We start from the raw sequence: 108,516 nt of genomic DNA on the forward strand, positions 1-108,516 counted from the left end.
AAGGAAATCAAATTTATGTAAACTCAAAGTAATTTACAATGGTTACACATCAGCACATGAACAGACAGAAGCAGCTCTAATGAGGAAGGTGCACGGCACACTGCCCCAAATCAACCGATAAACCCATTCAAGCACCACACCATCAATTATGCTTAAACATGACAACACCCTGTATAATGAATTTAATTGGTTATTGTCAAGAAAGCGTCTCAGAAGTATGACTTTCGGAAATATTATTTTATTGAAAATGTGTATAATTTTGTGTCTGTACAACAACAGAAATAGATATATGAATTAATGTTGCATTTATACCTTGGGCCGCTGACCTGTATTGGAAATTATGGCTTGGAACAGGAATTCTATACTATTGATATGAAACACAATTTGTATTATTAAAAGTATATATTATATTATTAGCTTGAATAGCTCTTTAATTACTACTACTAACACGTCTGTTACCTTCATGTGCATCGCTTTACCAGTAATTTTCAAGAATGTTTATTATTTTAATTGTTTATACTGAGATGCATCAGAAAATCAAATACATTTTTCAAACACTTTTAGTGACATTTTGTAATTAAATGTTGCTTTTCTTAAACTGTCCAATAACAAAACGCTTTATTACGTCTAACTATATGGGATAAAAGTATACATTATACAGTTCAATAGCGACTAAAAGTGTGCAGGTAATGTTTAATTTAAGTATTCACCTGTATGCTTTAGAGACTGCTACTTGTGTTTTGTAAGCCGCATAACACAAGGACTGGTAGTACTTTTAACAGGGGGATGATTCCGCCGGGCTGGAACAAAACTGATTTATTTGTCTAGACATTACTTTTAAAAGTTTATATTGCTGTGACTGGTTTGCCGTGAGCAACCTGATATTAATGTGACGTGTATCGCTGTGAATAAAATTAACAATGAAAGTAGCTAGAATTATATTTGTCAATTTAATCAGTAATTCAAATGCTTTTTCAAACTTACTTTCTTTAATATTTTATTTATGAGACAAATGATACTTTAGTATGTTCTTAATATAATGAAAATAAATTCACCTATACTATGAATATGTAAAGAAATATGGACATTTTGGTGTATCATCATCCATAATAAAAGCCCACTTACATATCTCACTAGTCTGCTTAAGTCTCAAATAGTTTCACAACTTAGTTCTCCTCCCATGTTTTGTTTACTAACTTCTGTTTGCTTCCGACGCTAGTTGCAATGTTTTACAAACGTGCTGCTATATACCTTCGACGGCTGAATAGGTTTTGTTTTTCAGTCGTTTCTATATTTCTTCTTTCTTTTTTCTTTCTTCCTTATTTCTTCCTTCCTTCTTCCTTCTTTTAACAACGTTTTAAAACGCTACTGTTTGCAGACAACCCTGATTTTTAGTATAGGGGCGCTATACTAAAACAATTATATATTCTGATAATGGTATGCTTCTATTTGACATTTCTCAACAATAGAACATCATTGTGTTTGTTTTATAGCGTTTCTTGTTTGTTCAATACAACGACTTTTGTACCCCTAATCTGTCTATATGCTCTTTAACTACCTATCGATTACAAACGGTTGGAGAAAAAAGGTAGGCTTGTGTAATATTTAGATGACCGAGTTGTTTCAAATCTAAGATATAGATTCTACGTTGCGTGTACCGGTAAATCGTGGAATACGTAATAACTATTTGATATTCTGGTAAGATTTAATACAAACGACATATAGGTAGACTAGTACCATACATGAGTAATCGTTTTGACTTACAGTAAAATATTGATATCCATGGCAGCAACTTGTTTATGACAAATAAGTATTTGTAGTGGTTTTGTTTGCCAGTTGGTTTTAGCTCCAATATAATATTAAAATAATATTAAGATTATTTTTTTTAGCTTATTTTGTTTGTTATTGTTTAATTACAGAATGTATTAAACTTTAGGTGCTATTTTTTATCATTCCTTTAGTCTCCACCATTTTGATTTTAAAATTACATTCAGCTGTAGGCCTAGCATTGGCAGCTATCAACTTTTCAAGAGCATTAGACCATTGTATTGATCTACCTTGTAAGTTTAATATTCTACATGTTTATGTAATATCTGTACCTGTGCTGTAACTAGTACTAGAACATGCTTCTTTCTAACTTGGATATGTTTCCTCACAACAGATTACCTGCAGTAGAAGATGATATTGTTTAAACACACATTCTGTGTATCATGTGTAGTTATTATGTGTTCATTGGTAACTTACGGGCAGCCTGGGACATGGTTTGGACATACTGAAGTATTTATGGTTAGTTACATAAAAAACAAGATAAATATTTTCACCATACACAATCACATCTCTCAAATAAAATGCCTACTTGTTTTTATTGAATGATAACGTTTTATTTTATAGTTTTCCGAGAAAATTCAAGACTTCAAATCAACTTGTATATGCTACCAAGAAGAACATGGGAGCTCTCTAAACCACCTGAAGTTTCAATTGACGCCCAATGGAGTCAAATATGATTTATGCCTTCCAGGATATTATCTAGCTAATGTCACAGATTCCGATTCTGTCTGCGAACGATGTCCCGAGAAAACATACAGTCCTTACCAAAACGCCTGTCCATATTGTCTTGTTTGTCGTACATGCGCTGATAATGAACGTGTAAGTATACAAAAAATGGAACTATAGTAGGCCTAAGGAAACCATAACCCCGTATTTCATTCCATTAAACATAATAATGAAACATAACACTGTAAATTGCTTTCAAGAATTTACACATTAGTGTGTCTAAGTCTAGTTTATTCAAACAAACATTCAAAAGCGCCGCCTATGATGACTGCTATTTTGCAGCTTTCAGTCACAGAAAGCCTCCCAATATCTTTTTAATTTGTATTATTTTTAATTAAAATGTAATTTTCAAAGTGTTGTATAGTCATATTTACATGTCCGCTAATAAATTAATCTAAATTGTACGGTATCTATTTATGGGAGGTACACTAGATAGAAAAACAAACATGCTTTTGGATGAATGCCCGTTTAAAAGAGGAGTCCGGACTTGCAAGTGCAAATAGCAGAGTCAAGTGAGAACCTTCATTTTATTTCTATTTATATTATATAGGAAGAGGATACATGTAATCGCACTAAAGATCGACAATGTAACCCAGGTTAGTATTTAAATAAAATTGTGCTTTCATACACACCTTTTTTTGTAAATAACATTTTTTTTCTTTTTAATAAGATTAATTGTGAAACCCTAACACAATTTTCAATATATGATGATTTAAATCATTTTGTTGTCACTAAAATTTTTGCAGGTCCTAGGCCTACTTCTGCTACACTTTGTGCTGATCAACGGAGTTGTCTTGTAGCTATAATATTTTGTTGCGTAGAACCATTGTTATTCTTCATCATTGGTGTGTTATCGTACCGGTGCGTAACATCACGCCGACGAAATCATAATGACGGTAAAGACAGTTCTTACTAAAAAAAACTAGAAACACAAATGTGGACATGGACATTACTATTTTGTGGGACATTGCTTACCTATTCTTGAAATTGATTATTTGTTTATACATTTAGGCCTCTCAATTGCGTATTTCATGTCAAACTACAGAGTATTATTAACAATGCAACCTTATCATACTTAAGCAATCTAACAGCATTGCTTTGATCATGCTGAAAATATGAATGACTATATAGTAAATTCAAATGCAAGTTTGATCGCATAAGACTTAATCTAGTTTAAATATGAAACAGAAACAATTCTAAAATTAGTTAGCCACTCAACAAGTTTAAAAGTTTATTGCATTGACATTATTTGACTTTTTTTAAATCTATATAAAAGAAAAGGACTAAGTATGTAAGTTAACATCTTGCAAACATTTAATGTGAGCATTCAACTTATTTTCTTTATTGTCAAGATTATCATGAATTGACTACCGCCGAACCAGGTCAAACTCGTAGAACCAACGAAACCAACAAAACCAACGAAAACAGCGAAGCTAAAAAAAACAACGAAACCCACGAAAACAGCGAAGCTAAAAAAAACAACGAAACCCACGAAAAAAGCGAAACTAAAGAAAATAACGAAGCTCACGAAAACAGCGAAACTAAAGAAAATAACGAAGCTCACGAAACTAAGTCAACTAGAAATGGTAACTAAATATTATTCATGTAATTCAATATAATATCAACAGCATCAACAATGATGATATATTATATCATCATTGTTGATGCTGTTGATTCTGTATTTGCTTTGAAAAATACACACTATTACTTTGTAGTTATGTTAACCGTATAAAAATAAATTGTGCTGTCGCACAACGTGGAATCTAAATTTGTTTTATTTCAATAGAAGTGAAATATTTTTAGGATAATGTGTCAATTATTCATCGTGAGTTCTACACTATTTGAGGCAGTCATTACCACCTACTCCTCCTCCCCCAAAAAATACAATAATGACATTATATTATAATATTAATACAAATGCATATTATATAATACTGTTTCTGTTTTTACAACATATTTGACTGAAGCAATATAACCACAAAATAGTGGTATGTACGATTTACAATTATTAAATTTATTAGTGACCATAACGGAAATTGGATTTTAACAAATGATTTGATTGTTGCAATTGTACGTTGCTCTTTGTTCTATAAAGTTGCCAATAGTATAAACATGATGAAAATTATTATGGTACTAATAATCTTTATTGTTGGGTGGTCTATTTCCATGTGATTATAAATACTATTTCCACTTTTTTCTGTAACTGTTTGTCTTGTTTTTATTTTCATTTTATTTTCATAGACATTTCGCAACGTGACTTTGATATCATAGAGGGAACATTTTCGAAGTGGTATGATGATCGTAACTTACTCTATAAACTTAAACTGTTGTATACAGATCATTTGTCAGCTAGTGAGATAGATGATGCATCTAGCACATATAACCTGTTACAGTTCTTAAAAGCGAAACTAAACACAGAACTATACTTAACTTTGATTTGTGATACTATAAAAGCAACAAAACACTTTACATTGGCAAGAAACATTAATGAGAACGTTGTAATGTTCCCAGCTGATGTTGAGAGTATTATTATTTCACAATTTACCAATCACAGACTGACGTTGATCAAATTCGGTGATAGTCTGGCCAAGGAAGATGTGATGAAAATGAATACACGTTTTAATAAAGCAAAACAGAAATACGATGATACATGGCATTTTATTATGGACCTTGAGAAAAGAAAAGAAATCTGTGAAGAAAATATGCAACCATTTATTAACAAAATGAAGCTCTTACAACTTAAAGGCCCTGTTGATGTTCTAACACGTGGATATTAGAAAAAAGGTATTACAGCTTTGTTATTTCATATATAAATAATTCAATATTACTATAGTAAACGTATTAATAGCTTGTGCGGGTTAGGTCTTCTGACACCCAAGCTTGCTAAACTATATTCCATCAATTAATCTTTTTTTATATCTGTTATAGCACAAAATGAAAGTCAATGAAAGTTTAACCTATGAAGATGAATCACAAGGAAAATGAGAAAATGGAAATCCATGTGTTAATACAAAACACAGTGCAACGGTTAGTTATGCTTCTAAGTGGAAAAAAATGTAAAGTACACATTTTGAAAAGGCAAACTCGACTTTTTTTAAAGGAGATTGAACAGTTTTTACGTGGACACTATGAATATATTAAGTTATCCGTCAGGTAGAAAGTGCAGTTTTGTTCTTTAATATGGTACAGTAGTTTAAGCCAATTGATGTAAACTCTAATTTATAAGGCATATCAAATCATTGACAAGAGCACGAGAAACAATTCGATTGACAAAGTATGTTACAGAAAATAACTAACTATTGTTGATTAGCGGAGAAGACTACTAACAAGGTGCATCGCTATACCAGTAATTTTCAGGAATGTTTATTATTTCAATTTTTCATACTGAGATCAATCAGAAAATAAAATACATCTTTAATCACTTTTAATGTACTTGTAATCAAATGTTGCTTTTCATAAACTGTCCAATAATAAAACGCTTTAGGCCTATATACGTGTAACTATGTGGGATGCAAGAAGGTGTGTCGTTTCATTCTTAAACTTTAGATTGTTAGTTGTTGAAAGTAAAAATGTACACATGTGGATAAGTCATGCGCGCGCATAAGTTTAAATAGCGACTATTCACCTGTATGTTTTAGAGACTGCTAATTGTTAAAGTATCCTGTGATGCCTAACTGACTGGCAGTAGGCATACTTTGCAGGCGGATGATTCCTCCGGGCTGGAACAGAACTGATTTATTGGTCTAGAATTTTACGTGGATGACGTACTAGTGGTGGCACGTCGACTTCTTATAAGGTAAACGTTGCTTTTAAAAGTTGCTGTGAATGGTTTTTAAGTTTGCCGTGAGCAAACTGATAATAATGTGACGTGTATCACTTTGAATCAAAATAACAATGCCCTGCGCATCGATAAATGGCGTACCATACTTGGTCAGTGAGTGGCCGAGCGGTTAAGACAGTGGAAACGTAATCCATAGCCATAACATCGGCTCACTCGCTCCATGGTTCTGGTGGTAGAACAAGTCTTCTCGGATAAAGACTATAATCCGTAGGTCCAGTGTACATCTGGCTCATGTGCACTTTAAAGAACCTAGTACATCTTTCGAGACGAGTAGGGGGTTACCCCTGTGTACTACTGTAGTTCACACACACACACACTGTCGTGGACAGACGTAATGGCGCCGTAGTTGGCTGCCGATGACACGAAGTGACCCTTAGGGGAGAAGAGTGTTATTGAAAAGGTGTAACATCTAAGTCCACAGCGCTCTGATCTTCATGAAATAACGCTATATAAATGTCGCATTATATATATATCGCATTATAAACAGCTGGAAAACCCACAACCTAAAGTTTGAGCCATATAACCAAGATGTTGAAATAGGGACTCACAAGGTCGAAGTTAATCAAGGTAAATCAAGCTAGAATTGTATTTCGTAAGGTTGCGAAACCTCCCTACTAACTCAAATGTACGCACGCGACTGCAGCCATGTATATGGCCTTGTTATTTTAGACAGAAATATTTTTTGTAAACATCTTTTAAGTTGTTTCCCGGGAAATATTAATATCTAAATAAAAAGCATATAAGTTCTAAACAGCCAGTCTAAACTGAAAATTAATGGTTATTTTAAATGGTCTAAGATGAGGAAATCTGTGAAAATGCGAAAAAGCTGTCATAACCGACATTCGAACCCAGAACCCTTTGCTTGATTTTCGGACGTCCTGTCATTTGACTACTGTCCATTATGCAATTCTACATTTAGGCAGTTTAAACAATAGCTGTATGAAATTGCATTTAATTTTGTATTGGCCAATTGTTTAGTCCCCAAAATAGACTTTCAAAACTTTCCGCCAGCTTTGTGTTTGTAAAAAGAAAAGTTGTCGATCTTTCCGAATGTCATCCTATAATTTCCTTTTTGCATTTTCCGTTTTGCTGCAACAACATATTTAGAGGTGAAAGATAACAAATGCCGTCATGTTGTATTTTCCATTCTGTCACGCGATTTAGATTATGAAATTTGGTAGTTTTAGTGTTTCAGATGTTTGCAATTTATGATCCATTGTGTTATAGGCGTTTCACTGATTCAGACGTATATTGAACCGACAATTTTTTTCAGATGAAGAATACAAAAATGGTATCATATTGGATTTGTCTTTTCCTTCACCTATTAATTGTAGGTGAAAATGTTTACGGAGAACATAATTTGGATTCGTCTATTGAGACATGTTCTTGGACAAGGTACCGGTATAATGAGTACTATAGGCCTAATAATGTAACATTTTGTGCTATGCAGGTACCAACAATGACACTTGGAGATAACAGCGAACCCATCACCGGTGAACAACTGATTGCTATGGTAAAGAAAGATGTTATTTCGGTTGTAAACTTTAACACTGACGATTATAGTTATAAAGAGTTATTTCACACTTGGTTTGGATTTGGTACATTTAAGTGGGTTAACGATGCAATAGGAGCAAGTGTGATGACGTATCCAGTCAACTACGAAATGTTGTCTATGAAAACAATAAAAATTAAAGAGATGACAGTGTATTTGAATTTTAATTCAAGTGACCCTTGTTTTCTTTCTATTAATCATATCATATTTGCAATGAAAGCGATACTAAGAAATGTTAGTGAAACCGATCTGTTTTGCTTCGAAAACTCCAACAATGAACTATTCAGCCGAGCGTATAACCTTTTCGCTACATCGTATTTATGTTTAAACTTTGTAGATGGACTAGGTTGTAAAGCACAGATACATTATACCTGGAATGTACTTATTATTGTAATCTGCTATATAGTGATGTTATTTTGTCCCTTGATAATTGGTGTGTTTCTAAAGAACCCCCATCGCAAACATTCGAACATCGTTTCTTTTTCATGTAACCAATCACAGCAAGAAGTTACTACAAGTACCCGCAAACCAAGGTTGACTTTGCATTCTCCACTACCTCTAGGGACAAAGTTTGGTATATTGCACTGGGGTAATACGCATGCATGGATACTAAGCATTCGAGTGTTTATGCTGTGTGAATTGGTTATTGTTTTAAATGTTGTTATCACAACTACCAATGACTTTGACTTTGACGCTACTGTCTCGTATTACTCTCTCTCGTATCTCGCTCTATTGTGTCAGTCTTCGATATTGCTGATCATTACTATTCGTCCGGCAACGTTGTCCGTTTTCAACGATGGCTCCGACTGTGGATTAGACTTTGACAGCAACCGGTACACATGTCTTTACCGTCAGATATTGAATCGATTTCAACTTGTGATCAATCTTAGGATTTGGAAAGACAGACCATTTGCTGATATCACTTCTAACATTTCAAATATATTTTATCGCTTTACCTTTTTTATTATGGACATTTTAGTTTCTGTATTTCGTCTGCTAATGTATATGTTTCCACTACTTTACCTCACTGTAGAACCAATACTATCTATCTTTAAATATGTGTTTGGAATTATCTTTAGCAGGCGTAGACCTACCGGTACTGCGCAAGGCCGACAATGTCCTATTATATGTATTCCATTGTATTTTATATGGAGTGTTATACGTGCATTTATGCTTACCACATTTGTAGTTTCTCTATCACTTGACGTAATAATCATTGTATATATCCTTATGCAGATGATTGTTCTAACAACTATAGGTATTATAACGAACTACGGCGAAGACGAAGAAGCTGTTTTACGAGCTATTACAATCCTCTTCTTTTGTTGGTATATTATAAGTAGTATAAAAGAATATTACAACACATACGCCGCAGTGTGGCGCACCATAGTTGATGCAGGAGAGGCGTGGCAGTCGGGTCGTGATAGCCATGATTACAATTTAATTGGTAGTGAACTGGATGTTCAAAGGCATTACTTTCTTCCGTTAAGAAACGTCCAAGTACTATCCAAACCGCTTGTTATCTACACAAAATTGGTTCCAACACTACCCGAAGCATTGCTCTTTCACGTCATCAATACATGCAAAAAGACGAGTGTTCAGAAGGCAAAATTGATTTTGTGGAACGTAATTCTTGGAATTTTCTTTGCAATCGCTTATTCTACCATTGTTTCAACTACTGCTGACTTTAACAAATTTACTGAGGTTAGTAAATCTATGTTAACATTGGCAATGGGAGCGTTTCCTAAGTTACTGTCCTTACTTTTTACGACTCATGAATATATCGCAAGGCAGGAAGCCGAGAAACGCCTCATTTGGCACGAAGTTTTCAATTACGCGGAAAACAATGGATACGAAAAAGCTGGTCACGTGCAAGATGAAGAAGAAAACAATGGAGAATATATTAATATACCGGTACAAATTAACTAAGGACTAGACTGAAGTAAGATACTTAAGTAAACCGTTATTTCAAACTGTAAATAGTTTGTGTATTTATTGACTTGTTACCTAAAGAAGTAGAAAATAAATTACATGTTCTAGTATTGCACAAAGGTAAAAGTTACCTGGAGCCACATTATAGCGTGTTCCTAGATATGAAACGCTTCAATGTTCAGATGTTTTCCTAGGACATAACAATCATTGGTTGAATTTTATTTGTTGCATCTGTACATACACTATATACAAAATAAAAATACAGTACTTAAAATGTTAAAACAAAAAACTGATCCTTTAATTAATTTGGTAGTTTATGAACTAAAATGGAGACAAGAATTCAATATTTTATCGTATAAGTTACATTATGTTTAAAAGTGCTTATAATGTATATAAATATTTACGGTAATTCATATTTTTTTTAATAATATATATACTAGGTGAAAAAGTACGTATATAGATGAATGTATATGTTTACATGTGTGTGCAGGTTTATACTTTCTTCAGACTATCAACATGTACCATACAATGCATTTAATGCACGTAGTTAAGTATAAAAACACAATTAATATACAGTAATAAAACTAAATAATACTGTGTATTCATGTTCAATAATTATACAGAAAACAATGCAGATATATTATACTACTTGAAACCTATACGTTTATAAATAAAAGGAAGAGGAAGTACAATAAATGTATGGTTTTACTTCTTGATCTGATTGATATATATTATCTGGTATTCATCTTATAATGAGTTCCTATTCCTACAGGTTATTCTAGTTATGCGTGACTATCATTCGATTACAAATCTGCCACGATGACATTGGACCATGGAGGAAATCTATATATTTCCTCCATAATAGGACCCAGAAACTAGTAGGCAAATAATGAATGTTTATTAGTGCAATGGTACAAATAATTTTAAAAGGTGAAAGCCGACAGCCCAGCCGTTCTTCCACCGACAAAATTGACACACCTCGCTACCGCGGGAGCATGTGCAGAACATTGTTTTTATGATGTTGTTAAGGGGTCGCGGCGATCTTCATTCCGAAAAATCACCGCGCTATGTGATCGTAAAAGTAGGGCACTTGTTTTTGTTATCATGTGACCCAAATTGTCTAATCAAATGACAGGAGTCTGTTTAGGTGTTATATAATACGTCATATTAATTCATTGTGTGCTCAGGGCATTCAATTCGAACGTCGTACTCCTTTACTTGATTCTTCTTGACACAGTTTTGGCATATTCTACATCCAGACGACGAACAATAACGACACAATATGCGTAGGTCCTAGATCCTTGGTCGCTGCAAATCGAAAGCTGCCCTGGCCTATTACACTGTGTATATTGTTTGACTGATTATAACCAAAGGCACTGTTTTGAACGTATACTAACTTTACATAAATTGACATTGACACATGCATATACAACGTCCGTACTGTTACGATACTGTTCTTTGCTAAACTATTTTATATATGTTTATAATATAATCTAAAGATTGTTTGAAGGTTTGCATGGCGAAATCGAATGTTGATATAAAGTTTGCGGTACACCACGTGTATTAGTTCTGAAAAGAACTGTTGAGTTTCTCAACAGTTCTTTGAGAAACTCAACAGTTCTTTTTAGAACTAATACACGTGGTGTACCGCAAACTTTATATCAATAATCTAAAGACCATAAATAAATAGTTTAAGACGAAATGACACAACGGTAATTGACTATCTGCCTCGACGATTTACACGCGTGTAACTTTTTTTCAACTTCGAAACGTTTTATTGGAGAACGTTATCAAAATGTCTTCCACGTACGAATATCCCACTTAAAGGACTCAATGTATGGAACACTTTTCCGCCTACATTAAATTAGGGGTCAACGTCGAAAAGGTTATGACGAATCTAATGAATGTTTGCTTTGTGAATCGTAGCGATGAAATATACAAGTTATAAGATTTTGAAAGTATTCCCGTTGCATGATGTCATTGTACGTTTATAGTTTTAGAGAGAATATATTATATGCCTTTAGAATTTGTATAAAAGCAGCGCGGTTCATTAAACAATCTGATAATAACTATTATTCCTCTACATTTGAACTAGCAGCATTCGGTTCTGTTATTATCAGCAATAAGCTCTTAGATGAAATGTTTTGCAGAAGGATTTTCGTATTAGTTTTACTTTGGAAAAGCTACATCGGTTCAACTCAAAATAGTAAGTTACTTTGCTTTGCTGTGGAAAGCATAACACATTCATGTCATGTCATTCATTCACTTATGTTATCAGCAAAATTAATAGTTTAATTAAAAGGTAGATGTGCAGTGAATTACAAGATTTATTTTTCTTTTAACATTTAAATGATTAGTTAATAATTCATTTTTTTGATTAGACCTTATTTATAGAGGGTGACCCTAAAGTGACAGTGGTCTTCGAGAAATTGGTAGTGTCTTTACCAACATTTTCCGACAGGTTTATTTTCCATTGACAACATATCCACCAGGGTATTTCCGCCATGGTTATTTCCGCCATGTTTTTACCGCTTTACAGATTTAGTATGTTATACTGGAGCAAGTTTCCTTGTAGGAAGATCTCATATCAAATTAACGTTTGTAGATTAAATTTTAGTCTAGTTCAGTCTTTGTATCATTGAACAAGGACAGCGTGGTTCTTTAAACAATCTGAAAGTTGAAGTTTCTATTATTTCAATATTGTTTGAAACTTGTTACATAAACCTTTTAATTTGTCTAGTTTGCCAATACAAATACGTTTAATACACAACAATGGAATTGCTTTGTGGGCTATTTTGATTTTGTTAAATGTGTTTATCCTATGATCTAGATTGCTTTCGGGTAAAAACTAGTCTGTTTTCTGGTTTTGGGACAATCACCATAGAAAGTAGATGTTTTTAAAATTTCATTTCATGATTTCGGGAAATTTCCCGAAAATTGACATTTTTACTTGTTTTTTTCATGTTTTACAGATGATGAAGTTGATCCAATAGTCACGTGTCCTGGCTTTGTCAACACTAGTACAGCTTCAAACCATGCTTCTGCCACGTGGTCTGTAACCGTCACAGACAATGTTGATACTGGTCTGATACCAACTTGTGTTCCTCCTTCTGGCTCACAATTTAGCGTTGGTGAAACTGCTGTAACTTGCTCAGCTACTGACGATTCTGGGAATGTGGGTAACTGTACATTTAACGTATATACGGCTGGTAAGTACAGTGTAGAGAATGTCTATTCTTTGTTTTAAATTAATTTTAAATTATCGGATCCTGTTACGATAGCGCATGTGTTGAAAACTAAATAAATGTTCAATTTTTGTTCGCATTTTCTTTTTATTTAAAAGCGTAAATGCTTTTTATTTCTAAAGTTGATAGAGTGAACCCAAATTTGGAATGTCCCAGTGACATCACTGCTGGGACTAACCAACCTGTGGTAAACTGGAATCCACCACAAGTTACCGATAACTTGGCCGTTAATCTGGTTGCAATCTGTACTCCGTCCTCTGGTTCATCTTTTGGTTTTGGTTCAAATCAAGTTACTTGTGTTGCTACTGATGTTGCTGGCAATCTTGGCAGCTGTACCTTTGTTGTAAATGTAATCGGTGAGTATAAACTGTGCAAAATAATAGGCTTAAATTTACTTATGGTTATACTGTAATATGTGATATAATATAAAGCGATTGTAATTATATAAAGTCCTTCAAAATCTAGACTGAATCGACCCTGGTTTAAAATGTTATCTGCATTTTGGATTTAACCGTCAATTCATCATTATCGTAAATAAATAATGTTTATGTTTCTTATGATGATTTTGAAGATGATACTCTACCGTCTATGGAATGTAGCGATGACCTCTATGTAGGGGTGTCGCCCAACCATGATACCACCCCGGTCGCATGGATGTACCCAATAGTTACTGACAATGTTGATAGTGTGCTGGTACCAGTTTGTCGAAGGTATACCCCACAAAGTGCTATAACAACGTCACCGATATCATTGACTCGTGGATCATACAATCTTGTATGTACTGTTCAGGACAACGCTGGAAATATGGGGAGTTGTTCATTTGTAATCATTGTTCTTGGTAAGATTAATATAACAGCATATTGATCGTTGTCATTAGTAAAGACTTTATAAATAGCTTAAATAACTCTGAAAGAAAAAAATGAAAGAATACGATGCCTCTCAATCCTGGATAGGTGGCACAAACCATGGATGAAAGATGATAATCACCCTAATTATCTTTAGAATGTTAAATTGATTGGCCTACGGTGTAGTATCCTTGATGGATTATTTTTTGGTACAGTAGTACGCTCATATAAGAATATGTCATTCTTTTGGAATTAGGCCTATTTATTATATACGGATTGTTATAACATAATCAATACCATTCGTTCTTGCTGTACTAATGATTAATCGAATTTTAAAACCACATTTAATTTACAGAGGATTCGTCAAGTCCTAGTCTCAGTTGTCCAGATAATGTCCATGTGTCGTCATCAGAGCCAGCTATGGTAACCTGGAATGACCCAACAGTTGGTGACAACATTGACAGTGGTCTGACTGCTTCCTGCACGCGTTCATCTGGTTCTTTGTTTAATCCTGGGCAAACCACTGTCTACTGCTACAGTACTGACCATGCGAATAACATAGGAAACTGCACATTTAAAGTTACCATCAGCGGTAAGATTGTCAATTTAAATGCATTTAGTTTTAAATTAGAATTATAAGTTTTATATAAGGTTACTGGTATTTTCAAAACTAATCTTAAACTTTTGTTGTTACAATTCACTTTCATCGCAAGTTTAATTATCCTACTATTTTTTTACATATTTCTTAAAGAATTCAACCCAAATGAATTAAAAATCTGTTTTTGTTCTGCATTTACATTGGATACAGACGACGGCGAAAATAACGACGATAATGATAACCCTGACGGAAATGGTGACGATTCCTCACTCAACTGGTCTCTTATTATTGTTTCAATTATTCCATGTATCATTCTGCTTTTGGTAGTTCCAATCGCATTAAGGTATGTATTAAATGGCCATATAGTTACACATTTAATTTTTGTCTGTTTTAAATATTTAACTCCTAACTTGTGCGTGTTTATATAAACGTAACGTGCATTAGCTTATTGCCTATACGTCGATGGTATTACATAAGATTAGAAATCAGTCAGTCTTATAGGCTCGAAATTTCACCAAATGTTTTTATTTTAGATTATACTCTTCTAATAAGAAGCAGCAGGCGTTGATAGACAAATCTGCTAACAGTACAGCCAACTGCCAACAACTAGGCCTAGACAACATGGCCGAGTATGCATCATTACATAGAGATAGTCAATACTACATGAGTGTTGTGGATTCTAGATTGATAAAAAGGCCAGGCGTTGTAACAATCAGGCCCGTTGGTAATAGTGACGAACCCAGAATTACAACCAACTCGGTGAACCCAATCCGACCTGCAGAACCATCTCCATTAGCAGACTGTCTCTACTACTCGACGACTATAGCAGAGCCTAGTTTGAGTATTCAAAGTTAAAAATGCGGGTCATATTTTTGTTACATTTTTTGTGTGGATGAATAATTACATCTCAGTCAACGCTTACAACAATTTACACATTTTTTCAGAAAAGTTTGGTAGTTGTTTTTTTTTATCTTCTTGATGATGTTTTGATTATGATTTTCTCAATGGAAGGATATTTTGGCGAACTGTCAACACAAATATCTGTGTTTTCCTAAATATAGAACTTTTCCGCAATCTGAATTTTTTTTAATGAAATAATAGGTAGAGTGTTTAATGCCAGGTGTCCTTTATAAAGATAAATGAAAATTAATAGAATCACACTTTGAATAGTCCATTTTATAGTTTTGATAAAGTTAATCACTTCTGTAGAAAAAAAAAACGAACACTCCATTCACTGGCAACCAATTGTTTTTCAGGTAAATGTTGTTTTTTTTCGAAATGTGAATATAATTAATTGCGATAATAAAGTTCAAGTTCAATGTTTGTCGTTTCATTCTCACATTTAGTTGCTCAGACTTGTTTAAAGTAAAATCATACATCGGCGGAGTGGATAAATCATGCGTAAGATTAGTTCAAATAGCGACTAGAAGTGTGCAGGTAATGTTCTCATGTGGTCAAGTATTCACCTGTATGCTCTGCTAATTGTTAAAGTATTCTGTGATGCCTAACATAAGCCTGGCAGTAGGCATACTTTGCAAGCAGATGATTCCGCCGGGCTTGAACAGAACTGATTTATTGGTCTAGAATCGTACGTGGCTAACAGAGGGGTGGCACTTCGACTTCTTATAAGGTAAACTTGAGTTAAGTTAATAAGGACTTTACGAAACACGACGGTTAGGGGAGGACGACAAATATCATGTGTTCGTTAGAGCGTAAAATCATATACAGCCGTACAGTTTTATCAGTTTCGTGGGGACCTTCTGAATCGCTTGGCTCTGGTGATACAGCATAGGCCTAGCCTTCATTAGCTAGTTATAGGGGCGTCGCATTCAAACGCCGCTTTTAACACAGCCATTTTAACCCAATACAAATGTTATTTCGTTAAACAATTAAATTAGAAGTTTTGAAAATTCCACGTTTAAGTGTAATTTGATCTGTATATTTAAGGTTATATACATTAGTTCTAGTCGTTCTTCGTAAACGGGAAAATGGCAACTTTATTGTCTTCAAAAAGTTAAGACGACGGAATTTCACGATAAACTCCGTCCGCTTTGTTAAAGCTCATGCATAAATTATTTATGAGCACCGTCCTGTGGGTTCCCGTCTTGTTCCCTAATATTGCTTCGATGACCGGTTTTCGAAAGTTTGTATCGCTGCCAATCAATTTAACAATGCCCTGCGCATCGATAAATGGCGTACAAGATTTGAAAATGGCTAGATTATTTCAACCTAATCCGTAATTAAAATGTTTTTTCAATTTTGTTTCAGTATTTTAGTTTGTAAGACAAATGTTCTTAATAATTCATATATGTTATGTTCTTAAGATAATGGAAAGTATGCACCATACATGCCGCAAAATCTACCAGTTCTTTACAGAAGAATATGAGATTTTTTAAACATATACATTTGTTTGTTCTATCATAAGTTTTGTTTTCCGGGAAAATATCCAGTTATCTAAATAAAAGGCAGAGATATACTGACAATTAATTGATTATAAATGGTCTAAGTCAGAATGCGAAAAACTCGAGATTCGAACCTGGAACGTTTTGTTTGATATACAGATCCTACAACTAAGACCACTTTTCTATTTTTTCAAATCTACATTTATATATTTTACAGCTGTATGAAATTTTATTGATTTATGTATCAATATGTTTAGTCCCCAAAACATACTTTACTTATTCCAGATTCCACCGGAATTTTGTTTGTAAAGAAAAGTTGTCGATCTTGTTGTCGAAGGTCATCCTATTATCTTAATACATAATAATTTCCTTATTGCAATTTTCCGTTTTGCTACAACATATTTAGAGGTGTAAAAATAACAAATGCCGTCATGTTTTCCATTCCATTCTGTTGTTTTTTCATGTGTCATGTGATTTAGATTATGAAATTTGGTTGTTTCACTGTTTCAGATGTTTTTATTTATGATCCATTGTGTTATAGGCGTTTCACTGATTCAGACGTATGTTGAACATTCTCGAATGAAATCTAAATAATCAAATCTACCATATTTACAGACATTTTAAAATGGCGTCGTCATGGATTTGTTTTTTCGTTTACCTATTTATTGCAGGTGGAAATGTTTATGGAGAAGATGTAACGCGTTACATAAATGGTGGGAATGAGAAGGTGGATTGTTTTCGGCTGGAAAATGATACTTGTGAGATCAAAATGACAATTAAAAGTAAAGAGGGAGACAAAACCATCACTGGTGAACAACTGATTGCTCGTGTTAAGAAGAATAACATTTTTGTTGTAAACTTTAAAATTCATAAATATATTGTTTATGATAAAATTTTTGATGACACGTTACTTTTTTCTAAATTTAAGTGGGCTGACATTCGTGTAGGAGCGATTGTGATGACCTATCCAAATAGCTACGAAATTCTGTCTTTGACGACAATACAACTAAAAGAGATAACAGTGGATTTGACATATCCTAATGATTGTGATCTGTCCATAAATTACATATTAGTATTCGTTCTGAAAACGATACCAAGAAATCTTAGTGAAAGCGGTTTTTTTTGTTTCGTAAACAGTATATCGTACAACCCATTCACTACATCAATTTGTTTAAACTTAAACGTAGATGATGGACGTGTTTGCAAAGTATCGTTACATTATTTTTTGCGTCAATATATTGTTGCAATCTGCTGTACAGTATTGTTATTCTGTCCCTTGTTAATCGGTGTGTTGTTAAAGAATCCCCATCGCAAACTTTGTGTAAATACACACACAGAAAAATCAAGATTGGCTTTAGATTCTCCGTTACCTGTAGGTGCAATGTACGGCATCTTACATTGGGGTAATACGCATGCATGTATACTAAGCATTCGTGTTTTTATGTTGTGTGTGTTAATTTATTATTTAAATGGTGTCGACAATGCCATAATTAAAGGGTATAACAACTGGTATTGGTGGAAGTATATCTCTATAAGGTATGTCCAGATCTGTTCATTGCTGATCATTACTATTCGTCCGGCAACACTGTCTGTTTTCAACGATGGCTCCGACTGTGGATTAGATTTTGACAGCAACCGGTACACATGTCTGTACCGTCAAATGTTGAATCGAATTAAAATTGTGATCAATCGTAAGATTTGGAGAGACAGGCCATTTGCTGATATCACTTCGAACAGTTCAATGATACGTTTTCGTTTTATATATCTTATTATTGACATTTTAGTTTCTGTATTTCGTCTGCTAAGGTATATATTTCCACTATCTTACTTCACTATAGAACCAATACTATCTATCTTTAAATGTTCACACGACCAACAATTTTGTATGCTATTGAAAATTGTACGTGCATTTTTGTTAACAACTTTTGTGGTATGTATATCAGTTCAGGTAATGAACATTGCCTACTTTCTTATGCATATGATTGTTCTGACAGCTATTGGTATAGTAACCAACTACGACAAAGAAGCTGTTTTACGAGCTATTACATTCCTCTTCTTTTGTTGGTATATTCTAAGTAGCGTTAAAGAATATTACAACTCATACGCTGCACTTTGGCGTACCGTAGTCGATGCAGGAGAGGCCTGGCAGTCGGGTCATGATAAACGCGATTTATACGATTTGATTAATAATGAACTAGATAATCAAAGGCATAACGTCCCTGTAATATCCAAACCGCTCGTTATCTACACGGATTTGGTTCCAACACTTCCAGAAACACTGTTCTTTCACGTCATCAATAAATGCAAACAGACGAGTGTTCAGAAAGCAAAGTTTATTTTGTGGAACGCCATTGTTGGCATTTTCTTTTTAATCGCTTGCTCTACGATTGTTACAGCTAATGTTGATTTTGAGAAATATAGTGACGTTAGTAAGTCTATAATAACATTGGTAATGGGGGCGTTTCCTAAATTACTATCAATATTGTTTACAACTCAATATAGCTCAAAACAAGAAGCTGAAAAGAACCGCATTTGGAACGAAGTGTTCATTTACGCAGAAATGAATGGATACACAAGAGATGGCCACGGCAAAAAAGAAGAGGAAAATGGTGAGAACCTGATACTAATGTAACAATACACACAAATGGTCCAAGGCCCTCCTAATAACAATAATAATTAGCCCAAGAAAGCCGTGTTTAACAACCCAGAAAATGGTCTTGTGTGCGCATCGTCCACATTATGCCAGCTGGTGAGCGCACATGAAAAGATGCAATAACGAGAATAAATAACATTTTGTGAAAGATACCTACTGAACTAAATCACATAATGATTGGAGATGCATGCGTCACTTGACCCGCATTAGAATGAAAGGTTAATAATTAAAGTCGTGGAACAATACGACATTAGAAAGCGAAAGTAAATGTATACCAATATTGTAAATAGTTGTTCCTGTTTTTATGATGAATAATACTGTAGAGTTTTGTATGTTATTACATGTCATTAGGCCTATTATAACCGTATAGTATTTCGTTCCGTTCGAAATAGTATTTTGTTCCATTCGAAATAGTATTTTGTTCCGTTCGAAATAGTATTTTGTTCCGTTCGACAATAGTATTGTTGCAGTAAATCGATAATGCCTAAACCTACTTTTAGTATACCGTGAAGCAAACTCATAATTACAATGAACCTATGGGCCACCGTATATCCGGGATTGCCACCTTTGAGAAGATAGAATCCAATATCGGCTAGTTGATTATTTCCTGATTTGAACTAATAACAGTCTTAAGGAAGTCGTCTAAAAGGGCGTGGAAACAAAGTACAGTCGTGGAGCTATTCTAACATGTGCGGGTTTGAATAAAGAGTACTGTTGGTGTAGTAAACGTAATTCTTTATTACTGATCCTGATTACATTAAAGGTAAGAATAATTTTACTGTGAAGAATTTCCTGTGATTTTTTACTTTGAATGGTACCGTATAATAACATTGAACCAGGGAGAACATCTCCCTGATTGAACCAAGCGACATGAACCTATCATAGTACTGCATCAGGCCTACAATCGCATCATAGTTAACTATTGTGGTGTATAGATAGTACTGTTACTCCGTAGGCCTTGAGTCTCAGATGATCTACAATGGACAGACAATAATTATATAATCTATCAATTAGTATAGACGTGAAGTTAATTGTTCTAGATTGATTTATGCAGACTTCATTTATATTATTCATTTATTTATTATTATTATTATTATTATTATTATTATTATTATATTAGTAGAGTATGAAGTCTAACTTAGTAACCCAAATGGACAAATAGAAGATTTAAGAAAGTTGAAGTCGAATACAGCCATTTTATGAATAGGGATCAAATTTACAAATCAATAACGTAAACCACAAGATACATTTTTCATAATACCATTTAGGTCAAATCAAGTTAACATTATTATTTTCCCCAATTACAAAATGTATAATGTATAATATAATATTTGTGGAATTGTGAAATTATTTAAATTATACATTTCAGGAATTAAATTAGAAAACAACGGAGAAGAACTGGGACAATGGCGTCTAAATTAGGTAATCACAAATTTATACTGTATTTAAATAATCTTATAATAATAATAATATTTTAGATATCTTGTTTTGTAATATGGAACAACATTTTATTCACCACTTACAACATGCTTCCCTGAATTTGTCAATTTCAGATAATGACTATGATTTCTACATCATAAGTAATAGTGCTGGGTGGGAAGAAAAAGTGATACAAGACTTACAAAGAGAAAACCCAGATGTCAAATGCCTAAGTAGAAACGACAGGACACTAGGCAAATATGAAATAGACAATCTGATAGAACCAGTAAAGAAGTGCAAGAAAGTTGTAGTAGGGTTTACATCTGAACCAGTGACAGACAAACTCAAGTATGTATCGGCAACGGCTATACAGAGAATGTTAGATGACAACACCCTAGACCAGGGTAAACTGATTCTAGTGAAAGTGACTGAGGATGCTGTGATTCCACCATCTTTGGAAACGTTATCTGTGTTTAATGGTTGGGAAGAGGGATTATGCCATAAACTTGTCGGCAATCTTTTAGAGCAAGGTACAGTATGTTTGTTGAAGTCTGTTACTTAGCTAACACTAAAGAAACTTTACGTGCAAGGCTCTTTTTTTTAATTCACCAGCTTTCTACGTAGGTCAAAAAGTATTAAGCAATATTAAAAATGTCACTCATCGCATGTCATGTCAACATTCTTCGAACCTTTCCGAAATTCATCTCGATTAATTGAAGCATGTTGATTGTTTATGTAAAATTGTTCATCAATTTAATTAAATAAGTTCAAAAGTTGATCATGTCTCATGTCTCACTCTAGATATATTGATGATATCAGCAACAGGTCTGCTGCATCATAGTCAAGGTATGTATATGTATAAAAGGCTTGTATATTTTTTCTGAGCACAGCATGAAACCCATACAATTCAAAGTATAATAAATTATATATTGTAGTAAACATAAAGGCTTTAGATGAGCACAGATGGCGAATTGTGGTTTGTACGGTCAACATCACAAAGTTAATGAATGAATAAAAACCGCTATAGAAAAACAGGTATAGAAAATGCTCTCAGAATTCACTAAAATAATATCAATCTTTTTGTATAGCAAAAATAGAAAAGTATCTGATTAAACGACAAGAGAAACTATGTAAGAATGCCTGTAGGTTCACGCCAGCGACGATGAATACTGGATGCAAAGTTGATATTGCCGAATTGTTCACTGAACTGGAACTTGTAAAAGAAAATGACAAAAAGGAGAGACGCCATCTAACAACATTAGAAAATGTGTCAGATATCATAAAATCTAAGCCTGGGTGTAAAGTTCTTATAGATGGTGAGGGTGGTATTGGTAAATCTACTATATTAAGACTCTTAGCATACAACTGGGCTACTGATAAATCTAATAATGCATTTGAAGGTAAGATTGTATTTCCGTTAAATATAAGAGATTTAGAAGAAGATGAGGGTGTGTTAGATCATATTGGAAAACAACTGGATATGGAAGATTTCAATTTAGACACAGACCTTCCAAAAGATCCAAAGTTGATTAAAAGGTTCATTAAGGTAAATGATAAGAAGATTGTTTGGTTGTTGGATGGATTAGATGAATTGAAATCTAATAATAAAAAAATAATTGGTCTTTTCAAAAGGAATGCGTTTGAAAACAGTACTGTGATACTCACATCACGATCAGAAAACATTGATGAATTTAAAAAAGAGTGTAACTTACACATTAGAGTTAACGGGTTTAGTGAAGAGAATATCGGAAAGTATATTGATAAACATTTTGCGTATGTTAAGAGTCCTAGTTTGGGGAGTTCTCTCAAAGTGGAATTGGAGATTGATCAGTATGTTTGGAAACGCAACCACCAAGAGGCATATTCAATGTGCAAAAATCCAATGCTGCTTCTCTCAATCTGTAATATGTGGGAGGAGAGGCAAATTCTTCCACATGATAAAGCAGACCTTTTTAAAGAAATTTTCCGCAGTATTTTGAATCAATTTAACAAACAACAAGAAACATATCGAAAGATTTCTGATTTTGAAGACACTCCATTGGAGTATGTCAATGCTATGGTTTTATTAGGAAAGTGTATGTATAATAGCTTAAAAGTAAATCAACTTTCAATAAACAAAAGAGATCTGAAAGGTAACCGAAGTATGGTTGAAATGGCCCTAAAACTCGGATTTGTTTACAAAGATACACCTATTTCAAAATCCAACTTCGAAGAGATGTTCATGCCTCCGCATAAGTTGATAGTTGAGTCATTGGTAGGATTTTATTTGTATAAGCTGTGTGACAGTCAAGCTACGGAGGGTGAATGCTCAGAAGATACAAAATTATTACTTGCACCATTGGATGAGAATGAATGGGAGGTTATAAGAGAAAGTGAGCATCTAGAAATAGCAAGAGAGTTTACAATTGGTTTTCTTGGTACTGGTGCTGTTAAATTTTTAAAGCATTGGATTACAAACAATCTATCGTCATATCGCTCTCTAATGTATTGTTTAAACTATGTCAAAAAACAACATGAGGTGATTGTGGAAAACACAATAATTGATTACATGGTAGGCAAGAATTTAGAAATAGAAAAATATATGGTGGATATATCGAGCTCTATAAGAATGTTTCTCCGCCATATAACTCCAGATGAACATTTAGATGAAAATGAACATTTCATACATCTCAGTAGGAAACTTCATTGCTTAAAATACACTGTATATGATTTGTATACATTTTGTGATGTAATGACAGCCAACAACAACGGAAAAGTTATTGCGCATATTTTAGGAATAAGTACTAAACTTAGTATTATTCTTAATTTGTCAAGTATTGTTATGAATGAAATGATCAGAGAGTGTTCAAATGTAGGGGGTATAATGGGATTAAGGGTGATTAATATAAGTAATAATAATCTTAGCCACATTAATGGTACTTTACTGGGTGCTTTATTGATTATGTCTCCGAGTTTGAGTGAACTTGATTTGCATAATTGTAGATTAACAGGTGACGTAATGAATAACATGATCATAGAGGTTTGCAATAAAGGAAATAAATTGAATTTAGGGATGCTAAATATCAGTGATAACAATTTCAGCAACATCGATGGTACATTACTTGGTTCATTGTTAATTACTTCCCCAAAACTATGGCATTTTTTCATACGCAATTGCAATCTATCGGGTGACGCTATGAATCATATGGTTAGAGAGTGTTCAGATAGAGGAGTTCAATTAGCATTAGAAATGCTCTTTATTAACGATAATCATTTCCGCAACCTTGATGGGAATTTATTGCGTTCTTTATTGATCATATCACCTAGGCTGTGGAAACTTGACATACAACATTGTAATCTGACAAGTGTTGTGATGAATGATATGATGAGATTTTGTTCTACGCCTAATAGACCAGTTGTTTTAGTATTAACCGCCCTTGATATTAGTGGAAACAATCTTGGCAACATTGATGGTACCTTACTTAGTTCTTTGTTAAGTATATCTTCCAAGCAGCTCGATGAGCTTTGCATGTCTAATTGCAATTTGTTAGGTTTTGTATTTAATGATATGATCAGAAATCTGGCTATTAGGAAAGTTGTATTAGTATTAAATAGGGTTGATATCAGCGGTAATAATCTCCGCAACATTGATGGTACTTTACTGGGTTCTTTCTTAATTATGTCTCCTAAGCTGTGGAGGCTTGACATGCATAATTGCAATCTATCGGGTGATGTTATGAATCAGATGATCAGAGAGTGTTCAAATAGGAGAGTTGAATTAGCATTAGAAATGCTCTTTATTAATGATAATAATTTCAGTGATATTGATGGCACTTTATTGCGTTCTTTATTCACCATTTCTCCCAAGCTGTGGAAACTTGACATGCAACATTGTAATTTGTCGGCCGATGCTAGGAATTATATGAATATGGAGGGTACTCGTAGGGAACTTGAATTAGTTGTTCACAACCGCAAGAAGTGTTGTGATGTGCTGTAATGGTATCCACAAATCGTGGACATCCTCAACAATCTATGTTTAAATCGGAGTTTAAATCGAATGTTTATAAACAATTTGCTATTACATTTGTTACGGGTTTCCCTGGCGATTTCAGAAATGCATTGGTTTTGTTCAAGAAACATTGTTAGTTTATTTATTCTCATAATTTGACCATTTTAAAATATGTTTTTTTCTAACTTATTTTAATATTTAATATTTTTTTTAAATAGTGATATGAAAAAGGGAAACATTTGAATATAAATTGAAATATTCGTATTTTGTGTAACATTATTATGTTTATAGTGTTTGTTTTTTTCATCAAATTGTCAATTAATGCAGGCATTCTTGACGATTTACAAAATATTTTCGTAATTAAAATGAATTTTAAAAACAATCTACAGTAATATCTTATTTTTTCTTGTTACATGTTTTGATATTTAATTGATTAATATGTGTGCAATTATTGTGCGCTGCATCTATGGTATAATGTTAAGAAGGTGAAAAAGACTCCAGTTTAATTGTGTATATTATGTATTTTATATTTAATTGTAATTAAGTGATCAATTTCATTTTGAAAATTTGTATTGAGAAATTTAATAAAAGCACAGCCGTATAAACTTGATCTTTTAATGTAACATTTTTAAAGCAACTGATTTTGATTAAAATATCTTTACACTTTGATAATTACATTTTGCTAACTGCATTGTCACTCATTATTAGTAATGGTGTGTAAAGCTATCACACTTTATGGGACAAACAAAATGTGATGTGCCCATATATGGACATGATGATGTCAAACCACTATCATATTTGGGTATATCTTTATATATCAAGAAAATGATGCAAAAGGGAAATTCTGCTAAAAACGACAAAAGGTAACTTTGAGAAGAAAGAAAAAGCTGCTGCAGAAGATATGCACCTTGAACTTGCTCCACATGATGCTGATAAAACAGCAAATAACCAAAGAATAAAATAGAAATGCTAGTGAACCAGATATAAAAGAGAATGCTGTTGTGATGGATAAGGAAGTAATGCTTTGGCTGAAGATGGAGTTAAACAGAAAAAGGTAGAAATTATCTTTTTTATTTATGTATTTGTGGTTTTTAATCGCGTGCGTGTAACGCGACTCTACAGCTCACTATGTCGGTCGGATGGTTGGGCAGTTCGTCCGTTGGTCGGTCGGTAAACACTAACTCAAATTTGAGCACGCGACTGCAGTCATGTATATGGCCTTGTTGGTTTACATATGCAGAATTTGTTTTGGATAGCAAATTTGAAACCAACTGATGGTCATATTTTGAATTTGCAGTCGAATGTTCTCGTTGTTCAAGCATCCTGTACGAAGGCACTTGTAATCTGATCGTAAGCAAGTGAACATATACTATTTTACATGGTATTCTGTTTTTTTGTTTAGATTACTGGTCAGTGGTTCTAGAATGTTTCCACATTCCTAAATAAGTGTTGAAATTTTGGGCTTCACTGGTTGCAAATCTACATGGAGTATAATGAAATTTACACAAAAATACCACTTCTTTTTTTAAGTCGAAAAATATATTTCTTTTCTAAAATACTCTCTGAAAGATATTGTTCATTCTTGCCTGATGAAAGCTAAGGACAAACGATTTTCGGAATCTATTATGGTAATGACTAAATATATTCCTAAATGTAATCGAATTATAAATATTGAATTTTATAAAAATAAGCTTATTTTAAATCCTATATAAATAATCTCGCTTTTCTATGATGAGTTCAAAATACGCGCACACATTTTCGAACGGTATGAAATCATTCGGAAATTAAATTTGGATATAAAAATAATATTAATATCAAATTATGTAACTAAATGATTCACATCGTTGACTCAATTATTATTGATTGTTTTATTTTATTCCATTAGTATCATGTCACTCAAAGCAAGAAGGACATGTTAACAATTAGAATGTACTGTGTCCACGCAGCGGTTCCAAGTCATTATATTATTGATTAATTATTAGATTGTTAGTTGTTAGCTGCGGAAACAATAGTGATAGGAATTCGACCGTGTATAAACATGATATGCATATATTTTTCCCGTCTGTATTTTCAAGGTCTTAGTCTACACTTCAGACGATGGTTCAAACAAAAACCTTGTAAATGCTTTTAATTTTCATTTTTTGGTTCAATAATTGTAAATTAAGACATATATATTTTTTTTATTTCGTGCTTATGATTTCTGTAGATTATTTATCTGTAATAGTTTATATTTCAGTTAGTATTGGTCTAACATAATACACGCAAATAATATAATCTTTAAATTGATGAAAACTTTAAGTATTGTATTATTTTATAACAATCCTTTGAAATAAACGCAAAATGATTAGACTTAGGCCTACTACTGTATATTGTATAGCATTTAATTTCTCCTGGTCCTGTTATATAAAATACTGTGTATATTTTATAACATTGAATTCTGTATTCTGTTATAGCATTGGATTTCTTTTATTCCTGTTATAATAGTACTGTATACGTTTATAGCATTGGATTTCGTTTATTCCTGTTATAATAGTACTGTATACGTTTATAGCATTGGATTTCGTTTATTCCTGTTATAATAGTACTGTATACGTTTATAGCATTGGATTTCGTTTATTCCTGTTATAATAGTACTGTATACGTTTATAGCATTGCATTTCGTTTATTCCTGTTATAATAGTACTGTATACGTTTATAGCATTGGATTTCGTTTATTCCTGTTATAATAGTACTGTATACGTTTATAGCATTGCATTTCGTTTATTCCTGTTATAATAGTACTGTATACGTTTATAGCATTGCATTTCGTTTATTCCTGTTATAATAGTACTGTATACGTTTATAGCATTGGATTTCGTTTATTCCTGTTATAATAGTACTGTATACGTTTATAGCATTGGATTTCGTTTATTCCTGTTATAATAGTACTGTATACGTTTATAGCATTGGATTTCGTTTATTCCTGTTTCAATAGTACTGTATACGTTTATAGCATTGGATTTCGTTTATTCCTGTTATGATAGTACTGTATACGTTTATAGCATTGGATTTCTTTAATAACATCAAGATGATTTGGAGGTCTGCAAATGCATGAAGTATAAAGATAGATGCATCATGGTTGTCTTTATCATTCCATTTTCAATTTCAATTTAATTTTTATTTCCACAATATAATAACATACATACAGGATAATAAATGCAATGAAGAAATCATGTGGGGGGAGAGTCATATAAGTCAGAAAGACTTTAAGTTTGACCCACCTCAATATATAACATTTAGATCAAGACGAGGACAGTCCTCAAATAAACCAGTTATTATTAGGCTATTATAAGATGGAGCCGTATTGTCCTTACTTTAATCATTCTTTGATAATCAAATCAATCAAGATGATTTCTTCAAATGTCAATTCAGTTATTAAATGAAGTAAAACGATAGAATATATATTATTATGGATCATTAAGGTCTTTACCATTGAATTTCCTTGATGAATTACACCAAGAGGAAATGTCAAATCCGTGATTATTACACGAAGATCTAAGTACTGCTCCAATTTCGTTTTAAAGATCAGGCTCTCCTAATTGGATCATTTATTTTCATCTCGTTTTCTACTAAACCTATTTTGTCATTTGAATAAATATTAATTTAATTTAGTGATATAGTATGTAGTATGTTGCATCTTAGTTTTAAATAGTATCTTAGTTTTTAGTATAGATATCTTAGCTTTTATATAGACTTTAGGATTTTCGCAATATGTGCTTATTTAGCCGATATCAGTATATTATTATGTCTGAGCTCCTCAAACTGATACTGCAAAAGATCAATTATAATCAGTCATTTACTTTTGCAGCTCCATTTCTGTGGAACCAACTTCCAAAACATAATATTAAATCTGCAAATTAATTAAACTCTTTTAAATTATGTCTTAAGACCTTTATCATCAGCTCGGACTTTACCACGTAATTTCATTCATTGCATTGTTGTGTCAATGTGTGCTATACATGATTAATATTGTATTTCCACGTCTTGTATTTGCGAACCTCTGATTCCTATGAGTTGTTTAAAACCTTTTCTGAACTCCCTACGTAAGATCCCATAAACTAATGGGTTATTAGCACTCGACATGAAATGGAAAATAGTCGTAATATTGTTCAGAAGCGACGGGATACTCTCCAAAGAAAATATTTTTATCAATTTTGTTATACTGAATGGTCCAAGACAGATGAAGAAGAGAGCAACCACTAATCCTAAACTGCGTATCGTTTTGGTTTCTTGTAAGCGCATTGTTGATGATAATTTACAAGTAGTTGATTTTAAATCCTGAACAATTCTTATAAAATTAATTAACATTAAACCACCTGGTAATAGAAAACATAGAATGAATGCCGATGCTACGTAATGTTTTCCTTCGATTCCGCTGTTTTCCCAATCAATCGCACAAACCTTCTCCGAGTTGTCATATACAACCCATGATTTAAAACCTGGAGCTACACCAATAACAACCCCTTGTAAACACGACATAAATATAGCCACTTTGATCCTACGCCTTGTTACAATCAATTGATACTTCATCGGTCGCGTAACTGCAATCATTCGGTCGCAGCTAATCATAGCTAGAGTCAACATAGATATAATTATTAAGCAGTAGTTTAGCGAACATTGAAATGTACATATCATATTACCAAAAACCCATCTGTTCATGAATGTAGATATAATCGTTGGTGGCATAATCAGTAATCCGTTTGTTAAATCCGTTACTGCAAGTAACATCAGTAGCAGGTTCGAATCCCGACCATCTGGTGGTAGTTTAATCAAAAATAAAAAGAAGAGCGAATTTCCTACAATTGTTAAAATATCGATAGCTATGAACACAGTAGCTAGTAGTATATTCCCTGTTGAATGTTCGTCATCAAACACAGTAAAATTGTAATTCATCTTTGACTATTTCATCAAAGTATGCCTAATCTTTCTTTCGCAAAACTAGGCTAACATCCAATGGAGTCGAATGGCTATAGTAACGAATTCTTATACTATAGACTAGAAAGTATATACAGTCAAAATATTATTATCGTCATTTCTTACAATAGTCAAACATTGTGCAGACGGTTTATGTGTATCATTTTATTTCCCATAGTAAAAGTAAGTAAGTAAATAATTGTTATTGCTTTCCAGTATAATTTGTAAAACAGCATAATAAAAAAAATAGAATAATACAAACATTAAACTTGTTTGCAACAAAACGTCTTCCCATTACAAGTTGTGTTCGTATGCCACAAAGGAGCTGTCTTTCTTGAATTCAGCTTTGTGTTTATTCCCATGTTCGGTCTGATATAAAAGTATTTTCTATACTGTTTCTATGAGTAGAGTCCGGGTTACTTTGCAGATAGTTGTTCGATTCAAAATGTTCTCCTACTTTTTTCCATTTTACAGCAGAAAGATGAGTTTACGGTCGTCGATTACCATTGTCAGTAGAACGAACGAAAATTGCAGACGAGTAAAACATATCACAAAGGGTCGACTATTCTTTATATCTTAAACAGAGGCCGTCACTAAGTAAGCATCATTGCTATCATGTCCTGGTGTGAGAGGTCCTTTTGTTGTCGTGATTCGGCATAATTGAACTACTCATTAAAAAAATGAAAATGCGTTGTGACGCATGCGTTTAATTAGTAGGCCTACAACACATAACATTTATCAATATTTTGATATTATCCATCCAATAATAAGAAAAAAAAATTAGAGGCCAACATACATATGTCTACATTGGAGTTAAAAAACTATTAAAAAGCTAATATAGGCAATTGTTGTCAAAAACATTCAAAGGCATGCATTATTCATTTATAATGTTCAATAAAATGCAAATAATGAGAATTGTTTAATTTCTTTATTTTATTTAACCTTATTTATAGAGGGTTGAGTTGCGTGCGATTTTTCTTTCGGTGTCACTATTTATTTATTTTTTTTTTAAATGATTTTAGCATTTCTGATTTCAGAGGTGCATAGGCTACTGCATTGACTGTTCCTGAAAGCTTATGTTCTTGGATAATATAAAAACTTTATTCATTACTCAGGATTATAATAATTGTATTGAAATATTTATTACTGTTAGGCATATTAATAAAATATAATTATGTACAGTTTGTATATCGGTAAAATTGGTGGTTCAGCAAACTTTTACGCACGCCACCGTTGGTACGTCGTATGCTGCCACCAATAATTGTGAGCGATTGGCGGCGCTCTTTATGGTTGCGAAGAATAACAAATTCCTTCCCGCACTGTACACACAAGTTAAGAAGAAAAAATAATAACATCTTGAACTAGGCCTAGGCCCCTAACAAAAGCCTCAGTTTTCACCGAAATGTCGTACAGAGATCTGAGAAGTAAATTTTTGTTTATGTAAAACAATGTATTAGTTTAGGCTAGGCTATTTTCTTAGTCAGACCTCTCCGAGCTAGCTAGCTAGCTAGCCTAGCTAGGCTATAAAAGGCCTAGGGAGGCTAGCCTAGGAAGTAGTAGTAGGCTAGGCCCTCCTTCCTACTAACTAGGCTACTAATAGAGGCTAGCCTAGGCTAGGCTCTAGCTACAGTAGCTGCTAAGCTAGGTAGGCTAGTACAGTAGTAGTATTTCCAGTATTTGATTATTATAAACCAAAAAGCATGATAACCTTAAACTACTAATAATATCGTAAATTTATAAATAATGCAAGGCCAACAAATATTTATTATTATTTATAATATTTAATAATAGGCATAGGCCTATACTGTATTAATAATATTAATTTAACAGAATAAAATTTTAAATGTTATAAATATAAAGTATAAAACGATTTTGGTTATGTTTGCCCTCATTTATTTTTACAGATTTTACTGAGATGATGAGGGCGCTGGGCTACCCTCGACTTATCTCAATGGAAAACTTTCGAATGCCCAACTTTCCTTTGGTAGCAGAAGTTTTGACCTGGCTTGTTAAACGGTATGATCCAAATGCTGAAATTCCAACAGACACAGAACTTGAACAAGACAGAGTTATATTTGTGAAATCAGTTGCTCAATTTATGGTTAGTATTTACTACTAGGCCTATATATACAGTAACTATTTTTATCATTGCTTGATATAATATGAGATATGTGTATCAGGATGAAAGAGTCACGCCATAGTGGAGCTGTAGCTTGGTGGTTAACATGCTTGCCTTCTAATCCCAAGGTTCAGGGTTCAATCCTGACCTAGTGCCAGGGTTGTAACTCACAACTCTTTCAACTCCACTCCCTACGCCTCAAATAAGACTTAGTTTATAAGTACGATAAACTATAAAATAGTTTATCCATCCTGTAATTGGCAAGTTACTCTCTGTTGAATGCGTATGAAATAAAAACATAATATATGAACATCCATTTTAAATTCAAACAAATATTTGTAGCCGATTGCCATTAATGATCCACTGTATTGTATAAATAATCTATCCTTTGACATTTAGGCAACCAAAGCACATATCAAGTTGAATACAAAAAAAGTGTACCAGGCTGATGGATACGCCGTCAAAGAGCTCTTGAAAGTCACCTCTGTCTTGTACAATGCCATGAAGATCAACAAGAAAGAGGAATCAGAGGATGTTGAGGATGGCATGCCTGGAATGCTCACGTATGATATCTCTTCAAAGGTATGTTAAAAGTTATATCCATTATCAGAGACTTTTTGTGCCATTCACCATTTTAAATTCATGATAAAGATTTATAACACATATGCTGGTATGGCTGACCATAAGACCAACATCACCCATGGAACATTAAAACCCAAAACTATATCAACACTTGTGTTGGCAACCCATTAAATAATATATTTTACATAAATGGTAAAAGGAGATGATATTTTTTTTTAATTGTAGAAATAATTTTAAATTACTATTATATATTTACTGGTACATAGGTAATAATAAAAACAACAATGTTATTTTGCACTTGTGTCATGTATGTAAACAGGATCAACATATTTATGTCCCATTCAAAGGACGAGGTAATGAGAGTAAAGTATTTTGCCTAAAGACACAAGAAATGTGGCATAGAAAGACTCCAAGACCCTTCAAATCCTAGTCATCACCCTTGCCATAACTTCAACTGCTTTCATCTTTTGTCTATCCGGTACATTTCAAGTCCATTGAATTATTTTAAAATGTTTAAATTTAGATATCTGACCTAAAGATGTCAAGGCAGCTTGCATCAGAGGTGACCTCAAAGGGGGCAGCATTGTATGACCTTTTAGGTCAAGAGGTTGAATTAAGGGTAAGTTAAAAGTTGATATGTTAATAGACTTAAAAATGCAACATTTACAAGTTATTATATTATCAATAATATTTATTTTTTTATTTCATTAATTCATTTGCAGGAAATGCGTACTACAGCCATTAACAGGCCTCTTGAGATTAATGAGATTGAGAAGGGGTTAAAAGGATCAATTAAAGCTGTTGAGGTAATCTATATTGCTTAATCCATCCCCATACAGTCTTACAACCAGCAGCAACATTTATAAATATTGATGGATAAATAAATAAAAATTGACAATCTAATTCTTCTTAATAGTAATCTGCTTGAATATCATTTGTTTCAGCAACAAATTAAAAAGACTCAAAAACAGCTTGAAAATGTAGCTGCGGATGAAGCGAATTTAGAAGTAAAAATTGATAAAAAGAAGACTGAACTTGAACGAAATAATAAACGTTTACGAACATTACAACAAGTCAGGTGATTACATTTTTTCAATGCTGTGGAAACGAATAAATGATGTAGTTCTTTTTTCTTTACATTTGACTTGTGACCAACACTAAAGACCAAAACGACAGAGAATGCATTAGAGTCTTTTCGTTAAGCTCTGTCTACACCATCAAACTTTATGTGACAAAAAAATGTGATGTGCCCATATATGGACATGATGATGTCATATCACTACCAGTTGGGCATATCATCATATTTGGTCACATCAAACTAGTTTGATAGAATAGCTTTAGAATATTAAACATGTTCATTGAGATAGACACTGGCATCTTAAATGACTAATATTTGATTGTTTTGTCAAAACGCTAGGCCAGCTTACATGGATGAATTTGAGCGATTAGAGTTGGATCTGGAGAAAAATTATGAAGTAAGATTTTTTATTATTGTAGTTACTCAATTAGTTCTCAGGACACTGTGTCATAAAGGCTTCTAAATCACAGATTGAAATGATAAATTATAAATATTGTATGATGATGATAAGCGAATGATTATGATAAAGATTGTGAGAATGATTATGATGATGAAATATTTCAAAATTTTTTTAACAGGTATTTATTGAAAAATTCCGCAATATGGCGTACATGGAACACTGCTTGGAGGAACAGCAACGTGCCGACCAAGATGAGTTTGAGGTATATAGTTAGAAATTAACATTTTAATAACATCTCTCTCCTTATCTCTCCATATGTATTGTTACACAAAGCTTGATCACTAGGACCTACATGTAATCTAACCAATCACAAGCAATGGATTATCCACACTGTCTAGGGTGATGTGTTTACTATATGTTGCACTTATTTACTTGTGTCCCAATGGGAACCAGGCTTTAGGCTTGTTTTCTAGCAGAGCAAATCTTACAATTATTGATTTGCATGAGGGCTTTTTAACTTTTCTGAGCTCATCAGTTTCAGATTTGCATCACAAATACTAGTAAATGATGTAGTATGATGTACAGTCTATAATTTAAAAATGAGAATGGTAACACTACACCTTAGTGTTGTGTAGTGTTACACTGGTGTTATTCTAGTGTTACATAGTGTTATTCTTTTTTGTGTAGTGTTAGTGTTATTTTTCTGTTGTGTAGTGTTATACTGGTGTTATTCAAGTGTTGTGTAGTGTTATTCTAATGTTGCACATTATTGTTCTAGTGTTGTGTAGATTTAGTGTTATTCAAGTGTTGTGTAGTATTATACTGGTGTTATACTAGTCTTATTCAAATGTTATGATGACTTTCAGGATGCTGCCAATGTCTTATCTCAGATGCAAGAACGCATAAAGGATGAAAATGTGAATGGTATCACAGGAGGAGAGATCTTTGATGAAGAAGGCATACCAGGATTAGATGAGGATGATGATGACGACGAGGACGAGGGGAGCTCAGTTACAGATGATGATGATGATGATCAGCAACCACCACCAAGGAACATGAAGAGACAAGGTAAGCACAGAAACTTATCTGTATTTGATCACAATCATGTATTTGCTTATCATGGATCGGCAACTCAGACTGCGTCGTACGACAAGGCCCAACGAAACATCGACGAGTCGCCTTGAAATAGTCAAGCATAGCTTTTAGGTCGTCTGGAGAACATAAATCATGTTTCATTTTCTCACGACGAGACGACTCGTTGGGCCTCGCAGTCTTAGTTGGCCTTAACATTGCCAAATGCAAATTTGCAAATATTCAATATGAATATTTTTCATATTTTTAACAGAACCAGCCCGAAATGGCAAGGTATTTGGTACCATGGGAGGAGAACTGAGTGAAGATGTAAGTTGTAGTTATCACAAAAAAGGGTTTGTAGTATGTAAATGACAAGTAAAGGAATGGTGTGTTGAGAGAATGATAGGCCTTACAAGGTTCAAAGGTTAAATCATTTAGGTCCGGCTAAGATTCTCTTAGTATTACAAGATGCTTCTTCCATTTTAAAGTATATTTATATTTTGTGTCAAACACAACTGTCATTTGTGCCTCGGGCAAAGTAGCTATTAAATTATTTTTCCATTTTGACCAGAATCAAGATACACTGGACAATTATTGTATTATACTACCTATCTATTTTCTTTTACAATAATGTTTTAATTTGTTTCCACTATCAACAGGATGATGAGAGTGGATCTGAGTCTGTAACGGATGACAGTATAGATGTTGATGATGACGATCTTCTGGATGATGATGATGATGACAGTGATGAACTGGAGGTTGAAACTGCTCCCAGAGGCGGCAGACGAGCACGTAAAGATGAAGACAGCGACAACGATTTCTAAAGTGTCTTAATCATCATTCTAAAACAGGTTATTCTTACATTTCTATATGAAATTATTCAGTATAATTTATTTATCTTACAAATTATAATATATTTTCTGAGCACTCGCTCTAGGATTAGTGTTGCTAATCCCATAAGCTTATCAGAGATTAGTTAATACTTGTGATACTGTTATCCCTAATTCCTACTCACCTCATTTTTAGCTGTGGACAATATTTCAATGATTTTTTAGAAGTACCTATGTTGAATATTGGTTTGTCTTTAATAGTATCTTCTGCAAGACAGTAGTTAAATTTGTAATACACTACGCAGTGTCCTTGTATTGCCACATTTTAGCCTACTGTACTGTTATATGCTGGTATATGAAGAGGGTACATCACCATGCCTATTTATTGATGTCGGTAGACAATCGCGGAATGCAAGTTACAAATACATATGAGTGTGTTAAAGTAACATGTGCCAATATATAGTTTTATTTTGTCAGGCTTATGACAGATATCTTGCAAGTTGTTACAATCTGCTAATTTATCATCTGTGTCATCCCTATGACTATTATAACGGTTCTTAAATATGTATTGAATCAATGTGTGAAATTGCCAGCTGATTTGCAATTCCATTCCACCACGTCTGCTTAAATCTCCACATCAGTTTGTAATAATCGCTGACAGACTAGATAGAATACATCAACTATTATTAACATCATTGTTTATAATATTCCCACTAGAGATGCAACACAAGGACGTAATTACAACGTAAGGGATTTGACCAATCACAAGTGATGGATCATTCGAACTGTCGCTTGTGATTGGTCAACTTGCTTGCGTTGCGTCTCTAGTGGGAATCACGCTTAACAATATACTAATAGTCTAATTTATACCTTGAATTATATTCATTCCATCCATGTATATACTGTCAAATAATAAAATTGTGAATTTATTATTTGTTTTGTGTTTTTTTACTAAACGTCTATCTGTTCAATCTGTGGTCATGGATCGATAAATGATCAATATTTAGTCCAGAAATGGACACTGGGGGAGTTGTTGTACTGTATGTGCTTGGAGACGGTTGTTACTGTAGAAAATAATTATGAATCCATTGTCATTAATGTCATTAACCAACCATTGTTATCATTATTATAACATAACATGTTTAACCACCATTATACTAAAGTCAGACGCCATTTTTACTCAAGCTCTGGTCAGCTCTCATTTGGCAGCTTCAAAGTGCTGCTATAGCACGAAGCAGTGAAAATGGTTCCTTAATCGTCTTCAATTTGCTTTTGGTTATTTTAGAATATGGACTTTTTCATCTCACAGTATTTTTATGTGCATTAAAAGCATTTGCAGCAGGAGCTATTGTATGTTTCTGAAATGCATGTTTAATTCTCTCTCATTTCTGTGTGCCATTTCTCATCCTCTTCCTAATCTATTGTATGGTTCTCATTCACACTACCAGGAATCTTTAAGATTCACCATCAACCCTTCCATTTTTAATCATTTTATTTCGTTTATAAGGACACACATACACCAGGCAACAAATATAAACAATACATTTTTAAAAATTGAATCATAATTTTTTATTTAGCAATAAATAATATGATCTTCAAATTTTACTGAAGAAATATAATCTTTGGTTGAGTTTTATAAAACAAAAATAAATACTAAAAGCATAAATTAACATTCATTATTATTTTGTAGATTTAAGAACTAAATTTAAATTCTATTTTAAGGTCAATTAAATACTGTACAGTAAAATTGTTTTTATACAACTTCTTTTTTTACGCGGTGCCATTAGCAGGAGTTTTGATTTTATAGATTCCAACTCAAATATGGTTATGACACATCATGTGTGCCAAAATGTTTTTTTCTTTTACAATATCCAGCCAGGCAGCCCAGTCATGAGTTTCAATAGAGGCTTACAAAGTAAGAAGTATTGAAATTATATCTTGCCAATGTTGTGACTCATACCCCTTGATAATTATTTTATTTTAGGAGATTTTACTGAAGCTGTTTGTGTTATTCAGTTAGAGTGACTGAACATAAATATATAAATACTATTAAATATAAATTCAATATTACATATTAGTTCCCTTGATTGGAGGTAGAACAGGTGTTACTGTAAGTGATGACCTTTGACCCATGTCTATTAGATCCTTGTCTGTCTTGGCCTCTGTTATGGGTTGATCAAAATTCAGTGATTTCAGCTCCGTCTCATTGGAACAAGTCAAACCACGACTCATCATACGTGGAGTCATTGGCAGGGTTCGGGGAAACAATACTTCACTTGTTTCCTAAAATAAAATTGACGTTTAGTTTTAGATGATGAAGAAAGAGTACAGAGTTGAAGTTGTGTTTATTATAAAGTCACTTTCATATTACCAAATTCAGAAATAGGGAGTACATATTGCTTTGAGAGCATAAACACCAGCTATTACACTTGTGTGGTGCAGCATAATGCAAGTGGAATGTTACGTACCAATGTCGCCAGTGCTTGGAACGGTGAACAAATTTTCCCAAATCTTGCTGTCGTTCTAGAGTTCACTTCACCGTAACGATGTCGGCGTTCTTGGCGGCTTTGTGTTATCCTAGCTAAACCTTCATCAACTCGTCGTCCTAAAATACTCTAAATTGCACGAAAGAAAAATATAAATAAAAACCATTTTAGTAATCATTATGCTGAACCATTTACTTAAACCGTATATCCTCGGGTATAATCCCACTTCGGGTCTAATCCAACCCCCTATGTCTGATTTCACAAACAGGCAACGGGTATAGTCTCTGTATAGCCAGTTCAGATGAGTTTTTACAAGAAATACTTGCCAATCATTTTTTTCCTGAACCAGGGTTTTCTTACCCAAGTCGGACCAATTTCGTGATCTAGAGGGGTGTGATTATACCATGAGGATATATGATACCTGTTTCAATGAAACCTTAAATTGTCAGGGAATCTCATAAATGGTGAACGCAACCACATTGAGGGCCATAATGTGATACAAGATAAAGAATTACCGGAGTAGCATTCAGAAGAGCATCAATATCACTAGAGTTCACCGGCGACTTCTTACGATTAAAATGCGAGAAAGACGTTCTTGACCGTTCAATTCCATTGTTTGGCACTAAAGCTCGTTCTCGAATTGTTGACGAGTTCGTGTGTGGACGAATCTGTTTGTGGATGGTTACATTCTCTTCTGTCCCATTTGTATCTGATTTAAGATCTTTCGTATGATCCTCAGTGTTTAGTTTTATTGGTTCTGTTATCTTAGTCAATGGGAATTGGTCTTGTGTTGTAAGTTGGTTGTCATTTATGTTAATGTCTGCATCCTCTTGTTTGTTTGTGTTTATGATGTTTATTTCTGTTGATGGTTCTACGTCACTATTGTCATCAGCTTCCAAGTTATCAATTTCTATAAAATATACAGATCAGATGCCCTATTTTATGGGTGTTTTTATTTTTGCTTATAGGCCTAAAAGAATGTTAAACTTAATAACTTCAATATTGAAGAAACCTTTCAAAAATAATGTTTTCGTTTTATCAGGGTTATCCCTGGTTTTTTATTAAGCATTTCTATAAATTTCTACAAAAATAATTTGAACTTGATGTTTCTTACCATTTTTTTCGCTTGTTTCACTCAGAATTTCTTCCATATCCGCCGACCAAGGGTTTCTAAAATGTTAAAATAATAATTTCCTATGAAATATTTCTAGACAGATAGTACTGTATATGGTAGAATTTAAAATGTTAATTCTAACAGCATGGCAATTTCAAGTAGATAAAAATTGGTGTGTTGAAAATTTGATGAAAATTCCTACTTACAGTGGGTACTTATAAGTCTCTGGTTTGCGGATATTCCACAAATGCTTTTGACCAAGCATTCCAACATAATGGCCTTCTATGGTCCAGAGCCTAGAAGTGCAATCAGTTGATGCTGTCAAAAGAAACTGCTGGTTCTCAAAGTCTATCAAATCTACACTGACGAGTGCTGTATCATGTGCATGCCAGGTGGTCACTACAGGTGGCTTTTCTATTTCTTGCTGTAAGAAGCAAATTAATAAAGATATACATAATTATATTGCATTTGTTGTTGCAAAAATGGAAGACACTATACACTGCTTGTGGGATGATATTTGGTGAAACAGCAAGATTGGATAGGATATTCAACTAAACAAATCTTAAAATATTCCTTTTACTACCTACAATTTGTGACATTGTTTATTATAAATCAGAACTAACATAATATTCAGGTACTCCGGTATCAGGTTTTCTTGAGTTGTTACAGTACTTACGTTTTCTACTGGAGATATAGCATAATCTTTGATGTTCCATATTGTAACAAATCCCTTTGTATCACCTGATATCAGTGACGTGTTGTCATGGTTACTGCACATACATAGTACTGATTCCTCTTCATCTTCACTATCACTGGCATAAAAATGACCTACATTTATAAGAAATAATGTTAATGAATAATGTATAACAAGTAATGTTAAAGCATGGCTGTCTGTACCACCACTACCACTGTGTATGCGATTTAGACAACACCATTGAATGGTATTGACCTACCTCTATAGTGACTACTACCATAAACACACCACAAGTGAAGATGTCCAGCCTCACTAGAGATCAACGTGGGGGCGTCTGTTAAACCTTGAGATAAACGGTGCTTTAAAAACATTACTTTGTCTACTGGTGCCTGTGAAAACCTGAAAAGTATTGATATTCATAATCAATTACAATTCTAACTGTTTGTATTTTGCTGTACCAGGTCATGGATGTCAGCTGGAGGTCAACCAAAATGTTGATAAATCTTGAATATTAATGGTTTGTATATCAAACATAAATTTGTTGTTTAGTGTGATATTCTCATCTTTCAGTTTACATATTTCTTGTCTTGTCTAGGAGTGGAGTTGTGGCTTGGTGGTTATGATGCTTGGCTACCACTCCAAGGGTCCTGGGTTCAAGTCCCGTCACATGTCAGGATTTTTTCTAAGGACCAAATTACTCCACTCCCAAAGACTTGTAATAAGACTTTGTTTATGTAGAGCATCTTGTGTATATGTTTGTCTTGTGAACCTCTGAGGGTCCCTAATGATCAGCAATAGCTGGATGGATCACCCTCATTAAATATGGTTATTTCTTGTCACGTACCAATTGTGTGGGTACGTTTTATTTTTACTTCTGTCTATGCCATGTATGTCCTGCAGTTACTAATTTCCTAATGTGTGATTACCTACCCTACTGGTTGTTTATGCCTCTGTCTGTGCCGTGTACTCGGCCGAGAATTGCTGGATTTGGTCGTTGCAGTGGATTGACATCGACTATTTACACTAGATGTTGAGAGAATTTCTTTTAATTGTTTTGTGCTGTAATCAAAATAAAAACTCTCTGTTAACTTTGCCAAACATATGATACAATTGTTGTACAATTGAAAGTTCATACATCAGTGTTTTTTGTTGTTTTTTTTTCCAAGAAACAAACTTCAATCATTAAAATTTATCGTGGAAAAAATGAAACAATGCACAAGATCAGAAGAGGTAGTGTTGCATGGAACAAGTTACTGTTGGTCAGTGAGAGGCATTTGAGAAATTATGTATAAGAGCTGACTATGAAATAACCAGATGGTAGCAGCGTGAAATGTAAAACAACCCTTTGTACAAAAGAGACAAGAAGTAGGTTACATTTCTGTTGGCTGTCCCTTTCTGAGGTGAACAAATGGCTTTTCTGTCTCAACACTCCAAATAACAATCTGTCCATCAAAGCTAGCTGTCGCAAGAAGATTGGGAGGAAAGAAATCCATTGTTAGGATGTCATCTTGATGCAGTTGGCCACCTTCCCAGCTTAGGTCAGCCTTCACAAAGTTTATCTAGGAAGAATAAAACAATCAGGAAAAGGTGTTTAAAGATCTGAAAAATGTGAAGAATCAATTTTCAAAAATGCATGAATTAACACCACAAATGTTACTGTAAATGTCGTCTGAAGTACGATTGATCCAATATTAAGTTCATTTGATTCATTTTAGAGTTTTGTGGTCAACATGAGTTCTCTATCATTAGTGGAATCATGTTTGTTACAACTCACTAGTTAAAAGTATATTACTCTACAACTCTGAAACATGGGGACTCACAAAAGAAGAAGCACATAAACTCGGCACATTTCACAGACAGCAACTTCGCAAAATCATAGGTATCAGGTTCCCAGACAGGATATCGAACATAAATTTATACAGAAGGACAGGAACAAAACCGATTTCATTAGAAATAGTCGACGCAAGATGGAGACTATTGGGTCACATACTTAGACAAGACCCATGTACACCAGCCAACACAGCAATAAGCTATCAGCAACACTACCAATATAAAATTTCGAGGAAGACCGAGAACCACCCTACCAATAACTCTCAGCAACGACCTACTCACCCTTTATAAGCATAATACAGACAGACATATCCCGGACAATTGAAAACCAAGAAAGACATGAAACAACTTAAAGAACTAGCCAATGAAAGATCAGACTGGAAGAAACTAGTAAAAGAGATTTACGGAGCAGCCCAAGCGGAAATGTCGGCAGACTTTTCAGCGGAAAGGCAGTAATAATAATATAATAATGTTTGAACCTGGTTGCTAGGTTAAAAAAAGATGAACTTACATCAGAGTCGCTGTCGTCATATTTGACAATCAGTCTGTTCCATCCAACTGATAAGATTCCTTTCTTATCCCCAAATGACACCAGACCAGTAATCTCCACATCATCTACAACATCAAGTTGATGGATGTTGTGTCCATTTTGAAAGTTCCATACCTGAGAATAATAAATTTATTTATTTTAGATTTATTGACTTAGTACAATATCCGACAGTAACATCTTATGAAGAAACAATTTAAAAAATAGGTATACAATAGAAAATGGAAATTTTGTTAATGATTGTTTTTTATCCATTTTTGATGGACAGTGTGAGTCTATTTTTCCAAACTATCTCGATCAAATTTCACCTTTCACCCAGTAAAGCAGCGCCTGGTACTGTTAAAATGCTGCCACCCACACTAAAGCAACCATATTTGCATGTGCTTTGATCTACATAAACCTGGTCACATGACATACCTTGATTGTTCCATTCCTAGCGCCAGTGATGAGTCGCCTTCCAGACATTGTGAATATCATGCATGTTATCTCCTCATCTTTGTGAGCCTTGTTGACTGTGTGTGATTTAGCTCCAGTCTCAAAATCCCATACAGAAATACTTGAATCATCAGCCCCTGTAACTATCTGTAAAAGCCCCATTGTTAAGCATGTTATTTCGCTAGTGTAACCTTACCAATTCCCCTCCAAAATACTATACAGTATAAACGATTTGTTAAAAGACTTAAAGTAGAGCATCTTGTGTATTTTTCCTGTCAAAAGACTGTCTCAATTTAGAGACAGTTCCAGTATTTGCTTGTTACAGGTAACACAAAGGATTCAAAAACAATAATATGTATATTATAATATAATTCTTTTTGGATCAATAGGAAAATCATCATCCTAATAACATTCAGCCTAAGATAGTTTATTTCATCTTTATTATTTATTCTTTTATTTTGGTAAAAAACTAGCCAGTTTCGGTTTTATACAGTAATAGCAAAAGTATTTTTGTATCATTATCACTAAACAGCAGAACTCACTTGATTAAAGCGTGCGTTGTAGATGGCAGCACACAGCGGCTCCTTATGCGTCTGTAGACCTCGATTCATATTTGCATCGGCACCACCAATCTTCAACGCAGCTACGTAGTCTCCACAAGTCACCATCATAGTGTTTATTGGCGAGTGTAAGACACGAAGACAAACTGCTCCGTATTCCGGGATGCGGGAATATTGCAATGATGGGAATTTGATGGAAACGGTTTGAAGACATGTGTATTCCTTTAAATCCCAAACCTTGACAACCTGCAAACAAATAATCACATAACAATCACTATAAATGTATTATAGCACCAGCTATAATAATGATAAACTTGAAAATTTATAAATATTGCAGTAAACACGATAGTTATACAAAAAAGTAATTCAATTCATTCAACTTCAACTGAGTTGGGAAGTAAAATAAAACAGCACAGTTGTAGTTTGGTGGTTAAAAAAGATGTCTAGAATCAAAGTTTGTTAGAATTTCAATTCTTTAAAAAATCTTATTGTACACTGGCGTGAGAACCTACTGTAAAAATTTCTCTATAGCGAGGTTTCAATATATACTAATCATTCCATATTAATTTCAAATTAATGCTGTCATTTTCTTTCAAATGGTAAAAGGTTTAGTATTTAGTTTTTTCTTTTGTAAAACATAAAAATGTTGAAATTTACTTTTAAATATTCTAACCAAGTTGTACAATACATTTTTTTAATATAGCCCAGTCCATCATAATGATGTCAACAATTATACACAACCTGTATATATAATATATATAAATTAGTATGGCTCTAAGCACAAACAATTACAAATATGTGAATATTGTTTATTTTTAATCCTTTACAAGAAGTTGTTGCTGCTAAATAGTGTATCTTGCTTTAGCATGTAAATTTAAACAAGAAGCAAATACAATAATTATGAATATTAAAGTTTTGAAAAATCTTACAACATGTAAACTTGGACTTGCTCTTTTTAATGAAAATAATTCTAATAAAATATAATACTTATGCACTAATTACTTTTTTAAACTAACTTTCATTAAAAGCTAAACAAAAATGGGCAATTGAGGCTACAGATTGAAATAAGCATTAACAAAAGTATTTTAAATAATTAACCATTCCTCTTATTGTACTATTTATGATAGCGTGAGAACCTATTGTATTAAAACATTAGAATAATTAATAACAAAACTGATAGACTTTCATCAACAAACAAAACTAATAATGTACAAGGTTAGTTTAGTTTTTATATTTTAAAATAATAATATAGTCTACTTTCTCAACATAAAAGCCATTTCATAATATAATTTATTCCTCAACACATAATACTGTAATCTGCAAAAAAATGTTGCAAATATAAAATATTGGTTTTAGTAATCATTGCCTTATTTGAATACCCTATCCAACCACACTGTACTATCAACTGCACACCTCTTAACAATACCACACAGGACAAACTACACCACATACCATGATATCATAGTATGTATGCACAACAGAGAGGTCAACTTGTAGACTTTGTGTCAATTTTGTTGTTTTTATAACTTTCCTTTTCCTTTTGTTACATAGTTTGAACTGAGAAAACAGTTTAGATTTGAGAAAGAAAATTAAATTATTGCATTACAACAAACCAGCACTTTCATATTTCATTCTAACACTGTAAAGACGTGCTAAACACAGATTTTTACAAAGATGAAATCTCTCATGATCCTCATAATCTTCTTGTTGATATTCAGACATGGAACTTCAGATTTTGTTGAATTTGATAGGCTTTACTATCAATTATCAAACTATAGACAGTCTGTGAGCGTTTTATCAGCAAGTAAAGAATACCGGGTTCTTCCAAAGGACTTTGTTGTTAAAGACAAGGATGCTGGACTGCATATCTTTAAAGATTACACTTTTAAAAAGTTTAAAATTAGATGTCCACAGTTCATATCTCTTGATATACCACAAGGCCAAGGAATATACACTTGTGAGGATGATGACAATTTACAATATTTGGTTCCTACATCTGGTGTTCAATATGAAATATCTGACGAGAAGAGCAAGTACATTTCTTGTGAAGGTTTGAATAAAATTATTGAAAGCAAGGAAGTACAAATTTCTTGTAATATCATTAGATTGTCAAATGACTTGAGTTATGATGTCACCATTGGGTGGATCCAAGGAAACTACAGTATCATACATTCATATTATTCAAATGAGGAAAGTTATAATCAGACTATTGATGGTTTTTATTCTGGAGAAGTGATATTCTTCTTCTGTTTTTTAATTCCAAACACAAATAAAAACAATTTGCAAATTTGGTGCTGCACCAAGATATTAAATGTTCACCCGCAATTAATGGTGGAGGTCAAGAGGTTATACGAAACATCTGAAATGTCAGTGAATCAGAATTGCTTCAAATGCTATGCAGAAGGTGGATCAGGTCACAAGAAAATCAACAACTGGCGTTTGAATGAAGAAAGAATGACAGAGAATGATTACCAGCAAGAGACAGATGAAAGATGTTTTAACAATTTACCAGCTGGTGATTACACTGTCAAGTGTCTGGTGAGTACAGAGATTCAGAAAGGATCTGATGAGATTGAATTCACAATTAAAGATGTCGGCATGTCAGTTGACAGAGTGACAACTCAGACATACAAATCGACAACTTATACTTCCCAAAACTACAACAAGGTAAATGATATCAACAACAAACAGAAAAGGAGCAGTGATAAAATATATATAATGGTTCTAGCAACAAGTACTATCACACTGATGGTTGTTGTCTTTATTTTGTTTCTCTCCATTCTCAAAAGGAAACTTGACAGCAGGAAACATGACAACAGGAAACATGACAACAGGAAACATGACAAGAAACATCAACCTGAAGTGTTTTATCAAAGAAATACTGTCTATGAAACTTCTGATGTTGCAGAGACCAAAGTGGAACAACAAAACTACAGTATAACAATTGCAAACACATCTAAAAGACAACAACAACCAGAAACAAACATTGATGTATTGTATTGTGAAATCAAAGAAGGAGATACTGTCAACAAGTAATTAAACGTACGCAACTTATATCATTAAAAGCAGTACAAGAAGCTAAACAATCTCTTAAAATTACACCAAATAACATCACAGAAATAAAAAAAAAAGGTTTTTATTAATTAAACATATGGCTGAACATTTCCAAATTGTCTCTACTTTTTAAGATTAAGTGAAAAAAAACATTAGTACTTTGTATTAGTAAACAGTAATGTAGCAAACATTATTTTAAAACCATTTTGTAGAGTTTATTAATTTGTAAATTACCATGTAGAAAATGGTTATGTATGATAATGTAAAGTAGTTATAAGGCATGATTGCCAAATTTGCAAAAATGTTAAGGCCTTCTCTAGAAAATCTTGACCATTTGTAAATATAAAATAACTTAGACAGATTTTTTTTTAAACTCTGAAGACATACACAACTACAGATTGATTCCTGGGTTTAAATCATAGCTCCTCACCAAAATCTAAACAAAGTTCTCCTTGTTACATTCAGCATCCCAAATATCTAACTAAATGCTAATGGGAGAAATAAGTTTTTAATCAATGTAAATAGACATTATTTAAGATCAGAACATGTGATTTTTTTTTTCGATTTACTGCTCCATCTAGTATTTTCAGTAATATTACTGAGCAAATTAGTGTTTCTCTCTTTGCTGTGTTTATATTCTCCACGCTGTTCAATTCGTAACCTCACCCAAAGGTCATTGTTGCAAATTGAGATACTTTAATATTTTAATATCACTACTTTTGGCTATTTGCATTGGAACACTATAGTCTTTCAACATCAATATTAATATATCAAGACTTTTGAACATGATTAAATGCCTGTATACTAATCTAGTATTGAGTAATGTACTTTTTTTTGCTGCACTTAGATCGCAATATTTTATTTCTGTATCTGGTCCCAAACTCTGTAATGATCTTGATGGAAAACTGAAAAAATTCACTTTCTTTGTTAACTTTTTATAAAAACAAACCTTATATTAGTATAAAGTTTGCGGTACACCACATATGTAGTGCTGAAAAGGAATGTTGAGTTTTTTGACGTTTTGATCAATGTGCTTTAATCAACCTCAGCAGGGGCGGTCGCAGGACTATTTTAAGGGGGTTGCCCAAGAGTCCTCACAGGGCTGTAGATACTACTGAGTATTTGCGCCACAGGCCCCATTTTTGTTAAATGACACGCCTAGATGGCCGGAAATGGTAATCTCGCACATAAAATTCACAATAAATCGGGCTACAGTAGCAAACAGATCGTTTCACGCCTGTTTTATCCGCCGGTAAAACACAATCGACAAACAAAGGATAACATTTTTTGCGTTCAATGCGAATGTCAGAGGAGGTGCCCGACGAAGGTACTTCCGGTAATGTAATACATTCTAGCAATTAAAATCAATTAATACATATTATTTATTATCAATTAATTTAAAAAAAAAAACAATTTAGAAAAAAAATGTGAAGCTGCTGCTATAAAGATATTGATCAAAATGTTAAATTGTATTAATTTGAAATAAATGCTAAATAAATCAGTAAACCCACAATTTCCAATATTCATTTTCATTTATCCACTATAAACTGTACAACCACACTCCAGAAAAGAAAATATGATCGAAATTTGCAGAAAGAAGCAATTAAACGCTGTTATTTCAAAGTTCGGAACGTCCGTAATTATTACGGAAATTCGCCCAATTATTACGGACGTAGGGAAATGAAAATAAACATGGTACTACGGAAATATTTAAATGATGTGGAATCCCCGGGAAAATGCAATGATTATGGAGAAATCAACGACCCATATGATGGGGTTTAACATGTAGCGGCCTTTCGTACCTTCATGCACACAAGCAATCCAAACAGTCAACAAACAACAAAAACCCTGACCACCGGTAAATAATTATGCACGGTATCTTTGATGGCTGGTTAATTTTACACTGCAGTCTGTCAATTTACATAAGCCTATAGTCTTTTCCAACCCTGGACTTCTATAACGTTAATGGTTAATACATAATATGATGAAATGGAATCTAAATTTTAATTTAGTGGCAGAAAAAAACATTTAGTATGAAATTAAGGGTGTTGCCCCCTGGGTCCACCCCTGCTCAGGACATATTGATTGCACCATGCAAACATTCAAACGAAACAAAATCTTATATTGGTGCCCTTGAGGTTAGACTGTTTTGTTTTTGGCTTTGTAGTGTACTTTTTAATATCATAATCAACTAATACAACAAGATTCTTATCTTTAAGATCCCTATCGATGACTCTATTTATGAAAATTGCATAATGTATTTTACATTTTGATTGATAAATGATTGTCAAGAATTTTTTTTTTTATTTAATACTTTTTTAAATTTTTAATTGTTTAAATTACTTGAGTTGATAACTGGTAAATCTTCCAAAATGAGTTTTCAGAAAAATTGGTAGTAAAAATAGAACCATTTATTATTTATTTATTTATTATTGTACTATTTAAGTTTGAGAACCTAATATTAAAAACATAGACCAACTAAAAACAAAACTCAATTTGTTATTTTAGTTTAGTTTTCAGATTCTATAATTATAGTATAGTCAACTTCCTCAACACAAGAGCCATTGCATAATCTCAGAAAAATGTGATCATCAACCAACACTTTTACACATCCAAACGTTTTAACACTTGAATCATTGGTTGATCATTTTAGATTTTCACTAAGAAGCATGAATTTTAAACCGTCTTTGATCTTTGTAATATTGACGCGCTTGTCATTTTTTAATGGAGTTTCTGCAAGTTTGGTTGAATTTGATAATGTTTACTATTACACAAGCACCTCTGTGCAATATGTGAGAGTTGTACCAGCAGCAAATAAACAATACCAGATTATTCCAAAGTACTCTGTAAAAGAGTCAGACAACTTCAAAAAACTACTTATCTTTAAAGACTACTTTAAAAGGTTAACAATTAGATGTCCACTTTTCATATCTTTTGCTACACAGCAAACACGAGGAATATACACATGTGAGGATGGTGATAAGTTACAATATTTGGTTCCTACATATGATGTCCATTTTAGAATACCTGATGGGGATAACATTCACATTTCTTGTGAAGGTTTGAATAACATTATTGAATGGAAGCAAGTTCAAATTTTTTGTAAGATCATCATAGTACCAAATAACCCCATATGTGATGTCACAATTGGGTGGATCCAAGGAAGGTACAACGTCACACAGTCTTATAGTTCATATAATATAACCTATAATCAGACTATTAATGGTTTTTATTCTGGAGAAGCAATATTTTTCATTTGTCTTTCATTTTCGAACAATTGGGAAACTTGGTGCTACACCAAGATATTAAAAGTTCACCCGCAATTAATGGTGGAGGTCAAGAGGTTATACGAAACATCTGAAATGTCAGTGAATCAGAATTGCTTCAAATGCTATGCAGAAGGTGGATCAGGTCACAAGAAAATCTACAACTGGAGTTTGAATGAAGAAGGAATGGCAGAGAATGATTACCAGCAAGAGACAGATGAAAGATGTTTTAACAATTTACCAGCTGGTGATTACACTGTCAAGTGTCTGGTGAGTACAGAGATTCAGAAAGGATCTGATGAGATTGAATTCACAATTAAAGATGTCGGCATGTCAGTAGACAGAGTGACAACTCAGACATACAAATCGACAACTTATACTTCCCAAAACTACAACAAGGTAAATGATATCAACAACAAACAGAAAAGGAGCAGTGATAAAATATATATAATGGTTCTAGCAACAAGTACTATCACACTGATGGTTGTTGTCTTTATTTTGTTTCTCTCCATTCTCAAAAGGAAACTTGACAGCAGGAAACATGACAACAGGAAACATGACAAGAAACATCAACCTGAAGTGTTTTATCAAAGAAATACTGTCTATGAAACTTCTGATGTTGCAGAGACCAAAGTGGAACAACAAAACTACAGTATAACAATTGCAAACACATCTAAAAGACAACAACAACCAGAAACAAACATTGATGTATTGTATTGTGAAATCAAAGAAGGAGATACTGTCAACAAGTAATTAAACGTACGCAACTTATATCATTAAAAGCAGTACAAGAAGCTAAACAATCTCTTAAAATTACACCAAATAACATCACAGAAATAAAAAAAAAAGGTTTTTACTAATTAAACATATGGCTGAACATTTCCAAATTGTCTCTACTTTTTAAGATTAAGTGAAAAAAAACATTAGTACTTTTATAAAAGTTTAAACAGTAATGTAGCAAACATTATTTTAAAACCATTTTGTAGAGTTTATTAATTTGTAAATTACCATGTAGAAAATGGTTATGTATGATAATGTAAAGTAGTTATAAGGCATGATTGCCAAATTTGCAAAAATGTTAAGGCCTTCTCTAGAAAATCTTGACCATTTGTAAATATAAAATAACTTAGACAGATTTTTTTTTTTAACTCTGAAGACATACACAACTACAGATTGATTCCTGGGTTTAAATCATAGCTCCTCACCAAAATCTAAACAAAGTTCTCCTTGTTACATTCAGCATCCCAAATATCTAACTAAATGCTAATGGGAGAAATAAGTTTTTAATCAATTGTAAATAGACATTATTTAAGAACAGAACATGTGATTTTTTTTGGATTTACTGCTCCATCTAGTATTTTCAGTAATATTACTGAGCAAATTAGTGGTTCTCTCTTTGCTGTGTTTATATTCTCCACGCTGTTCAATTAGTAACCTCACCCAAAGGTCATTGTTGCAAATTGAGATACTTTAATATTTTAATATCACTACTTTTGGCTATTTGCATTGGAACACTATAGTCTTTCAACATCAATATTAATATATCAAGACTTTTGAACATGATTAAATGCCTGTATACTAATCTAGTATTGAGTAATGTACTTTTTTTTGCTGCACTTAGATCGCAATATTTTATTTCTGTATCTGGTCCCAAACTCTGTAATGATCTTGTTGGAAAACTGAAAAATTCACTTTCTTTGTTAACTTTTTATAAAAACAAACCTTATATTAGTATAAAGTTTGCGGTACACCACATATGTAGTGCTGAAAAGGAATGTTGAGTTTTTTGACGTTTTGATCAATGTGCTTTAATCAACCTCAGCAGGGGCGGTCGCAGGACTATTTTAAGGGGGTTGCCCAAGAGTCCTCACAGGGCTGTAGATACTACTGAGTATTTGTGCCACAGGCCCCATTTTTGTTAAATGACACGCCTAGATGGCCGGAAATGGTAATCTCGCACATAAAATTCACAATAAATCGGGCTACAGTAGCAAACAGATCGTATCACGGCTGTTTTTTCCGCCGGTAAAACACAATCGACAAACAAAGGATAACATTTTTTGCGTTCAATGCGAATGTCAGAGGAGGTGCCCGACGAAGGTACTTCCGGTAATGTAATACATTCTAGCAATTAAAATCAATTAATACATATTATTTATTATCAATTAATTTTTAAAAAAAAACAATTTAGAAAAAAAATGTGAAGCTGCTGCTATAAAGATATTGATCAAAATGTTAAATTGTATTATTTTGAAATAAATGCTAAATAAATCAGTAAACCCACAATTTCCAAAATTCATTTTCATTTATCCACTATAAACTGTACAACCACACTCCAGAAAAGAAAATATGATCGAAATTTGCAGAAAGAAGCAACTAAACGCTGTTATTTCAAAGTTTGGAACGTCCGTAATTATTACGGAAATTCGCCCAATTATTACGGACGTAGGGAAATGAAAATAAATATGGTACTACGGAAATATTTAAATGATGTGGAATCCCCGGGAAAATGCAATGATTATGGAGAAATCAACGACCCATATGATGGGGTTTACCATGTAGCGGCCTTTCGTACCTTCATGCACACAAGCAATCCAAACAGTCAACAAACAACAAAAACGCTGACCGCCGGTAAATAATTATGCACGGTATCTTTGATGGCTGGTTAATTTTACACTGCAGTCTGTCAATTTACATAAGCCTATAGTCTTTTCCAACCCTGGACTTCTATAACGTTAATGGTTAATACATAATATGATGAAATGGAATCTAAATTTTAACTTAGTGGCAGAAAAAAACATTTAGTATGAAATTAAGGGTGTTGCCCCCTGGGTCCACCCCTGCTCAGGACATATTGATTGCACCATTCAAACGAAACAAAATCTTATATTGGTGACCTTGAGGTTAGACTGTTTTGTTTTTGGCTTTGTAGTGTACTTTTTAATATCATAATCAACTAATACAACAAGATTCTTATCTTTAAGATCCCTATCGATGACTCTATTTATGAAAATTGCATAATGTATTTTACATTTTGATTGATAAATGATTGTCAAGAATTTTTTTTTTTTTATTTAATACTTTTTTAAATTTTTAATTGTTTAAATTACTTGAGTTGATTTAACTGGTAAATCTTCCAAAATGAGTTTTTCAGAAAAATTGGTAGTAAAAATAGAACCATTTATTATTTATTTATTATTGTACTATTTAAGTTTGAGAACCTAATATTAAAAACATAGACCAACTAAAAACAAAACTCAATTTGTTATTTTAGTTTAGTTTTCAGATTCTATAATTATAGTATAGTCAACTTCCTCATGACAAGAGCCATTGCATAATCTCAGAAACATGTGATCATCAACCAACACTTTTACACATCCAAACATTTTAACACTTGAATCATTGGTTGACCATTTTAGATTTTCACTAGGAAGCATGAATTTTAAACCGTCTTTGATCTTTGTAATATTGACGTGCTTGTCATTTTTCAATGGAGTTTCTGCAAGTTTAGTTGAATTTGATAATGTTTACTATTACACAAGCACCTCTGTGCAATATGTGAGAGTTGTACCAGCAGCAAATAAACAATATCAGGTTATTCCAAAGTACTCTGTAATAGACTTCAAAGAACAACTTATCTTTAAAGACTACTTTAAAAAGTTAACAATTAGATGTCCACTTCTCATATCTTTTGCTACACAGCAAACACGAGGAATATACACCTGTGAGGATGGTGATAAGTTACAATATTTGGTTCCTTCATATGATGTACATTTTAGAATACCTGACAGGGATAACATTCACATTTCTTGTGAAGGTTTGAATAACATTATTGAATTGAAGCAAGTTCAAATTTTTTGTAAGATCATCACAGTACCAAATAACCGCATATGTGTTGTCACAATTGGGTGGATCCAAGGAAGGTACAATGTCACACAGTCTTATAGTTCATATAATATAACCTATAATCAGACTATTAATGGTTTTTATTCTGGAGAAGCAATATTTTTCATTTGTCTTTCATTTTCAAACAATTGGGAAACTTCGTGCAAAACTGTGACATTAAAAGTTCACCCACAATTAATGGTGGAGGTCAAGAGGTTAAATGTAACATCTGAAATGTCAGTGAATCAAAATTGCTTCAAGTGCTATGCATCAGGTGGATCTGGTAGAAAGAAAATATACAACTGGAGTTTGAATGAAGAAGGAATGACACGGAATGATTACCAGCAAGAGACAGATGAAAGATGTTTTAACAATTTACCAGCTGGCGATTACACTGTCAAGTGTCTGGTGAGTACAGAGGTTCAGAAAGGATATGATGAGATTGAATTCACAATCAAAGGTAAACATATCTGTACCACTGCTGAGTGTATAGCAACAACAAATGTGAAAAACAACCAAGACCCAAATATCACACCAACTAACAAAGTGTTTCAGACAACACCGAAAAATTGCAATCCAGCTAGTGACAACAACAGTAATAAAACCACCACAATGGCCCTGGCAACAATTACTGTTATACTGATTATTGCTGTACTTGTGTTACTTTATCAACTCAAGAAGAAACTCTGCAACACACCACAACCTGTCTTGCATTATCAAAGAAACATTGGCACAACGGTCCAAGAGACTTCTCACATTCCAGAAACCATTGGAGAGGAAGATGTTTACTATACAATTGATGACACACCAGCAGAACAACAGGCTGAAAATGACTATGTTATGTCTGACACTGTGGTTGAGAAAATGAGGTGCACAAATGAAATTATGAACAGAAGAGATGACAACATTAATAATGACGAAACTCCTCCACATTATTTTGTTCTGGATTCCCAATAATTTGAATCATACTTTTCTGGTAATTACAGCATTTTTTTCACCTAAGGCATAAATAATGTTGTCCTTCTTTGTGTTTATAAAACCTCAGAGTTGCAGCTCTTTTATTATCAACATTTTTCATTCATTAATATTAGCTTAAAGATCTCTACTCTGCGTAGCACAGATCTTAAAATATGCATCCTCCATGTACAGTATATGAGTAGAAATAAAAACCAATTGAATTGAACAAATGTTCATAAAACTTACTCATTTAATAGATTGGAATAATTTTGCTTACATAACTACTAATAATAACAATCAATAACTTGGTATACTCAGAATGAAAACAAAAATAGACTTACCCCATCTTTTGAATAACTAAATATTTGGTGATATGGTTCATGGATGACTACATCCACAATGGACATCATGTGACCGGTCAGCAATGCAATTGGTTTATCCTCTACGTACGGATTCCAAAGACGTATACAGTGGTCGATGCTTCCAGTAGCAATCATGTTTAACGTTTTGTTGAAGTCAAAGCATTCCACGCCCTGCAAGAAAATGTTTTTTAATAAAGTGTATATCAGCATTCTATAAAATAAAGGCATTTAAACTTTGTGTAGTCTGATGCTTCATTCTTTACTGTGATGCCCAAAAATTGTGTTTGTTTAATACCACAACAATTGTGTTCAATTCAATTCAATTTATTTATTTTCCAGACAGACATAAAGAAAGAAAGACATATAATACAATCAAAAATACAAACACTAAAAAAACTGACACCAGTCTGGCGGATTGTAGAAAAGTGACGAATTCACTATGTGAGTACTCTCCTTCTGGTGCAAATCTTAAAGTTTTTCAAATGAACTAATACACTTTTTTTCTGTATGATAAAGATGATTCCCTTCCCACAGTTTATCTTCAGTAATAGCTTAGTACTTTCTTTTAATTTTGCTTCTAACCTATTTAACCAGAAATCCCAAACAACTCGCAGTCTATTCAACTGTAAAAGACTACCTGGTTGAAAACACTGGAAAGGTAGTGTGAAAATGAACTGGCCAACCTACCACAAAATACCAAGTACAATGATCTAACAGCCCATTCCCTGACCCTTTACTCAATCTACTAACCTTGCTCAATTTGAAAACATAAGTTTTTTTCTTGCCCTGTATATCCATCATCACCATCGAAGTCTTGTTGCTGCTGCTTGACGACAGAATGAAATCGTTTTCTGGGATGTAGCGTACTTTACGCACCATCTCATTCTTGTGTATGTTTGGTAGCACAACTTGACGCACAAACTTTTGATGGAGATGTAAATCCTAAAGTTCAATGAAAGAAACATAAAACGATAATTTCTGGAGTTTTTGCTAGTAGACGATGTAAAAGGACTCAAGGAGAATAAGATCACATGGTCTCACCTGTGTCCAAATCTTCTGAGTGCCTTCAGCATCTTTGAACATTGTGGCAAAGAGGCTTGTCATTGGTTGAGTGAAGTAAAACAAATGGATAGACCCCATGTCAAATCCAACGACAAGTAACGATTCACCAGCAAGATTCTAATACGAAAAGCACAAAAAAATGTATTAATTATTAGGCACCAAAATTGATTAGAGATTGCGTTTCATTATGCAATGAATGAATGTCTACATGGACACTCTCTCTTTTACAAATGAATATTTATTATTTTAATTTAAATTGATATTGAACAAAGGAATGCTCAATCTCCACAATCTCTCCACTACTTTCCACCTCAATACACTTTGTTTATGATACCGTATCAAATTAGAAATACAAAATTACCTTTTTGTCATACCAGTAGTCCATACATATGGGCATATCATTCAAAGCTAATGTAAAAAATATAAAAAACAATTTAGCCTCACAATTATTTTTATTTTGTCATTTGACTCATTTAGTATTACCTCTGAATCTGCAATTACTTTATGATTACATTTTCCGTCAATTTTTTGTATATTTTATAATAAGTATCTTTTAAATAACCTTATGCATATTCTATACCGTATAAATGGAAATCTTCAAAATAAGAGTTTGTTGAAATATCCCAGAACCGTATATCTCGTCCCGTAGATGCTATTGCGAGTTTGTGTACGTTCGGCATGTAAACAATATCTGAGTACCAAGTCTTGAATCGTCGTTTTGAAGTACGTGGATCATCATTCTCTGACACGACCTTATGCCATTTCTCGAGGTGTAGCTGTGAGTCGAATACTCCCAGAATTCCTTCTTTGCTAAGCGTGATGAACCGGGTTGGATTCTCTGTTAATGTTATGCTATGCGTACATTCTTGCTGCGTTAAAACAAAATTTAACTAAATTTACAATTCAATAATTTTTACATAGGATTTGAGTTTTCATTCCCTTTCAGCACATCTCTATTTACAGTAGACTAAATTCAAACACAAAATTTATATTTGGTAAATCCATTGAATGCAGTCCTAGTGTATTCCCACCCCTTTAATTTTTGATTAATATCTTCATTATCCCCTGGAACAATAACTCTATAACTAATAAATTATACAGTTTTTTATAAAACGTAAGATATATGTAATTGGTTTTTTTACAGTAATCAGTTTTTGGATTAATATTCATACTTGTATACATTTTGTAATATGATGTAAACCCTGATAAATTTATCTCAGGTCAAGAATTCTACTTACCCTATTTTGAACAATGTGTCTTATCTTAGGATCTGCTGAGAACGGAAGAAACTTTTTAAGTCTCATGTAGTCAGTTTCTCTAAGCTGCATCAGCATGTACGTACAAAACTCATTCCAGTCCACATAACCATCTGCTGATGTGTCAACCTTTGAAAAAACAGTTTGACATTCAAAATATTCTTTTGATTAATTTAACATTAAAATACAATTCTGTGCAATACAATTTATTCAGTAATGTGTAATTTCCAAAATTTTACATTAAAAAATTTTTTCAATCAAACAAACTGCAATACCGTATATTCAACTGCCTACGACTATGAAATAAAAATACCGATTTTCTACTATTGATTAATGTGATTTAAATTGAGCACTATGTTATCTATGTGATGTTGTCTAATACCCGCAGTACAGTATGTATGTGCAACACAAAAGGTGACAAATTGTTACACGGATCTCTTCTGCGATAATCTGTGAGGTTTATCTCACCTTTGCAAAAAGCGTCTCCATCTGTGAGTCCCATGCCGAGTTGCCAAGCAAACTCCCGATCATCTCCTTAAACTCCGCCACATTCACGTTGCCAGGCTGACGCTTCATTGGCGGGCCGCTCGGTGCATAATAGTCCAACTTAGGAACAACAATGTTTTCATTCTCATCTGGTTTGTGTTGAGCAAACTTTTTCATCAGTTTCTTGAGATGGTGTAGTTTTATGTGCTCTTCAAACCTTTGATCTGTGGCTGACTCAGGCCTGGAGGACAACAGACAAAAACAAAAGTTACTTTACAAAACATAGAACAGAGACTAAATTATGTCTCTCTGTTGATAGGCCTACGGTAGAGGTATGGAATGTACAAGAGAAAAAAACTGATTTTTAGAATTACGATAAAAACGCTAAAAAGGAAAGCGTACACAAAAACTAATGAAAAAAAATATATATACTTTTGTCATTTCAATCTGTCACATGGCTTGAAAGCCTTTAGTGCACAAAGTGTTTGACAGCTGAGCATTATAGTAAAATTACCAAAGTGATACCAAATATTACTGTAATTTGTTGGTCAATTTGTGAGGTGGTCATAGAAGAAATTATTAATACAGCCTTTATTTACTTTGAATAAATAACATTGTCATTTTAATTGTCTGCGCAAGACTTACCTTAAAAAACGATATTAAAAAACCTGTCATTCACTGGTAATATTAGAACACAATAGGCAGTGTATAGACACTAAACAAATATTGGAGCATGCATTATTGTTTACTCAATGTGTTGACATAGCAACCATTCAGGATTACACTTGATGATTTACAAGGATTATTGAAAGTGGTATTATTGAATAGATGAATAAAAGTTATTAAAGATGCACTCAATCGTTTCCAAAATAATGCTTTTAATAACGTAAATTGTTGTAGATAATTTAAAAAAACATTTTAATATAAGTATTCTTGACTGTCAGCCATTTGATATCAATCAATTTTTTTTATATAATTTCTTATTGATAATTCCAGCATTGAATACTAATTTTGTAAAGATTAAAATTTTTTTTTTCATTTTTCCTATTGCATATGCATTCATACAAATGAGATATCAAAATAACTGGAAAAGGTCCTAAATTTAATAATAACATTTAAAAAAAAATAATACAATTTTATTTTAAACTAAATTTAAAACGACTTTTGGGCGGATATCTTAGATTCCAGTTATATATAAAACTGTATTAATGGGTCCTACTAAACACCAAACACCAAACAATCTAACATTGTACATAACCCTTCCTAATTAATAACTCAGTAATTATCATCCTTATCAAGTATCAAGTTTACCACCATACACATGTTGTTTCAATCCATCCCCATCATCAAGCTGAAAGCCTTTTGGCCACACTGTTTTCAGGAACAGTGCTCTATAGTATAAAGTCAAGATCCGCAATAAACTCGACACATTGACATTTGAATTTGAGGAAATTAAGAGTCAGTGCAGCTTAAACGCTAATTACAAAATCTTTTAACTTGTGTGCATTGGGCCTCAAATATGATTTTAATTATTTGCATATTTGACCAAAACACCTGCAACAGGTGTTTTAAAAGAAATTAATTAATCGAAGTTCACCAACATGTGATGTATATATTGTCAGGTTTTTTTTAAAGTAAAATTGGTTTTTGAAAGAAAAATGGAAGTTTGTTTTTATACAGGCAGGCCTGTTGATTTCCAAAGAGTACAGATTACATTAAATAGAAATACAATAGAGCTCCTCATTAGGGATACCCCCTATTCAGAGGACACTTTCCTATGAAATGAAAAGGGGAAATATTGTGTTTCACTAGGAAATATGGGGGGGCACTTTGATGGTTCCCTAAGTTGTCCCCTCAATAGGGGTTCTACTCTATAGGAAAAAATGATTTTATAATGTATAATATGGGGTATATGGTACATTTAGTAATTAGGTAAATAATAATACAAATTCCAACTGAGCATGTAAACATAACATTTCCTGTTCTACAGTAATAAACCGAGGAAACACAATACAATCATGTACTTACACAAAAGAGTCAATGCTATCTGAGTCTGAATCAGAACTAAAACTTTGATATCTATTCATAATTCTTGATTGTAGGTATTTAAAACTCAGAAAAAGTATAAACAAAGTATCATTCTATTTAAAATTTAAGAAGTCTAATTCCGTTCTTTGTAGTTTTAACATCATTAACTTGTCTGAAAATTCAGAATTTGTTTTCAAAGTATTGTACATAATAGTAATTATAAGATATTATCCAAGATAAAGGCAGGTATTGTTCATCACCATTTCCAGAAAATTGTATCTCTTGTTCTATCTAACTATCCATGATAAGCAGTTTTATCTTTGATAGTATTTCACTATGATTCAAGAACTTTCATACTCTATCTGTTTCCAAATTCCCCCTATTAGTAAGTTCCTCCTCCATCCAAAACGCATTGTAAATAGATCATACATTGATGAATAAAAAGAAGATTATTAAAAATCAATATTAGTAAATCTCTGTAAAACCTAGGTAATCAGAAGTAACCAGCAAGTTCCTCTTTTCTTTCAATAAGTTGCCCTGCAGAAATACAGTAAGCTTCCAGTTCTTTCAATCTCCAAATAGAACCTGAGCACTTCACATTACTTATATAGCTCTTGTAGCAAATGAAGCAGTATTCACGATCACTATGCACCTATCACTATCAGTTGAGTAACAAAATAATCCTTCATTATCAGAATCTAATTACAACGGTAATAAACAGCACACCAGCTCATGAATAGCAATCGTCAAACGGGTATTACCTGATACACGCTTTCAATTATTCATAGTATACAGTTTCCATGGTGACTGAAATTTCTGCTATCCAATATAAACTGTATATTGTTCATTTGGTGGCCATTCATGTGTAAAAGAGACACTTGAAGTTGTTGAAGTTTATATACAGCTTTCGCACAAGGATAATAGTAGCTTATATTTGATATAGGTTGCATTTGTTGCCCTTTTTATCCTAAAGAATGAACAGTTTTGTCTTTCAATATATAGTTTATATCTCAATGCATATTCCATTGAGATTCTGTCACCACTGTAACGTTGTATGTCAATAACTATACTAAATCGTTAGGAAAATGATATACCAATTCCATTTACGTCACAGAGTTTGCATTCGAAAATTCTTATCTCCACTAAACAAACCAACTAATTAGTTGTAAACTAATGGTTAACAACTATGGAATGCCACATTGTACAATGAACTCTAGTAGTAGTAATAGTCACTCCAACCATGGAGGAAATGCTCCAAACTTTATATACTGCATAGATGATTTAGTTTTTTTTTGGTACTTAAACAAAATCATATCTTGAAAATGAGGTCAATTTCTACGTATGAAAGCATGTACAGGCCAACTGCTAATTCCAAGTCAAATCTCACTAAATTCAAGCAACTAAAATTCAAGCAAGCATCCAATTAAAAATTGGAGTTATTGATTATTAATATCAACAACACAGTAAAACAGCCTCACAGTTGTAACAGTACGTGAATTTAATAATTATAAATCCATATTACAATGCTACCACTTATTCAGTAAATCAATAATTATCGTATGATTCAAAATAAAATGGTTTAATTATCAACAAGTTAAAGATAAATTGTAGATAAAATGGAACATTGAAGGTTAAGCAATGGTTAAGTGACTCTACTGTTATCTTAATGTATGTGCCAATCAAATATGAATTCCATTAGCTGGCGACAATCACAAACTTATGGATTTAGATTAGAAATGGCGCTGGAAAGGAATCAACAACAGAACGGGTAAACTATGTCCTTTCCACAACATTTTTTTTTAAAATTATTTTCCCTTTGAGCACAAACATTTAAAGAACTGTGAATTAATGCTATAACAATTGTCTTGTTGTTAAATTGTTCAAATTCCTATGGCTTGTATTATTCTGTAGAACAAGAAAGTGGTTTGGGGTCTTGGTGTTTATGACTTTGCAATCCAACGGTTCCTGGGTCCAAATCCTGTTTGACATCACTCACCCTGTAGATAGACTTTCATTAAGAAATCGCTTAAATGTGCTTCTGGCAATTCTTGCCAATGTTTACAAAATAATATAAGTACCATAAGTAAATATGAACACACCCACTGAATTCAATAATTTCAATAATTTTATGGATAGTATTGTTTGTTTCAAAGTATTACCATGGAGATACACAGAAACAAACATAACAAGAGTCCATTAATCAGAGATCTACTATATAGTTTGATATAAGTAAATCATATGCAAAAATATGATATAGTGAGTATGATGGATTGGTTCATATGTACGTGCCCTGCCCTACATACAACAAGTGGTTAGATTGCCTTGCGCATAAGCACATCAATTACTTAGAAGAGATATCAATCTATAAAACGCTTTGAGCAGATATACTCAATGACTATCTTCACTTGAAGCAAACAATTTTTTTTCTCATTCCTACTACAATTCAGTTCTTTTTTTATCTTTTTTCTAAAAAAAAATTTAATATATATCTTTCGTTTGATTGTTATTAAACATTAATTTTTTTATTTCAATCATTGTTGGCAATAGCTCTTGACTCTCCTCAGTGTTCACGTTTTATGTATCACTGAAAGGAATAAATAAAATATAAACTGATACCTAACATGAATGAATTACACTACCCTGTTTCTATAGATGACTGTAGATATGCACAGATTCCCTTTTGCTTATGGTATCTTGAATAGTAAAGGAGTTGTTCCTACTGTACCACTTTGGTCTTTAATTAAAGCATCAATTAAAATAATGTTTTGTGTGGAACATTTGAAGCATATTAAATTGATTTCAGTGATTTATAACTGCAATTTCCTTAGAAACTCATTCACGTCAAGTATGAGCATTCATTATCAAAATCAATACAGCATGTTAACGAGCTACTAAATGACTTCTATTAAACTTGTTATTGACGCACTATTTAGGTAATAAAAATGTTACAAAGAGCGCGGTTTAATAATGATGATGATGATAAGTTGATAGGCCTTATTATTCTGTGAATTATACCTAGTAATTTGTGTTAATGACATGCTGTTGAGTTTAATAAAATGTTAACTGAAAGTATAATTATGATGATAAATTGATATATTATTACCAGTATTGTTATTATTCTGAATAATCTAGTAATCTAGAACCCTAGTAATTTATGCTCAGAATAAAAATGTTACAAGAATCTAAATTTAATAATGATGATTCTAAAATGATACATCAAAAAAGAAACACAATTGCATGATGCAATTGATATAGAGCAATATTAAAGTATCATAAACACATTTTATGATCCAATTCATCTAAAGTACCTCATTACCTATCACTTGAAGGAGCAAATTAAAATTGTTGTAAAAAAAAACCTGCTTTACTAATGTTATTTCTAAGAATGACATAATATAGTTGATAACCATTTCAAATTAAAGGTTTCCATGACAACCCTTCTACCTATTTCAATAGCCAATAATATACTCGGGTAGTTAATTAAATGTTCCCATGACAACTATTATGTTTTCTTTTGACTCCATTTTATGAGATTTTCATAGTAAATTATAACCGATCCATCACTATTATCTTTGATAGTGTGTTTGCAACAAATAGAATTCTGAACTCTGTACTTGAGATGTGATGTCATATATAAATGATAATTGTCATATAAATGATTAATTATATTTATGTAGTAGAACTAAAATAGAATATTTTTTAACCATTACAATAATAGTAGACTAGAGGTTGCACCTACAGTAGCAACTACTCTACCTCTCTATCAAGACTGAAATTGTATAACCAAATTGGCAAATCTGTAAAAACGTTTTGTAGAATTTTGTAGAGTAGAGAGCGCTACTCATAAGTATGCTATCTAAACACTCAGGAAATTAAACACTGATTACTGTATCAATTAGTTAGCCAAATTATTCTCCAGTAAAATAAAAAATGAAAAAATAGATATAGAAGAAAAGTTTATATATAATACAAATACAAAAAAGTTACCTTTAACAATAAATATTTCTCTGTATTAGTTAAAATAATTCCATAATCTTGGTTAAACCTTTGTAAATTTGTCCAAATCTAGGCCCTTCGTACGTTTAATATCTCCTCACGACTATTACAGTTTCCCCTTTAGAATCAGGTTCTTCCCCTATCACAACAACTTATACAACCTGCCTAGGGGTCGAAAACAACTCTTTTCATGTGTATTGATTGGCCATGTGATCCTACTCCCCATTGTATTTTAATGGTTTCTTTTGTCAGTACCTGTCTAATTTGACTTGTCAATGACTTTGTTACACTCTTTGTATCTATGTGTTAACAATAACAGAGAGGTGTGACATCTTTATGGGTATCCAACCAAGTTATATATAATTCATTTATGTGATTGTGTATAGCTGTCCATTTCTACATTGGATTAACCATGGAGGTATATACCTCCATGGATTAACTATAATAAACATCTTTTATATAATATGAATAGTTTAACAATTTTAATATTAGAGTGGAATTGAACTGTTTTAATGTCTGACTTTTTCAACTTAAAGTTTTAGATCATAGTTGTAATCGTTAAACTATGATTAAACTATTGTAATGACATGTATTTTACTGATGAGTAATTGTATTGGATATTGCATCAATAAGTGTACTTTAAATACTTTTATTATTATCATAATAAAATTAAAACATTATTACTACGATGTTCCCTAAAAGAAAAAATAGTTTACAAAAAAAAAAGAAAACTAAAACCTAAAGCTCTGTCAAACTAGTTTGACAAAAAAAGTGTTATGTGCCCAAATATGGTAGTGATATAACCAAATAGGGTAGTGATATGACATCCATATATGGGGACATCACATTCTTTTCACATAAAGTTTGATAGTGTAGGCTTTAGGTTTGTAGAATGTATTACCTCTTTGATTTCTGCCTTACACCCTCTTTAGTCATAGTGAACTGAAATAAAAACAAAATTTGTATTAAATAACTGTATTATTAAAATTATAGTCCCAGGTATTATTAATTATTATTAAAATATCTTTGGTGTACTTTCCTTTTTTACATCTGTAATAATAAAAATAAAACTTTAATAGCTGTTATTACTTTCATTTATAATAATATATCTTTATTATTTTTGTAATGGAACCTCTTCCACCAGAAACATGTTCTTCCACGAGGCTGTATAAAATTTAAAAACAAATGCAAATATAGTAATAGAAAATAAAACAAAGTTTTAAATACAGTAAATAAATTGAAGTTTAAGTCTCACCCTAGTCATTATAAGTATGTGTTTTCTAGTCTACAGAATAGTCCCTTCACCAGACTTTAGCAGAGTATTTAGGAAGGCAACCACCAAGAATGATTCCAGGATAAAACTGCATACATTATTTATCTTTTAAACACGCCATAACTACTGTCAAAATCGTACAATACATTTTTATCTAATTTGATAAGGCATGTTTAAACTACTTACTTGTTGGTCTGGCATGTGAGTCTACAAACCGCTGCTGCCAAACTAATTTAACATATATATTACATCTAATTCATCGGCCTAGAAGTAAACTGACTGCATGCCCGACTCATGACAGCCAAAACTCTAAAGAACAAGACAAGCAAATCAATGAGAATGCAGCATTACATTGCAAAATAATTTAAAACATATCTTGTATTGAATTGTTTGTGTTATCAATTTGTACGCAGGTTTTGTTGGGAGTGTTGATTTAATCAGTTTAAGGTGTTTACATAGTTGTGTTTGGTTTAGGGGTGCTAGAACACTGTGCAAGTAGTAACACAAGTAAACCCACCTATCATAATAAACTAACAAATGAAAATTATGAAGCGGGTGTATGGGACCTTAAGAATTATAATCCTATTATTACAGGTGGGTACATGCTGGGTGTAATGGAGGGATGAATAATTCACCACCCTTCCCCCCCACTCCCCCTCCCTTACATGGTAGCATTAATGGTTGTAAAATGTAAATGACTATTCAGTATCTTTCGGGGCAAGTGCAACATACTCACAAGGCGTACCGACTCACCGTCACTCACAAGCCCTAATTCAAACTGCTCACAAAAGATTGCTCGAATAAAAACAGCGAGTTGGAAGAGTTCAAAACAGACGATCTAATAAGCCTTTTGAAACCTACCTACGATATTGTATCCTGTCCAAAAGTATAGACATACTCATTTTTTTAATCATTAGGCCTAGTCTCTGTTGCAATAAAAATCTTTCCATCGCAAGACAATGTACCAGTTTACTTCCAACAGAAGCTGGTGAGCCCAACACTTAAAAACCCAAAAAATACTAAAAAAGGTTATTATAAAAGTTATTATTATTAAAGTTAAAATATATTAGTATGTGAAAGGAAAAATTCTTTAATACACATTGATGAACCTCAGAACGTTAGCCCATCCTAGGCTATAAAAAGCCATCCTTAATTGATGACCAAGGAAGAATGGCCTCAGCCCACCCTCCATCCCCACTGCATGGTGCTATATCCCTTTCACTTCAGCCAAAGGACTAGCTAGGCCTGAATTTATTATTTCTTAATTATTTATTTTCTCAGCGAAAATTATATTTCTATTGACCAATTATTATGTAAAGTTATGCAAAGATGCGTGATTATTAAAAATATTTTATATTATGTAGCGATTTTGAACATAAAATTACGTTTATGTACGTACACTTACAGTGCGTGGGGGTTTGATGTCATGTCAACAAAACAACCGCAACTTCTCTGGGTTTTCCCGGTTGCGTCAACTGCCAATCATAAATCATTGCAGATGATTGGCTAATAGTTTGAGAATCAAAAGTGGGCGTTGTAGTATGGAACGTCAATAGTGACATAAAGTTGCTCCAGTTTCTCAACTCGAATACTATATATATTGTTTTACGGATATTTTATTCTAACTTAGCTTTCACAAAACAAAATATCACAAAAAAAGAGGGATATTTCATCTTCCACTGGATCAATTACATTAAAAAAAACTGATCTATCAAATTTATTTGTATTTATTTTATGTTTTTAAAGAGAAGGTTGGTAATTTTAATTTTAAAAACATTTTTTTTAAACTACATGAACTGCTAAGGCAGTGATAACACTCGATTCGAGAATACCCCTTTTTTTTATCTAAAGGGCATATGTCAATCACTAGGCTAGGCGAGGTGCTCGTTCAAAATTGAAATATGGCGTCACAGAGCATGTGAAGTCGGATTTAATTCACAGTGATGTTAATTTAAAATGTAAAGATTTAAAAAGTCTATTACAGTATTGTATTTAATATATATATTGTCAGTAACAGCTATCATAAAAGAAGTAGGCCCTACACAAACTTCTTCACAATTTAAAAGTCGTAGGCCCACACGTTTTTCCACAATTCTTCAATAATGCAATGGAGATTTATTAATTATGATAAAGTATCTTTTAAAGTTTATTTGGAGAGGGCGTAATTTCCAAAATCTTTATTATCGACCTTAGAATTTTGTTTAAATTCGAACGAAAGATAGATAATTAATTTTTTTGTATTTCGCCCTCTATTTTGAACCTTCGATCACGCCCCCATTTTTTGGAGAGGACCAAAGAATATATATCACGGAGAGGACGCTCTCGACGAACAACAACAAAAAACCACATCAGTAGCAACATGTGAGGCATAGAGTACACTACACAGAGAACAACAACTTTACGATCTATTATGGCTCCTAATACATCTGTAAATACTATTTTAAATGACGAATTTTCTATTTACCCAGGAAAATGTATGAATTACGACGTCTTTCTTTACCAAAACAGAATCGAATATTGTAAAAAAACCGGAACTAACGGCAGCGATAAACAGGTCGTTATTGATTTTGTGGATGTGGTTGGGTGTCACTGTTTCGAAGAACGGGATCGTGTTTCACTAAACAAGAAACGACCAAAAAATGAAGAAATTAACGTAGCTTTCTTTTGTTTATATTACTATCCACGTTACAACGATGTACGGCAGAGACAAGTGGTTGTTTTTAGGGTCAATAAGTATGAAACATTTGATGAAAACCTACAGATTGCCAAGAAGTGGCGAACGGCGATTCTGCACATACTGCGGGGTGGAATAGTGCAGGCTGAAGGTAGGTAAATGTGGTGATAGGTTGTGTGATGATATAATGACGTGTGATACTGACTGCTGATGAGGGGTGTGTGCGTAAGGGATGGAGGTTTTGTGTTGGGTGCCTACTACTAGGCCTAGAGTACTAAGTAACTATTTGAAGATAAATATTCGGCGACAATGGGCGGCTTGATTCATGATTTTAGAAATGTGTGTGATGTGTGCCAATAAACACCATTGCACCTGCTACCACCTGTGAACTGCTACTGGACCATACATTGCCATGTACCACCCGCTACACCATACGTTATTGCCATGCACCACCCGCTATGTACACAGTAACCATTTTGTATTTTTAAATCATCGTTTTTTTCTTTTTCTAACTAACTAACTGCAAAATGATTTATTCAAAGTCTGATATTATTTTTCATGTTTGGGAGACAGATACATCTTTAAAGCATACAGTATATGAAATATAAATTTTGTTGCAGGAGGTAATAAAAAAAAAGCAAAAGCACACACAAAAATTTACTCCCCACTCTAAAAATGGTGGCGTCCATTATGGGTGATTATTGTCCGGGAGGTTATTGAGGTTAATGTCCTATTTCCTCCTAATGTAAAATTATTTTATGAAGTATTTTTCATAGGAAATGTTACTATACAGTAATGTTTAAAAATAACTAATTAAAATTATAAACATTATATGGAAGTACTGTATGGGAACTGGTCAGGAAAAGTTGCAGTATCACTTTTTAAACCAAACACGCTTCATTGTTGTTAGACATAGCACGTTCTAACTTCTACTATGTTGTGCCATTTATTCCCGTCGTGGTGTGTCTCAATTGGGCATGACATCCTATATCATTTTTGTCCTTATTTTCTTTGGTCTATTTATCTATTATCTTTAATCTATTCTTGTAAATTAATTAATAAAGTTTGTGTTTACAACCAAAATACAATAGTTTAATTATTTGAAGTACCAATTTACAGTAGTGATCTGTAAATTGACCTTGTTACTTTTAGTACCTTATTTAAACTCTTGATCAATGATAATACTAGTTATTAATTAAAAGAATCCTTGAATATCTTAACAGAACAGGATACAGGATGCACATTTATAATTAAAACTTGTGGTTTCGGCTTAAAGTCACAGTCGCACATTTGGACATTGCTTGGTTCGACGTTCCGCACATTATGGTTATGTGGTTTGATCTTGCCGATGATAGTAGTAGGGCCGCGGTTTGGTCCCGCGAACCATATTTTAGGTCGCGAAATAAAAGTTTGCGGAACGCTAGATTAGTTTGACCACAAGTCCAGTTTTCAAACATGCCAGTACCAGCTAGTTGCTTGTATAAAATGGATTTAAACCTTGTTTCCCTTTATGTAGGTCATTTGAACTTGACCCATTTATTTAAGCCACTGTCTGAAATGTACAAACTATAATCCCATGAGCTTAATGTTTAGTAAGCTAACTTTGCCACTTGGACCTTCAGAAGAGTTTCAAAGCTTCTATGGCCAAAATTGCATTCTATATAAATAAAATTCTTTTAAAGAGTGTCTTCCTGCATTTGAAGTAATACAAAATCTTTGTAAGAGTCTGTAATTTTTTTAGTTAAAAGAGTCATGAGTTACAACCCTGGCACTTCAGGATTGAACCTTGGACCTTGGGATTGGAAGGAAAGAACGTTAACCACCAAGCTACAGCTCCACTGTGGTTGATAGTTAAACATCATGATTACTTAATTACCCCATGGTCCTTGGTTCTAATCCTAGCTCTAGTCAATATCAATTTGTCTGTTATGAAGATAAACATTTAAATTGACCCTAATTAATAAACTCAAAGGGCTTTGGCGCTGTAGTAACTCATTGTACAGTATGCAGTATGTTATGGATACAATCATCATAATTAAATAAAAAGCCTTTAGACCACAAAGTATGAAACATTGCTTTATAGTACTGTACAGTATATTCAACTAAAATATGGTAAATATTGCTATTGCTTTGAAGTATCTTGTAAGGACTGATAAATAGTTCTATACATATGTTAATTAGTTTGTTACCATGGTTACAAAAGAGATACCTTGTCATTTGGTTTTTACAAACAATAAATAGTTTCAAGGCTACATTGATATCAAGAAAACAAGAACATTGTGTTGAAATATATAATATTAATAATTGATCAATACAATAATTATGTCATTATGCAGTGAAAAATGCAACTCAGTGACAGTGTAATGAATAGCTTTATTATTGGCCACCTGAGGTTAATGATATGGATTGATACAAGCACAGATCCAGCAATATTCACCATTCACACTTACTGTACCCTTAAAATTAAAAATATCTCCTATACAAGTGAATACAATTTAAGGGAAACACTTAAATATTTTATTGAGTTTAAATGAAATACTAAATATTAAGGAAAATATCTCATTTAAGTGTGATTAGTGAATACGGCCACAGATCAACACAAAAGAAATGTAGAATATAATCATATTGTTACCCATTCGATGTCCTTCTGGGCTCGACAAAGTGTCTCCTTGTTTAAGGTGTCCCCTGAATAAGGGTTGGCGATAGTGTTCTGTTAAAATATATTTTCTCCTCATGTTTTAAGAGAATGTGTTTCTTTATAGGTTTCTAATGTTTGGCTTTGGGAAGCCATCTTTAATTGAGACGAATAATGAATATAATAATGCATCATGTGATATTAAAGAAGAAGTCCAAACAATAGTTAATCAAAATGAAAATAATAAATTGATGAATCGGTGTAATTATAAATGACATTTATTAACAATGTATACTGTATATCAGACAAAATTGAATACTATACTATACAAAAATTTTTGCTGTGTACATTTTATGAATTTATTTCCATTTACAACCATTTATTAAAGATGTATTGTCCCCATGAAAATCTATTCAAAGTCTGATTTAATTAATCTCAATTTTTCATGTTTTTGGGGGACAATACATCTTTAATTAATTGCATAATGTACCACCTTACATCATTTTTAATAACCAAATATGATTATGAATTTCTGTATAATTTCATTCACATTTTTATATATGGCCAAAGTACATCATTTGTAACATGCTATAAACATAAGAGTATTATTATTACTTGGAACCAAGCCAAAGTCTTAAAGTCACATGGCCAGGAGTGGCCGTATCAAACATACATTGTATCATACATTTTCTACGTATCGGAGAAAGAGAGAAATCTGAATTGATTGTAAACTATGCAAATGATGATGGCTTGTGTAATGCTAAATGACGTCCATAAAAACCATTCGTTGGCATTCATGTGAAATACATTTTATGTTAATGACCAATTTAGAAGTTAGGAAATTTCACGAAAATGTAATACAATTTGTAATATTGTGTTAAGAATATTTTAGTAGTTTTATGAACATTTGAATTTGAGACTTATTATAGAAAATAATAGGAAGAAAATTTGATTATAATTTCTAGTAAATCTCAGTGTATTTTGTAGCAATGCTTTATGTATTTTATTTACATTATTATTTATTATCAATTCAAAATTATTAATTCAGTCTTAAATTCTTTCTACAAACTGGAAAATCTCCCAAAACTAAATGTTATTAACATTGTCATACTTAGTTCAAGAGACTGTATTAAACCAGACTTTGTTCAAACCAACCTAAAATTGTTCAGTTTTTGAAAAAGATTTTTTTAAATGTTGACTGTACAGTACTTTGTTATTTCTCATCTTTAGTATTAAATACAAATTAATTATGTTAGACTAGTAGGGCAGACATTGGACCAATTCTGTAATTAAATTATAAATATCTATGCCTACTACCAGTTTAATTGTAATTATACTAAAAGTATACAAATTATAATTTTAAAAGGAAGCAAAGAAATCTATTGCTTTTTATTATATCCATAATTATCATAATTTTGTAATTGTTATTCATATTAATAATAAATTGGATATTCTGTCTATAAGTATTATCAAACATAGTACCCTGTCATTATGCATAGAGGGATTAGTTATAGTCATTAATATTAATTACATAAGTAATTAATTAACTTAACACTGGTTTATGCTTGTGAATCAAAATGTCAAAATATTCACACAGAAGCTGGTTGATGTAGTGTGCGTGTTTGTCATGTGACTAGTGCGAAGGACAAAGACATTTGAATAACGTCATGTGGTCTGATGACATCATTTTTTAGTATAATAAGAAATATGATCATTTTGCAAATATTATATTGTTATTATGCATAATAAATATATTATGATTTATATGATCAAAACCTTAGAGTCATGTGGTCTGATGACATTGTTTTAGTTTAGAAGGAATGATCATTTAAAATTAGATTTTGCAAAATACTGTATTTATTTATGATTTATTATATAATCAAAACCTGTGAATAAATTGACGTCATGTGGTCTGATGACATCATTGTTTTAGTAGTAGAAGGAATGATAATTTAAAATTTGATTTTGCAAATTATTTATGCTCAAAACCTGAGAATAATTTGACATTTTGCAGTCCATTCACCTTGCTGTTTTCTCACATAGTGTCGTAGCAGTCAACCAATAAATCATACAATTGTTAAACTTTGAATGAGCACTTTTTTCAAATATTAATTAATAATAATAATAAATTAGAAAATATTGTATTAAAGACAAAATATCTTTACAGTTACACACAGCTATTTTAGTGAATATATAATAGTGAATATTTACTGACATATAACTGTATTCTTTAAATCATCTTTTATCTTAAATCTCTGGTCTTTGCCTCCCTTCCTCTCATTAGGCAGTTTTGCAACATTTTTTGAATGAATATTTAATATCAAATAAATAAATAATAAGTAAATATGCCACTTGGTGCTAATATTTGTTTACAATTAACATTTTAAATTTAACAATAGACATATTTCTATCGTATCCGGCTTCATATCCTTTGAAGGCTTGTACAATAATGATACTTAATACAGTGTGCTTGTAAACCGTGTCCATGGGCAAAATGACAACAAGCTTTCTGGACGAATGCCAATATTATTCATTATTTAGTAGCAGTTCATAGTAAAGCATCTGTGTTGGGGGATTACACAGCATCACAGTTGTATGCTTAATACCGTAGGATGTAATTCAGGCAATTCAAAACACAACAATGCTTTCCTTCTATGAAAAAAAGAAAAATTACATTGTGAGCTTGGCAGTTCTTCCCATTTATTTACACATACAAACATGGTATCCTTTCATTGTATTTATAAAGAGTACATTTATCGTTTTTAATAGTTGAATTGAGGTTTTTCTTCATGTTTATCATTGTTTATTGTTGTTTAACAATAATTAATGAATTGATTATGACAACACAATACACAGTACAGTATATGAAAATCTTAGCAGTTGGTAAATTGTAGATTGTAAGATTTTATTTTTGTTTTTGGTTAATTTTAAATAAACCCAATTAGCATATGTGTTTAGCACCTCTTTGATCTTTTCATTATAAATAATAATAAATAATTAAAATTGTTTTTTTAGATGTCGATAATCTGTCGGTTCCTCTGCGACGTAAGATGCTTGTGTTTGTGAACCCATTCAGTGGTACGCGCCGTGCAGAACTCATATTCCGTAACAAAGTTGAGCCTCTATTCAACGAAGCAGACATAGACACCAACCTAATTATCACAGGTATAGTGACAGATTTATTAAAGTTTGGACGTATCACCTGGACAAAGGCAGGTACTGTACCTTTTAGGCCCTATGATGACAAAAAAGAGCTTGATGTTGTAAGATGATGTGTTGAATTGAAATTTATAAAAATGTTTATTAATTATTTATAATGATGTCATTTTTATAATTCTAGAGCGTCAATTTCATGCAAGAGACTTTGTTCAAACAGAAGATTTGAAACCATATAATGGCATTGTCATCATATCAGGTGATGGTCTTGTTTACGAGGTAAATATAGATAGATAGTAGTCCACTCTCTCAGTTTCAGTTATAAGCCCATATTATATGGGCTTATTACTATACATTCTAGAATGTACCAATGTACCTACACTACAGTACACGCTACAGCATATTTACTTTCTTTTATGCTAGGTTTTGCTTATTTATTTTCGGTTAAGATCCAGTCATCCATATCGTCATTGTTTTGAAAATATGCAGACAGATAATTTATTTAGTATTTACGCTTGATTAAACATCAAAATATTTTATATAAAGTACTTGTGCTTTCCAATAGTTGACCATGAGCATAAGCTAAACAAAAGAAAGGTATACAGTACTTATATCATGATTAATTGTAGACATGATTAATTATATCCTTCAGTTACAACTGTATTCAAGAGCAAAATCTTTTGATTTGATATTATTCAGTTTCAACATAAGATTACAAGACAATATGAATACAAACAATTTACAAGCAAATACATTCCTGTTGGCCATCAGCGCAAGCTCGGTGGTCTAGGGTATGAATGCCAGACTAGTGATCTGGAGGTCATGGGTTCAAGTCCCACCGAGAATGACTTATATTTTTTAACATGTATTCTCAATGTACTTAGTGTAAAGTACAAATTACGTCAGAGTAGGGCAAAACATCTGACCAATTACAAATGCATTAAATTAGAAACCAATGATAGCCCATAATGTCATCAACTTAATGGGGTCCTTTAAAAATAGCATTGACAATCACAACAAACATCTTTTTTAGCTTTAAGAGATAAATCATAGTAGTAGTAGTACTAGTAAATCATAATAAATGACTTTACACTTTCTTTGAACTGCATTAGTATATACAATACAGTGGTTGCCTTATCTACACATTATCTTACCTATACCTTAGTGTAGAGTAAATTTGTTGTACTGTATGTATAAGTACAACATATTGATTTAAACTCACTGTATACATTCTTTAACCTGTGTATGCAACTATTTAGCAAGCATTTTGTTGATACTCACAAGCTTGTTACTGCAGTGACTGACTCATAAACTACAGGTCATTAAAAATAAAATCATGTGTTACTGTAACAAATGTAGTTACTGCAGTAAAATCATTTTGATTCCTGTGAAGTCATTTTTTTTAAAATTCAACTTTGACCTGTTTGCACATAATTACAGTAATAATTACAGTACAGTATTTGCATAATAAGACATTTTAAAATATATGATATATGAATTTTCCATTCCTAAACTGAAAAAGTTAAACTTCGACCACATTAGCAACATAATTTAGATATAATGGTGTAAAAATGTTAAACAATTATTGGCAAATTGCTTTCTTTACTTTATCCTCATTGTTGAAACCGAAAGTAAAAGCCCATTACAAAGTATTTTGCAATTGTTTATTCTCAATTGTGCTTCGGTTTCAGGTGTTAAATGGTCTAATGGCCCGGAATGATCGTCAAGACGCGCTCAAGATACCTATTGGCATTGTGCCAGGTGGTTCAGGAAACGCACTCACAGCCTGTGTACTTTCAGCAGAACGGTAATGCTCTACTTGTGTATAAGCCCACCTTAGTTCAATAAACTCTAAACCAACCCTCAAATTTAGATTTGTGATGTCCCAAAGACAAATGGAGTACTGTTCTGTATAGAAAAAAAATACCCATTCTTCCATTAATCTCTGTCTACACTATAAATGTGATGTGCCAAGATATGGTAGTGATATGCCCAAATATGGTAGTGATATGACATCATGTCCATATATGGGCACATCACATTTTGATAGTGTAGACAGAACTTAACAACATCCAATAAGTCTAATAATATAATATTAGTCTATACTCCTGAAAGTCCTTCATAAAATATATATTGAATATAAATTTGTATGTTTATCAAATGTATACCAAGTCAGTATTAAAGAAAATTATTATTTTTTGTTTTGTATTTTCAGAGATTCTTACAGAAAAAATGCCATTCTTCATTCAGCTTTTACTATCGCGAAAGGCGGCTCCCAACCAATGGACCTGGTCAAAGTTCAAACTCCAACTGTTAGCTCTTATTCATTTCTCTGTATCTCATGGGCTATGATCTCCGACATCGATATAGAGAGCGAGCGTCTGCGTTCATGGGGTCCAATACGATTTCTGCTTAGTGCTATAATTCGTACTATACGTTTACGGCGCTATAAAGGACGTTTGTCGTACCTACCAGTGAAAGATAACTCGCGCTATAAAGAACATTTTCGTATTCCTTTACAACAAGTTGAAAACGATTTCCGCCAGACAAGTTTGCGGAGTAGTAAGAGCCTACCGAGTCTGGAATCAACTGACCCACAACTTATTGGCGTTAGGCCGTTGAACAAGTCTATATCAATGGCGCCCTCATTCCCTTCATCACTTCCAAACCAGTACGCAAGCGACTCACTTTGTGATCTTGCACAAATAAAGGAAGATGAAACACAACATGTTAATGGTACTAAGAATTCGGTAAAGGACACGACAAACGATGTTACAAGTCAGTTTTCACCCGACAATGAAAGTGATGGAACTCTTCTAAGCCCGATTGATGAGCCAGTTCCTGACAACTGGGTATCTGTTGAAGGAGAATTCATTGGATTCTGTGCAGTATACACTTCACATATTAGCCAAGATGCGTACATGTGGCCCGGTCGTAAATCCGACGAGGGCGTTATTTGCATTCAGTATGTGATGGCACCACTTTCACGAAAATCCATCGCTGCCCTCTTACTCGGATTCGATGATGCATCCCATACGCAATCAGATGTTTTACGGACGGTGTTTGCTGAGGCGTTTCGTTTGGAGTCCCTAGAACCCGATCGTGGGATTTTGACGATCGATGGAGAGGCATTGGAGAGAGGTACCGCCTCCATTCAAGCGGAGGTTATCCAGAACAAGTTTCATATAATTCGGCCTGGCAATGGCGCTACCACATCCTGACCAAGATAGTTATGATGCTTAAAATGGTTTCCCAAATCAAAAATGATATGGCAATCTGCCAAAAATATAGTGTAATATAGTGGCCCATAATACTTGTATTCCGTATCACATAACAAACCCATGTATTGTTTTAGTTAAATTTACAATTCAGTATCAAAAGCTATCAATAATCAAAAACACAGAGCTGTTTAGGTTCATATAAAATCATGATACTTTGTTGATGTACAATCCAGGGCATATCCAGTGGGTAAGTACTATTGGGTGCCCAATCCCTCCTTTTAGCAGCTACTTTTTAATGTCTCCAATACTGTATATTTGATAGACTATTAATACTATAATGGTAGCAATCCCCACGTTTAAATAATTCCTGGATGCACTCCGGAATGCACCCATGTCCTGATTGTAGCATATATAATATGAAACCAAACTACTACTATTGAAACTTCTTAGACAAATTTTGGCTGAGAAAAATTAATCTGACCGACAGCCTTGGAATACAAGGCTTCCAAATGCAATGTGCTTTTTACTGCAATTATTTTATAACTGAAACTAGCTTAAATTTTGTTTTAATTTGTTTGTTTTAGGACTTGCCTAATACACCTTTTGTTGATTAGGTATGATGCTAAACAATGCAAATATAACATGTGGCAGTGTGTGTTAGGCAACGTTCAGACTAATAAGTGTACCTTGAACGAATCAACTTAATTTATTTCACTCATTTTAAATGTACACAGAGTGGAGAACAGAAATTACAGTAGAAACAAAGTTTGGTAAATAATTCACTCACATAAGACTTCAGATTTAGGCATGGATACTGTTTGGACCAAAAGCATAGATGAGAATACTATTGTAGTATCCCTCACCAAATACTATGTAACCTAGTGTATCATCAACCAGTCTCTGTTGCACCACAAAATCAGTATTTGGGGTAGTCACCGTACAAGCTGATTTTTATGCAGCAGCTGGTGTGGTATATAATAATTCCTTGAGTATACAATCAGAAATTGCCTACTAGGTCCCAATCGATCTCCTTCCTAGTTGACCAGCAGACCTCTAGTCTTTCAGCATGCTTTAATTTAAATCCAGACCAGTTGGCTTTATTGGTGGTTTAAGCTAATCCATGGCTTAGTTCAAACTACAATGATGCTAATGGTCTGAACGTAGCCTAATTGTTATGAAATGCAATATTTTACTGAATAGAGTGTTGGAATACACTAATATTGTAATTAATACACTTCAGAGCAGTTTTGAGTAATTTTATGTATATATTTAGATTTGGTGCTCGGAGGTCTAACGCTAGTTTGAAAGAATCTGCAAATATAATTATTAGATTGTATATATTTCTGAACAAAAAAAAGATGCAATTATTGTATAATATGATTTCTTGAATACTTGATATATATTTTTTTAATTAGGTTTTCACATTTGCACCTCAAATTGTATGATTTATAAAATGTAGTAAAATTAATTTATTGTTACGTTAGTGAAATATTTAACATATATCGTTTTGGATGAATGCTATGGACTACAATCAGACCTATGTCATTTGTTTCTGTATTCTGTTTTTTTTTTGTGATTACCATACACCCAAAAAGGGTCAAAATGAGGACACTCATTGTCATCACCTGGACATAGAACTCAACATACAGTATGTTGAGGTCACCACAGGTCATCATAAGCTTTTCATGCAACTCTCTTGATCAATTTCAATGAATAGCCGGAAATGTGGCGTTTGCACCATCGATTTGTACTATATTTTGCATACAATGATCCTAGGCCACTAAATCTATTGTGGGTTTCTATACAAACTAAAGAAATATGATTGGATATGAACATGTTATGGATTGGCTATTGTCTAAAATCCACCATCATTGTTTGAGTGCATTACATCTGAGATTGTGCAATATTATGGCTATTTGTCATTATGGCTATATACCCTATTGTTACAGATAATTTTGTTTATATAGACAACTGATGTTTCACAATTACATTGAAACTATTGTATACACAAATGTCAAAGGTCAAATATTCAAAATCTTAAATTTGGCTTTAGTTGGAGATTTGTAGGAAATCGCATAGCCTTCCTGTGTGCATTAGTTATAGTCACATGTTGCATTATTAACATTAAACACAGGTTTTCAAATTTTGTATTAAATTAAAAGTACAACAACTGGAAGCAAATTGAGTTGAAAATAATTCAGGCTTATATAGCGTATTATGCTGATGCTTTAATGCACTTAATACAAAATTAATATGCCAGAAAATGTAAGGAAAATGCAAGTTAAAAAGCGAGTTTGCCTTAAAAGAAACAATAAGTGGTCAGACAGATAGAAATAGGCAAAGAATTCCAATGTAAGATAGAAGCCCAAGAAAAAAATGGTAACTACTACTTGTGACCACACTGTATAAGTTTCCTTTTAACATGTCAAGTACCCTTGTATTCACATTCTTTCCCAGCAAATCAATGTACTGTGCTTTGTATAAAATATATGAGTCTATGTAGTTTTTCTTGTAAGTTTTTGAATGTTTACGTTGTTTTTATGCTTGATCAGAGAACATCCTATTGGCTGGATACATGATCATTTTTATAAAAACGGCTGGCAGCTAAAGAATGAGATTTTTCTATAATTTGGTTATTGTGGCAACATTTTTGAATACTTTATAAAATTACATTACTGTATAATTTTCTATTTCTAAAATTAGCAACTCAAATTGAATTTTTTTTTGGTGCATCTTTAAAGCATCACACTAAACAGCTAAAATTAAGAAAGGTACTTAGAATTATGAATAATAGATAATATATTTATTTACTTTAGAATAATATAATTTATTTTTAAGGCTAAAATTGCACAGTTACTATTATACTCACCACTGACATAACAAAGAGTACTATATAAGATGATGATGGTGTCAATAAAAGCAGAGGATACAAGTAACAGTTTTTCTTTTATCTGCTTTGTTTAGTTTTGTGGTAGCTGGTTAAGATATTTGACTATCATACAGAGACCCAGGTTTAATTCCTGTTAAGAAAATTCCCAGGCCATTGTAAGTACCTGGTTAAAAAATACTATGGAGGATAAGTTGGCATGAACATGAATGGGTCACCCTTACCACAAAATTCAGAGGGTTAGTACAATGAGCTCCTAACACAGTAATTCTCCTACGTTCAGAATGAACACAGGACTGGTCTTTCCTTACTGACTGGCCCTTAATTGACTGTGCCACTTGATCGACTGATACACTGGTGTGACTGCTAAAAACAATTTTCTTGAGCTAAGATTTTAAACAACAGTTCTAATAAGCAACTCGGTAAGGTAATAGTTTCCATTTGCTATCATCACTCATTTAATTATACAATAAAACCTCTAAAATTAGTGTTAAATTGACATGGTGCTAATTCTCATATCCAAAATTTAGTAACTACTGTAGGCATATCAATTATCCATTTCATTTTTTATTGTATTAAATAATAATATATCATGGCTTTAATTTTTTAACAATCAACTACAATACAATAAACATAATTTTTTTTCAGAATTCATAAAGAATATTTGGTAGAATTTTCCAGATCAATGATCAAACAAAATTAAAAGCAGGTGCTCGATTTTTTTTGTAGTTCCCATATTGAAGGCACTTTTTTGGTTTCCAACAATATCGATTGGTAACAAAAGAAATTTGGTTACAATAGTGTCGCAGATTGTTACGGTCAAAAGGTTAACATACTGTTATCACAGAACTGATAACGCCCAAAATGAACACTTCAAATATTATATATTTTTATTACCCAAACAGGAAGCAATTATGAATATTCATGTAACTGTTTTTCACATTAATGTTTTCCTTATTTTTGCTGTGTTGTTTCATATATGCCTCACCTTTCTTTTTAATTGTATTATTTTATATAGAAATGATGATGCTCCGACACTATGACCCCTAAAGTCAGAAGTCCTGGACTGGTAGCACTTCATCATGAGATGCAAGTTGATAATACAATGGCGTGATTAGGTTCATTAGGATTGATTTATAGGTGAAGGGGGCAAAGGTGGGAGGTGTTTCTCATTAGCTAAAGAATTAATCTTGACAGACTGATAGCTTGGGGATAATTTTAATTTGTCAAAACATGTCTAGAGGCTGTATCTCTTTAATAGGGTGTGTAAATAGATTTTCTTTTCTTCTTTCAAAAACAATTATAGATGCAAATCAAACAAACATTTTGATTTAACGATTTAATACATTTACTGCAATACATAAAATTAAATTATAAAATTAAAATTGATAGATTGATAGCTTTACTTGGGGATAATTTTATCTGCATACGAAAGATTAAACCATTACTGGTCTAGACCATCCACCTCGGGTAACTGGCCTAAGGTTTTAAATAGAGATGTCAAAGGGAAAATTATTTTAATGAGGAACCAACAGGCATCCATCCTTTCCCCTAGGATACCTTAGGCACACAGTTAGACCAATTATGTTACAAAAAACAAGAGAGGGTGCCAATTCATAGAAGCGCAAACTTCATGTAGGTATCTGCTATCATAATACATGTAGAGATGACGGTGGTCTCTTTAAACTCTCCAGAAATAAACATTCTTCTTCAAGATATTCCTTGTCCTAAAAAAAATGTGGGAGGTGTTCTCATTAGCTAGAGAATTAACCTTGGCAGATTGATAGCTTGGGGATAATTTTAACTTGTCAAAACATGTCTAGGGTTTGTATCTCTTTAATAGGATGTGTAAATAGATTTTTCTTGGCAGAATAAACAATCATAGATGCAAATCAAACATATAAACATATTGATTTAACGATTTAATACATTTATTGCAATACATAAAATTCACTTTACAAAGGAATTAAATTATAAAACTATAAAAAATGGTTTGAAATGGCAAGGTACATTTAATCTGCATACGTATAAGATTAAACCATTACTGGTCTAGACCATCCACCTTGGGTAACTGGCCTGAGGTTTTAAATAGAGATGTCAAAGGGAAAATTATTTTAATGAGAAACCAGGCATCCACCCTTTCCCCTAGGATACCTTAGGCACACAGTTAGACCAATGATGTTACAAAAAACAAGAGAGGGTGCCGTAAAAGCGCAAAATACCTAAACTTCATGTAGGTATGTGCTGTCATGATACATGTAGAGATGACGGTGGCCTCTTTAAACTCTCTAGAAATAAACTTTCTTCTTCAAGATATTCTTTGTCCTGGAAAATACAACAAATTTTAATTGATTTAATTAAATGCTTTTTTATAGTTCAATTTGAGTAAGGATCTAATGACAAACATATCATCACCAAACTTGAGGTAAGTTTTCATTTATTTGACAATAATATTGCCCACCTTTTCAGCAGCTTTCTTCCACATTCTCAGTGAATGGTCTTTCTCTGCCTGTGCTAGGATCACTTCCAAGGCCTTTTCTTCTAGGCCAGCTGTTGAGCCCAATGTTGCAGCCAGGTTCACAGGGGTTGCTGCCTGTAGCTGATGAGGAGTGTTACGGCCTAGACTGTGATTCAGAGTGTTAAAGGCTGGGGAAAAAAGATTGTCACATTTACACATAATATAGCTGGGAGGTTTAGATATTTTCTTATTAGATTGTCTTATTCTGTTAGAATGAATGATATCTATACCTTGTGTTACAGGTACCCTGGCTGGACCTCCACAACGCACACATGTAATGGAATGTTTCGTATCCTCCAACGACTTGCGTTCTGAAACCAGCTGAAGCCTCTCCTTTTAAAATAATAAATATAATATAATAAAATAATAACAAGTACATGTTTATAAGCTATACTTATCAAGAATAGTGTTTTTTTAAGCTTTACTCACTGGATGTATACTTATTCATGGTTACACGTTTTTGTCTACTGAGCTACTATATCTCAACTGAGATCCAGCCTGTAATTCGCCTTTTACTCCAGTTTCTTTCATGGTTAGTAGGGATACCTCAATTATATGAACAATATATGGCATTAGCAATAGTAATTTTAGCTGGTTTTGTTGTTTTCATGTTTTAGGTTGAGATTCAAACGTTTTGGGCAAAGTAAGTAAACATATTTAAACCTGAGCAATCTGTCTTTCTGAAGCTCTTAGTACTTTAATCTGGTCTTGTATGGCCATTAATCTGTCATCCTCCTCAGCCTCGATGGTCCTTGCTGCATATAATGCAGACTCTCCTTCGTCTCTAACCCTTGCAGCATCCTACAAAAAGTGATTTTTAATGAAACAACTGTATATACCAACATGCAACACGCAAGCACCGCCCACTTTGCAAACAATGTGAGCACATGCGGAAATATTACTGAAAAACCCTAGTATGTCGAGAACTTTATTTCTAAAAATTACCATCAACTAAAAAAGTAAATAGAAGAGTTAACAAAAGAGTATAAAAGATGGCAGAATTCGTTGAATGATTGCGCCAAAAACTGTGTAATATGACTCATCTCAAAATACTGCAGATATTTATGTAGCCAAAATGTAGCCATATGTACCAATACTGTTTGTTGAATATCCTCGGATCTTCTCTTAAGCGTTTCAGCTAGTTCCTTTAAAGTTGCTTTCTCATCTTCCACTTGTTCTCTTAGCATGCTTAGTTGCTGCTTCTCTTGCATCAGTCTTTCGTGGTCTTGCTTCAGAATGTTGACCTTCATTGACATCGCTGCCTTCTCTTCTGCGATCCCTTGAATGGTGCCCTCCCTCTCCGCATCTTCCTGTTATTTATAAAGAAAAAAGTTAAATATGAAAATGCACTTTTTTTACCTAAATGATTTTGTTTCTCTTTTACTATCCATGGAGCTAAAGCAGAACTTTAAAATTTTGACACTCCAGCTTACTTATGATTGTTTAGCTATATGTATAGTGCTTACCTGCAGTGTTCTGGAGTGATCTCTAGTCTCTCTATCTAAAATAACCCTCTGTGCAGCAGCCATCTGGGCCCGCTCAGCTGCTAGGCCCTTCCTCTCTTCAAATAGCTGCTGCATAATGGCTTTCTGCTCGGCTAGTAATGCATCCTAAAAACGTGAGGAAAGAAAAGGAAGTGATCATACAGGCAGGAAAAACTAGTTGGGATAGATTTACATTCAAATACTTGATATCTACTGTACCTTTGATTTCTGAATGTCTACTCTATCCATTGCTGTTCTTTCGGCTGTTAACTTGTTCTCTTCTTCCATCGATATTCTGAGACTATCCAACTTTGTTTGTTCTTGTTTTACCTTCCATTTCTCCTAAAATAATAAAACAGAAACAACATTTTATACAGTGTTACTTACTAAATTTTACTTTTTTAGTGGAGCAAAAACATCTGGTCAAAGATAAATTTACAATGGAGGGCAGCAGGCATTAACAGGAACCACAAATTACCCATTTATTGACCTTCAGATGTGAAAGATCTCACCAAATTGTGACAACATTGATTATTATTGAGCACAATGGAAAAACGAACGGAGGTGATCACACAGGCAAGACAAAGGCTTCTATGAGTGATACGCTTATTCATTTTATGTTCAAAAAGTGAGTATGTTATTGTAAGTATAAACAAATATCTGAGCCTAGAAAAGGAATAGTCCAATGTTACCTGTTCCAACTCCTTAGCCTGCTGTCTGATGTGGGCCTCTAAACGACCAATCAGCTCCTGCAGACGCATTCTTTCATCCTCCATGTCATCCTTCTGTCTGTTAAGTCGATCCTCTAGAACTAAAAGTTGGGAAATTAAATTGCAATTATAAATTTACCCTGGATAAATAAAGAGATGGATAAATAAGAGTTCAAATTTGTTAAGGTCTATGCCTATAATGGAGGTTTTAATTAATATATTTCAGATAATGCAAACAATCTAATTTTTTTGAAAAATTTTACTTTTTAATTGTTGGTCCTTGTGTCTTATCTCAATTTCCTTCTCGTCTAAGTGGGTTAGATGTTTGCCCTCCAGCTTGACCTGTAGACTACTCAGGTCAGACGTGTTGGCATGAACACGGTCAAGAACTGCCTGGATTGACCTAAACAAAAAATGAAATTGTATTTTAAGGAAATGTATTTGGCAATAATATTTCTTTCTGTCTGAGAGCATTATTCTCAAGACAAGACGGCTTACCGATGTCGTAACATATTGTGGAACCTACTTTGAATGTGACTGAGCCATGTTGATGGCGTCTTTCTCTTGTTCATGCACTTGTTTTAATCTATCAATTTCTTTCTTGTGGTCAGTCTTCAGTTCTTCAAACAATCTCCTGCAACCAAACAACAAATTGTTTAATCGGGTTGAAATGACCTCATTATGTAATATATCAAGGAAGGATAACCTATGCAGTGGATTTTCTTAGACATGTTGTACAAAGGTGGTTTATTTCTGCCAAAAAGCAAAGAACAGTGGTGGGAATCAACCTAGGCCATAAAGACATTTAAACACAAAGTTTTTTTTTTAATTTTAAAAACTTTTGCTTTTTAAAAAATGTTCTGCTGTTGAACCAAAATGTTCATAGCAGACCTGTGAAGTGACTTCAGGTTGTTAATCTCCTGTTCTCTTTCTTTCTCCAGTTGCATCATCTTCTTGTGGTAGGTCTGTCTGATCTCCGTCTTCTCCTCATCTTCTGACTTGAGTCTTGACATCTGCTGCAGTGCTTGGTGTTCCATCTCTTTCTTCAGTTGCTCTTCCTTCCTCCGTGACATGTCTTCCAACAAAGATATATGGCTTCTAAAAGCATAAAAACATATACGTATGTCATGAAAGTGTTTTCTTACACATGACCTTTATCTGTGATGGATAATAGTATTTTATTGTATATTTTAATCACATTCTAATAGTATTTTGATGTAGTTTATACTGAATCACATTCTGAACCTTACTTGTGTGAGTCCTCTACAGCTTGCAATTCTTCCTGCCTTCTCTGACGAGTGTTCTCCAGTAAATTCTGCAAGTGCTTCTTCTCCATATCAAGAGTTTGAACCTGAAAAAAGTGCGATTTATAGTGAAAAAATTCAATATAATTGTGTGTTTTTTAGCGTGCATAATTTAGTGCACAACATACAATTTCCTCTTTAGCTGTTAAATTGATACAAAAAAGGACATATTTGGTACACAATATAATTTACTGATTCATGATAGGCCTATGGCGAAAAGTAGGATTATTTCTCTAGATTTATATCCGAGTCCTAGCCTTCAACAATGACCAGTAATACATGTGTACTTGTTGATGACAGTGAATGTGTTTCTTACTTTTCCTTCAAGGGTTGCTAGGCCGAGTGATATTTCTAGTTGTGATGATGGTGCAGCTTGGAATGCTGGTGACATAGAAGACAATCCTCCGATCAGAGGAATTGATCCCATTGGCGATGTCATCTAAAATAAAAGCAACAAAAAAGTACTGTATTTAAAGTTGAAAGGGAAGGCTAAGCATGAATGGAAATATGACGTCATGAAGGTACAGAGTGGAGAATGGTAGTACACATAATAATTGCTTATTTACCCTTGATGACATCATCTGCTGTTGAACCTTTAGTTGTTCCTCCTGCTGTTTAAGTTGCCTTTCCATAGCTTCTTGTTGCTGTTCTTGTACCATTCTCATCTGCTGTTCTTGTTGCTCAACCCACTGCCTTTGTTGTTCCTCCTAGTATTAAAACAAATGATGTTATAGTAAGTATTGGAAAATATTACATGTACAGTTCTGTTTCCAATATCATTCAACTTCCTAAAAATAATTTGAGTAGTATATTTTGGTTAAAAAATGAATGGGTAAATCTGGCTTACCTGCTGTCTTTTTAAAGTCTGAGACATCTGTTCCATCTTCTGTTGATACTCCATCTGTTTCAAATGCATGTCATTCATTGGAGATGGTGTAGATGGCAAGATAGAAGCTTGTTTAACATGCGCTGCCACTGCATCATCTCTATTTTGCAGAGGGGTTGTAGATGGTTTTTGGAACTGCTGTGGATCAGACTGTAGTTTTGCTAATTCTTGCTTTTGTTTTAATTCTTGCCTCCAAGAAGGTTGTCGTTTTGTAGGTGTTGCTGTTTGTTGATTTCTTTCCTTTGTTTTACTATCCATCTTTTGTTGTTCTCTTTCTCTTTCTTCCTCTTCCTCCATTCTCTTGATCTGTTCTATCTGTTGACTGAAAAGGCTCGTTTGCAACGGTTGCTCATCATCATCCACGTCATCATCATCATCGAAATCAACTGATAGAAATATAGGGCATTTAATTTTGAAACTCAATTGTGTTATGTACTAATGCTCATATGTATTGATTTCATGTTTTACTTACAACTTGCTTGGTTGGGCTGCTGTTGGTAACTGGAATTTCTTGATTCAACTGACCTCTGATCTGACCTTCTGGGTGAAGTAGAATCCCATGGGAATGGTGACCTGAATATCAAATTAAAACAAGATGCTGTAGTCGTATCTTTCCCTATTGTTTTTTATGTAATACGTAAGTCTGGAAATAACTAACTATTTAAACTACATATTATATCTTGATTAGTATCATTAAAATCTAAAATCTTTTTCTTATGGTGTCAATGAATTCTCAAATTGCCAAACTGACTGACACACAGAAAATGTATAGACGAAAACATAAAATATATGGACCATTTAATGAATAAATTGTAGGGAAATAAAGAATGTACGAATTTGCTTACGTAGTATCCCTGGTAGCAGGTGGTGTGAATAGCGAAGTGTCTGGTGTTGCACTTTTGGTTCGAGATTTCTGTGGACTAAGAATGAAATAGAAATTATATTAGGTTTTATCATGTAAAACAGATGACAATTCAAGTATGTTGTATGTGATACTTTCCCTCCTTACCCTAGGAGTTCATCTGGATCAATGTCTGCACCAAGGCCTAGGTAGTCTGCTTGTGATGTTGGTGTCTTAACCTCATTTCTTGGTTGAACTTTAGCCAATGATTGTCTCTCTTCTGTCTTTTGCTCCTTCTCAGCTTCTAACCTTGATTGGTCACGCTTTTTTGATATTGCAAAATCCAACCAATCATCATCATTGTTTGATGTTGCCGTTTGTTTCTTAGTTTCTGGAAAGCTGACTCTACTTGTTGGCTCAGCTGATTTGCTTCTTGGCGAATCAGCATCTAGTGTTGCTTTGAGGTGAGCACGCCCTCTAGGACGACCCAATGACGCTGACTTGCTAGGAAGCTCATCATCTGAAAATCTAGCAAATACAAGACAATTTAACTTTAAAAAGATATTTACTATCGGATGATAGCAGAGTTCACAGTGGATTTGAGTGTACCTACCTCACAGAGCGGCGTCCAGGTGGAGCAGATTCTGGCCGACCAGTGACAACTTCACCAACAGCTGAAGGCATGTACGAACCAAATAAAAAGTCCTCCTCTTTCACGACTTTTGGCTCTAAAATAAAAAAATTATCATCAATACAAGAGTAATTTTATCCTAAGCAAGTAACAATAGAAACAAACAAAGCCATACCTGGTTCTTTCTTTGTGTATTTCTTGTCTAAAATAAACTCTTTCTTCTGCGAGGATGCTGGTGGTTTCTCAAGCAGCTTCTTAGCAGAACTAGCTCCAAATAAATCATTGACCTTTGACTTGGCAGCAGCCTTCTCTTTGTTGTCAGAGTCATCGGTTCTTGAAACTTTTTCTGAAGAAATTAATGTATTAAAACATTAATGTATTTTTAGCATTTAATACTTCACCTTTGTTTAAAATCTATCCAAATCTTACATGCTTACCTCTGGGTGTACTGTCAAATCCAAGGGTGTCCAAAACATCACCATCATCATCAAAATCAATGTCTACCTGAGGTTTGGCTCTAACTCGCTGACTAGAGCTTGGTCTAGGACTTGGCCTAGGACTTGGGCTATCTGATATGATTTCAGTTGCTGGCTTCGGTTCTTCGACACTTGCTATTTTCTTTCCTTGTTGTTTAACCTCTGTTGGTTCTGCTTGTTTCACTGGCTGCGTTTTAGGTTGTGTCTTTTTTTTGGGTTTTAGGTTATCATCTTCATCCGAGAGAAGACCTGCTAGAGGATCATCTTCATCAAAGTCTGTAAACAAAACAAATATTTGTTTTTATCTTAACACATTCATATCTTAACATATTCATTTCTTAGCGTATTCATTTCCTAGCATATTCATTTCTTAACATTTTCATATTTTAAGATATTCATTTTTCAACATATACATTTCTCAGCGTATTCATTTCTTAACACATTCATTCCATAATGCATTCATTTCTTAACATATTCATTTTTTTTTAAATGAATACGTTAAAAAATTATAAAATAAATAATTGTTAACAGTATTGAATATATTTGTATATTCAGGTAAATTGCTAACTATACAAACCTCCAAAGTCATATTTCTTAGGTTCATATTTTTTTCTTGCAGGTCTGGATTCAGTCTTTCGTGGTGAGTCATCATCAAGTTTCAGAACATCTGCACCAGTATCCCCAGAGGTTTCAACATCATTCTTTAATGGCTCTCTTCCTCGTCTCCCTCGACTAGTAGTAGGTCTACCAACATCTAGGCTACTTCTATCGATTGTGAATGTATCGTTCAAGTCTGGTGTCTGGGGAGTCCCTGGCTTCTGCTCCTTGGTGTATGTCTCTCCTAGACCCTTGGATTTGTTTCGGTCCCTTGGTGATTTGGTTTTCTTTAAACTGTTGCCAAAAAGGCTATCATCCATTCCGTCCATACCCTGTAACACATATATACTTTTATGGAAAAAATAAAACATATTCTACTATAGCTGTAGCTACCATACACAGATCCCTTCTGATAGGACATTAGTAATAATAATAAAGTTCAATTTCATATAGTATAATAGGCAGGGAGCCTCTAAGCGCAGAACAATCTACAGAAAATGTTACAAAAGATTAATGATAAAAGTGAAAATTAGAAAGGTGGGATTTGACATTAGGTTAAGTTCAACACTTAATTTCAATAATTTTAGGCCCTAATTGCTGTTAAACAATAGATTCTTTATTAGGTGTCTAGAATAGGGTTAACTATTAAATTATGTTGTTGCACCACACAATTCCTCTTAAGCCACTTACCGCTAGACTCTTAGCCACCTGAGCGACATCTGCCTCCGATACATCAGACTCCTATTAGAATAAAAAAATAAATATTTACAAATACCATCATGGCATGCTTGTTTGTATATGTCACTTTTGACTTTAAAAGTGGTATGTTTGTCAGCGTGCATAATAAATCTCAGTTAGTTTTTTTGTACTATTTACATATAGACACTTACTGTTATATCAACATCTGCGGCCAGGTTGCTATAGAAATCTTCATCAGGTCTAGAAAAATAGAAAGAAAATTGTACTTGATAAAATATATTACATGAATATTATGACAGGAGTCATTTAAAGTTTAGCTGCAAATATTGAGTGTGGATATTTGACAGCTTGGTGGTACAGATGACTTACAAACTTCCTGGTTCAAGTCCTTTGAGAAACAAATTTTTTATTTCTTATGACACCATTTTTCCATTCTTCAGTTTTTTCATTTCAATCTATCAGGTAATTTGTTAGCAAATTTGTCACATTATCGTCAAAATTGGCCTGAATTGTAAATTTGAGTTACACTTAAGAAATTAACTAAAAACAGAAGTAGAGATAATATTACAAAAAACTTTTATTTTAATATACTAACAAGGTTCCTGATTTGCTTTGCGTTTGCTTTCCTCCACTACTGAAGAAATCATCTAAAAAAGGATGAAAAAATGTTATATTGATTTTTTTTTGTGAGGCAACATTTTCAGACTTGACTACGAGTACGGTGTGTCCTTATTTCGGAGTTACAGAATCAATTCTTTGTGAATAATAGTATTTAATTTATTTCTACTCATGTTGTCTTTGTTGCAAATTTACTTAAAAACTAACCATCATCATCTCCAAGTAAACCAGTTAAATCATCATCCAGAGAAGCTAAAAAGAAAACTTACTCTAATCAAATTAATTGATAAAAAAAAAAAAAATAAAACACAAAGTAAAATTGTTTAAAATTAATGAAATAAAATTAATTTTGAATGGAAAAAAGGTCTGCTGCATTCTTTCAAAAAATAAGCCCAACATGGGCTAATTTTATTTTGTAACTTGAGTTCAACTTCAGTCTACAAAAAACTCACCACCCTGGTTTTTTCTTCTTCCACTTCTAGCCTGTAAAAAATTACATACGATCAGTTTGATATTTGTATATATATATATATCATTAATGCAAATAAAGCTATAGTACGGTTTTAAATATTAGAGGTAGGTCTAGGCCTAGGCCTTCTAAGACAAGTACAATCACGACGATCAAACTCACTACAACCCTGTCCCTCTCGGCCTGGTTTCGCCTTTATTTTGTTCACGCCCGGCCTAACATTTTATTATGTGAAAGAATCGTTAATAAGACCAATAACATAACACTTTAAAACTGTTCAAATATATTAAATGAGATCTTACCATACAAACTACTATAACGCTATCTACATTTTACGTAATAACCTAATTAATATAGCAAACGTTCAAGTTCTTTTTATTTTATTTTTAAATTAAAATGTAAACAAACAAAATACGCCCTCTTTTGACGGAAGTCTCAGTTCCAAAATTCAGCATGGCGTCCCAGTTGGAGGGTTTTGTGAATTCCGTTGTCAGTTTAAGTGCTGACGGTGAGTTATTTTCTACTTTAAATTACAAAATATACTTATAAATTGACTGAGCAGTTATTAGTCATGGTACATTTATGTTAGTTATAAATATATAGACAAAATAAACAAGAGCTAGCCTATGTCCTCAGTTGGGTTAGGCCTAACCTCTCTGTCTTGATCGACTTAAGTTAAGCACAATGTCAGAAGAAACATGCTCCGAGTGAGTACCCAGATTTTTCGAGTCATTTCGTCCTATTATAGTTATTTGTTACACCAGTGTAAAACAATTATTTTTACAGGGAATTACAGCCAACTATGTGAAGAACTCAACAAGAATCTTGATTTACTGAAGAAGAATGTGAGCAGTTTGGACACAGTGTTGGGTACACTTGACCCTCAATTGCATTCCCTCGGTGTATTGGCTATTTTGTAAGTATAGGCCTAGGCCTACAATATACTATGTTTTTAGTCTTTTATTCCCTAACCATTCACCATTAATATTTATATTTCATTTGTTTTTCAGATATGCAAAGTACTCACAACCGGTGTCCCCAACAAATGATTTTGAGACACTTGTATCGCAAACGCAACTCTTTCTTTCGATGTGTAACGGAGAACAAATTCGTTTTGCAGTAGAAACATGTAAGGAGGGATACATTAAAAAAGGCATATATACCACAATTAATCCACAGAAACCATGGGCGGATCCTGGGAGAAGCGATAGAGTCACACTGTCCCCACTAGTGACAGCTGAAATTATATGAAGTGAACTACTTCAGTGCGAGTGAGTGTGGCCGAGCGGTTAAGACAGTGGAACCGAAATCCATAGCCATAATATTGGCAAGGGTTCGAGGCTCACTCGCTCCATGGTTCTGGTGGTAGAACAAGTCTTCTCGGATAAGGACTATAAACCGTAGGTCCAGTGTACATCTGGCTCATGTGCACTTTAAAGAACCTAGTACATCTTTCGAGACGAGTAGGGGGTTACCCCGGTGTACTAGTTCATTCATACACACACACTGTCGTGGACAGACAAATTGGCGCCGTAGTTGGCTGCCGATGTCACAATGGGACCCTTAGTGGAGCAGTAGCCTTCAACTATGAAGTTTGCTCCTTAAAATTGAAGAAGATGAAGAAGACTTTTTATATCTATTTTTGACACTTTATCTTGTATATTAGCATTGCAGCTCTCCTGTTTAAAAAAATCCTAGATCCGCGTCTGGAAACATTAATAAGAAGTAAAATTACTGTGGCTAACAACTGAATGTAAAAGAAAAGAGGACAATTTAGGAAGCTCATTAAAAGTTTCAATTAATTAGAGAATAATATTAAATAATTCTTTTGCATATGAATACAATTATTGTTTTTGTATTAATTAAGTATTTACATATTATTTTCAGATGCAAACCTAGCCCACCAGTTCACAACAATGTTAATAGAACACAAGCAGCCCCTTAGGGGTATTGACCTTCTAGTCAAAGCTGTTACCAAGATACAGATGCATGAAACTCAACTCACATCCATTCATGCAGACATATGCCAGGTAGGACAGTAACCCCTTTTATTATTGAACTTACAGTCAAGAGATAGGGATTTAGTGGTGGCACCCCTTCTTAGTAGACCTCTTAATAATATCTATATTTTTAATTGAGATAATTTATTTTTTTAAATTATTTATAATTTAATATATTTGTCCTTTTTTTTATTTTAAATTAACTCAATATTTATACATTATTTATACATTATATATCTATGTATTTTTCATTTCAGTTATGTCTTGCTTCAAAATGTATGAAGCCTGCCCTCGCTCTGTTGGATGTGGATATTACAGATGTCAGCAAAGAAATCAGGGTAATAATCAATTAATTGTATTAAAACAAATCATTATGGTGTAATGGTGTAGTGCCTCTGCATGCTATTCCAAGCAGAAGAGTACGAGTTCATTCTTTTTTCACTCACACAGTTTTCAATTAATGTCTTTGTACTATTGCTACTGTGGATTTTTAATTAATTTCATCAACTTTATTTTAATTTTATCAACTTTAATTTTTGCAGGGTGGTCAGAGTGATGTTAGCTATTTTCTATGTTATTATTACTATGGTGGTATGATCTACACAGCTGTCAAAAACTGGAGTCGATCTTGTTATTTTTTTGAAGTGGTGAGTATTCTTCTAAAAACACATGGCCGTCATTGACGGATACTTTAGATTCAGTTGACTTCACTGCTGGTGTACTCCAGAACTACATTTATGCCATGCTATACACTTTTAAATGTTTTGAACAAGTGCCTCATTCAATTATTAATATGCAAGTAAGGACATTCTATGAAATGCACCCATTTCAAGAATAACGCATGTTTTTTCTTTTAGTTTGTTAATGGTTACACAGGGACTATTACCTATCATTTTGTTAAATTCTCTTTTTGTAGGCTATTACAGTTCCAGCAATGGCTGTCAGTCACATTATGTTAGAAGCTTACAAAAAGTATATCCTGGTGTGTCTCATACACCATGGAAAGATGTTGATGTTACCGAAATACACATCAGGTGTTGTGAATAGATTTATTAAGGTGAGTTGAAGACCATGCCATTACTCAAATATGCATCAGGTGTTGTGAATATATATTTGTTAAGATGTTTTACTTGATTGTTTTGTTATCTCTTTCAGCCATTAAGTCAGGCATATCATGACTTGGCCAATTCATATTCTAGTATGAATCCAGCGGACGTACAGACAGTGGTGGCTAAGCACACAGAACAGTTCACAAACGTATGCTCTTTATTTTTAGTTTCAATGTATTTAACTAAATTATGTGTCATCGAAATAATATTCTTTTATGTTCAAGTGTCTTTTCTACACCATGTTTGATCTATCAATCAAAATAACATCATTCATAAACAAACATAAATAATTAATAATAACATAATAATTATGAATAATATGAAACGGCAAAACTGAAATATAACTTTTGCTTGGTGGGCAGACAGTTTCATTGCTAAAACGAGACAAACTTTGTAAGTTATACTAATATTACAATGAGTTTTGTATAAAAGTTTGTGCTTTTTTTTAGGATCAAAATATTGGTTTAGTAAAGCAGGTAGTAGCCTCCATGTACAGGAAGAACATCCAGAGATTAACTAAGGTACAGTGTGCACAAAATAGAAACATCTTTGCTTCATCCCCACTGTATAATTTACACACTGTATTATAATACAATAATTTAAAATTTATTTAGCTTAAACTCTGTCTACACTATCAACCTACTTTGAAAAAAAAAATGTGTGATGTGCCCAAATATGGTAGTGATATAACATCATTGTGTCTATATATGGGCACATCACAATTTTTGTCAAATAAAGTTTAATAGTGTAGACAGAGCTTTACACAATTGTTATAATTATAATTGATAAACATACTTCTCTTTGTATCTTTTGAGCGTTTCTCTGTATTTTACAGACGTTTCTCACTTTGTCATTAAGTGACATTGCTAGAAGATGTCACCTATCAAGTGCTCAAGAAGCTGAGAAATATGTCCTTGATATGGTGAGTCGGTAATTGGTCTTAATTTTCAGTTTCACCATGTAAATGGAAGAATAACCTGGGACTTATCCGAGAAGACTTGTTATACCTCCAAAACAGTGGTCGATGAGTGCCTTGAACCTGTGCCGATTGTATGGCTATGGTTTGCCTTAACCGCTTGACGACTTCATATCGTTTCATTGTATACCATATCTTTGGTCTCATTCATATCTTTTTTGTATTCTGTAAATCTCATAGTTAACTTATATTTATAAGTATGGTAGTATTTTAATATTTGTTTTTATTAATGCCTACAGATTGATGATGGTGATATATTTGCAGCTATCAACAAAAAAGACGGAATGGTACGATTTAAAGATAATCCAGAGAAATATGACAATCCAAAAATGCTGATGCTTATGGATGAAGAGGTTGGTATTATTGATAGATTCAATTTCTCCTATTAACATGATAAAGTTGTCTACGGCACTGTCCCCTTGTTTCTTTTACAAGAAAGTGTCCCCTTAGTAGGTGTCCTAACAGAGGTGTTCTACTATATACTATTCAAATTGAATAAAAATAACAGGTTGTCAATTAAATAAATAAACACATTTCAATGGCCTTAATAAACAGAGTGTGTATTGCATATTTTATAGATATTGTGTTATTAATTAATTGTTATTTTTTCATAAGATGAGAAAGTGCATTCAACTTGACACTAAACTGAAAGAGATGGAACAAGAAATCACCAAGAACCCACAGTTTGTACAAAAGGTATGTTACCCTATGTTATACTGTTATCTGATTCATTGTTGCTGTGATATTATACCAATAACTAATATACCAATATATACCAAACTAATCACGGTTCAGAGTTTTCAGTTTCTTTTAGTTACTGTCATTTCCTCAACTTATTTTGCAAAAATGTGCATTTATGTCATAGCTGTTAGTTAAGTTGAATTTAATTTTTCTTTCATTTCCTTTCTTATTTCTTACAGAGTATGGGAATCCGGGAAGATGACGATATGCCTTCTTTAGTGGCTGGTAGTAAGTGAGGTCAGGTCAAATTATTGTTAATGTATAATTATGTTAATAGGCCTATTTATCAGTACAACATAAGGCTTTAAACTACAAGTGTTTTTGAGCATTGAGGGTGATATTTGATGAACTAAGCAACAGATAGTGTTTTTCACACAGTCTGTAACCTTTGACACATGTCACCTAAACTAGGACAGCTATTTTAAGTCCTAACTCTTTAATTATAAGTTTTAGCTATAGCATTTAAATAGCGCTTATTACAATCGAATGTTGGACTTATTTTGCGCTCACGAACCAGCATCAACAAAGATGATGATAAACCTCAAAACGGATGATGATCACACCTTTATGGTTAAATTTATTTTTAATAAGGAATTACCGATCGCACTGCTAGTACATTAATTGGTGCTTTAATGATGAGCCTAGCTTGCAATCAAACACACCATCTGTACAGCATTAATATTTGAGTATAAGTTTGTAAAGAGCCAATGTTTTCATTGTTATGTTTAACAAGACATGTATCAATATGTCAGCGCATGATTTAATACTTGCTCTCCACATACAATGTCCAATGAAAACCACTCATCGCTATTCAAATCTATTCTGTTATGTGCCCAGGGGCTAGCCTAGATGATATTAACGAGTCATAGGTTTGGATTGTTAATTCGGGCTAGCAAAATGGAAGATTTTAACAAAATAAGTTAAAAACGAGCATTGTATGTAGTGGTGAAAAACTTAAACATTACACTATTGATTTAGTTCAGCGTGTTATTCTAGCTTTTGAGTGGCAATTTTCTGTAGCAATTGGTTTTAAATTCAACTTTGCGTACATTTATTTACAAACATTTTTTTAACAAAAACTAAATATATATTATTTATCGGTTGTCTGTATTCTTTATATTGTAGTCAACAACAAAATGATAAACAACCAAAAAGAAATAAATATTTGAATTCTTTCAACAATTTTTTTGAATTAGTAGTTTTTTTACTTAGGTATCCATACGCTATCTGCCTTTACTTGGGCAGATTGTGCTTTCTTCTTCATTCAGATATATTGTGATTTCATATTTTGGAAATTGAGAACTCGTCAAGATTTCTGCATAATAATCTACCATTCATATTAATAAGAGATTTTCAAACAAGATTTCCGGAATGAATGCATAGTCCGTCTACCATTCTGAAATGTAATGATTTCTGTTGCCGGTCACTACTTTGATGTTATAAGAATGAACTCATTACTACTAATGTTTAATTCAATCAGCCACCTGCAACCTTTATTCACAAAACGAACCAATATAATACAGTTACTAGACTATGCAGCACTTAAATCAAATGTTCTGTGTCATAGATTGCTGAGTGTATGCAAACTTATATTTCTCAATATTTTGTCAAACTTCAGTGCTTCTGTAGGCTTTCCTCCCAAGTCCTGATTTGTTTATTGTTTCTTCTGTGTTGTTTTATTTTCGAGCGCCACCAGCAGGCGTTTCAATTTTTGATGTTTACAATCCAACTCTAGTGCATAGTTCTCTAAGCTTTGTACAAACCCATCAACATTATATACAAGTTAATTTGAGTCAGAAATGCAATGATTAATTTTAAACTGTATAGTTAATAACACCTTAACGCAATCACATTTATACCCACATAAAACAGAAGACAATTTGTATTTAGTATATTGCACTGTGTTCTTCTACTTCTTCTTCGCTTTCTTTTTACCAGCTGTGAAAAGGAAGGAAATTATACAAATTAAAATAAAAAAACAAATAATTTTATTTACTTTTCCAATGATTTATTTAAGACAGAAATGGATAAAACATACTTTGTTAAAATATCCTATTTAATTGTCCGAATTTTATTTATATACTTACATTTCTTTCCTTTTTTCTTCTTCTTTCCACTTTTTGGATCCACAACTTTTCTTACATGAGCTATAAAAAAGAAAGAGGTACAGTGCTGTATTATTTTAAGCACATGAACCTTTCGCGGACTCCTCCATTTCAAGGGAGGGGAGTTTAACACTTTATTCTAATCCATCAGCCGAAAGTCCTATGGAGTTTGACTGAACCGACCTTTTATCTGTTGTTATTATTATTATCATGGGCTACCGTAGATCAATTTATTTCATATATATTTTGCAATATATAACTATAAATGTTAAACTAATTACTTACCTGCCGTTCGTTTCATATCACACGCTTCTATTGCGTCGATTAGTCTCCTTCCAGTCGCCTGTGCCCCTGCCGTTTGTTCCCATAGAAGAAGGCAATATAACGCCTGTTCCCGAATTCTAACATACTTTGCCTCAATCTTTGGTACGTGTCTAGCGACCCCTAGTTCGATTGCCAGTCGTTTCCAGTGATGTCCTAACATCTTGGACGCTGGTTCAAGTATATGCATATTTTCTGTGGTTAAAGTAGAAGCGAAAACGAAAAAGCATGATTATTGATGTCGAATATATTCTGGTTTAGTTGTATTTATCTTGTTTCTCAATAATGATTTTTTATTTTATACATACCCTCTACATGTTTATATTAAATACTATTTATTTCGCTAAGCGCCGCCACAGACAAATGAGCACCGTCGTTGGTAAACTACAAGCACAAGTGGACATATCAAATTTCCATATGATAGTTTGTAAAAACATCTCGACGCATTCTCAGAAAGAGCCCCTGTGCATTATGGTTATAGGTCTAGTGTATAATAGCCAACACAAATATACTCCATATACCTAGGCTTAACAAGATCTCCTTATCTTACAATATTTCAGTATTTTACTAATTATTCTTCCACCCGGGTTATCCGAATTAGAACAAGTCAACCCGTACTTACTTGAAAAATGTTTTTGCTGGAGTAAATCCGCCAATAAGTTCAAGTTCATAGCAATCAGTCCGTTACAGTAAACATCAAACTCCCGATGTCCTCGCGTTAGAAGTTCCATTATTATTAACTGGTTTGTCTCTGCTGCGACGCCTTTTCCACCTCGTCGAATTCGTTGAGCGGTGTCGCTGTCAAAGACCATGTTAAGCTGAAGATATCTTAGCATTTCGTTCGGTAGAACATTGCCTACGAGAGGTACTTTGTGGTTCTGTAGCAATTGTCTGCATTCTTCAATAACTACAAGAAAATAGAATTAATAAGTTTTATAACGGTGCTTGCATATTTGTTGTAATAAGTGGGACACACAGGACTAGTTATGGTTTAGTTATTTACCCGGGTAAGTTTATTTCATGTGCCTAGTTAGCGCTAAGTTTGGTGGGTAGGAACCAACGTACACTAGGACACAGCGTAAACAACTTGCCCAATGACGTTGAGCTTGCATTGAGGTTAGTGGGAACCAAGCTTTAGAGGACAGAGAGAAATATACACACATGACAAATATTTAAATCAATCGAGGAATTCGAAAGCTTTTAGAGCATTATAGTATGGTTTACCTTCGGTGTTGGCATCATTCTCTTTGTCTTCTGTTTTGTCTTCAACATTATACGTATACATACTTAGTGCTGGTGTTACAGAATCGTCGGCCGATTTCGGTTTAGCTTTCCTTGTAGAATTATCCGATTTTGGAGACATACTTCTTGTAGGTCTTTATTTTTACATAAGTTTAAAAGTTCTATCGATGTACGTTCTGTATGGACACCGCTCCAGATTTTCAATTAAGAAACTATTACGAAAGAAAAATCAAAATCCAACTTCTGAAGTCAACAGCCTAATTCAAGCAGAACACGATTTTCGCAACAACACCGGAGTTTGGTTATCTTAGAAAGTTAGCAGACTATCTTTTAACGAGTAGCAGACTATCTTTTGACGAGAGAGCAGACTATCTTTTGACGAGAGAGCAAACTATATTTTGACCAACGAGTTAGCAGACTATCTTTTGACGAGAGAGCAGACTATCTTTTGACGAGAAAGCAGACTATCTTTTGACGAGAGAGCAGACTATCTTTTGACCAACGAGTTAGCAGACTACCTTTTGACGAGAGAGCAGACTACAGTATATTTTGTCGAATGAGCAGACGACCCTTGAACGAAAGCAGACGGACTTTAGTCTAGTTTGCGTACTAATGTTCGACTTTTGAAAATAATCGTTCGCCGCTTAATGTAATAAAAACATCTGATATAAATGCTTCATTAACTCCTCTTGAAAATCACTGTAATTTCCTGGATAAACGTAACATCTAACCGGCGTGACGTCATGAGTTAACGCACCTTTGCGACAGTCTCATGTTAACAGGTGTGTGTATATACGTGACTAAGGTGAGGTACGTGATGTTGATATTCACAGATCGATAGTCGAGAAGTAGTTCATTGTTGTGAGCCCTGGTACCTATAATTGTCTGTATTTTAATCGACTGCTGTGTCCATTGTTGAAATTCGCTACTGTCGGATTTGTGGAAGACAAATCTTATTAAAGCCTATTAAATTGTATTGATTATATTCAGGGCCTATTCTGTATACATGGTGTAGAAATAACAAAATGTCCTCGTCACCGGGCCACTTTACATAGGCTGCATTGATTTTTTGCAGATCATACTTTATTGATTATATAAATTGTGGAGTATGTATATTTCTTTTTTCAGTAGTTTTTGCTGCTTTTTGCCTCCTTGATGATTTGTTTAGGCCCAGGTTCATGGACATTTCATCCTAAATTGTAGGCTAGCGGGACTCGTAATCGTTGGTCCTTAGCGACATTTGTGCCTCCCGCGTCGATGTTGACTTCTTTGGTTTCTAGACAGCGTTTAACCTTGTTGCCCCTTGTGTTCTAGCCGTAAATAAAATAGGTACCCCATGTTCTTTTTATGTGACACATTATTGTGCATCAGTAACTCCACGACATTGATCTTATGAGAGCCTATATAGATAGTTGTCGATCGAAGGTCAGTAGGATTTAAGACCATAAAGCCTGGTTCCCACTTTAAGGACGCAACGCAAAGACGTAAGCGCAACGCAGGTGAGTTGGTCAATCACAAGCGAAAGTTCGGATAGTGGGAACCAACTGTTGTGTAAATAGTTTCGCAGGTAGGTCAGTCTTTGAAACTATTACGTTCGTTGTTATGCAGCATAATTCGATAACACGTTACCAAGGGTCGGTAGTTAGTACAGTATATTGTGTTTTTTAGATTACTCATTTTGTTTTACATAATTTTTAATAATCAGCCGCCATGTTGTAGGCCTATACTCATTTACTCATCGGCATTAATCCGTAATGAATGTTGCGTTGTAATGTAATCGTTTGTTAAGAGGCTTCCACAACCAACGGGTCATTTACCGTACATTTTCAATGGAGGGACATGAAACGGTATATAATACAGTTGGTTTTTTTTAAAAAAAGGTTTAAATTTGAAGTAATTTTTCCAGTTCCAAAACTTTATGACGCAAAATAATTTATTTATTATAATTTATTAGTTATTTTGTTTTATCTCAGCTATGATAACGATTGGTTCCCACCCACTCAAGGGCGTACACGAAACGCAGTTAATTGTTGACCAATCACAAGTGACGGATCATCTAAAATGTGGAAAGAGTAGGAACCAACAAATAGCCATTTTATTTCTTACCTTTGACTTTGTAAACAGGCATAGTCGATGTGTAGTGTTCCAAAAGTAGTCCCATATCGAGAATCGTCATTTTATTTCATTCATTCACACTGACAATAATGTAATACAAATGGTAGGAAGCCTATTCAAACAACATCAATTCCTCCGGCATCATCCACATCAACATCCCTCCTTCAAAATAGAATGTGTTAAACATGTTAGGTTAGATATTGCCAAATTCGATCATTATAGTACGTAGTTCAATAAATATATGTTTTTCTCGTATAGGCCTTTTCACACTCTTACTTTTAGTCTTCGTATGAGTTGAGGAACATTCATCAATTAAGCCTATGTTTCATAACATATTTGTATGTATCGCACGATATATACAACGAGATAATGTTATAATAGATAAGTTAATACATATAGAATTGTATTTGTTGTTCTGATTGATAAGATAGGCTAGGCCTATGCAGATTTTATGTAATAGATAAGTCTATAAACTTTCTTTACCTACAGTACCACCCACGTTGTATGCCTACACAGTATATAGGAACTTATACGTTATATATACGTTTAGGCCTCTACTATGATTTGAACTTACCTCAGATTAGCCTAGAGCCGACAATCAATTAGAAAATTGTACCGCTATAAATAATAGAGACTTGAAGGAGGCCTAAATGAATGACATGAATGTTTACATTACATACAATCATACAAGCGACTCGTAATTCATGTGAAACATATAGGCTCCATGCTATCCACGCATTAATGCCATTGGATCAACAACCCGGAAGTTGTTATTGTTAACACTATTGAAAGTTGTTATCAAGGCGTACTGTCGCATGGCAACAACAGAGTTAAGTTTGTTTAGTTTATTGTTTCGTAAGAATGGGTCTCGTGTGGCGAATCACGTCAGCCGTGTCCAATAGCTTTCTAATGCTGTGATGTGAACAAAAGTATGGATGACAGGGGAGGCCTATTGTTAATAAAAAGCATGCGGGGAACTAGCTTCCATTTAGTTAGGTTTAGATATCAGAAGGAGGTTTTTATACCTCCCTGCTTAGATGATACTTTATAGCAATTAACAAACATATTTAGCTGAATTAAGTTATTAGGCCTGTGGACTCCCAGAATTTAATAAAACAAAATTTCTCAGATAGGCCTTAAGGATCGTCATCAAATCAAAATATTCTCACACAATACTTTCCATAGACTTGCTGCAAGTCTGTTTTCATTGTCTTTTTTTTTATTTATTTGTTTTTATTTCGATTTTTGTCCGAGTATCTAAGCTCAAGTAGTATACGTATGAAACGCCATATGTGCCAAAATATTTATCTTATTTACTAATATTAAAACAAAACTCCGTCGGAACCCAGACTATACTTTCCATGGCGCATATCGAAGCATTGAATAATATGTGGGTTTTAAAGCACAGAATAAACATCTGTCTGTAATGTAATCTTATGTTTGTCAACGAAAATATCCTGTGTCAATAACGGCACACGCCCTTATCCCAAACTGGTGGTCACCTATCGCCGCCACTGACGTAATACCTTTGATATCACCTCTTTGCAGCTGCCTTTACAGGTGAGAATAAACACCTGTGCCCTCTTAATGTCTGCAACGAGAGATAACCATTAAAATGATGTCTATTGTCAAAGATAATATAGGGACATTTTTAATTTGGGTCCCATCCTAACAATTAATATAGGCATATCATGTTTTACATGCCACAATACGGGCAATACATTTTCTTATAATAAATACACATAGCTCTTCTCTCAGCTCTTAAAATATTTGAGCCATATAGAATAATATAAATATCTGGTTCTTATTTGAAAGTATACATGGCGCCCTCAGTTTCTGCAAACTATTGAACGAACTAAATAGGTAGACCTAAAACTCTATATCCCAATGTAAGCAACTTGGAATTTAAGCGCTAGATTATTGTTCGCAATTCGCTGGTTCGTACATGTCAATAATAATCATATTGGCCATTAGGTTCCTATCAAAACTGAGTGTACATTTATCGATTAAGAACATTTGTTTTGAATTGCGTGTTTAAATAAACCACTATAGACCGTAGCTGCACACATCTTGACCATCAACCACAAGTGAGAGTTCGAGCATCCGTAACTTGTGATTGTTACACGTGGTCATTTTTTCAAATTAAAATTTAAGTTCTCACGCACAAATTGGATGAGGGACTCGTTTGGTCGAAAGCTATTATACTATGGAATTCGTTATCGGAGGATGTAGTATCTTCAAGATCAACAAATCAATTTAAGTCAGGTCTTGAACGGGCATGGTCCAACCACCCTCTAAAATTTAAGACGTATTCAAAATTTGATGTTATTTTCAAGAGGGGCTTATAGGCATAGCCTAGCCTCGACTCCGGACCCAGCAAATGCTGAGCTCCGGAAACAAGTAAATTGGTCAGATTATTTGTAACTGCGCGTGTACACGTCTTTGTTTTGCGTCTAAGCAATTTAAGTGACCACCTCTACTGTAATACATGCGTTCATTCTTTTATATGCATTCTACAGTCTATTCATGCATTTCTAACAATATAAAGTATTAACACAGTTTTTCCAATATAATGTAGGCCTCCCTGTGTTGATAATCGGTTAATCAACCAGTGTTCAGTCATGTGAATCGATGACGCGTAATAATGCGCGCCGTTGACGCACTTGAGTGCGCATTTCTACTTTGTAGAAATGTTGATGGACTGACTTAAAACATTTAAATGCACTTAAAACATTCGGAATGACATCACTGTTTTGTTTGAATTAGTTATTGGGACGCTTAATGGCGACTTTAGTTTGATGTAAAACAGCACATTTTATGGATATTGCTTTTTGATGGGATCAATGGTATGTATTTAGTAAAGTAGCTAGCAACAATATCATAGTGTGTCGGCGGCGGTCTAAACGAGTACTGTACTGCTCTATCGTCATTTTCGAAGTTTTAAGATTTTATACTTTAAACAAATATCAGAATTGTCTCGAATTGAGCACGTTTGTAGTATTTATAAAATGAACCTTTAAAACAAGAGCCACGCCAGATTTTTCTTTTTTTTGTTGGTTATCAGGCCTAATAGACACGTTTCATTTTATGAAAACAAATTAAGATTAATCATTATTTGCTTTGTTGAAATTCGGGATTTGTTGTTAGCACTGCATTAATAGTATTGATGGCCTTTCCTTAAACCGTAACAATAATATGAATCTACAATATGGTTTTCAGTTTAAAACAAATGCATTGCTTAATTACTACCAATGAACTTATATAATATCTAATCGCAAGAGTACTTGTGTAAAAATCGTCATGCAACTAACAAGCTGTGGGCAATATCCATCTTCTCAATTTAGTAGAATACTTTAAATTAATCGTAGTAGATAAAAGAAAACCGCCACCGAGGCCGCCGGACTGTATATCTCGTTACATCATCAATTGTGGTCAACAAATTAATCGACGATGATCCGCTGTATGTATTTATATTATTGGTCCCAGTAGGTTATAATGGCGTTATTAAATCATTCATTCTCGTCGTCCTCCTCTTTGTCGTCGTCCTCCTCCTTGTCGTCGTCATCGTCATCCTCCTCTTCGTTGTCGCCGTCGTCCTCCTCCTCCTACGCCTTTTTGTCGTCTTCCTCCTCGTTGTCCCCATTGTCGTCGGCGTAGTCTTCCTCCTCCTTGTCGTTGTCTTCCTCCTTTTCGTTTTCGTCCTCCTCGTCGTCGTCGTCGTGGTCCTCGTCGTCGTCCTCCTCCCGTGATCGACATCCTAGTAGTCAAAGTCAACGTCGTCGTCCTCCTGCTCCTCCTGCTCCTCTGGGTTTCATTCATTTCAGGAGGACGACGACATCGTATTCATTAGGTTGGAGAAAATGATTGATGTATATATATAATTTGTGGGTCTATATAAATTTACGTATGTGCATGTCTATTTTCAAAGTTAAAATGTGTGTATTTTAACAATACGTTCTATTTTTTTTTTTCACTAAGAGGTTATAATACAAAGTAAGTTAACGTTTAATTTTATATTTGCACAGGATTCCAGCAATTAATAGTTTGTATCACATTTGACAGCGAAGTTTTTGCAATTATAATTGATTCCATTTATCATAGACATAATTTGTGATATTTCGTTGTGCAACATGAGCTTACAACAGCAGCAGAGTTCCCCTCTGTTTACATCGTTTCGTTGCAATATTTTCCCGTGAGATTTACTACTTTCCATTAACGAGCAAAACCTTTGTTTCATCATATTCAACAAAACCATTGTAATTGCTAAATGCGTCCGTACGTACACGGTTTAATTTAAATGACGTATAGAAAGAGGTCCAGTTATTATCTCTATTAATCTGCTGAGTGGATCTCAAACTTTGAACGAGCGCGTATGCTTTGCATAAAACGTATGCGACGCCCTCTATCGTTATCTATCTATGTAACGTAATTGTCCCAAAACATGGTACTCTAACTGTAGATTTTGTGACTTCTGGGTCAAAATGTCATAAATTACAGAGTACATTCGGTCATAAAATTAAGTTAATTAGATAACATTACCGACTACCTGGTTCCGTTGCTATAACAGACACATTAACCGTCTAACCAATGCATATTAAGTGAAATTGTTAATTACATATAATGAGTTTCTATAGCTTTAGAGAATGTAATGAAGTAGCCAACCGTGAAAATAGCTGGCAAGATAACATGTTTGCACTTTAGTTTGTTTGTTCTCAGTTGCTGAAAGTGATTTCGCTCATCCTGTGTCGAATTCAGAAACGCGTTTTTCTGACCACTAACGGAAGAAGTGTAAACAAACAGGGGAGCTGTAACAAACAAACACGTGGGTTGCAAATTAATCGTTATATTTCAAACTGAAATTAATTTCATAAATTCAGTATATTAATGAAGTAGGCATGGGTGAGTTGCGTATACAGTAACAGTAACACCATATTATGCAAGAAAGGCTGCTGTTTGTCACAACAAGATAAGATAAACTTAAAATGAAGACGGAGAAATAATATGTACTGAAAGAAAACACTTTCGGGACCCAACTAAAGAATGTCCCCTTAATAGAGGTTGGCCGCAGAGCTAGTATGTTACAACATTATTGTCACTTCTCCCAGAACAGTGTGTCCTCCCAAAGGAGGACCTCCACTGTATCTGGGTTTCTCTCCTCTCTTCCTGCATGCGATATAAAATGGCGCACTTACCTGTGTGATTCTTGACTATTGTTTGGTTGTAACTAATTTCCTCTAATCCATATACAAGTAGCACAATTATCGCTAATGGCGCTAATTAATTATTGTCCGCTACTGCATGTCAGTAAAGAAAATAATGAACATAAACACCATACATCGCTAATCTAATTAATCATAATTTATGATAGAAAAGTCTCCGTTGGCTGCCAGCTCCAAGCGTTAGGTAAACATTTTTCAATTTTGATGTTTTATTTTCAGGGAAGAGTAGTATAAGCGATCGATTGTATATGATAGTGAGTAAAGACAATGTATGTTCTCCTTTTGTGACGTCGCTGAAGACAAATTAGATCAATATAGGTTGATTCATCATCACAGTATTAAACTCACCTACCGTATATATATATTTTTTCAATTCTATATTTCATAATTTTATTTTATAGAGTATTTATTTCTGTATGCATCATAAGTGAGGTAATTGGATGTAGCCTGTGGTACGCTGGTCTACACTAAGGCTGTTTCCTTTACATGACGTAAGCGCGCGCCGCAAGTAATTTGACCAATCACGACGACACAATAGATCATACCAACTGACATGTGATTGCGTTGTAATGCTTATACGTCGTTGTTGCGTCGCGTCGAAAAAGAGTCGTCCCTTACGACGGTCAGATAAATACAATCGGGGATTAAGAAACGAAATGTGAAGAGTTAGGATAGATAGTATCGGTCACTCACTCCCTCTAAGGACACATTCAAACACGACATCATTCTAAATTACACACAATTAAAGAGTTGATAAATAACAATGGTCATATTATCTTACAAATTACTCTTTGTGTGTTTGCTTACAGCATATCAATAATTCAACGTCCTAATACGCTCGAGTTTTGAAGGAAAATGAGACTTGTTTCGATATAGGCCCTTACTGTTATCTGTCATCATAAGATGATAACAACGCAATATATGCACATATAGAGCAGCCATATTATTGCATTTTAATTGTTAAGATTTTTCGAAAAATTGCAAAATTTCGACGTAACTGGTATACTATGGCTCTATAAGAGGCAATATTATATTTGGCAATTTCTAAAACAAAATGCCAATTCGACCCTTTTATTTTGTTTACATAACTAATAACTGTATCATAATAGACAGAATGCGCAGAATCACATAGTGTGTTCTGCGCACGTTACCTCGGCATATTTTTAAAACTTTATATTTTGTCCATTTTTCAAAAAAAATCTCTGTACTGTAGTACATGAACATTTTGGAAAAAATGGCAAAATTTTGACCTCTATAATTGGTAACTATATAATAATTGACATATGCAGGATCTGCGCAAGTTACCTCTACATATCTTATCTGGATATTTTGGCCATTTTTCGAAAAAATTGCCAAATTTCGACCATTTTGATTTTTGCCGTAACTAGTTACTATAGCTCTATAATAATAATATGTTTGTAACACAATATATGCGCATATATGGCAATATTATCGCATAATTATTGAATTTTAAAAAGTGGATATTTTGGCCATATTTCGAAAAAAAAATCCCTGTAATATTTCGAC

General features: G+C 33.4%; 9 protein-coding genes across 14 annotated transcripts; 6 read left to right on the forward strand and 3 right to left on the reverse strand.

Annotated features, from left to right (window-relative positions):
* The first annotated feature begins 2,208 nt into the window (after positions 1 to 2,208).
* On the forward strand, positions 2,209 to 5,330 carry LOC144839340 (uncharacterized). Its single transcript, XM_078694655.1, has 6 exons — positions 2,209 to 2,286; positions 2,392 to 2,646; positions 3,104 to 3,149; positions 3,300 to 3,449; positions 3,906 to 4,139; positions 4,795 to 5,330. Exons 1-6 carry the CDS (start codon positions 2,224 to 2,226, stop codon positions 5,328 to 5,330), a joined length of 1,284 nt encoding a protein of 427 aa, XP_078550781.1. The 5' UTR covers positions 2,209 to 2,223.
* Positions 5,331 to 11,702: 6,372 nt separating this feature from the next.
* On the forward strand, positions 11,703 to 15,889 carry LOC144840874 (hyalin-like). 3 transcript variants are annotated; one of them, XM_078696946.1, is made up of 7 exons: positions 11,703 to 12,084; positions 12,851 to 13,087; positions 13,246 to 13,479; positions 13,695 to 13,961; positions 14,324 to 14,560; positions 14,720 to 14,909; positions 15,100 to 15,889. In XM_078696946.1, the coding sequence occupies exons 1-7, from the start codon at positions 11,850 to 11,852 to the stop codon at positions 15,419 to 15,421; spliced, it is 1,722 nt and encodes a 573-aa protein (XP_078553072.1). In that variant the 5' UTR covers positions 11,703 to 11,849; the 3' UTR covers positions 15,422 to 15,889. The 3 variants fall into 3 exon arrangements, with proteins under 3 accessions (XP_078553072.1, XP_078553075.1, XP_078553073.1); XM_078696949.1 differs by having other exon boundaries at positions 11,704 to 12,084; positions 14,777 to 14,909; XM_078696947.1 differs by having other exon boundaries at positions 11,704 to 12,084; positions 14,324 to 14,559; positions 14,770 to 14,909.
* A 5,078-nt stretch (positions 15,890 to 20,967) lies between these two features.
* LOC144840861 (uncharacterized) lies at positions 20,968 to 25,284 on the forward strand. The gene is made up of 4 exons (XM_078696920.1): positions 20,968 to 21,043; positions 21,175 to 21,570; positions 21,842 to 21,886; positions 22,129 to 25,284. The coding sequence occupies exons 1-4, from the start codon at positions 21,028 to 21,030 to the stop codon at positions 25,014 to 25,016; spliced, it is 3,345 nt and encodes a 1,114-aa protein (XP_078553046.1). The 5' UTR covers positions 20,968 to 21,027; the 3' UTR covers positions 25,017 to 25,284.
* Positions 25,285 to 31,276: 5,992 nt separating this feature from the next.
* On the forward strand, positions 31,277 to 36,993 carry LOC144840880 (clusterin-associated protein 1-like). Its single transcript, XM_078696955.1, has 11 exons — positions 31,277 to 31,405; positions 31,886 to 32,082; positions 32,500 to 32,682; positions 33,206 to 33,301; positions 33,405 to 33,488; positions 33,627 to 33,760; positions 34,100 to 34,157; positions 34,339 to 34,422; positions 35,027 to 35,228; positions 35,506 to 35,561; positions 35,894 to 36,993. The coding sequence occupies exons 1-11, from the start codon at positions 31,384 to 31,386 to the stop codon at positions 36,056 to 36,058; spliced, it is 1,281 nt and encodes a 426-aa protein (XP_078553081.1). The 5' UTR covers positions 31,277 to 31,383; the 3' UTR covers positions 36,059 to 36,993.
* A 680-nt stretch (positions 36,994 to 37,673) lies between these two features.
* On the reverse strand, positions 37,674 to 65,346 carry LOC144839341 (cilia- and flagella-associated protein 337-like). Its single transcript, XM_078694657.1, has 21 exons — positions 65,338 to 65,346; positions 64,984 to 65,024; positions 58,041 to 58,299; positions 57,555 to 57,701; positions 56,897 to 57,185; positions 56,678 to 56,724; positions 56,296 to 56,433; positions 56,005 to 56,196; positions 55,234 to 55,425; positions 43,713 to 43,976; positions 43,153 to 43,317; positions 42,700 to 42,852; positions 41,733 to 41,917; positions 41,289 to 41,417; positions 40,618 to 40,757; positions 40,341 to 40,492; positions 39,871 to 40,088; positions 39,665 to 39,720; positions 39,066 to 39,460; positions 38,533 to 38,679; positions 37,674 to 38,347 (listed from the first exon to the last, which is right to left on the reverse strand). The coding sequence occupies exons 1-21, from the start codon at positions 65,344 to 65,346 to the stop codon at positions 38,132 to 38,134; spliced, it is 3,534 nt and encodes a 1,177-aa protein (XP_078550783.1). The 3' UTR covers positions 37,674 to 38,131.
* A 2,352-nt stretch (positions 65,347 to 67,698) lies between these two features.
* Positions 67,699 to 79,543, forward strand: LOC144840871 (sphingosine kinase 2-like). Its single transcript, XM_078696944.1, has 5 exons — positions 67,699 to 68,180; positions 73,680 to 73,829; positions 74,005 to 74,099; positions 75,512 to 75,627; positions 76,036 to 79,543. The coding sequence occupies exons 1-5, from the start codon at positions 67,766 to 67,768 to the stop codon at positions 77,039 to 77,041; spliced, it is 1,782 nt and encodes a 593-aa protein (XP_078553070.1). The 5' UTR covers positions 67,699 to 67,765; the 3' UTR covers positions 77,042 to 79,543.
* A 2,294-nt stretch (positions 79,544 to 81,837) lies between these two features.
* On the reverse strand, positions 81,838 to 91,559 carry LOC144840859 (uncharacterized). Of its 3 annotated transcripts, none has more exons than XM_078696916.1 (28): positions 91,464 to 91,559; positions 91,145 to 91,175; positions 90,900 to 90,944; positions 90,670 to 90,721; positions 90,266 to 90,314; positions 90,066 to 90,116; positions 89,356 to 89,707; positions 88,740 to 89,054; positions 88,478 to 88,648; positions 88,285 to 88,399; positions 87,840 to 88,199; positions 87,676 to 87,750; positions 87,306 to 87,403; positions 86,792 to 87,216; positions 86,511 to 86,651; positions 86,261 to 86,383; positions 85,891 to 85,991; positions 85,532 to 85,738; positions 85,167 to 85,274; positions 84,904 to 85,043; positions 84,623 to 84,741; positions 84,150 to 84,272; positions 83,913 to 84,056; positions 83,538 to 83,756; positions 83,110 to 83,247; positions 82,677 to 82,779; positions 82,390 to 82,574; positions 81,838 to 82,253 (listed from the first exon to the last, which is right to left on the reverse strand). In XM_078696916.1, the coding sequence occupies exons 1-28, from the start codon at positions 91,464 to 91,466 to the stop codon at positions 82,176 to 82,178; spliced, it is 4,071 nt and encodes a 1,356-aa protein (XP_078553042.1). In that variant the 5' UTR covers positions 91,467 to 91,559; the 3' UTR covers positions 81,838 to 82,175. The 3 variants fall into 3 exon arrangements, with proteins under 3 accessions (XP_078553042.1, XP_078553041.1, XP_078553043.1); XM_078696915.1 differs by having other exon boundaries at positions 87,303 to 87,403; XM_078696917.1 differs by lacking the exon at positions 90,900 to 90,944 and having other exon boundaries at positions 87,303 to 87,403; positions 91,464 to 91,496.
* Positions 91,560 to 91,595: 36 nt separating this feature from the next.
* LOC144840879 (COP9 signalosome complex subunit 3-like) lies at positions 91,596 to 97,169 on the forward strand. Its single transcript, XM_078696954.1, has 13 exons — positions 91,596 to 91,669; positions 91,948 to 92,077; positions 92,172 to 92,290; positions 93,049 to 93,191; positions 93,419 to 93,499; positions 93,704 to 93,808; positions 94,078 to 94,218; positions 94,317 to 94,418; positions 94,720 to 94,791; positions 95,106 to 95,192; positions 95,486 to 95,599; positions 95,862 to 95,942; positions 96,167 to 97,169. Exons 1-13 carry the CDS (start codon positions 91,615 to 91,617, stop codon positions 96,221 to 96,223), a joined length of 1,287 nt encoding a protein of 428 aa, XP_078553080.1. The 5' UTR covers positions 91,596 to 91,614; the 3' UTR covers positions 96,224 to 97,169.
* A 20-nt stretch (positions 97,170 to 97,189) lies between these two features.
* Positions 97,190 to 101,932, reverse strand: LOC144840889 (uncharacterized). 2 transcript variants are annotated; one of them, XM_078696970.1, is made up of 5 exons: positions 101,762 to 101,932; positions 99,036 to 99,320; positions 98,378 to 98,608; positions 98,075 to 98,134; positions 97,190 to 97,925 (listed from the first exon to the last, which is right to left on the reverse strand). In XM_078696970.1, the coding sequence occupies exons 1-5, from the start codon at positions 101,829 to 101,831 to the stop codon at positions 97,897 to 97,899; spliced, it is 675 nt and encodes a 224-aa protein (XP_078553096.1). In that variant the 5' UTR covers positions 101,832 to 101,932; the 3' UTR covers positions 97,190 to 97,896. The 2 variants fall into 2 exon arrangements, with proteins under 2 accessions (XP_078553096.1, XP_078553095.1); XM_078696969.1 differs by lacking the exon at positions 101,762 to 101,932 and adding an exon at positions 99,638 to 100,555.
* Positions 101,933 to 108,516: the final 6,584 nt, after the last annotated feature.

The sequence above is a fragment of the Antedon bifida genome, chromosome 4 (genome assembly GCF_963402885.1).
Source record: "Antedon bifida chromosome 4, ecAntBifi1.1, whole genome shotgun sequence".
NCBI lineage: Eukaryota > Metazoa > Echinodermata > Crinoidea > Comatulida > Antedonidae > Antedon > Antedon bifida.

Bases quoted from the DNA above. Each gene is read 5' to 3' on its own strand.
- LOC144839341 (XM_078694657.1), bottom strand. The intron at 41,918-42,699 runs GTAAGTTCATCT...TATTCTTCCTAG, and splicing joins ATGACGACAGCGACTCTGAT to ATAAACTTTGTGAAGGCTGA. The intron at 39,461-39,664 runs GTAAGAAACATC...TATATTTTATAG, and splicing joins TGAAACAAGCGAAAAAAATG to AAATTGATAACTTGGAAGCT.
- LOC144840889 (XM_078696969.1), bottom strand. From the start codon at position 99,776: ATGTCTCCAAAATCGGATAATTCTACAAGGAAAGCTAAACCGAAATCG. The intron at 98,609-99,035 runs GTAAGTACGGGT...CTTTAACCACAG, and splicing joins CCAGCAAAAACATTTTTCAA to AAAATATGCATATACTTGAA. The intron at 97,926-98,074 runs GTAAGTATATAA...TCCTTTTCACAG, and splicing joins GAAGAAAAAAGGAAAGAAAT to CTGGTAAAAAGAAAGCGAAG.
- LOC144840859 (XM_078696915.1), bottom strand. The intron at 90,945-91,144 runs GTGAGTTTTTTG...TTTTCTTTTTAG, and splicing joins AAGAAGAAAAAACCAGGGTG to CTTCTCTGGATGATGATTTA. The intron at 88,200-88,284 runs GTAGGTACACTC...TGTATTTGCTAG, and splicing joins CCTGGACGCCGCTCTGTGAG to ATTTTCAGATGATGAGCTTC.
- LOC144840880 (XM_078696955.1), top strand. From the start codon at position 31,384: ATGTCGTACAGAGATCTGAGAA. The intron at 34,158-34,338 runs GTAAGATTTTTT...TTTTTTTAACAG, and splicing joins ATCTGGAGAAAAATTATGAA to GTATTTATTGAAAAATTCCG. The intron at 35,562-35,893 runs GTAAGTTGTAGT...CACTATCAACAG, and splicing joins GAGGAGAACTGAGTGAAGAT to GATGATGAGAGTGGATCTGA.
- LOC144839340 (XM_078694655.1), top strand. From the start codon at position 2,224: ATGTGTTCATTGGTAACTTACGGGCAGCCTGGGACATGGTTTGGACAT. The intron at 2,287-2,391 runs GTTAGTTACATA...TTTATTTTATAG, and splicing joins GACATACTGAAGTATTTATG to TTTTCCGAGAAAATTCAAGA. The intron at 3,450-3,905 runs GTAAAGACAGTT...TTTATTGTCAAG, and splicing joins CCGACGAAATCATAATGACG to ATTATCATGAATTGACTACC.
- LOC144840871 (XM_078696944.1), top strand. From the start codon at position 67,766: ATGGCTCCTAATACATCTGTAAATACTATTTTAAATGACGAATTTTCT. The intron at 73,830-74,004 runs GTATAGTGACAG...TTATAATTCTAG, and splicing joins CACCAACCTAATTATCACAG to AGCGTCAATTTCATGCAAGA. The intron at 75,628-76,035 runs GTAATGCTCTAC...TTGTATTTTCAG, and splicing joins TGTGTACTTTCAGCAGAACG to AGATTCTTACAGAAAAAATG.
- LOC144840874 (XM_078696946.1), top strand. From the start codon at position 11,850: ATGATGTCATTGTACGTTTATAGTTTTAGAGAGAATATATTATATGCC. The intron at 13,962-14,323 runs GTAAGATTAATA...TTTAATTTACAG, and splicing joins ATTTGTAATCATTGTTCTTG to AGGATTCGTCAAGTCCTAGT. The intron at 14,910-15,099 runs GTATGTATTAAA...TTTTTATTTTAG, and splicing joins GTAGTTCCAATCGCATTAAG to ATTATACTCTTCTAATAAGA.
- LOC144840861 (XM_078696920.1), top strand. The intron at 21,571-21,841 runs GTACAGTATGTT...GTCTCACTCTAG, and splicing joins CGGCAATCTTTTAGAGCAAG to ATATATTGATGATATCAGCA. The intron at 21,887-22,128 runs GTATGTATATGT...CTTTTTGTATAG, and splicing joins TCTGCTGCATCATAGTCAAG to CAAAAATAGAAAAGTATCTG.
- LOC144840879 (XM_078696954.1), top strand. From the start codon at position 91,615: ATGGCGTCCCAGTTGGAGGGTTTTGTGAATTCCGTTGTCAGTTTAAGT. The intron at 93,192-93,418 runs GTAGGACAGTAA...TTTTCATTTCAG, and splicing joins TTCATGCAGACATATGCCAG to TTATGTCTTGCTTCAAAATG. The intron at 93,809-94,077 runs GTGAGTATTCTT...CTCTTTTTGTAG, and splicing joins CTTGTTATTTTTTTGAAGTG to GCTATTACAGTTCCAGCAAT.